The sequence below is a fragment of the Strix uralensis genome, chromosome 5 (genome assembly GCF_047716275.1).
Source record: "Strix uralensis isolate ZFMK-TIS-50842 chromosome 5, bStrUra1, whole genome shotgun sequence".
Taxonomy (NCBI): domain Eukaryota; kingdom Metazoa; phylum Chordata; class Aves; order Strigiformes; family Strigidae; genus Strix; species Strix uralensis.
This window is the reverse complement of record NC_133976.1, coordinates 42,859,015-42,989,982: the sequence shown is the minus strand read 5'-3', so window position 1 is coordinate 42,989,982 and position 130,968 is coordinate 42,859,015. Positions and strand designations below refer to the sequence as shown.

Genomic DNA, 130,968 nt, shown 5'->3' with positions numbered 1-130,968 from the left:
ACCCTGTATTTTCCTATTTGTTTAAGTGCACTATTCTGTCTTACTGCATGTTTTCTGGATTACTCTGTTACATTATTTAGTTATTTCTAGTAAAATACGCCTGCTCTTTTCACCCTGGTGTCTGAGTTTAATTGGTATCCCTAATCAGCAAAACAATTTCCTATCTACTCTGAAAATATAAAACAGGTGTAAAAAAACCCCCAAAACAACCACCACTGTCACAGCAATTAAACCATGAATTAACATATCCTTTGCTACTTCAAATATTTAGCCAGATATGCTTTTCAATTTAATACATCTTGTTAATTCTGTAAAATTCTTTGTGTTAAGAATTAAAAAATGTATTATTATTTATATATTGAGAGAGAGATAGCCTTTGGTTTCAATATATCTGTTACCAAAATTAACTGTATATTGAAGTGCATTTCTTAAGCCTATGCAATTAGAATATATTCATTTCCTCTGTGCTTGTCTGCCTGGTTTTGAATTTATAGTCTGTGGTTAACAGAATCTTCCTCTGAGACAGAATTTGTGTTTCATAGGAATTTAAGGGCAGTGCTGAAATGAATGCTGAAATGAGGGACTTTGTCCCTCTGTGGCTGACTGATTTATTCTAGATACAGCACTTTCTTGTTCTAATAGCCTGTGCATTGTTATGTTTTGATTGTTTGTACCCTGTCCTCAGTTGTAACTAGAATTGCAGTTTCTGCTCTAAATCCTCAAATGGGGGATCTTGGGAGGTTCTTTGGGGTCTGCAAAAGTCTGTATGTAATGGTTTACAGAGAAAGGCAAATTCTGTCAGTGCTTATTCTAAGCAAGAATTCTGATGTGGCTCATTACGATTTTCTTACTCCCCATTCCTGCTGGAATTTCTCTTGCTGGAAAGGTTTTGTTAATTAGTGTTCTTGGAATTGGTGGTTCTGAGAAGGGCAACTTCAGCTGGTTTTACAGGGATCTGCTTGTTAATGTGTCAGTTCAAATAACTGAAAAATACCAAATGACATTTTTATTAGTTTTTCAAAGAATCTCCTGCTCTATTTAGACTTGTTCACTTAGGAAAGTTGTACCAATGTATGAAATTGTAGCTCAGGTTAATAAATGTGAAAGTGATTGTGAAATGAGGTATTGACATATTTCCTTTTGCAGTGCTTAATTTTTTTGTGATGCTTTTAGGAAGATTATTCCACAGTATCCTACAGAATGGAAAAGTTGATGACAAGTGGATGTATCCTAAGTGGGCTTGCTTATCAGCAGAGGCTGTATAGGTCACATCTGCTGCAAATTAATTATTCTTTATTTTGTTCTTATCACTAAAATGAGGTGCTGGTATAAGAACATTATTTCCATAGCTTTGTGGTCATGCATTTTTTTTTTCTTCTTAATCTGAAGACAGATCCTTAATGGGGTAATCTATGATAAATTCTAAAGGTCAGAAATTGCCTGAGAATACAAGTAGGTACTCTGGTAATTATGTAAAACCTGCTAGGTATATAATTTCTATTAACTACAAGGTCATTTATGCATCAGTGGCTGCCTCAAAACATCAGGTATAATGTCTATGGTGAATTTCTAATGGCCTTCACAAAAGTCAATTTCCATCTGCCCACCATTTTTCATTGTCTAACTTAAGATGGTGACAAAGGATTCAAACCAACTTCTACCTGAGGCTGACCCACCATGCTTACAGTTAGTAGAAAAACACAGAAACTGTATTCAAACCAGGGTTTGTGGTGTCTGACTTCTTTTTGTTAACAGTGGTGTCAATGCTCTGGTTAATTGCATTCTGATTTGCTCTTGTAAACATTTGATGAACCTGCATCCTTTTCTTTGATCAGTGCGTTGTAGCTTTAAAACTTTCTGGAGGTGTCTACTGGGGTTTACTGCCTTTAAATGTGTTTCAAACGAAACTTCTTCTGTATTTGCTACCTTCCTCAGAAATGTCCATGTTTTCTGAATTAAGATGTGTTCTTAGAAGTGATGTTCTCGGAGAAGCTTGCTGGCTTCTTTCCTGAAACTGACTGCTTAATAAAACTAGTTGTCTTCATGCCACCCTGATTTACACTTTGGCTGAAAAGTCTTAGCAACCTGTTGTAATTGAGAGTATCAGAAGTGCATTATGCTGCAAACATATTTTGTCCTGTTAGATGTGCATGCTCCCAGAAGACAAGTGGAAATTAATGAAGCGATATAACTCCTCATTCTCATGACCACTTCATCAAATGAATATGCACTGGCAATGTTAGCTGGAATGTTTAAGAGCACTTTTAAAAAGCAAAACACAGGCACATGTGCAAACCTTCTGTAGCTTCACTTTGTCAGCTAATGGAAATATGGCATCCTCGCCTGGGATCGTTTTGTTGCTGAGAGGAGGTATTCTTACTGATTTACACCCACAAACTCATTTCTCTTCCATAAGAGTCACTGCCAGCTGATCAAATTTTGTGGGTCATTGGGGCCAGAAAAACAAAACGATTAAAAATGTATCTACCACTGTGTGTTTGTATGGAGGTGCTGATTAGTTTTGGGGCTCGGGGAGTTTGGGGTTTTTTGGTCTTGTTGGGTTTTTTGGGTTTTGTTTATTTTGTTTGTTAGTGGGTTGGTTTGTTTGCTTGGGGTTTTTCTGAGCAAGCTATCTCTAGATAGTAAAAGAGAACCTAGAACTGATTTCTTCTGTGTTGGCCTGTTAAGTCCACAGGAAGACAAAGCAGGTAAGTTGCTGTGGTAGAAAAAGGGAAGGTAGAAAATAATTCTTTTTTTTTCTGGATATTACTCAATAATTTATCTTTCCTCTCCTTCATACTTAGCAATTTAGAGACTGAGATAATTCTGTACTTGCTTTTTATGTTGTTAACCATCTTGTCTTTGATAAGCTGTCAGAAGGATTCTGTTGTAATAATGAGGCATCTCCAGTGATGAAAGAGGCAAGCAGTATTTCCTTCCAGACCTATTTAGGCTATTTTTTCCACAGAGAACATTTCAAAATATTAACTGAACTGGAAGGTACTTAAGAAAGAAATGTGCTAAGATGGTACCTACATGATGACACTATAAAATATTTCAGTTTGTGGCTCCTATACTTTTGTTGCACCCTGTTTTGATTGTAGGGAAATAGAGGCTTAAAGATGATAGAAAGTATCCTTCAGAAAAAAAACACAACTGTTTATCAAAGGTTTCTTAATGTTTATTATAGCATCTGTTGTGTTTACCTGGAATTTATAGTATCTGGGTACCTGTTTTCTGGCTTTTTTTTTTTCTCCTCACTCATAGTTTGGATGGGATTAATTAGATTTGTGCACGGAAACTTCTGTGTCTGTTGCTACCAGCAGAATTTTTATGTGTCTAGCATCCACAGAGAAGCAGCTTCAAAATGAGAAAAGTAATAGCCACTTCTTTGTGGTTTGATTTTTTTGCAGGTTGCATTCTCTTGAAAGAGGTTTAATATTTTAGGATCTTTTGCTGGCTTGTGTTATTTTTTAGCTTGTGTCTTCTGAACTTTCATTGTCATTTACCCTCCTAGTTTTAGGAGAAGAGAGGAACCTGAGAGACTCTGGAAAAGGTAGAAAAAAAACCCCCAACAGTAATTAGGAGGTGTGCTGCCTAGGTGTGTTGCTAATGAGGATTCTCCCTGTAGAAACTTGATGCTGCTTTCAAACTGCCCTTTTCAGTAGTCTGAAAGCACCTCTTTGGCAGACTCCTTCCAAGTACCAGAAATAACGATACAAAGACCTGAGAGGTTCTCCTCATAGCCAGCAAGGCCAGCAGGCAGCCTCGTGGCTGGGAGAGGTGAAGGCGCCAGCTTCAGTCCCAGTGCCAGTGTCTGCCCACCTTGCTGCTGGGCTCTGAAAACTGCTGCAACGGTGGACTCCTTTCATAATCCTGTTGGGAGAGGCTTGTGAAAAGGAGACCTCTTGCAGGCATTTAACTACCTATCAGCGTGCCTTTGCTGAGCTAGAAGACAAGGACTGTCCCTCTCATGGCAAAGCTGGTCTTTGTAGCAACTTTTCAAAACATCTACACCTCAGTACTGTTTAGCTGCAGGCAAGTGTAATGGAGAGGGCAGAGGCTGGACAGAGATGAACTAGAGAGAAGCCATAAAGAAAGGTTAGGCAGAAGACATAAAACGGTAGTGCTTAGGGGCAGTTGGGGAGATGAAAAAGCAGGGGAATGCAAAGAGCTCCTTTGCAGCAGGGATTTGGGGGGCTTCTTCCCCATCTCTTCCCCATACTTCTATTTTATGCCACCTGTCACATTTGGTTTGGTTGTAACTCAGCAGGAACTGATTAAGTCAGGTTCAAAATTACTCTGTTCCAAGGATACCTCCTGGTGTTCTGGTGTCTTTTTTTATCTATCCCATTTGGGGTGGGGTGGGGGGTGGGTGTTGTCTACTTTAAGAGTTTCAGCCAAGGCCCTCACAAAACTCACTTTGGGAGCATGTCATGGGCTATACCTGCTTTGCAGTGCTTTATGCTTCATATGGGGAAACCCCAGGCCATTATGGGGCAGCACAGGTTAAAATGATCAGAAGGTGAAACAGCAGCTTCGGTGATGTATCTTAGAGCTGCATTCCCTTTTCTTACAACTTCTGTCAAGTAAGTGAATACTTAATGACTCCTGTGACTAATTCTGGGATCCTATGGTTTGTCTTGGCATGAATTAAATCCTGCACTCACACTAGTAAAGTGATTCCCCTGAATTAATTTCTTTTGACAATAGTATTTGCCTTGCAGATGCTAGTGATTAACCCCAGGTTTCAGTAGTGAATACTGCAGTTGTTTTCATCCACAAGACATTGCTGAATTCTTCTTTCTCACTGTTTCATGACCAAAGGGAACAGCAACAGAGGTCAAACCAATGCTATGATTTAACTTTTTAAGTTTTCCTTTAAAACCAGCATTTTGGAAGTGCCTGATATAACAACACAGTTAAACCAAGTTACAATAGTCTGCTTTTTATGGGTTGAATACAGTTTTGAGAAATATCTGTTCTAGATATTATTGTTGCATAGATTCAAATAACCACAGGGAAATAAGCTCCCAGAAAAGTGTGTTTATTTATTAAAATCAAAACAGTGGGAAGGGAATCAATTATCAGTGCTGGTTAATTACCTTTCCATATCCCTTGTGTTTCTTTTCTGATCCTTACCCCTTTCTTTCAGACTATGTGATTTCTAAGTTCTCTTCAGAATTTTATCTTGATGTGCCTCCAAATCCTCTTCTTTTGGGAGTATCCTTCTTGGAAATCAGCTTCCCCACTAACAGCCATAACCCTAGAGACTTTTCTGAAGTAACATCCAGCAACAACAGTTCCTAAGGGAGAGGGTAGGAGACTGGGCAGATAAAAGCAAACAGTAGCTGTGATGACATCACTACTCATTAATAGTTTTTGTTCATTTGTATCTTTTGTCTTCTCCCTCTGAAATGCCAGCTGTGAAGAAAAGCCTACCCAGTAGTATAGGTCAGTGGAAATACTCTTCCTTTACATACAGTCAGAAGAAATCAGCCTGGCAGAGACTTCATGAGATTGTCTACTCCATTATCCCATATTATATGGAAAACATAGGGTGTCTGCCCTCTTCTCACCTGTGATGGAGACTCCACCATATTCCCAGGTAATCTGTTCTATTGCTTCACTGCACCTCCTGGCAGAAAAAGTTCCCTACTGATTAACCTGAATCTTTCTTGTTACAGTTTAAGCTGACTACTGTTTCTGCTATCCCATCCTTTCCTTATGCAACAGCTTCACTTTGATTTGGTCTGGTAAATATGTCTACTCAGGAAAATTACATTAACTGGATGTGTTTAGTCCATTCTCATTATTCTCTCTTAAGTGCTAGTTGGTGCCTTTCTTGTGCTGAATGTGATGCCCTAACCTAGGCACAAAAATCTGAACCAGGATGTAAGATGTTTAACAGCAGCTCTTTTCAGGCACTGTATGTAAATGGTCTCTTCTTATGCAATTAATAAATGGCATGTAATCATGTATGCAGATATTTATTAGAGTAGATTTTGTAACTGTTTATTTTTGATGGAAAATCTTTGTCTTAACTGAAACATATCTTTATTAGATTTTTATAAGTGTACTAATCTCTGCTCCTGTCTCACACACAGAAGTGCAGGTAGACCACCTGCAGTCTACAGATACTTTACTGTAATTCCCAAGCCAAACCTCCTCTTGAACAATGTTCAAAGTGTAGGACTTCTATTATTTCCTGCTGCTCTGTTTTTTCTCCTTTTATTTAAATTAGGCTGTCTCTACCCTGGTGAACTGAAAGGTTTTGTTCAGTAAACATGAAAGAGCACTGTTACCAGGTGAGATTTTTCTTGAGTCCCCTTGTTAACTTACTGCTGTATTAATTTCTGCAGTGCATTCCCCCTCCTCCCCAGTGAATTAACTACCATGAATAATACATAAAATTATGAACTGCCTTTCACCCTGAAGGAGCAGACCACAAGGTTGCTTTAGATACTAGGGAGGATTACATCAAGATTACCGACTGGTTAGTATTCTTTTTGGCTTAATTGCATTTTTCTCTCACTAAAATGAAAGGAGTAGTAAAAGCAGTAGCCATGTTAGTTCCAAATAATTACGGACTTCAAACTATTCCTTTGCACTTTTACTTCAAAGGCAGTCTTTTTGATAACTTGTTAGATTGACCTGTGCTCTTGGGCTGTAGAGAGTATTTGATGGCAGTAGTTAATGTAGACTGTGCATTCATAACTCATATCTATGAACAGTTTAAAGGTGGAAAAAGATGGTTCTGACACTTAAAAAAACCAACCTAGAATGATAACAACAAAGCAATGCTCAGTTTAGACAGTTTTAATTGCTAGTTCCTAACATCTGATTGATAGAAAATGTTCAGAAGCATTGAACAAAAATTGGCAATGGTAGATGTCAATTTAGTGATCTAATAAAATGTAAGTGGAGGCTGGTGATGTGTCTCTGTGCTACTGGAAGTGTGTTAATATCAATTCTGTACTGTGAAACTGAAAGTTCTTTTGCCAAAACAGGATGCAGTGATGCTATCCCTTTGGGAGAGGCGGTTGTCCAGAGGCCGTTTGCCCGTCTACATTTTTGGACACATTTTGCCATGGGGAAGGGTTGGGTGGCTGTAGATGTGAGCTGACACATGGAATCTCCTGAGCAATTTTCAAAATTAATATTAAAAGCCTAAGCCAAGGAGTTATTAAAAAATGTAAATGAACCTAATAAGTAGTGGCATTTTTTTCCAAGATTAGTGTAATATTCACATTAATTATGATACTGCTAGATTTTAAACTAGAGCTTCCTTTTCTGGAGGGGGGGTAGCAATCTTTCAGTCACAGCACTGGGAGAAGCTTAAAGGTACACTTAAGATGGTAGCTGTGTTCTCAGAGCATCTCTTTTTGCATTTTGATTTCCACTGTGCTTCTCCTTTTGATGCTGAAACTTTTTGAGCCGGGACATATGCCAGTTACTGTTTCATTAATATGCTTTCTAGCTCTGAAGCTCCTAAAAACTGAGCCGCAGGCTGACCTGGGCACTATGCAAATGATTACTTTGGGATGCAGTCCTTGCCTCAGAAAATGTAAAATTTGAGTTGGAAAAGGTACGAAGAGAAGAGATGAGGATGGGAAACAGGAAATACTGTGTTAATGATACAAGCAGCTAACATTTAATGTAACCACAAACATTTCAGGTTGACACTTGCTTAACAAATGTCAGTGATAACGATTGGTAGAATGCAAAGATTATTGAAAACAGAGCGACTCTTCATCTCTGCTCAGGTTAGCAGGAATGCTAGGGTAGAGCTGTAGATAGCGAGGGGTTTAAAATATTGTGAGGTTTTTCTTTGTTTAGGCAACTTCCAAATAGAAGATCTTTAGAATCAATTCTTTTTTAGAAAGGTCCTTTGAATCTCCCATGTGATACCTCTTGGCTGCATGAAGTTTCATAAAAAATAATTCTTACATGATATGGGAATGCTTCTTCCATTGTGATATGTCAACCTTTACTAAAAAATATAATAAAAAAGATTTTGTTGTTGTTTTTGTGGGTGTGTTGTTGTTAACCTCCATCTTGATAAAAAGCAGGTGAGAACCTGAGTAGATCAGAGTGGCAGTAAGGGACTTCCTCGTGCATGCCTTACCAGTAGCTGTCTTGCATACTTAAATGGTGCTCCGCTCTACGGCAATGGCAGATTGACTTCTGTCTTTCTGCCAATCCTGCTAACTGCCGAATTGCAGGCTAAGTAGAAGGGTGAAGGTTACAAAACCGACACCCTGAATTCCCACCAGAGACAGCCAGTAAGCTTGTAAATACTCTGTGGCATGCACGCTGTGATCTTGAAGTGAAAATATCTTCTTAAGAGGGATATAAAACTCTCGGGTCACTTTAGCCTGCACGTGTAGGGGGATGAAGAAGGTGTTGCAGCAACCCAATCTCAAGAAACAGAGCCAGGGGTGGTTGTGGCAAGGTCTCAGTCACTGGCAGGAGCGTGCTGCTTAACTTTAGGCAGCTGCTTCAGGCACCTCTGTTGTGCTGCTACATCTTCAGGCTGTCTGCTTATTCTGCAGAAAAAAGCAGGGTCTTGTAGACCTTTAAAGGCATATGTCTTTCTCTTGTTGAATATGTAAAAGCTTAGGGAAATTACCACAGCTATACCGACTAGCAAAAGTTAGGAGGGTATTCGCTCTTCCTGTGGGACACCGATGTTAAAAATTGATTCCTACTGTAGTTTCTGTGGTTTGGCAGATCAGATCAGTCCAGGATGTAACAACTATAAATCCTATGAGGAGCGATTGAAGGAGCTGGGACTGTTCAGTTTGAAGAAGAGAAGGCTGAGGGGAGACCTCATCACTCCCTACAACTACCTGAAAGGACATTGTAGAGAGGTTGGGCCTGGTCTCTTCTCACAGGTGATTAGTGATGGAACAAAAGGGAATGGCTTTAAACTGCAACAGGGGAGGTGCAGACTGGACATTAGGAAAAAATTTTTCCCAGAAAGAGTGGTCAGACAGTGGAATAGGCTGCCCAGGGAGGTGGTGGAGTCACCATCCCTGGATGTGTTTAAGGGTCGTTTAGATGAGATGTTGGGGGATATGGTGTAGGGGAGAACTTTGTAGAGTAGGGCTGATGGTTGGACTTGATGATCCCAAGGGTCTTTTCCAACCTGAATGATTCTGTGATTCTGTGAACTGTCTCTGTTCTGAGTTTCTACTGCAAGAGGCATGCAAGGCCTTAGGCAAGACTGCTGATGCCCCAATGGCCCCGTTTCCTCTGGTCCAGACACATGTCTCCACAGCTCCATTTACACCCCACAGAACAGGTATGTGGCCAGGGGTTGGTGTCTTGTTGGCTGTGTTGTACCTGCTTTCCCTGACCCAAGTGTGCTCAGCGAGAGTGCCCCTCAGCAGACACTGATCTGCTCAACAACAGCCTCTGAGCCCGCACCTTCAGCCCATTGCTCCGAACTAGCCCTTTTTTTCCTTTAAGGAAGGCATAGAGCAACTAGAGCACTGCAGTTTGAAACAAATTGGGAAAATATCTCAAGGGTATCCAATGTTGCTGAAATGTTTACAAGATTAGCGTGGACATGGCATGTTCTTGGACAAGTAAGTGTAACAGTCAATGTGACCAGTGTGGTTTCACTCTGCATTTAAGTATATAAGCTCACTTGTTCAAAGACATGCAGAGACTTGAGAAATCAACTTGCAGTTTTAAAACCTTATATTATTTTCCTTATACTGAGATGGGCTACTAACTGACAATTACTTAGGCTCTTTCTGCCAAGACTTCTCTACCTCAGCATGACCTTGCACAGCATTTTAAGGCTCGCTGGCACCTTGCCTCTGAGGAGGAAATGCTGACAACGCTACCTGTGATGGATCTGGTATTTCCCATCTGGCTCTCCTCTGTCAGGTAGGGTAATGGTCCGGTTTACAGGTTATAGCAGAAATCTGTGCCAGCACCTCTAACTTTTGCAAGCAAGACTGAAGCACAAGCAGAGGAGATGCAGTGTTTATCTCTTGAGAATACTGTTCTGTTTCCATGGCAGTAGACAGCTCAGTCCAGATTTGGGCAATCTTGTCTGCAAAGTAGCATGAAAAAAATTAGGAGAGAAAAACTTGACTGCAGCTGAATGGAGGCAGTCAAAATTAATCAAGCTTGCATATACTGAGATTGGGTCTGCTATATGAGACTGCAGACACTATGAAGAAATCTCTTTGCTTCCTGCATAGCTAAGGCATCTGATTTAAAATCTGCCTGCCTCAGTCAGTGAGACTTTATAGGAGGCTTCCGCCACTTGCACTCTAGGAGTTTCCCTTCTGACAGGGAAACTATAATTACTTACAATGGGCAGACAAAACCATTGCAAAACATAATTATTAAATTTTGACTCAATAGTAGAGAACGAACTACTGTTACAAAATCTCTTCCATACACTGATAGAGTGATCAGTTAAATGTCTGTAGCTTCAGGGATGCCTCAGAGATCATCAATGCAAACATCTTCAGAAGATAACCTATTAAAGCATAATCCTAGCCTTCTTGGGGTACGTGTAGTATGGTCTCTTACTAAACATTAATGAAAATAATGGAGTTTGTTAGTCAGGGAAAGGAGGAAAATGATACATGAGGTAGATTTCCAGTTAAACTTTGGTGGAACACAGAAACTAGGTGGAACAATGCCAATCATCTGAAAACCCTTGCAGTCCTTTTAGTGTGTTTTCACTGATTTTGATGGCATGTGAGGGAGGGTTTGCTGACTTCCTCAAATAAATCTCCATCATATGTGGGTTATGTATCAGATTTGAACTGATTTTAGGAGAAGATCAGTGAAAGTTAGCATTAAGTGAAACATGTAACTGCTTCCAGAAAATTTTATTAAGTGGCCCTATTCTTTTAAAAACACAGACTAGCTGTGCAGTAACAGTTTGAATATCTATTGAGGTAGTAGACAGAGTAAGTGCTGGATGATAGATAATATTATTTACCAAAAAAAAATGTAAAGGTCTCCTCCCCCCCCCCCCCCCCCCCCCCCCCCCCCCCCCCCCCCGAGTCAAATTATGTCCAAGTCCATTTGAGCACTTCAGAGACCTAGAAACTAAAGATCGCTTTAAGTTTCTTTGTAAGGTTGTTTAGTGGTACTTGTACAGTGCCCCTGTAAATTGGCTGTTCCTTAATACAGTCTTTGCCAATGAAATGAAAATGACTGATGTTTCAGAGCAAACAATGTTACAGATGTGGGGTTTTTTGTTGTGTGTGGTTTTTTTTTTTTTCTTTTCTGAAGAGACTGCTAAAACAGCTAATAAGGCACTTCTTCTGTTTAGACAATTTGAGTTCTTTCAGGGCACACTCTTCTGTAGCTGAAGAAAACTACTTGTCCTGCATCTTCTAGATGATTGTTGATTATTTATATTATGGGAGTGCTTAAGACTTGCAACAAGATTATTGATGTGTTGCCCCAAAACTTCAGTCAAAATGAATGAGATGGATAAAGAATAGAAAATTGCAGAAGTGTTGGGAATAGCATTTCCCAAAATTTTCATGAGGCTTTTGTTCCTGTTCCAGGAAGCAGAAGCAAGGTCAGTGGAAGCTAGCTTGTCTCTGCTGGCTCAGACAGCCATGCAGTAAGAGAAGATAGGTGGCTTGGGCATTTCTGATTACAAATGGAAAGATTTACCCCTTTTGAATGATGGAAACTTGTACCCAAGAGCTGTAACTCGTTTGGAGGTACTGCATTCATTTCACTGTCCCTCAGGACTCTGTATGTTTGATCAAGACCTTTTTTTCAGTCTCTGTAAGTATATAGAGCACCTGGAAGAAGCTCAGTCCATGTATTTACATTCTACTTGAACTAAAGAGTAAATGCCTGTTGAGGAGCTCAGTACCATTCTCACTGTTTAATTAGTCTTCTTTACAAAGCCACTATCTTGCTGGCAGGTGATGGTCACTCATAAGTGGCATCATGTGCTGGCAAGTTATGAATGAGAAAGACGCATCATTGACCTTTAACTGGAATTGAAGCAAATTTTCAGAATAGCTCAAATATTCATTCCAACTATTTCAGCATTGGGCACTAAAAAATGTGAGTATGGACAGAGCCTGCGGCAATGTCTCTTTTATAAGCGGAATGTAATATCCTATATCTCTTGAGAAAATGTGCGTCCCACAAATGTGAATCAGCACTGACAAAGCTACTTGAATTACAGCAGAAACAGGTGAGTAATCCTTCTTTCCACCATCTTGCATTGCTAATACTTCTGTCATTAGTAACTGGTGGGAGTCAAAAGGCACCCTGGGGTGATGAATGAAGAAGGCAGTGGCTAGTAGAAGATTCTGGGGTGGTTCATGTTCAGTCAAAGGGTGTGTGGGATCCACTCCTGATTTAGAGGAACAGTGGAACTGAAAGCAGAGGGTGATGGTTTCTAAGGGATTGCCCCCTGTGAGAGCAGGTACTTTGGGTCTGGGAGTTTATGAGGCTGGCTGGAGGAGGTAATTGATTGGAACGGTTCCACCTGCATTATATCTGTGTTCTTGTAGCATTGTGGGCAAAACAGTCCTGAGTTGGGGAATTTTCACTTCATTGCAACCACACGGGAGGCAAGCGCCAGGGCTCCTGGCTGGCAGAGGTTCTGGAGGGCAGGGGGCTTCTCCCAGCGGGGCAGAGCCAGCTGGAAATGGATGGGACAGGCATTGGGCAGCTCACAGCCATCTCCCTGCAGGCACCCTGCAGTCCCACTGCCCAAACCTTGCTGTTTGCACCCGATATGTTTAGTCAATCTGATCACATTTAAAGGAATGCATCTTGCCACAGAACCAATGCTAAGCAGGTTGCTGAACTTGCACAGGCTGGTGTTAAGGAGAGCTCTGAAAACAGGGAAGGGTGGAAGGAATTGGGAGAGGAGCAGAAAAGAGATGGGGAAGATGTCTCTGGAGGAAGCTGGGACATGGAATGGGACAGGCTTGAGCTCCTCTGTGTGGGGGAAATCTGAGGGACACTCTGTGGAAGAAGCCCAGCTCCAGCTCAGCCCCCAAAAGAGAATTGGCTGATTCTGGCCTGAACCTGGAAAGGTCAAAGAAATGGTGTAGCTTGTGGTGTTGGAAGCTTGTGAAGCAGGATGTTGTTTTTAAATCTTTTGAGCACCTGTGGGAGGACTGGAGACTGAGAAGATGATGAGAATATACAGGTTGGTGTGCTCCAGGGTGTCAACTTACAGCAGAAGGAAACATGAAGATTTCCAAGGGAAAGTGGAACTGTTCAGCTCAGAGCTGAAGCAGGAGTTGTGTGTGACACAGGGCTGCAGCTGGAGTTAACACAAGGTAAAATGTGCCAGTCCCAGCTCTAGAGCAATGTCTCTTCACACTCCCCTTTGCAACACCCCTTTCTTTTGAAAAGAGAAACCTGAGGCCTATTTTAATATACTTAAAACTGTACACTTTACCATACCTTCCCCACCACCAGGGAAGGCAATGACGTAATCATGTAGCATGGGTTGTGCTGTGGATTACACAGCAATGAGTGCTCACCTGTTTTTTCTACGGTATCACGTGTCTTCTCAGGACGCCCCCATCTTGGGTTCCCTAGTTTTCCCTTCATTGATAACCATAATGTACAAGAAACCTTCCCAGGTTTACATTTTGTGATGAGAGATACCACATTCACCAGAATTTCAAAGAATTGAAGATCTGGGGTGGAGGAAGGCAGATGAAGCAGACCTGTGTGTATGCAGTGCCCCATACAGGGGACTCCTGCCTGCTACTGTGAGACTAACAGTAGACTGATTTCATGACAGCTTTCACATTTTGCCCATCTGTCTTGTCCAATCTTAGTTTTATTTATCTTTTTCTACAGTAAGACCTCTTTTCACCAATTCTGCGTTATTGATCAAACCAAGCTTATATTTCAACTGCATTAACTTAAAAATGCAATTGTGCTTTGGAATTTAAAAATAATGACAACTTTCTGCTGGCTTTGTTTCTAGCCTTGTCCAATTTAACTACACCATGGCTCCTTAGATTTGTATTTCACAGACATTTACTTAATTATTTTTTTGCAACTTCAGAGTAGGATTCTGACTTATCATCAATGTACTTCAGTATAATGTGGCTGTCATGTTCTGCAAGATCTGTAATAAATTAGTACATATAATTGTAAATAGTAGAGATGATTATAAATAATAAGGGAGAACAGAATATGTGAAAAACAATAGAAGCTTAATAAAATGTTAATGATGGGATATTTAAAATAACTAGTTCATTTACTTAATCAACTAAACTGATATAAATTGATCATATTTTGGCAGTGTAGCACTGTCTTCAATTATAATTTTCCATTATAAAATTGATTTTTGTTTTGTTTTGTTTCCCAATTGCAACATCATATGAAAAATATGAAATGGTGACCTGCGCTAAAAAAACTCGATGGCTTCTGCCTCTCAAGTCCTCCTCAGGAAGACAGGTGGTAGCTGGGCAGGTTAACCTCCCCAGGGACCCCCTAGTCATCAGGGACAGAGCTCCTCTGAAAGGTGATTCCAGAGCATAACTGTAACAGGGGTACGCTGCATTCATCCTCAAGTTTTTCTTTTCCACAAGTCCTTTTTTCCATTTATTCTTTTATTGTTAGACAGCTGGTAACCCAATGACTGTGCATTGCAGTACTCAAGCTTGCAAGAAGAATGACTGCTGCTAGTAAGTAAAATGCTCATTTGGCTTGAGTTTCTGATAGCAGTCTTCACATCTAATTTTATTGCTTTGTTGGTTAAAACAATAACATAGGAGCTTTCCTTTCATAATACCTATCCAGCAGGGAAAATTGGTTGTGCATTGCTCAGTGTCACTCAGTTCTTCAAAGTTCCAAATCCTGAGCTACAGAAATGTTTCCATTTAACTTTTACATGAATATGTTTGAGAGTATGTGTAAGTAGTTTTCAGGGTGTTTTTTTTGTTTGTTTGGTTGGTTTTTTCCATTTGCAGATATATTTCATGGTGAGACTCACTCAGGAGGTGCATTTCTCTCTTACATATGTCTCATACTTCCACTTTTATTGGAAGCACTGAGGAGTGCAGAAATTCAGGTCAGTCTCTTGTTGGGAAATTAATTCATAAATGTTACTACAGTTGCCTATGTAGAATATTGTCATTCAAGAAAATGTCGGCTCTGGAAAGTCAATGTCTGATATAATTTCATCCTTTATTGAGAAGTCTGCCACATGCTGAAAATACAAGGAAGAGTGACACACAGAGAAATTAATAGCATTATATTTAGTAACTGACATGTTGTAGAATATGGACATTTTGACACAACTGAAGGACTATCATATTCTGGAAGAGACTATTCTTCTTCTTACCAATTGGAAAAATTATTTCTGAGGCTTACTCTTCCCCATGCAATAAAAACCACTGTGTGCTTAAGAAGTCTGAAGCATAAACAGATTTCTCATAATATGTGCCTTTTTCATGGCATTGGCATTATGGGGTACGACTGTAAAGTTTTTGTTTATGAGATGCCATCTTTGTTAGTCTTAGGTTGCTTGGGTTATTGAGTGGTTTGTGGGTTTTTTTTGGGGGGGTGGGGTGGGGAAATTTGTGTTTGGTTTTCTTGTTTTGGTTTGGGTTTTTTTTTGTGGTGGTTTGGGGTTTTTTTGGTGCGGGAGTGCTTGTCTTGTAACAAGCACTGATGTGGGACTTGAGCAGACAGTGACAGTTCAGAGTGAAGTCCTGGTATTCTGTGATGATACAGTTTGTCTAGTGTTTTGGCAGCTACTGCCACCCCATGGTTTTCCATAATGGATTAATGCTGCAGAGCTTTAATATGTTGCATTTCTCCAGAAACCTCTTGCAGGTCAGAGAGAAGACAATGAATATTCATTTGGTCTTACTCCCTCCTTCTCTATGTCCCCTTTTCAGAAAAATTCCCTCTGCAAAGAAGAGTAAGTATGGCATGAGCAGCATTGCTTTGGTTTAGGATGGATGAGTCCTTTCCACTGGATTTACAAATGTGTAATTGAATATCAATTTTGGCTCCCAGGAGTTTTCACTAACTGATTATCTACTTTGGCAGGATATATTCTGCCTTTTTTTTCTAGGAACTTCAAAACGTACATCTGGAGAAAGCTTTTGAATCCTATGTCTTAAGTTGCCACTGCTTTGGGAGTCTGTGTTTACATCATGGATGCCACATACAGACAGATCTGGGTTAAAGCAATCTGGTCTAAGCAGAGTGTCCTCTGAGCATTGCTTCCAGCAGAGATTTGCCCTCACAAAGCCAGCAAGTGCCCAGCCAAAGGCTCTGATGCAGAAGGGGGTCACTTCAGATACCATTATTCCACTCATTACCCTACTTCATGCCAGGGAATACCCTTGGTGTGGAGGAAGATTTTTCTTCTGAGCAAGCAGCAAGAGCAATCACCTCTCATTCCGTCTATCTTCTCTCTGGGCCTGGAAGCTTCTTTCCCTTTGACCAACCCAGCTGAAACCAGACATCGGTAAAACAGGCTGTAGAAGATAACTCTGCTGGCTTGGAAGCAGAGACTTTGGCGCAGGCATTGGTCTCCCTTTTGTATTATTGGGGACTTTCAACTTCCCTTCCCCCCGCCGCCCCCAACCTCCAATGCACAAAGTCTACCGCCTATGAAGTGTACCCACCGCACTGTATCTGTTTTTTTTCCAGCTGACAGCGCAGCTGGATCCCCTCTCCTTGAGCCCTCTCTCCCCGCCGCCCAGCGGCCGGGGCTCCCCCAGCTGCTGGCCTGCGCTGGAGCTGGCTCCGGGGGCTCCCCAGGAGCCGGGGGGCTCCTGGCCACTGAGGTCAGCCCCCACGCAGCAGGGCGAGGCTGTGGGCGCTGTGTGAGCCCGGGGCTGCAGGCACCAGCCTGCCGGGTTGAATGACCCTCTCCTGGGGGGGCCGGGGAGCTCCCCTCCGCAGTCACCTGTAGCTAGGCACTGCTTTTTTGCGTTCCTCCGAAAAAATAGCTCTTCTCAGCCCCGATCCCTTCCCGCGTGTTTTCCTCAAGTGAACCAAATTTACATGTAGCAAGAGCGGAGGTGGTGTTGCCTTTTTTTTTTTTTTTTTTTTTTTTTTTTTTTTTTTCCCGGAGAGATGTGGTATTTGTTTTTGCTATCGCCTCTCTCCGCCCCACGGGGCTGGGAGTGGGGGGCTGGAGGGGTACGGAGGGACGGCTGCCCTGCTCCCGCCCCGGGGAGGAGCTTCAGCCCCAAATGAGGTGCGTTTTCCACCTTTTGGGTTCGTCTTCCCGGAGAGGCGCTGGGGTTACGGCAGCACCGGTCCCTGAGGTGCCCCGGGCCGGCGCCCATGGCCCTGCTGTCCGGCTGCGGTGCTCGCTCCCCGCCCCGATGGGGAAAGGCTGCGTCTCGCTTGTAAAATGAAGGGAACGGGATCGCCGAGCGGGCGGCGGGAGCCGCTTCTACGCCTTTCGGAGTTGAGCATGGAGGGCGGTAAAACAGCTACCTGAACGCGACAAAAAAAAAGAAAGAACCTCCAACCTCCAAAAGCCAACAACAAGTAGTTCTCGCCTGGCAGGGAGGCACGGAGAGCGGCTGGCGATCGGCGTCCGCCGCCGCGCACAACCGGAGCCCGCCTGGGCAGAGGAGCCGCCGTCTCTCCCCCGGCGAAGGTAGCGGCGGGGCGGCGGGAGGAGGGGGGCTGGCGGGGGGCAGCGGGCAGAAACCCACGGCAGCCCGGCGCCGGTTCCGCCGACTCTTCCCCGAGATGCACGCTCCTCTTCGCGATTTGTCTGAGAAAGTAGCGAGCCGAGCTCCACGCAGCCAGCTTTTCCAAGGGTGTGCCTGCTGCCTGAGCTTACTGGGGGGCTTGGTATTTTTTTCCAAAACAGAATCCCTCCCTCCCAGAAGGGGGGGGGGGGGGGGGAGACAGATCTCTAATCCTTTTTTTTCCCTTCGTTAAGCTGTTAGGATAATAAAAGATAGGTGCCCGTTAAATAATTAACCGCACACTTTCTATTCCCTCAGCTCGGTTCACGCAGCCCCGCGAGGGAGAAGGGGGTGGGGACGGTGGCGGATCTGTACGCGGGAGAAGCGGCACAGTGCCATTTCGGCAGCCTGCTGTCAGGGGAAGCCGGGGGGAGAGCCCGGGGCTTTGCCCGGCGCGGGCAGGAGGGAGAGCCCTCCGCGGGAGGAGCCCGGCGAAGCCTTGCCCGGCGGTGGGTGGTGCGGGGCCGGGGGCTGCCGGCGGGGCGGGCCGGGAGGGCTCTCCCGGAGGTGCGGGGCGGTGGGAGATCGGGGGGATGGAGGGGGCTGGCGCAGACGGTGACGACGTGGAATAGACTCTCCCCCCCCCCCCCCGCCCCGCTGATGCTTGAGGGGGCTTCTCGATTTCTTCTTTCTGTTTGCGTTTAAGGCAGAAGCTCGTCCCCCGCGGACCTGCCCGCGACCGGCAGCTCCCCCTGCCCAGCGACCGGTCTGCGTGTGTCCCCCCCCGCCCCCCTTCGCCCCATCCCCGCTGCCGCCTCCCGCGCCCTCCCCAGTCATGTCCGACCCGGAGCGATGGGGAAGCTCGAGGACAACGAGAGGGTGATCCTCAACGTGGGGGGCACGCGGCACGAGACCTACCGCAGCACCCTGAAGACCCTGCCGGGGACGCGCCTGGCCCTGCTCGCCTGCGAGTCCCAGAGCGAGTCCCCGGGCGGCGAGGAGCCGCCGCCGCCCCCCGCCAACCCGCCGCCGCCGGCGGGCGGCTGCCCGGAGCCCGGCAGCGGCTGCAGCCCCCGGGGCAGCGGCGGCGCCAGCGAGTTTTTTTTCGACCGGCACCCGGGGGTCTTCGCCTATGTGCTCAACTACTACCGCACCGGCAAGCTGCACTGCCCCGCCGACGTCTGCGGGCCGCTCTTCGAGGAGGAGCTGGCCTTCTGGGGCATCGACGAGACCGACGTGGAGCCCTGCTGCTGGATGACCTACCGCCAGCACCGCGACGCCGAGGAGGCCCTCGACATCTTCGAGGCACCCGACCTGCTGACGGGCGAGCCGCCCCCCGACGGCGACGACGACGACCTGGCGGCCAAGAGGCTGGGCATCGAGGACGTGGGGGCGACCGCCGAGGGCAAGGGCGGGCGCTGGCGGCGGCTGCAGCCCCGCGTCTGGGCGCTCTTTGAGGACCCCTACTCCTCGCGGGCCGCCAGGGTAAGCGCCGCCGGCCGGCGCTCCCGCCCGGGGAGGCCGAGGGGCTGCCAGGGGCACACACGCCATGGTCCCCTGTGCGGGAGGCCTGCGCGTGGAGTGCCGAGGGGAAGCTCGCCCCATTTGGGGTGGGCGTGTGGAGGCGACGCTTCGGTGGGCCGCTGCGTGGGGGTGACGTCGGGCCCCATGGGGCAGTGGTGCTGGTCCCCTCTGCGTCTGCAGGCAACATCAAGCAGCGAGGGGTCCCGCTGCGGGTGAGGTGGGAGCTGTGCCCCAAGGAGCCTGCGAGGGAACCACGCTCAATCCCCCTGGCTTGGGTGGGGGCGCGGAGGTGCGCTTGCAGAGGGGCCCAGTTGTGTGGTGGGGGGTGTGGGCAGGAACAGCCTTGACGTGCCCTCACCCTGTCTGAGCCTCACCGGGAGGCCATCATCCCTCCCCCAGCTGTCAGAGGTCTCGGCTTTGGGGTGAGGTGGTGGCAGCAATGCAGGAGGGCGACCTCAGCCCTTTCCCGACTTTGCCCTGTCCGCAGTGGGAGGTGATCTGGGTTCAACAAAGTAAGTGTGACGGGGGGGTTACCCTGGCTCTTCCTCCATTGATTTCTCAGGGTGACCCTCGCTGGCTCTTCGGCTGAGGGTGTGGGTACAAGGCTGTAAATGATTGTACTAAGTTTCCGTTATTTAGATAGGGATTTTGGATTCTGATGCTGACTACTTTCTACTTCAGTGATTTGGATTTTAGTTCCGTCTTTTAGTTGCTGTTGTCAGTGGCAGTGCGGGTTCACTTTCTAACCCAGGGGTTTGGAGCAAACAAATGGTTGTAATTCCTTTGAGAGAAATATACAGTGGTGCCTCGAATTTAACGACGAGAAAAGCAACCACCAGGAAATCTTCCCTGCGATAGAAGAAAAAGAACTTGTAATTGGAGATGTTTGTTTATAAAATGGTGCTAAGTGTTTTGCAGAATATTTACCAGGATTGCCATGAAAGTGTTCAGAGCTAAGCCTCATCCTGCAGAAAGTGCAGTTATGGTGGGTGTCATCTCCTGATCAGTTCCACTGATTTCTCTGACAGTCTCATAGATGTGGCCATGAGCGTGCGGTTAAGTGACTTCCTGAATTGTACCCTATGGCCTGATGCAGTTTCTGTGAAAGTTAGCAACTCCTATGAGCTTAGTGAGGTAAGTTAAACAGAAAGTAAAAGTCCTTGCAGTTACTACCGTCACTTGCTGAGTGCCAGCATTGTTTATGTTTTTGAAGGCTGGCCACCAATACGTTTTCCCTTGACAGCTGGCTCCAGCTGATACTTGAAATACGTTTTTAATAAAGGATTGGTTCTGAAGAAAAACTACCAGGAGTGTCTATCTTTGCTCATTAATGACATACCCACGTTGCTCGCATCTTAGCTGATTGAATCTCGAAGAAAATTTGGCTGTCGGTTACCTGACGAAACAGTAGTGCGTGCGGTGATTGCGCTGCAGGTTTTCTTTCACCTACTGTTTTGTGGAAAGTTGCTGACGTTGTCGAATCTGCAGCTTGTACGAGAGGCAATCTTTCCGCTCAACTTTGCTGGAGGACTGAGGAGTGCAAAGTAAATGTGAAGTGGAAGATACCGGGAGAAATAGGAAGGTAGGCATGCTGATTGCAATTGCGCCCTGGAGTTGTAGCTGTCACCTGGATTTTCAGTCCACTTCGGTCCACTCTTTGGCGGAATCTGTAGGTACTTGCTTTCCAGATTTTCCATCTGTACTAGACCATCCTGAACTGTCAATGGCTCGGGTAAAGATATTTCAAGTTTTCAAAACGAATGCCATAATTAACACTATAATAGAAAATTGCGACACAGCAGTATCAATATCTTGGAAGATAAAGTATTTACTTTTTTATAACTTAAAAACTGGTTTGAAACATTATATTCTGATTTCAACCCCAGGCAGCCAGAGTAAGGCTGTGTCAGAGCCGTAACAACAGTATAGTAAATCAGTGTTTTCGTTTTCTTCACGGCTGCTGCTCTGTACCTTGATCTTTCAGGTAGGGAGACAACTTTGAGAATTGCTGGCAAGTTTTAAAGCATTAAGTAAATTTGTATTTAAGGACTAGCCTGCACTTAGTAAGCACTCCTAAACACAGTAATTTAAGGTGATGGTAACCTTAGTTTGGAACTGAGACGTTACTGTCAATTCAACATTTTCCCACACCTGAAACAAAGACATTATTTTCTGAGTATTCTGGCAAATACACTTGTGTTTTGTGTCATCTGAAATGATGACTAACTCTAAAAAGAATTGAGTGAAATCCTGGCCTTACTGAAATCAAGACAAAACTCTGTGAGCATCAGTCTTTGCCTCATAGTGTTAGCTACTGACTCATACACCAGTTAGATTATGGTGAGGCCGCTTAGTGGTAAACTTTCTTAATAACTGTGGTAATTACGGTTTTTAGCATTACTGCCTGATTTCAGCAATGTCTTTTCTGGGCAGTATGATGGTGATAAAAAATGGGATATTTTCTGTTAATGAAATGGTATTTAATATTTGTGATTTTCTTTATCCTAAACTGTGATCTCTAAAAATAGAAATTTATAGAAATTCAAATACAAGTTGCCATGGTAACCTATTGAGGGATAGTGCATGCACAAGATTATTCTAGCAAGACCATCCAGTGATGTTATATAAATAGTGGAACTAGTTTGTTGACAAGAAGGTTTACTTCTTTTGAGATTCTAAAAAAGAATTTCAACTTTTAGTGCATGCAGTTTAATATTCAGATGCCGACATCTACTAAACATGGTTTTTGTAAATATAAAATCCATGTATGTACAATTGCTTTGAAACTTGCAATCCTTTTTGTTGTTTCTCAAGTTCAGGAGTTATGTCTGAATATTATTTCTGTTTTCATTTTACTTTTTGGATTTCATAGCCTGTGAAATGAAATTAAAGGGTACAGTGGTACTCCTTTCACTCCAGGCTTAATAGAACAATTGTTCACAAACTGCTATTTGACAGAATGCTACTAATTACGTAGATATGGAAAGCTGTGGGTTTAAGACACTGTCAAAGGAGGAGAAGCGTGGGGCAACTAAATCTTTCTGTGCGTTGGTTTAAGCATCTCTGAAACAGGCACTTACCTGATTCCTATCTAAATCAAACATGTATTACGAGTTTTGCTACTTAATACCTGCAAGTGATTTTGATATCCTTTGATGGCTGATAAGTGCAAAGCACTCGTTATGCTTTAGTAAAGTGCAAAGATACATCTAAATAGTTTGTAAGAAAGGATAAGAGGCATAATTAAGCACTGAGTTTAGAAGAGTGTCTGCAGATGCCCAGCAGGACGTAGAATGTCGGTGCTAGTCTCAGATACCGTATTTCAAATTAAGCTTTTAAGGCCTTTTACTTTTGCATAATAGTTGAGACATGATGCTGTTTAAAGAAGTAATTAGTATTTGTCACTGATTTTTCCTAAGTATTATGGATTACTCATGTACTTAGTACAGGAACTCAAAAATGGCCCTGGCATTCACAAAGTTCATAGCTATATATCCTTCACTTTCTGAGAAGACTGTAAATCTGTTCATGGATAAGGGGAGAGCGCCTGCAAAGTTGGGTAGCTCAGCAGTGCAGGAGCTGGCGTGGCCCAGGGCACTGGAGCAGGTGTTGCCTACAACACCCTTGCCGTTTTCAGTAGCTGAAGGCAAATTACACAACCCCTACGCTGTACGGCCTTTATCTGTAAGAAAGATCATAACTGGTTTGCAAGAGAAGGATAAAAACTAATTAGCAAGTATTTATAATGTTGGATGTAAGTAAGTATTCACTGAAATGCAAATAAAACCACAAAAGCCTTGCAGTCTAGGCATCAAGCGACTTACGCCTTGCAAGTGTTCTTAGAAATACTGATCTTATGCTGCTTCATCATAAGATGAGGAGCTGGACTCGAGCAGTGAGTGGTATTGTTGGATGGAAATATGAAGTTCCCATCTACTGCTTTACATGAAGTTACGGTGTCAGAGACTCCTTTTAGTGTCCCGTAACATTTACACCAGCTTTGAACATTCGGTGGGGTTGGTTGTAAGAAGAATCAGCTGAAATGAGTGAGATGAGAGAGGGAGAAAATGCGATTTTATAGATCCCCTTGAAAAGCTAAAGCTACAGAAATCATATTGGAGAGCATTCTTGTCAAAGATAACTTATGTCTTTATTTGGTAGCTTGCCTATGTTTTCTCCAGGTACTTAGAGACCTGTCCTGTACTGTGGTGAATGACTGGAGTGGGTTATATTTTTAGGGCTTTGGCTGTTCCTGATGCAAGACAGTTTTTATTTTTGGTGAAAGCAATGCTGCTGGGATAGTCTGACATACTGTGAATGGAGTGGTGAAGATATGTTAATCTCAGAATATATGTTTGTAGATTAATAGTGAATAGCAAAGTTTATTTGCTTTCTTAACAAATAGAAAGGCCCTTTAACTTATAAGTGGAAATCTTTACTTGCTTTTATTCAACACGGAAAGCAAGTATACTTTAGATTTTACCACTTAATAATTTTTGAGCTATGCGGACACCTTCTTTCTGAAAATGATACAAAGAAAATAGTAAAGGTTGATAAACTGCAAAGAGAATATTCCTTTTGCCATGCTGGTAACCAAAGTGCTGAATTTATTTTCAAGTGGGAAAAGAGGCAATTAGATGAAACTGGTGAAAACCAGTCATTCTGCTTGAAGCCTTTAGCCTATGGGAGCTGTCATTTTTAAAGAAACAGCAAGATCTGTTCCTAAATACAAAAATCATAATGCATCACTGTAACAGATATTCATACACTCTCTAGCTTCATGTATACATGGGCTGACTGAATCGCATTGTAGGTAATTTTTATTAATTTACTTCTGGCATGCTGGCTTTTAGAAGTCTTAATTGGGAACTGCAGCTTAATACATGACGTATTCAACATAAAACTAGCTTGATCTGCCTCAAGTGTAGATGGTCTCTGATGGTACTGACATATCAGTGAGGTAAAATCAGCAAGATTTCTGCCTCCCGAACTTCTGCCTTTTCCTCTACAGCTGTTCTGCCTGATGCTGCTAGTGTTTCCATGGAAACAAGCCAGCTCTTGGTTTCCTCTTCCCATTGAAAACAGCCTTCTCGCTGTCACTTATTCATCTGGGAAAAGCATTTTGTCATGGCTCTGACATAAATGCCACAGAGATGATCTGTCCTATCATTTCAGAAATAGGTGCTGTTACGTATGTGCGCGTGCATACAGCCCAATTCGTCTTCCAACGACTCTAAAATAATTCAGTTAATGGACTTAGACTGAATTTGCTTTAGTGTAACTGGAAGTGGAAATTAGCTTAACATACACAGACCAAGATAATAATGGTGTGAGAAGTATTTTTGGTTGAGAGATCTGGTAGTCCATGTTTCCGTCCTGTATGTAGTTAATACACAATGTGCTATCTGTCACGTTTGTTTGTGGTGGTAAAATTTTTGAGTGGTTTAATTTGGGGATGAGAATTTATCTTCACACTGATTAAGATGGTGGTGGGAGGAATAGCTCACAACTTCTGGTGAATATTGTATAGGTTTCAATGAGATATCAGATGAGATATCACATTATCATGCCATTGTCATGTGATGCAGTCAGGATACAAAAGAAGTGATGTAAGAAAACTGGTATCTTCGAGGTCCCTATATTCTTGAAGTGTCTGATACTTAGTCCAAGGTAAATGTATCAATCTATACTCTGTGAAGAAGTCGGCATTTTTGCTTGTTTTGGTGAATTTGTGTTGAGTCATAATCAAAGAAGTTCAGAACTCAGACTAATCCCAAAACCTTGATTAGTTTACATCACTCTAGGAACTTCAAGATATTTTAAGGGAAGTTTGTCTAAAACTTGCTTGTTCTTTTCCACTTCAGTAATCATTGGCAGAAAGTGACTGCTCTCTCCTTATGAAGTTACCTTGCAATTGGGGTAGAAGGATCAGAGAAGAGGAAAGGAGTCCCTATATAAATGTTTAATATTTTAATAATCTCTTAAGAAGTGCTGTCCAGTAGTTTTAAGATGGAAGAGACAAGATCTTTTCATTATCAAGTGCTGTTTCAGTGCTGTTCATTTCTCCAGAGATGACTTCTGCTTGTCCTGCACTTCATTCTCTTGGCTCATCTTGGGGAAACACAGTTTCCTTCAGCCACAACTGGAAAGAATGGGTTTATGCTCTCTATATTTAGCACCCGATGGGGATAGTATGTTCCCTTTTAATTCTCTTCGCTAAACTCTTCTTTAGTCCTCACTTCTGGCAGTGTGATTTATATAAGCTTATTGATTCACTGTAGAAACTTGTGGGGGTTTCTGCAGATTGTTTTTTTTTTTTACTGTGAGTAAAGTATTTGGGCAAATAAAATATAGATATGGTAGTCAAACTATTGGTTATCATTCTGCTTAGTATATTTTTTATAGTGATACAGTTCCTTTACACACATTCTTGCACAGGAACACACCCGTTCTGGTATAAATTAGTAATTGCATAGGAATAAAAATTTGTTTTTAAAGCAATGCTAAGCAAGGCTATTTAGGAGTTTTATGTGGAGAGTAAATAGGGGAGCTACATCCACTCTTACTTATGTGTACTGTTATTTTCAAAGAGCCTTTCTCCTTGTGCAAGGGCTGAAACATGAGGCTATTTCACACAGAAATAATTTAAGGTGGTGAACACAATATACAGTTGTGGAAATGTGTACAGACATACTAATATAAACTTAGCATTGACAATATTTATCAAGATGATAAAAGGGATTCAAGTTGTAGCGATGACCTGGTACATTTTCTTCCCTATCCTGACATACACATGCATATATGTTGATATAAGTAAATGGTAATTTTTTCAGAGAGCTGTAGAAATAGCTGTAGAGAACGAACATGAAATCACACTTTTTTCCCCCCTTTTTTTTTAATTTTACAAATGTGTTTAATTAACATCTTTGTTGATACTTTGTGATGACTAAAGCACTTCTGAAGAAAAAACTCCACTTCCATCTGTTAATCAGTAGTGTTAAAAATAGAATGCCATCTAATCACATGAAATACAATTTCTTGTGATTTGTGATATGCTTTACAGAAATTTTGACTGAAGTGGTGACTTGAAGCTTAAAAGCCAAATTATCCAATTATATATTATAACCATGGGTTGTTTCCATCCCCCCGCCTTTAAATTGAAAATTCTGAGATGTTGCTGTGATTTTGGTCTTTTTACCAGTCGGTTAATTATTACAGTGGTGTAATAATTCAATCCTTTCTTACTACAGACAGCCTTTAGTAGTTCCTTAGTGTTTCTAGGTGAACCTTAGATATCGGGTCTTTGATATACTCCTGCAAAATGCTGTAAACAGAGAACAGTCTCTTACCCTGGTGCTGAATAATGTGGTAAAGTTAATTAATATTCATTAAATATACCACCCAATACCATCTATTCTTATTTCTGAAAGTATAGTTTCTTTAGTGTTTACATTTTCATTGGTGTATAGCATACAAAATGTTTTACTGTGCCTAGTCTTTGAAAAAGGTGAAGTATCCATTGAAATTTGTGGGTTTGGTTTTGATAATTTGTAGAGCACTACCTTTATAGCAGTAATCTTCTTTTTAACTCTTTAATACTTATCCTAAGAGAAATAATTCTTCTTTAGGAATGACTTCCACCATGTTAAAATGCTTGCTTTGATAAAAGCACAAGGCTACTTCGATACTAGGGGTATGATAGTACGTGCGATTTTAGAGCAGCAGAAATCAAATGCTGAAAGTCAATTAACGGCTGAGAAAATTATTTTTTCAGTGATTTGCATTGGAGAAGATGAAGTCAGTAGAGTGAAAAAGAGGGCTGCAGAACAGTGCTGTGGAATTGTGCGTACTCGTTGTTGCAATAACGAGGAGCGCAGTCTGAGTTCCTGGTGATTTTGCGAGGGGACTGCGCTGGTGCCTGCCGCAGTGCTGAGTGAGAGTGTTTAACCATCCCCAATGGCATCCTGCTGGCGGGTGCTCATAAGTAGAGGGAAGAATAATGTCTTCTAATCATATTTCTGTTGGCCTACTTAATTTCTCAGATCATAAATGTTCACAAAATATATTAGGCTTTTATATGCTGTTGACTGTAAGATTGAGGGTAATCAAGTATGTAGTAATTAGTATTTTATATAAAGCCTGTGCAATAACAGAATCTTTGATTTTTTTTTTTTTTTAAAGCAGTGGTAAAAATTATTACAGGAAAATATAAAGGATGTTTTTAAAGTATACAAATGTGTGGGTATAAACTTCCTTTAGTTCTTAGACAATACCAAAGGACATGTTCTTGTTAGTCCTCATTTTTACCTAGGTATTCAAAAATCCTCTGTACTCTTCAAGCGAGCTGTCTATTTTATCTTCTTCAATTGGTAATCCTTTACCAATATGAATGGCAATTATTTTTAATAGTTGGTTTCAGGAGCATCTTAATTTTCACAGAATAATGATTGTTAGGAGCTGAAAAGTTAATGTAGACCTTTTTTTATATCATCCGAAGTGTTATTCAGTTTTTTTTTTTCTGACAGGAATTTTGCAGTATTCTAAGTTTAATCCAGATATGGTTTGGAGAAGAACTTTATTTGTCTTTCTGGTTTCTGAGCACATTTGGGAATGGAGTTTTCCTGCATTTTCAATTCTAGGTCTGATATCTACCTTCAGTTTTCCATTTGAATTTTAGAATATAATTGATACGTGAGTACATCTGGATTTCATCTTGAACATTCTTGCATTAGTCTGGGAAATTATTTAAACAAATTATAAAAAACTCAGTGGGAAATGAGTTTTGGCTCTCTGCAGCTTCCTGACAGAGGGGAAGCGGAGAGGGAGATGCTGATCTTTTCTCCCTGGGATCCAGTGACAGGACACGTGGGAATGGTTCAAAACTGTACCGGGGAGGTTTAAACTGGAGATTAGGAAGCATTTCTTTACCAAGAGAGTGGTCAAACACTAGAACAGGCTTCCCAGAGAGGTGATTGAGGCCTCAAGCCTGTCAGTGTTTAAGAGGCATTTGGACAAGGCCCTTAATAAGATGCTTTAACTTGGTCAGCCCTGAACTGGTCAGGATGTTGGAGTAGATGATCATTGTAGGTCCCTTCCAACTGAAATAATCTATTGTATTCTAAATAAATAAGTCCTGGTTTTCCAATGTCTTTTCCCTTACAATGGAAAATGAAATCCTTTTACTTAATAATTATGATGTTTCATTTTTTTATGATTAAAAAAATAAAGTGTATATAGTAAATGGCATATAATAAATGACATCAACAGCTTTGTTTTGGGTAGAAATCAAGCGGGGTAGGATTTTGGCACAGGTATTGAACATCAGCTCTGCTGTATAACTACTATCTGTTCATTATCTCTTAATACTTTATGTTAAGCAAAGTGATTTAAAGACCTTAGGCATCTTTGTCCTTTGACCAGTGAATTTTATTACTGGCTATATTTGAGGGTATTTGAATATAGTTTTGAGTTTGACCACTGGGGCTTTTGACAGCAGGCCGGAGTTATTTTCTTGCTTGCCTAGGTGATAAACCTGTGCAGCTTGGAGAAAGAAATGGTCATGTTTGTCATTTGTCTCCGAAACAGGCATGTGAAGCTGATGTTGCAGTGACCCGTGAATGGTCAACAAAATTGGTTTGATGCATTGCAGCTACAGGGTCTCCTTGGTTAGTCATTGCACACGTTAATTTGGTGCTTTGGTAGCAGAACAAATGAGCTGGGGGAATTAAAAAGGAGAAAATATTTGATAAATTACATCTTGGTGAAAAATGAGCCATTATGGACTGAAGCAAAGAATGTATTTTCATTATTTTGGTTTATCACAATATAATCCGCTAAACCATAAAACTGGCAAAGGCATTTTGTGTTGCATGTCTGGTTTTTTTGAGTGATGTTCGTTGCTTTAAGGATGGAAGATGTTGGTTTTCTTTCAACTGCGTGTTTATCTACTTACACTTCTTGTTACAGTTGCCACTTCCTTAATCTTAAAGTGAGAAGGGAGCTTTGATCTTTTCAAAATGACTTCCCTAATGACTAGGTTTATCACATTTTGGAAACAGCTACTGTAGGTAGGTACAGTCTTGCAGCCGGTCTCCACCTCAATTCAGGAGCTGTGACAGCTGCAAGTGTCTCTCAAAACTATCTCCGGAGGCTCTCAGAGTTGGTTCTTAGCTGTTTCCTCACTTTTCAGCCTCGTCACGTTGCATTCAGTATCTTGTGCTGTCAGTGAGCTGATGACTGGCTATTCTAATACTTCTGAATCAATCCCTTTTCCAGTGCTTTTGTAATAAAATTAACCATTCTGCTATGGTTTGAGGTACAATGATAGCTATAGATAGCTCTCTACTGTTAATACTACCTTTAGTAGCAGTGTTAGCTTTTCTTTGAAAGCATGATGGCATGCATCCCTTACTGAATTGAAAACCCAGCAAAATTTCAATGATTTTGTATTCTCAACAATTTAAAGACATTTAAATTCAGTATTCGGTAGCTGAAAAGTGCCCGTTCATCTCTAGAGAAGTGCAAATGTAGTTCATGTTGGGTTTGTATTTCATTACAGCAGCCTGCCTTGCACTGCTGTCCTGACAGATTCATGAGATTAAGGCAATCTTCTTTGAAATAATGCCTGCTTTTGTTCAAATATCAATAGCTAACTTTCTAAAATAGCATGAGGAAAATTATTAAACTCCCGTCTTGTGCTGCTGCTGTGTACTCCTTGAAAATATAGATCAGGAGGTGTGTATTAGTAATTATAATGAACAAACTTTGCAAATCTTATTTTGTTTGTTTACTGGAAATGCAATTTTAAAATAACAAGGTAATTGTTACAGTTGACTAATCATACTGTCAGTAAAATGCTGCCTTCAGAAACCCAAGCCTTGTCTCTGGGTGGGAAAGTCTTGGCAATAGTGGAGACTGAAGGAAAACGCGTGACCTAAATTTTTCATTGCAGTTCTACCGTTCAGACAAGTACGGTGTGACATCTGTGTGCACTGCAGAAACAGGGGTGAAATGTAAGTCTGAGACAAGGCGGAACATTTGTGGTCCTAGTGCTTTCAAACTTAAGGTGGAGTTTTTATCCATATATATGAATGTGGAATCAGATATTTTTGTGTGTATATGTATGTATATGCACACACACACATATACATTTCTAAGCAAATGCATATATTGGTGTTCCTAACCTGTAAGTATGATAGGAAAGAAGATTATTTGTTTTCTTTTTTTATTCCCATTTGTCCTTGAAGATTTTCATAAAGAAGGCTGCATCCCAGAACTCATGACTTAATTCAGTGTTCTTGCTTTTACTTGTTTAATTCAGCTCCCAGCTATAAGTTTAAGTAGAGTTTTGTGGACTGTCTGAATATTTTGCTTTATTAGGCTATGACAGATCTATCTTACTGGATATACATATATATTACTATGGTGGCTTACAGTATTTTATTAATCATGTTTGATGGTAGAAGTAATGTTCCATTCTTTATAAATTTTATCTCACTAAACATGGGAGAAACCTGAAGCAGTTATGTACCGAAAGAAATCTTGCTTTCTGTGAATGTAAATCTTATGGGTGACTCTCACGACCAATTAAACTTTTTCCTGCACTTGGCATAATATGAAGTTTCCTTTGAGTGAAGATTTCTTGCTGTCAGAAAGTTCTGAACTCATTTTACAGTTTTTTCTCACTGAAGGTTTTGGATCTCTCTGTCTAAATGGGCCACTTACTTTCACAGTCCTGTAGAGATTTAATTGGTTTCAAAATCTCTATCCATTAGTCTAACTTCGTTATAAATCACCAACTGGTTCAGAGTTCTTAGGTGAGGGACTGGTAAAGCTTTTTTAAAAACAACAAACAAAATCAACCAACCAAAACAAAACAAGGTAAAGTTGCTTTTCACTTGGAAGTCCTGACAACTTAAGACATCTTTTCTCAAGAAAGCACTTACAGTTACACTTGTTACATCAGGAAGCATAACTGCCAAAGTAATTGGAACTCAGGAATAGGTTAAAAGAGCAAGCAGAGGCTGAAGGGCTGTTGTGACTGGGGGGAGGATTGACTGATATAAAGAAATCCTTCCACACTTGAGAGCTCTGTCTTTTGTGCAGCGAATACTAAATCAAGATGGAAATTGTTTTACAGTGTTTTGTGCAGTCACTACTGCATTATGACTTGCATTATGTCATTTAAAAAACACTTAATCATTCCAAAGCAAACCAATATTTTATGGTGTCCATTTTATGGAAAGCACATATAAAACACAAACAAGGAGACTATTCTTTCTACGACTTTCTTGCAAACATCCTAATACAAGTAATTATACTGCTTTTTTTTTTTGATGAAAGTAATTATAGAATTAGATTGCTTTTATAGAGTTACACAGAATGGCTCAAAAACCTATGAAAAGGTCAAGTTCTTCTGGTAAATTATCTAGAATTGTGCTAGAACCCTACTGATTTTTATACTGTAAAACCCTATACATTCTTTATATTATTTTACAAGACATTTTAAGAAAATCATGTCTCCCAGGGATGCAGCTTTCCCTTCTTCAGCTGTTGGTAAAGGAATATATTAAATACAATTATATTTGGCAATAATTTTCATCAAGTTGTGTTGATAACACATGCCATAATTTTTCATCTTTGAAGTGTTGCAACCTGTTTTATTATTCATTTATCTGTATTTTTTTATGTAGTTATTTTTTTAGAAGGAAGAGAGGATCAGTTCAAGCCAAGTTCATACATCTCTGCTTCTTGTGAGGAATACTGAATAAAGAGAAACACAAAATCAACAGTGAAGCAGAAGATGCAAAAAGTCATAGTACAGTGAAAGTTGTGAATGTTGTAGGGATCGTGTTATGGTAAACTCATTTGGTCAGGCTAGAAGGGACACGGAGAATGAAGAGGGCTCAGTGATTAAAGTGCTATCAGGGTTTATGTCTTTGCTAGGCTGTGACATCTTCGGTGGTTCACCCTGTCTGCAAACTGGGAAGGTACAAATGTTCTCTTACCTTAGGAAATAAAAAAATAACTTAAAAAAATGATACAGCACTCAAATAGTGGAGGAAAAAAAAGGGAAATTGCATTTTAGCTGGTGACTGTCAAATATAGTGCAAATGAGAGCTTAGGTACTTTTTAAGGAGGTTGGGGATTGTTTTCTGTTTTCTGTGCCCAAAGATTTAAGCATACATAATCATTTCATGGTCTTTTTTTTTTTTTTCCCCCCCCCCCCCCATTTAGTGGATCTGTGGTGGGAGTAAACTGTGACTGTGTAGTCATTTGGATATATGCAGTAATGAGTATAAGAGGAAATCCTCGTAATATATTGATAATTTTGTTTGCAGAGCAGAGTTGGAAGAATGTATTCAGAAAGGGAAGCACATAGCCCACACGTGAACAATAGGGAAAAAAACCCATTTTTGAATTCAGTAAGAAAATGTCCGTTTTGTGAACTGACTGAGGCAGGGCCTACATGGGGGAGAAGACTTTTTGGTCACGTTAGTAAAAATTGCTTTGTAGGATGTGAACACAAGGAGCTTGAATTAAGGTGTAGTTTGTCACAGATATAGTCAAAGTTCTTCCTCCAAAACTTACCATTAGCATTTCTGAAATAAAAGGTTTCCAGATTGCTGAATGTTTGCAAAGGCATTTGGCGTTTGTGCAGTTAAATTCTGGCACAACAGAGTAGAGGGTCTTAAAATGAGAAATATTGGTCAATCTTTACTGTTGGCTTTGCTACCAATTTGATCTGCAGAATATTAGAAAGATTGTTAAATATTTTCAGTGATCTCATGTAGATTCTTGCTTGTGTTCTGTAACTGCTTTTGAAGTGTAGATTGACGGTGAGCTTTAGCCACCAGATACAGGGGGAATGGTTGAGCTTGCAGGTTGTACTTCTAGGGGATACATTTTATAAGACTTTAAAAAAAAAAGAAAAAAAAAAAGGGCAAGATCCCAAAGGAATGCCCAATGTGAGCAATACTTATGGTAGCACTTAATTTTGTATTTCAGGAGCATTTGCATTGGTCAATGAAAGCTAGTTGCTATTCTTTGCTGCTTTTTAATGTTAATTAGTTGTGCTCAACTGTACAGATGATCAGAATTAGCTAAGCACATGACAGTGTTATAACTGAGTTACTGTAAATTTTGGTAAGAGATTTTTCCAAAGGAATAGGTTATTATACCTATTGCTTAATTCTGAAATAACATCCATCTTTGTGTCCTGCTTCTCATGTACAAGAACTCTAGCTGTGAGTTCTCCCTCTATAGATGAGTGATTTCTTCCGTTATAGGTGAATGCATTTTCATGAGTAAGATGTTAACAGTTTATTGTGAAACAAAGCCAAACATCTTGCTAACTTGGTGAGAAACCTGAATTGTTCTGTAAGGTGGAAGCCATGAAGAGCAACAGCGTTGGCATCAAAATCGTTGAAGTGTTTTGAAGATCTGCCTTTATAGATCCCTGGGGGCACCAACGATGTTAGTTTGATTTTTTTCACTCTTCCCCTGTAAACACCCCTTCCCAGTTCGGCATTACATTACTTTTACATATCAGGGAAGCTCTACTGAATTATTACATGAAATTCATTAATAGTTTAACTGCTGTGTATCTGTGCTGGAAAAAACCCATCTAGCTATATCTGGCCAAGATTTGAAAACGTGCTTGAAGCATGTGACGATGTTGGCTGAATTAATTTCAGAAGACGGCAGTTGACAAGTGTTAAGTCTGCTGTGATCGTGGTCAGGCAAGCGATTTCTTCGTTCGGTTAACTGCTTTGGAACAAGATGGAGGATAAACAAGTGAGCTCAGTTTATTTTTCTACCTGAAATGATCATTGCCTATAGTCTTGAGAGGAGAAAGCTGCATTTTTGGTACTTCCTCTGAGGCTTCTGAGGTTTGAAAAATTCTTCTCTGGTGTGTTGCTAATAGCTGCATAAGGCAGGGCTGGATTTCAGCATCATTCCTTACACAGAATAATGTCTGATCTTGAAGCAATATACCAGATTTTATTTAGAATTGATTGCACATTCCCAAGAAATAAAGCAGATGTAAAGTATTTAGCAGGAGAAAGTTTTATAGAATTACAGCTTTATAAGTCTGCTGCCCATGCTTTCTCTTCTGCACAGGCACCGTGCTGATGCTTGCATGGTTCTGTATATGACAAAGCTGGTCCTGAACCAGGAGTGTAGGTCAGATCTTGTTTCAAGTTTCCATGTAACTTTAAAAAATAAACTTTCCATTACAGGAGTTTAGCATGAAAAAATAGTTCCTGTATTCCTAGTAGTAACTGCAAATTGTTGGCATGGGTAACTGGTTTGGCCCTGGAAAAACTACGAGCTGGTAGCCATGATAATGAGCTGCAGTGCTTTTTAATCTGAATCTGACACTAGATGTTAAGAAGATCTTCCTTCACTGCTGTGATATAGAGTGAAAACCCTAATATCTGAAAATATTTTGAAGGCTTATCAGGCTAAATACTCACCTTGTTTTTTTTAAAGATTGGAGTTCATAGTACTGTTCTTTCAAATCAAGGGTATATGTGTTTAAAAGGAGGACACTCTGCTTCCTGCATTAGTCTGGCAATCTCAGAATCAGGAAAGGATTTCCTAGAATATGCAGGGAATCCTGTACAAACTGAGCATTGTCAAGTTGATAAGCTAAGTGTGCTAGAGGATTTGAGTGTTCCTATATATAGGAAACCAAACTGAAAAAAATAGATTAAGACCTTGAGGAGAGAGGAAAAAGCTAATCAGGAGTTGCTGAAGAAAAATGATACATTTGAAATGGCAATTGAATAAATAGAAAGGCCAAGGGAGAGAAGAGAAAAAAGGGCTGGAGAGAGAAAAGAAAAGGGCTGTTGGGGAGTTGTGTTTTTTTTTGTTTGAAGACCACAAAGTACGTAAGGCTCAGGAAATTAGGAACTGGTGTTGTCCTGAAATGTAGGTTCTGTTGGGTATAGTTGCTTCTGGATTTGTTTTATTCTGCTGCATAGGGAAGAAAAAAGTACATGTTAACAGTTTTGTAGAGTGAAAATATTTTCATTTATCACAGTCCTTGGGAATTCTTCAGCTGATTATAATAAAGTATTGGTGGGGGGAAGGGAAAGAAGGAGGACAGGGAGAAGCCTCAATGCCCATTCGTACAGAGCTACACAATATATAAAATCTCTCCGTTTACCATGAATCTCTCTGAAGCTGTATCCAAATGGCAAAAATTTGGTGTACCTGTGTAAGCTTCAGAATGTGATCCTGTACATGCATTTGCTTTTCCTTTATTCAGACAGTCAGTAGCTCTCAAACCTGACACTGCTTGTGCATAACCTCTCTATCAAAAGTGGTGCTTGTTCTGCAGTCTTCATAGCTTTTTAGATAGGAGATTTTGAAGTTTAAATGCCTAGAAATATGTGACATATATGGCAATGAGGTGTAACTGTTAGACGAAACACCTAGAGTTAAGTATGTACCCATAAGTACCGTATTATAATATGGTGATTTTCAAGAAAACTAAACACTGTTTTTTTCCAGTTCATAGGAAAGTGAAAAATAAGTCATGTTAAAGAGAAAAGGCTACTAAGATAAGTGTTTAATGCTTGAAATACAGGAAACCCACTAAGTAGCATAGAGGTTTTTTTTTTTTATTTCTAGCTCATAAGTTGTTTTACAAAATAGCCTTGAATAAAATTATCCTAAGGGGGGCTATACTATACATTCTGAACTGACATACTCAAATCAAGGCTTTTTCTCCATCTCAAAACCTTCTTTAGGGCTGTTGTGGGAAGAACACAACAGTGAGAAAGTATCCTGATAAGGTTTTGAGAAACCTCAAATACCAGGTTCTACTTTTTTAAACGGAACATTTAAAAGTTATTGGAGGCTAAGAAAAATAGGTGAGCTGTAGTCAATTGTGAGGTACCCTTCTGCAAAAGTTACATTTATGTGATATCAACCAGGAGTGGTTTCTGTTCTTTTAGGAGAGAACCACAAAATACAGTGTCAAGAATGGCTAACAGCTTGCTCTGCAGAGAAGAGGTGAAGACAACTGTAAACGATGGGGTGGAACTTCTAAAAGATGATGTAAATTTTTTCTGTATTTCCTGGTGCAGGGATTCCCCCTCCTTTAATAAGGGAAAATATGAATGAATGAGAAGCTTAATAAACATGTTTCCTAAGCCCTTATTCCTTCTTTGATCTTATCTCATACTTTTCTTTGGTCAACAGGTAATGTCTAGAAGAAACTGTTCAACAAAACCCTTTTTTTAAAAATTTTTCTCTGCACAATGGAAAGTACTATTTTTTTCTGCCAACCGTTGTCTAGAATACAGGAATGTGATGACCTCTGGAGTCCTAGGCTTGAGCTAATTCTTGATTTTTTTTTTTTTTTTTCCTAAAAGCTATCCAAAGCTTTGTAGTAGAGGCCTTTTTATTAGATTTTTGGGGGGGCTTTTTTGTGGTAGGTTTATGTTATGGAAATAAAGATGTTTTTGTGATATGTAGTGTTTATGAGTTAGAATGTATTTTTGTGCTCAGAGCAATGAAGATTAGGTGGTTTGCTTCATCATTCATTTAACGTGCCTCTCTAATTCTGATACTGGTTAAAGAAGTCATGCTTGTAAGTAATCTAGAACTGGAAGTCCTTTGCTTGGCTGTAGGAGTCTTACATTATTTTTGGGGGGAATTTCAGTGTGAGCTGTTTCTGCTATGGATTAATATGATAAAAAGTGGAATCATTGTCCTTGACTGTGTCATCAATTTTCCGTCTTTAAAGATAGCACTGTTAATGCTATTAGCTAATGTTAGTTTGGTATGAAGAATGAGAGACAAAAATGAGCAGAACATATGACTTCGAATAACATAAAATACTGTGTTGCTTGACCTCTAGGATACATTTTTATTACTGAGTTTAGGAGACTTTGTATCTATTCAGTTAAGGTGAAGACTCAGAAAGGCAAAGGAAGAGTAGTAAAAATTGAAAAGGAAGCTTGGAGATTTGTGGTACCCCTTTTCCTGAACTATAGGTGATGGAAATTAAAGTGTCAGACAGTCTTGATAAACTGCTTTGTGTTCATAATCAGACCACTTTATGAAAATTTGTATTATTTTAGAACAAACAGGAAGAGATAGAACAACCAAACACATGAAAATTGGTATATGTGAACAATGATTTTATGATATCTTTCATCAGAGGTTGGCTTTGGAATGTCTTATTGGTAATTGTGTAGAAAGGAAGAGTGCCTAGATATGAATAGTCAGAGACAGTTGTAATTCTACACTAAATTTAGATTTTTCTTTTTTTTTTTATTCAGGTATATGAATCATCATCATCCTTGTTTCAGAAATTTGTTAATTTTTGGAGCAAGCTAATTTTCCTTTTGCTATTTCCTATTTTTCTAATTCACTTGTCTTTCCTCTTTATTTTTTTCCTAGTTATTTTTTCTTATCACTTGAGGACTTTCTAAATTTAAGTAACCTATTGCTCCTCTGTAGAAAGATTCATCAGCAAGGCTCCATTCCATAAGTGTGGATCTTTACAGCTGTAGAGCTAGTGGTACATCTCATGAGCTCAGATATCTAATCCTGCAAAACAGAATACATGGGCAGAGTCCATACACTTTTTTTCCCCTTTTCGTGGGTAATGTAAAAATAAATAAATAAATCTCTATAGACTCACAGCTCAGCACTATTAAATATAATTAACAATATTCTTCTCTTTTCAAACATGGTTAAACTTACAAACTTAAAACTGTGGGGAGAACTGCCTCAACTTTTTTATCCTATCTGCAGAACCATTATATCCCTATTACGGAATCTTCTACACAATTTCTGCTTGAAAAGTTCTCTAATAGCACCTAAAATTAGGAATCTAAGTTCCCCATCTTCTTTAACAGTTATATAGGCCTAGATGATTAAAAATAGCTGAGATGCATACTTTTGGACAGAGTAAATCCCCTTTTGAGTGTTTTAAATATAATTCTGCTATATGTGTGACTGAAATAGGCATTTGTGCGCTCTATTTCATTGTGATACATTTGTTTTTACATAAGCTGTACTACTGAGAAATAAGCAATGTGAGAAGTGGAAAAAGAGTGAATCATATTTGTGGCCTAAATACAGAATTGGCACTGATTTAACTAAATTGTTTGCTCAAACTGATTTACCTAAATCAGTGTAGCAAGCTTGTATGACCATGGTTCTATCAGGTTAAGAATGCCCAGTACTCATTTAGCTTAGTTTGGCTTCCAAACCAATTTTCCCACACTTAACAGAATGCACCAGGGGCTAGCTCTGACATAAATAAGTCAATCTGCAAACCAGTTTAGCTAAATTGGTGCAATTTCTGTGTGATTTCTGTATAGGCCACTTGTGGTATTAAGGTGTTCATACTCTCATGAGTTATTCTAGGAAACCACTGTTGTACGCCTAGAGCTATCAGTTTTGATTCTGAATGCTTGATATGTCTGAAATATGTTTGCTTTCAGTATGCAATGCTTTTTTTGAAATTAAAGTATTTGAGTGAAATCAGATTGAACTGAGACTTGGCTATTCAGAGACTTGCTTCTGAGCCACTCACTGCCTGTGTTTAGTATTTTTCTGTTCCTATTCCTTGCCTTGGTCTCTTTCAGCTGTACATCTCCTCTAAGCACAGATTTATGTACACAGATTTTTGACTTGTGCATGTTTCGGATTGCATGGCAGGAGTCCTGGTATTGGTTAGGGGCTTCCCTACTTGTTACTGCAGTAGAGGTAGTAATGAGTTCCCAATGCAATTTTCTGTCAAGGTTGTGACCTCATCAAAGTCAAGCATAGTTTTAGAGAGCTTGAATGTTTTTTTTAGGAAGTCAGTAAAATCATCTTAATTCCATTCTAGCATGTCTTACTAATGTTAATGGGGAAGAACTGTGACAGTTGTCAGCATACCTTATTGTAATTTATAACATCACAGGTGGTGATTTTTGAATTCTTTACATTTGTGCTGAATTCCCTCCTTGTTTGCCATGCCCCTCAAATGCACAACAGAACAGTTGCATGCTCTTGAGATGTGCTGTGGCTGCATGAACCCTGTTGAGGCAGACCTCTAAATCTGTTACTTCAACATCAGTGATTTCTATTCCTTCCAGCACACCCCAGTTTCTGTCCTTCAAGCCAGGAAGCAGAGGCTGGGGTGGCTGTGCTGCATGGAAGGTTTGATGTGAGGCTGGGATGTGTTCAGAATCAGCAGAGAAATTCTTGTAGTAAATAGTGGACTTGTGTTTTTGCGGTGGGTTGCATGCAGAAGGATCAAGGGGTGAGGTCTGTTTGTCCTCTGCCATGTGAGGCAGTGAGAGCGGTACTGAAGGAGCTGGCAGGTGCAGCCTTGTTTGTATCTTTCAGGCCTTTTTTGGTGATAGAGTAAGAGACATGCCAGAGCATCAGCAACATTAAAAGCTGTTTTTCTACATGAAACGACAGACAGCAATCACAATCAAAATGGAGGCCAGCATGTTTCCATTTTAAAAGGTATGCAAATAGTCTCTGTTCAAAGAGAGAGTAAAGCAGGGGCTCAGCAGGAAGCCTCAGACTAGGCTGCAGTAGACTCAGCAGTGCTGAAGTGATGTTCAGGTGGAAAGCACTATGCGCCTATCACAGTAGCATCATGGTAGCTCCGTTAGTTTCTTTTTACTTTATGAAGCTGGACAGATTCCATAACTGTAAATTCTACTTTTGGTGTTTTAATTTTTGATAGGAGAAGAAACTATTGGGACTGAATTTTGCCTGTTGTCCTCTTCTTCATTAAACACCTCCTTTCTGCTGCTATACACCCTATTCATTTTGAGGAAATTAATGCAGCAGCCCTCTGTATTGGGTGGGGTAGGAGGTTATACAGTTGCAGCTTTTATATAATTTGCTCAGTCTGTGTCTGCCTGGGGAACAGAAACCCCAGACCTTCTCAAGATCTTTTTGTCAGTGTACATGATAGACCAGTGCTTTCTTGTATGGGAGATGCTTTCATACACAATATGTAGCTTTTAAATGCAGAAATTACAGTAAAAGGCATCTATTAAAATTGTACAGCTAGCACCGTGAATTAGGGAATACTAAATTTAAGCATTTAGCAGTAACATCATCCTTATGTGTATATTTAAGATGCAAGATTGTAGTGCTGGATGAGACTGTTCACCTAGTCAATGAAAGCTGTTGCTACCTCTGCGGTTTGTTCACCAAACCCTATCACTTGATATAGACGTGCTGGTAGGTAGCTATTAGTTTGTCATATCCTTATATTTCCTCGAAAACTTTCTAATGAATTCAGTATCTATAGATCAGGCAATCTGGTGTAATCAAAAGCAAGGATCTCAGTGTGGACTGTGAATTGCTTTCATTCGGGACCACTGTGTTTTCTTCTGTTCTAAGAGGGTTTCCCTTTCTCTGGATTATATCTATTCCACCTCTGTGGAGAGCAAAAATATTCTTGTAAATTTGAAAGCCGTTGAGAAGGATAGTATTTTTATAGGGTATATTTGAAAGAAACAGATTCAGACATTAGATAAAGGATAACAAGGTGATGCTGTAAAGACCACCTTGGCTTCCTCACTGCATGCTAAGCTACCTTCTCAACACTGCTGTGGGCATCACTGTGATGTGTATCCATCCAAGCTGACTTTTTGTCCAGTATGACTAATGTACGCACTGGTCCAAATGGACCGTTTACTGGAATGTAATGTTCAGCAGTGGTAAAGAGGCTAGAGAACAAATACAGCCTTTCTGTTAAAGGCCAAGAACTGCACTAAAAATATTGCCAAAATAAACAAAATAGTATGGAAAAACTGCTTCTAAGGGACAGCTGCCAATTGCTATTTTGTTTTTCCAGGAACTGGAAGCCAACTCCATTTGCTCAACTGCAGTTAATGGCTTCACCCATTTGAGAGGAAACTGTCTTGTAATGCACTAGAAAGAGATTAATTGTTTGACTAAATGCCTTTGGAAATGTTATAAATATGAAAAAAAATTTGCTTTAAATTTCAAAGCCACAGGTCTTGCCAGTGGGACTCTAACCTGGTCATGCAACGTGTGGCTACTTGGTATCACTTTGATGTATTTTGTTTCATACTTGTATTATAGTTTCCAGCAAATGGAAAAGGTTGTGAGAACCAGAAGTTTTGCCACTTTAGTGGCTGGTGGGTGCGTGTGTGGTGCATTACCTGGTACTGACATTTCTTTAATTAAGTTTGTTCCTAAATGTAGTAGGGTTTATGACATTTTCAATGTTTGTAACCACTGTAGGATCTGATGTAGCAGAGAAATTAGTGTTTCATGATTTTGACCTCTGAGGACATACCTTCCAAGGTTTGGCTGTTGCAAAGCTTAGGTTTGATTCTGGTTCCAAAGTGATGTTTTGTTTAGTCTGGAGCCAGGCAAAGTAAACAAGGATGTGAAGAGGCATGAGCTTTCTCATTTACCTCAGTGGATGCTGAAGCCAGGTTCTGACCGTATGAGTGCCAACATCATTAACCCTTTAACTGATGAACACATTTAAAAAAAAAATCTTATTTTTCTGGTTATCTATGTAAACTTGTAAAAAAATTGTGAAGTCCGTTAACTTACAAAGATTGTACCTTAAGGACTAAGACTCAAACTAAATATTCAGATAGACTGGTATCATAAAAGGTAATGTTTTCATTAATTTGAATGTGAAATTCTAACATTGTGAAGATAATACTATAGAGCTTATATAACTTCTGTGTTGTGGTTTGTAAGGTTTTGTTGTTTTTCTGTAAAACATGTCATTATTCTTAGGCACAAAAGCTGTATGTTTAACTCCTGTATAAATATTTCCAAATGATTCCCTTTCAATGTTACCTAACACAAACACAGAAAAAAAAGAAAAATAAAAAACCCTTATTCATATTAGCCTGGGTCCTAAATACATTGCAATACTCCTCCCTGCTGAGCTCATCCAAACCTCTGCCCCTTGAGCTTTACCAGTGCACTTCTGCCCTCCTCTTCCTAGTGCACCCCTTCTGAGAGGCTCTCCCATGGGGCCAACAGCAAAGTCCCTCCTCAGGGTGAGTTAGTGGCTGTCATCCAGGAACAGGAATAGGTGATGCTGCTTTTCTTCCCAGGGTGTTTGTGTGAATTAAGCCAGACTCATTGCATCTTCTGTTTGCTGCATAAATTCCTGTTGAGTATTATTTTTTTTTTCATTGATTTTCTTGGTCGAATTCTCAAGTGCCCCTACACTGCTCTGAATTGATGACTGATAACAACATGTTTGGGGAAAGAAGGAAAAACAGGGAAGAAGCTAATGACTTATTGTGATCAAGTCTTCTAGGTATGCAAGTGTAGCTTTTTTATTATGGAACACAGATAGAAAGATGTGGACTAATGGAGACAGTCCAGATCACCAGAATGGTCAGAAATTTAGAAATGGTGGCCTATGCGAAAGAATGAAGGACCTAATGTTGTTTGTGTTAGGGAACAGGATAATGTGGAAAGACATAGGGGACTTCAAATAGGCTGCTACAAAGAAAAGAGTAAGCTTTTGCAGTGTCCATACCAAAGAGACCAAAATGTAATAGGATTAAATTGGAGGTGAAAAGATTTAGTATTGATTTCATTTAGTTTTAGTTCAGTTCAGTGCTTTAGTTTGGCCATAAGCATGAAACATCAAGCCTTAATTTGCTTCTGTCTCCTTGCATCTTTCCAAATTCTATGGATTTGCAAACTGTCTTTAGGATTTAAAATTCAAATTGTACTTCTGTAGCTGGAGAGTTGTAGATTAACAAGCAATTGCCTTGGATGAGATCATCCATACTTTATTCCCATCCATGCTTGTTTTATGTTTTGTTCTTAATCGCAGTACTACTTTGTAAGAGTTTTTAAAAGCATAGAAATTGTTAATATTTAGGAGATTATATATTTCTAGTCACAGAAATTTGGGAAATGTGTATTTGCCAGTGGATTGTGAACATAGATTTGTAGAACAGGAGAGTGGTCTCAGATTATAGGTTAAGTTTTTGAGTAATCCTGATTAATTTTTTTTGCAGGCATTCTTACTCCATGTTGTTGTCATTGTGTATAGCTGCTAAAAGCACCAAGTGACAAAAATAGTTCCCTGAGACAGGTGTGTTGGGAGCTAAGAGAATTGTGAAGTCAGGCAATGTAGACTGAAGCTATTTTGTATTTATATTTAAATCACTGTGTAACAATAGTAATGATAAAGAGAGTAGTAGTCCACCACGAAGAGCTGTCTGGAAAGTTGGAACATTTTTGCTCTACAGCCTCTATTTGCAGTCATGAATTTCTGCTCCACCGTTTCTATTCATGAAGCTTCTATTCATGAAGCAAGCTTTATTTTTTTTTTTTACAAGTAGACTGTGAAAGGTGATTAAGAAGGTGCCAGATCCTATTGTTTTGGCCACATCAAATCCAGAGTCATCATTTATGATTTCTGTCCCACAAACCAAGATCTACAAGCCTCTCCTACATAAGAGAAGATGCCAGCCAATTTTTACCTCTGTATCTATGCTCCATCTGAAAGATTTACACTAGTTTATAAATAATCCAGTGAGGTATCTAAATAAGCACAGGGAAAATAGAACTATTTATAGTGTGTGCTTGTAACAAAAATACTTGATCTTTATTGAGAGACCTGTCTTTTTCTCATGGAAAATGGTAGCAAGATTTTCACCTGAAACAAGATCTAAAAATAGAATTTGAAGAACTTGAAAATAATAATAAAAAACTTCTGGAATACCCTCCAAAACCTTGAACTCAACCAGATTTTATCTTCCATACATGTTATATTCATTCAACTATTTCTCCTTCTAAATTTATCATGTCTCCTGGTGTGTTTTTTCATGTTTGTGCTTATGCAGGTAAGTGCCTGTTTAATGCACATCCATGCTTTTCTGAGCCAGGGCTGTAATATTTTCCTGTAGTGTGTGTATTTCATATGTGAAAGTCCATTCAGATGCATGAAAAGCAGCTGAAATGCTGGGCAATATTTGTTACTTGGCCAGTAATAAATTTGTCCAAACTGCACCTTAGAGGAGATAGAGACTATTCATAAATTTTGTTGTTGTTGTTGTATAATTCAGATATGGGGAAGGAGAAATAATGGGAAGGGGCAGCATTTTTAAGGTGCTGAAACTTTTTTTATCAGCTGTTAATTCTGAAATGTCATTTGCATAGAAATCTCATTGAAATTAGAAAAAATGATAAGATAGTTTTAAATATTTCAGCGTTGAGGAAAAAAAAATCCCCCTGACAAAAACCAGAAAAATGTCCATTATGGACTGATCTATATTAACATTTAGTAGTTCAGTGTGTTCCTCAAACAGAGAAGTCCATTATTTTTATCACTCAAGTGACTGTCCCTGGTTAGACATTTAAGGTCTTCTGGGGAAGTGAGAAGAAAACAGGCAGAATTTAGAGCTCTCTGGAGGAGTCTTAGAGTAGCAGCATTAAAGGCCGAAACACCCTGGATGTCAAACACCCAAAGCAAAACTGACAGACTGCTCAGGTCAGAAAAGATGGTGTTGTGTGCTCAGGCTGCCTGAAACGCGTACTGGTACGTCAGAGCCGTGTGCGCTCTGACAGCAGTTGTCTGGAGAAGGTTCATTAATTTCAGAATAATAGTTGTCCTGTGAGAGAAAAAATGGAAGTTGCGGCTCAGCATTTCAGCAGAAGTAAGAGATGTGCAAGGAGTTTAAAAAAAAACCCCAAACTGGTGTGCTTGGTGGTCTTGATGAGTTAATTAAATCTGAGGCTCAAATAGAGGCCATTTTTAGAAAAATGTAGTAGATGGGTTTTCTTACATAAACATGAATATCTTCTATTAAAAGCCTGTGTAAATAGAGGTAGTGAGTTTTTATGAACATTTGCTGGCTTTTTAAGAGAGTTCATTATGCAGAAATATGTCTTTTCTGCTCATTTTAAAGTTTGGACATTAGACTTAATTGATTCATAAGAAGGCGACATGGGTAATAGGCTGTTATTAATGTGCATAACTTACTAAGGTGAGCTTTGTTCTGCTGAATTAATAAGTGAATTGTAACAGAAATGGCCCAATCACCAGAGAAATGGAACAGAATTTCTTTGTAGACAAGGTATAAATAAATATTATCAATTTAGATTACTTTTAAATTTTACTGAAACTTAAAAGCAAGTGGAGAAGAATGGTAGAAGTTTCAATGTGAGAAATCACAACAGTTAACTTCTCCATAACAACAACTGTTCTGAATTGATGGAGTATGACTGTATGCAGGCAAGGGAAGAACTTTTCTCTTAAGGGAAGAAAGAAGTATCATCCTTAGGTCCACCACTGGAAAAAAACAAAAAAAACTTTAAAAGGCATGTCTGCAAGGGAAATCAGTTGCTTTTGCTCTGCTATTTGGGATGCCTACTCAAAATTTCTTCTTATATGCTCCTGTAATTTGTGCCATGATGCATCTTCTTTACACTGCAAGCAAGATGTGAGCGTAAATGTTGTTGTCCAGGTGTCACCGAGCTGTTGTACAAGTGCGTAGGCTTGTCCCTGGCCCTGTGAATGTCAGATGTCCTGCGGGGGCTGGGTTATCTGGTGCCAGTGGTGTGAGATTCTGCTGTCAAGTCCCATCTGGCTGGTGCGATGTCAACTTGCAGACCTGCATGAGTCTTTCTCCTAGAGAACATTGTAGACCTACTCATCTGTAGAAAGGGACTTTCCTTTCCCATACATGGGAGAGTTGGGAACTTCATCCTACATGCTCACTCTCTGCATGTAATACAAAGTCTTTTGCACAGCACTCAGTTTTGACTTGGCTCCATTGGTGAAGCTAATCACTCCCAATCCCATTTGCAAGGTTTAAATGACTGTTTCACTTTGAAAACTCAAAGCAGGAGAAATGCAATTTCAGTTAAATGGTAATTGCTCACCAAGATAGAAAAGTTATAAACCAGTCAGAAGTTTAGAACTGTTCTTTGCAAGAGTAGGTACCAGTTGCAGGAAGATAAGTTTCGAGGAGAAAAAGAGCTTGTAGAACTTGCTGGCAGCCTTATACAAGAGGAGTATACTTCTGCTGTGCGTGTTACCTGCAGATGTACGAGGAGCCCTTTTGCATAATTATGACGCAAAGGGTGTGTTGTGTGAAGGAACAACCACCAAAAAAATCCTTAATTAAAATTTTGTTCTAGCACTAACAGAATTTTTTTTGCAGTCCTTATGCGCACTATGCTCTGTTTCCCAATCACTGTAGTATGAGTTGAAATATGAGTTAACTCAGTTCAGCGATCTGTTTGATGTGGTAATGAAGATGGACAGAGTCTGAGGTGAAGGCCTTTTGTACAGGAACAGCAGCAGGCACATATACCCACAGCGCAAGCTGGTTTTGTTATTAATATTTTTGCTCACAGGACTGTCAAGGTTAACTGTCTCCAGCAGATGTTTTACCAGGAGTGCTAAGTTCCTGATGCTGCTGGAAGGTTTTCATCTGAGAGAAGCAGCAGTATGTTTCTCTGGCACTCACGATGTTATAGAACAATTTCCTTTCAGAGCAGTGCTGTTAAAGGGAGGAAGAAATGCTGAAGTAACGAAAGCATGTATCTTGAATGTTTGAGGTTAAAAAGTTACTTGAATGATCAAAGCAGCAAATAATCTAAAAAGGGAGGAAAAAACCCCTGAAAATACCAAACCTGCTCTGGTAATTATGTGACTACATATGCTGATTTCTCAAATCAGCCCAGAGTTTGAGCAGTGGTAGAATTATTTTGGCAGCTGTGTAGAAATGGTCACGATAGCTTCAGTGTGATCATTCAGCTTGTGGTCTTCTGCCTGGGGCTTTGAAACATGGTCTTTATGTCCTCTTTTCTTCACTGATTCCTCTGCCTTAGAAATGAATAATTGGCCAGGTAAATCACAGTCGTAAAGGAGGTGAGGAGTGACCCACACAAGGACCTTTTGAACTAACTCTCCAGAATATGCATCATGAGGGGCTTTTTAAGGCAACAGTTGTGTTTTATGTTAAGAAGATAAGGAGACTTACTTCTTCGGTGGAGAAAGGGCTATAGTACCTGTGGTGAGGAAAGAGGTACAAAGAGTAGTTAGAAAATGCATGTGTGGCAGAAAGGGCAAAATGGGGCACCTCTGCTCTCTCTTCTATCCACCCCAGGAGTAACAAAACAGTTCCAGGCAGGTTTGTTAGGAGTGATAGGTTGAATCTGCTTCATAGCATTTCTAGTACGATGATGAACTAGCTCTGGTTTTGGAAGAATCTGATTTTGCATTGGTGAATAACTGCTATGTGTGCAGCCAATAGCTTTAGGCAAAAGTTTGTTTGTTTGGGGTTTTTTTTATAGTAGAGAAGGTGGTTTGCTCTATATGTATTTCAGCATGTATCCAAGGTGGCCATTCTTTTGATTGTGACCCACTGGCATTACAACCATTTAAAGAATACCAGGAGATCTAATGGGCAAGTGGGAGAAGTGCTAGACAGATCTTCCAATCCCAGGGAAACCAGGATGGTCATCATAGGAAATGGTTATTTGAAGAGGTCTGCCAAGGTAAAGGCACTTCTAGTTTATCTTACTATTTCTAATAGAAAACACAACTTGAAACAGCATTATTTTATGTCCATCTCTCCTACATAGAAACTCCACTTGTCATAAAACAATGGAAACTAGAATAAGCTTTTATTTTTTCTTAATCTCTATTATATTTGGGACAGATAGAATAAAGTGAAGAAAACAAAAAGAGATGCAAAAATGCATTTTTTTAAGATTCACTCTGTGTTTTTATCTACTTGGCTTTCTATCAATAAAATATGTTTGTATGAATAACAGTTTTCTTACCCAGATTTTCGGTGACTTCAAAACAAATTGGCTACTAATAGCAGGAATAGAATTTGGCAAATGATTACCCCAACTCAGCAATAACATTTGTTAAATCTGTCTTTTTCTTTGCTATAATATGGTAGAGCTAGTAATCTGAGTATATTTTCTATTCAATGGAGAGTGATAACTACTATAATTATTAATGCAATGCCAGTCACTTAAACATGTGGTATTCAGTATGAATAATACTCTTTCTTTTAAAACAGTTTTCACTCCTACAGTAATAACTTCATTACTTACTTCATGTCATGTTATTATTAAATGGTGTATACCTAAATGCTCTTCAGAAAAGATATTGCTGACTCTTTCAAATTAGTTTTTGATCTAATTAAACTTCCACCATAACAGATCAGGCATTTGAGGATTTCCAAATTATTATTTTTTAAATAGTAGATGAAGTGCCACTGGAACAGAGAGAGATAAAAATGCAAGTTGCTGTGACATGATATATTTGATCAATCACATGGAACCTTTTTTCCTTGGGGAAATGTTAAATGCAGAATGCCAAGTGTCTCAGGACACAACTGAAAATTAAAACTGCGACATTTGAATGTGTCACTGGTCAGATGGGATGCCACAGAGGTTGATGAGGCAAAGTAAGAACATCTGACGTGTTGAAACCGATGGGAGTATTGTAATGGGTAAAAGGGTAGGAGAAACCTTTCCTGTAAATTTGTGATATTAATCACTGTTGTCCAGCCCAGAGCCTTTTAAGTTTCCATTAGCAGGCAAGTAGTGCATTTAGGTCCAAACACAGGAGTACTGCATGCCTCCTGTTGATGTAGGAGTGAATGGTCTGGTCTTCCTCATACACATACACTCGTACACTGTGAAACGTGACAGAAGAATACCACCCCCAATGAAATTGCAGGAAGGGTCACATTCTGTGTGATGCATGTTTTATTTGTTTGTGTTCTGAATGCAGCATGACCTTCTGATTTGTGGTAGCTGTATTTTTTCTCTCTGGATCAGATATATATACTGGGAACAAATTTGCATTTTTCAACACTGAAATCTTTGAGAATAAAATGTTAGAGGAGTGAAACTGTGGATCTAGCTGCATTCACAGCTCCAGAGTTAAGAGAAGTATCAACTCATTGTCTTTATCCTATGTGCAATGAATAAAACTGCTATCATGTGAAACTTCCTTTATTCCAAAAGAAGAATTGAATGATACTCTGGCTTCTTGTTGCTGGAGTTCTCCGTGGCTCAGAGCTGTGGTTTTCAAAGGAGAAAAACTATATGCCAAATTGTATTGCATGCCAGTAATGTTTTAACTCATTAAACTGCTTTGTGATTCCTGGTTGACAGATGTCAACAGTCAAATGTATCACCCATCTTGTAAACTGCTTTAAACTGGGTTTAATGAACAGTGGTGTAGTTCAGTGGAGCAACTCTAATTTATACCACAATAGAAGCTCACTTTTTTTCTTTACTGGATGTATCAGAAAGCGATTATTACTATTTCTTGATTTATTTCAGGATTTTTTCCTCAGTATTGCTATCCTTTATTAAAAAAGCCTGAGTTTTGTATGCAAGAATTCCATGGCTTTACTTTCAATAAATATTCACATCCTTAGTTTTCTGCTTACAGATCAGATGTTGAAAAGTATTTGCTTCTTTTGCCTATTCAGTGGAAAGTTGGCTTGGGAGAATTTTTAATTTTGTGAGGGAAAAGGAAATTATTATTTTATAATTTTACACCAAAATAAAGTGCATGAGAGGCAGTAGTCTAAGAGTTTGGCGTGAGGTTCTGCTGGGCATATCTGGAAAGCTTTAACAATGAATCTAATGTGGGATGGAAGCCAAAATGTAGTCCTGTTCATGTGACTGTGAACAATTCTAGGTTTAGTATCAACTTCCTGTTAAATGTCCTGTCACAACTGATGGAAGTATTTCCTAGACCTGATTAGGATTTTGATTTCATGCTCTTATCTTAATAGTTCCTTGTATAGTTTGATGATACAATAAGTCTTTTCCCATACTATTTTTTTTTCTTATTATAGTTAAAAGTCTAAGCCACATTTCTTTTAATTTCCCTCGCATAGAACAGCCCTATTTACACTTCCAGCCCAGTCAAGAGCATGAAGATACTTCTGAGTCAAGCCAAAAGGCTTGTTTACTGGCTTCATTATTTAGGGTAGAAGAAGAGCTGAGTTGGTGACACACACACAAAAGATAATAAATATTAGATCATCACTGACCCCAAGAAATTCCAGTAGAATCACAGAATGGTTGAGGTAGGAGGGGGCTTCTGGAGATAGTCTAGTCCAACACCTGCTTAAGCAGGGCCACCTAGAGCTGGTTGCTCACTACTGTGTCCAGTTGGATTTTGAATATCTCCAAGGATAGAGACTCCACAACCTCTCTGGGCAACCAGTGTTTGACCATCCTTGCAGTAAAACACATTTTTTCTTGCCTTTAAATGTTATTTCCTTTATTCTGATTTTATACCAGTTCCTCTTATCCTGTCTCTGGGTACATCTGATAAGAGTCTGGCTTATGTCTTCTTTCATTTTCTCTGGTGCATAGCTGAGCTGGGTCAGCTCTAAACTTTGCTTGAATCATCATGATAACCCTGCATCAAATTGTTTTTATGGAGTGGCTTAAAGCATTAAGGTACAGATCTCCTAGATTTTTCAAAGACCATATGGGAAAACTGTATTCTTAGTATTCCATTTGGTGTGGTTTATTAGTGTTGCATTTTGATGAGTTTTCAGTATTTAAATTATTGCTCATTTGATTAAAAAAAGCAACATTGACTATACTGGAAGAAAGGTAAATTTCTCTTTCAGAGGAAACAGCACATTCTTATTGCACATATTATCTTCTGCTGTCTGTTAGAAGAAGTCTTTAGCTTGGTGAATAAAATTAATATGCATTTATAAAATGTACCTCTGCAGTGTCACTTTTGTTGGCAGAAAAAATTGATAGCACAGAATGGGCCCTTAGTGAGGGTCTAAATGATTGTATTGTCATGTACAGGTGAATTTACTGCTAAAAATGTACAAGACAAGCAGCTGGTTTTAGTTTTCAGTCAGGGGGAGAGGGGCGTATTTTACTTTTCGGCAAGGAAGAAATACAGCACAGAAAAGAAAAAGTCCAGATGTTTGCTTCACAACATAGGGAAGAATCTTATTTATCTTGCCTGCCATGCCAAAGGGTGAGACCATTTTTCTCCATTAAAACTTGTGTAGCTTTCATGGGTTCGTAATTGCTTACTCTCTGAGCAATGCATGTGAGATCTCCTGTTTTGCAGTGGCAAATGTTTCAATAAATCTCTGTGAACTATGAGCAGAGCACACTAGCGATAGAAACCCAGCTTGGATTAATAAAAAGTGTTTGTGTTTATAGTTTCTTCAGTGCTGAGACATTTCCCTGTTATGTAGAAACTTTTAACGATTTGAAGCAGACTGGCCTCAGAGACTGCAAGTGGCTGTTGCCAAAGCTCATGTCTCTTGATGACTTGTGTTTGGCATCCTTTGTGACCTTCAGAAAATCATATTTCGACAGCTTTTTTTGTGTGGCATTATTAACTCTACCACTACTCTCCACCATTGTTCCTGAACTACTAAACCAGTGCTCATTTAGTTATCGCAGTGCTACTTGTGGCCTCAATAATTCAGGATGTGTCAGCATGTCCATTGCAAGTCATGGTTTTCAGGTTATAACTATGCTAAATACATTCTTTCTACTTTGAAAAATGATCAACAAGGTATGCTAGCAACAAGATTTGATTTTAATTAATTTGTTTTAATGGAAAGCTCTTGAGAGTGAGAGAGATTGGCTTTGGCTTGGATTCAAAGCCTGTGCTCTTCCCACGGATTGCTGTGTTGCCTCACCCCAGCTAATGGCCCCAGCCTTCCCAGCATTATCTCTCCTCTGGAAGGCTTTGCGTTATGGTGAAAGGAAAAAAGGCTGCTACTGAGGGATTTTCTCCTCTGAGTGCTTAGGTTAAGAGCAACAGACTTAGCTTCATCCATACTAAATGTCAAATTTGAATCCAGCTTTGTGGAAAATAAACAGTTCTGTCATTAAGACGTTTAAACACAACGATTGCTGATTTGGACAGTTCATGTTCTCTGCTAAAAGAAAAATATTTATTCATGAAATGGCTCTTCTATATCTCCAACAGCAATATGAATAAAATTCACGTACTTCTTTTTCAGATAAATAGAAATCATAGCTTGATTATTACTTAAAGAGAAAAAGGGGAATTAGGTAGAAGATTAGTTTCCAGTATCATGGTCAGCTTAAGCCTGCAGATTTGTGTATGGGCATGAGCCTTTGTATAATTTTTTGCTGCCCTAATGGGACATACGTGCTTTGAGGTGACTACTCCTTGAGAAGAACATGTACACTCAGACTGTCCAAGAGTTAAGGCAACAGGACATCAGCTTCTGCATTTGTCCTGCAAGAAGTCTGCAGACTTGGCCTGTGGTGGATAATTACGGTTCTTCTGGGACGTAAAAATCCCCTCTCTTCAGCAGCTGCAGAATATATGATTAGGTATCATGGCATTGCCTTGGATTATAACCAGTCTGATTGCTGGGCCTGAAAATCTGGTCCTTTTAACTGCCTGCTGTTTGATTATGCCTCTCTGTCAGGATTTGGGATTACAGGAAATGACTCCTAAAGACAGAAGTACCAGAAGCAGATTGAAAACTGCCCTTACACTTCCTGTGTATACTCCCTGTGTCAGGTCAGCACTGTATATGCATGCGTGTATGTGCTGAGGGGAGAATGAAAATTTTCAAGGCATTCCTTGAGTACCTGCTCATCTGGGAGTAGTTGGGGATCTTTCATGAAGAGGACAGCCATGGGTGGGAGTGCTTAAGGAGTAATGCTCAGGAAGGGTGGGTGCAAGGAGAAACTATATCCTTGTCTTCCTTTGTTTGACCACTGTTTTTATTCATTTCAACTTTTTCATGGATTCTAAGGGTAAAATTGGTGTTGATGTAGGCTAGTTTAGGCTTTGCTGGAACGAGGAGAACTCATGCTGTCCAATAATAAAGATGAAAAACTCATTTAAGGTAGATCTTGGTAAATTATGGGTGGAATTGGATGACAAGAGAAATTGAACCAACTAGTATGTGTCCATGTGTGTCCAGCTTTGTGATATCCCCAAAGGAGATGTGGTTGGCGTTGACAGAGTTCATTTGTACCCTTTTTGTATGAAACACCTCACATCTTACTGGGATTGTCTCCTGACCTTCCATTATATATCCTGTCTTCTCAGGGTTGTGTTTTTTTTTTTTTTTTTCTTTTTTACTCTCTTTTTTTCTTTTTGAAGCATACAAGAGTGGCTGCAAGTAGGTAGGTAGGAGAAACTGGTGGGATCTGCTGATGCTGTGAGAAGTACTGATGTGTCATCGATCCCTGGATGGTTTGTCATGTTCACATGCTCAGACCTGTCACCAGTTTTACAGCTAGGGGAGAATTCTCACCCAGGTTTGGAAGTCAAGAGTGGGTTGATGAGTTGGTTTGTTATAATTTTAATTCCATTGCAGAATGGGACCTGGGCCACTTCCTTGGAGCTTTAGGTCTCTTCTGTGACAGAAATATAAGGTGTTTTTGTTTGGGAAGGGGTTTGTTTTGTTTTAAATAGCGTGTTGTAAAGTGCTTGTTAGCAGAAATGTGTGGTTGCTTTAAAAAATAAAATAAAAATCTATTGTCTACTTGCCTGCAATAGTAATACTTGCCTACTTGGCCCGTGAGGGATTAGAAATGATGATGCTGGTAACGTATTCTGTTTCTGTGTTCCTGTGAATAGAGGCTGAATAAGTGAGCCTGGCATCTTCAGCTTCTGAGTGTTTGATTTTTATGACATAATTTTAATATATTTCCTTATGGGTGGGGTATGTAATACAGAATATTGCTGAATGCAAATTGTTTTTTGAAAAATACTGACTAGAAAAATATCTTATTCTTTACAGTTATAAAAAAAGCAACTTTCATATGTAGGAAATGTCTACAAAGATAATACAAAATGTACTTTTTCCATCAGTGTGGAATATTTGTATTTTTCCTTTTGTATTTTACCTTTTTATATCAATGTATTTATCAGGTAGTAATAACATTGAAAGATGAAGCATTTACCTTAGGTCTTACACTTAAAGAAAACAAAATATAAAAGCAACAGGCATGTGCTTCCACAGTGTAGGAGTCTGGGCCGCGCTGGGAGAAAGTGCAGACAGAAGAATGCAAGGACGAAGACAAGGCCAGCAAAATAAGGCTGGCAAAAACACACAAGATAGCAGATAAGTGAGAAACACCTGTGGTCAGCAAAAGCACACAAGTCTGAGCAAAACAGGGTATGAGATAAGGGAGTTTTGGCAAGTTTTGGGCTTTACGTGCTAATTGCAATTAACCAATGCAAATGCTTGTAGAGACGCGTGATCAGCACGTGTAGATGACCTGTAGCCTATTAGAAGATAGATGAGTGCGTGTACGGAACTTAGTAGAGTATAAATGTAACCAGAAAAGGAATAGAAGATATAATAATAATATATAATAAAAAAGATGGACAACCTGATCATCACATCGGTGTTGCGTCATTTCTGTTCCCACACGGAGAAATAAGGACCCCGGCTAATGGTGACTCCGACACCACAGTTGTTCTATTAGCTACATTCCAGTCACTCATGAAATGTATCCCTGAAAAAATGTTTTTAATCCTGACGTGGATCTCTTTCAAAAAAAGTAAATCTCTATAAATTAAATTGATTTAATATTCAGTCCTTTTTAAACATTTCAGATGTACTTTGTGCTGAGGTAGTGCACAAATATTGCACCTTCTCACTCAATAGGTCTTTTATTCAAACATATTAGCAGATTTCTGTGAACTTCTGTTGCCACTGCATAGGCTGCAGCTGTCATGAAGAGCTGAATAATGATTGTTCTTTCATGTACATCAGCAAAGGAATTGTTTATCCAAATGGTATTTATCAATTGTCTGTGAGCTGTGGGAGTGTTTATCATATAAACACATTTTCTCTTTTCAAAAGACATGAAAAACTGCTTCAAAATCTTCTGAATGGAGCACTGGTCCAGGCTGTGTTTGGAAATAAAGCTTCTGCCTTCAGAAAGTTTGGAATATTATCTAATTACCTACCATACTGTCTGGCTTGCAACTATAAAACTCCTGGAAACCAACATCTTTCACACTGTCAGAGGTATAGGAGGCAGCATCACAGTAGCTCTTGGGCTGAAAAAGAAGTGTGCTGTGATCTGACCTGCATTTGCATGGGTTGTACATGCACATGTCTTGGGAAGGGTCTCGAGGCTGTTCCTTCCTTGGGGCAGAGATCAGTCTGGACATTGATAGGATGACCAATTTATTGAAAGTACTTATTGTGGGATTTTAGGTATGGATAGATATAGATATAGATAGTAAAGTGAGAAGTACAATTTTCTCCTGTATTCCTTATACAATTGAAATTCTCATCAGAAGTAAGATGAAGATTCTTTAATTTTGCAAACTAAAGGGTTGCTAAACTTCTTAGCTTAAATTTTCTCCCATGGTTTTTATTTTTTACTTTACAAGATTTATTTTCTTTTAAAGAGATGCTTTCTTTAGTTGCATTTTGCTCTGCTGTCTGATGTGAATTCTGCCTTTTTTAGCAGTGTTTCTGCCTGAATTGGAAGAAAAGAGAAAATTCTTCAACCTTATTTGCCTGTTTTCCATGTGATATAATGCCTTTTGTGAGAGATATTGGCAAGGAACTGAGGTGCAGAAAGCTGTGAAATACGTGAAAATCCTAAAAGCATATAAAAAATTGAATGTCTAAATGTATAAAGCTCACACAGCATATCGTCCTGCTACATATTTAACAGTTTTTTCCTGAGCAGTAGGCATCTAGTGTTGGAAAGTTCATTAATATTTTATTCGGTGAGATGAAAAGTAACCATGTAGCAAACATACAAGACCTACATTTTTTATTTTGTTTATTCCTTTTTTGTTGTTGTTGTTTTTCGTTTTCATATAGGTGAATCAGCCTTTAATCTCCCGCAAACCTTCTAAAATTATTCCTATCAACTTAGTAGTACTCATTGCTGAGGGCAGACCTCATCAGCTGGAGCTTCCCTTAGTGAAGAACTGAGCTAAGCAGCAGATCATGACTGTTTCTTTAGTCTTGGGGCAGTTTATGAAGAAAAAAAAAAAAAGGGAGTTCTTTAAATGATAATACTGAATGTCAAAATTAAAATATAGTTTGAACCTTTTCTGCTGCTGGGAACTGCAATGTTCTGTAACATTCTGAACTGAGGACAGAAGTGGAAACCTGGGATGCTGGCAAATAGGCTTTTTGACAGAGCAACTAGCTGAAGAGAAACCAGCCATCCTATATGTTTGTCCTAGTTCTGGACTGATGTAGTTCTGCTAGAGTAAAGAGGGAAGAAAAATATGATAGAAATATAGAATGATAGCATGATAGAAAGGTAGAAATAATACCTTTTCTTAGATCAGAAGACATAGATGGAAGAAATAGGCAAGGCTTTGGCTGTGTAAGCCCTCGTTCATATGAGAAACAGAAAAAACAGATTATGTAGATCATCTAGACAGCTCAGAGAAAAAGATTCTTCCTACCTGTGATGCAGAGCGTGCTGTTTGATCTGGAGGAGTCAAGCCTTAAGCTGATAAAAATTGCTGACATACAGATTTTCCTTCAAGTCTACAGGTGTGTTAGGGGGAGTGCATGATCATTTTTGTCTGGGCAATTATTTTGTCACCATGCTGGAATTTCTTATACTGCTTGTTGACAGGCATCTGTTCAAATTATTATAATGCAGTTTTAAAATACCATTTTATGGCTTTTTTCCCCCAAGGACTCTCGAGAGCTTCTGTTGCCCTCTGCCCTAATTTTTTTTTAAAGTTTTTTTTTCCTTCTTCCCTCCCTCCTTCATAAATCTTCTTAGCTTACATCTCACTCTCATTTTTCATGTTAATTGGAGAGTTCTTTCTTCTGTGGCACGATGTCACGAAAGTTAATGGAACATCCCAGTAGAAGTTCCCCAGATGTCATATCACATGCATGGTATCTAGAACAGAAGTAAAGAAATGATCTGTATGCATTGTAGTTGGAAGCAGTGGAAAGGAAAGCCTTCAGCAGCTGCCAACATTTATTTAGTACAGATGCTGGGACCATGTAGTCATTCTGCAGCTGTAGTTCTTGAGGTGGCCAGCAGATCTTCTGTAAAGGACTGGCAACTGAATAACTGTCTTTTTTTTAAAAAATGGAAATGCTAGTAACTGGTAATCAAATTTCAAAGTGGTCCCTTGGAGTAGAACACAGATGCAGTAGGAGAGCCAAGAGCACCTGAGCAATTAATGGCTGGTGGAAGGGGGCAGAAACCAATGGAAAAGAGACAGTTTACACCAGCTGAAGATTTATCATAAATCTGTGTTTTAGTTCTGTGAATCCTATAATGTACAGTAGTATTCTAAGTGTGCTATCCCTGTAAATCAGAAGGAGAAGCCAAACCACAGAAAACATGTACAATAAAACACTATTTATTGTATACTTAAGAAATGTTCAGGATAGTTTGTGACTTATGTGTAATAAAATGTGTATGTTTACACATGCAGCAGTTTAAGAGAGAAGGTTTTGTCACAGCCTGTAAAAGAGAGAATGTATTGTTGAACTTTATTTGAAGCAGGAAGCTCATTTAGCGTGCTTCAATTCATATGGTCTAAAAAGAAGGCTGTATAATGGGGTCTGGGCTTGCCTCCCTTGAAACGACTTTTGCTTTGCAGATCTACCTATGAAAAAGAGCATTGCACTTACTTACAAAGATGTAAAGTTACTGCATATTACCATTTGCACTCTTCCTTTTTGTTTTTTCTTGCAAGGGTGGTCGTGAGGATTTAATGCTGTGGCATGGCATCGTAAGATGTGCTGGAACTCCCTGAGTCCTCCTTTAGTTTTTCAAGTCCCGATTGCATTTCTTTTTTCACTTAAGCCTGAAACTATTGCAAATCTTCAAAGTCTTTAGGCTTTTCTCTCAGTATATGTTTATACCAGTAGAGTACCACTGAGTACTTCATTACATTCATGCCCCCTAATCAGCACTGACTGAAGGTAAAACAGATGGAATTTGTTTGCTTATGAATTATGCAAAATGATAGTTTATTAAGTTCCTGCATTTTAATGGACAAGTGAGCTAATGGCTATGTGGGTGAGCTGGGTACTACAGAGTGTGTAGCTGTGTAGATGGACTACAGTTGCTTCAGTTCACTAACTATGCTTTCAAGTACACCTGTTCTCCATTGTGGTTTTCAGCTGGAAAATCTGCCATCTGGAATCAGATCAGGTTTTGAAAAAAAAATGAATGGCTATCAACTTAGGTCAAAACACTTTTTGCATAAAAGAATGCACTTTTTCACAGAACTTGATAGCAGAAATAACTATTTGTTGAGAAATATAACGATAATTAGTAAAGAGTTTCATATTGCATGCTAATGGATGATGAAAGCTGAAAATGAGGGAAGTATGTGAAGTGTATTGGCACCACTTTAAATTTTGCAGATTGCATCTGATCAGAACCTGATTTGGCTTGAAACAGCTTTGTTGAAATTCCATTTTTTATGTTCTGAGAGACAGAATATAAATCTTCAATGACTCTTTTAATTTAAAGGGAATGAACTGGAAAAGATAGGAAGCAGCAGATGACAGGTGTGTTATTTGGCTATTGCCTAACTTTATTTACATTATTCACAGCCAGAAAATGGACTTCTCATCTTACTTTTTTTATAGCTGGATAAAGTTTGGTGGAAGATTCTTTAAAAAATCAACTTCCATTTGGTTTTGAAAGACACTGCGCCAGTTTCATAATACTAGCACAAAAGCACAAGAAAATGTATTGCAGGGTATCTGGTAGTTTAGAAAAAGGCAATAATTAAGGTGGGAGAATTAATTTTTTAAATTACTTTGAGTTTTCTTATAAACATGAAGAGCTTGCAGTCATGTAGGTGACTTACATAAAAACTAATATGTAAAGAGAAATAGGAATAGTACGTATTAGGAAATTAATGTTTAGTGGTTAATTAATTTTATAGTTTGTCTTCTTCTTGGTGTGGTACAGTCAAAAACTAAAAAGATGAGCCATAGTATGCCTTTATATACACTAGAGCCAGTGCATTGACCGCAGCGTGATTGCAGAGCTGTAACAAATGTTGAAACATGGTGTTAAGAGGTAGCCTGAATGACAGTTTCCTCCTCTGCTAAGGGCAAAGGCAGATTCCCTTTCCTGCAGACATCAAAGGCGATGTTACAGCTACCTGTGTGTTATCACCGGGATAGAGGTTATTGTGACAGAAGGATACTAGCTGCAAGGAAGAATTATTTATCTGTTTGTCATTCAGGTTCTCCAAAATGCTTTAGGAAGGTATTTAGAGCTAAGATGAAAAACTTGTCTTTGAAATGAAATAAGGACGCTTACGCTTTTTTTTTGTTTCCTGTGGGACTGGTAAGCTGTAGGAGAGGACAAGTAGCAAGCAGTTTGGGGAAGAGTGTTAACATTGAGCCACTCTGGTAGCTTCCAAAATAGTCAAGGATATCTCTTTACTAACTTTTCAGTCACTACTTTGTGGTGATTACTGTTTCCTCTTGCTATTTTTATGACAGGAAGCATGATTTTAGATGTTGATTTTGGTGGTTTGAAAACCTTTATTTCTTCCCCCCTTTAAAAGAGGAGTGTTTGACTGCTGATACTGCATAATGCATAAATGATGAGCACTGGTGACAGCTGCTCACTCACATTTGTCATCATTATGTAAACTGCCGTCTGTCAGAAATGGGCACCATCCGAATAAAAAGCAGAAGAGCTCTGATGAATATCAACTGTTAGGCTGGGCTGAGCTATGACGGAGCTGCAAAGATTGTCTCATCATAGACTCAACTTCTTCCTTTTGCATTTGTTGCAGTGATTGGCTTTCAGATGAAATCAGTGTGCTTTGGCTGAGCAACATGCATGCCTTGCCTCTGGTACTGTGCTCCCAAATGAACATTCAGCATTGAAGAACTAAGCTAATGATGCAAATTGTTTCAAATGTTGCCACTGAGTGTGGAGGCTTTTATATCGTGTTCACTGTGCAAGGCAGTGGTATATTTGAGAGAAGAGTTGGACTACCTGGTTATTGCTTTTCCAACAATACAGCTCTAAAATTCTGCAACCAACAGGCTCAGAAATAAGTAATGAAAGACTACCGTGGCCAGAATAGAAGGAAAAGAGTAATGAGTAATCTGAAACAGGACAACAGAACTGTTTTCTGCTTTGCAATACAGAGTAGTTTGGAAACATTTATCTGAAGATACAGTACTTTTGTCCAGTTAGTAAGGGATTATATTTGAGAAAATTCCAGTTAAATATATTAAAAAACCCTAATGATAGTTATAAATTGTTGTACAGCCTCTTGCTGTTCAGGTGCTTTTTTGCAAGTTTCTCTCCTTATTTTTATGTTACACCTAAGTTAGCACTAGTCTAAACCCACCAGGGTAATATTGCACATTGGCCAGTATACACTAATACTGTAGCGATCTCCAGTTGAGGCAGCTCTTACTGCAAAAGGGATTTATTTTGTTCACAGGCTTTATGTTGCTGTAATGTTCAAAATTTTAACTCAGAATTACTGATAGCCTGTGAGTCTTGATTAAAAAAAAATTCTTGAAACTTCCTTTTTTTTTTTTTTAATTTTCTCATGTCCTGTAAACCAGAGAGTCATTGCAGAATGATGGTGCCTGCCTCAATGGTGCTGCAGCGCAGCGCATCAACAGGGCAGGAGACAAGTGAGGGCTAAATTTTGTGTACTCTTGAGGTTTACCTCTCCATGTTGACAGTGACGCAATATGATACATCCTGCTCTTGATCACAGGCCATTTAAAATTTGATTAGTGCATTTAGTCAAAACTAAAATATAAATAGAAAAGACCACCCGTATAAAAATATTTGTTGTGTGTGATTTTTCCCCTGGAGTAATAAATTAGCCAGTAAGAGGTTCCATGCAGTTTTGTGATGTTTATTAACTACTGTGCCACACTGTACTTTAGAAGAAAATTAACTCTTTTCAATTTTATGAAGCAGTAGAAGAACCTTTATTTGAACAGTTTGTGGCCAGATGTCTCAGGTGACGGGTGCAGGAAACAGTAATTGTCATTTCTAATGTGTTCTTAGCCTTACTTCATCAAATACTCAACATATCAGAATGAAAAATGTTTTTCATTGCAGTTTATGCTTGGTCTCAGTTACCTGAGACTGCAGATTTTGCATTATAGGAGTTTGGAAGTACAAGGACAGCAAGTGGGGTCCATAGAGTTGGCGCTCTGGAGCAGAACTAATGAATGTTTTGTTATGGTGCACACAACCAGGTAATTCCAAGTATCGGCACACAGCACTTCCAGTCTGTACACTGTAGTCGGTTCTGTACCCCACACCAGCAAACAGCTACAGGTTTTTTACCTCAAGCCTGGCCTCCTCCTTAGCCTTCTCTCTGTTTTTAACAGTGACACAGTCTTCCTTGTTCATTCCTGCATTATTTATGTTTTACTGCCAAGCATTTCTTCTGGTTCTTCTTAATCCACCTAGAAAATCTACTTTTTCCATCTTTTGCCTTCACTAGGAGGTAGAAGACTAGAAGTCAGCTATGTTTTCTTTTGCTATATTTTCTGCAAACCTCTTTACTCCTTTCCAAACTCAAGAAATCAGCTTCAGGAATAAAGGCCACCTATATATTTGTCTGTTGGTGACTTACTTTTGACACTAGCTGATCTACACCATCATATTGGGTGTGATGCATTTTTAAATAGTCTATGGCTATTGTGATTATACTGTAATGCCTATCCTTTGCAGTCTCTTTAGTCCTGCTAGCTTAGGGCTTAAGTTCATGCTCAGCCTTAAATTCTGTATTGTCTTTGATTGTTTGTTTTGTTTCAAGGGATGCGGTCCTCTTATCTTGACATGAGTAAAGAGCTAAACTCCTAGTGGTTTTCTCTGGTTGGCAGTGTGTGTGTCTGCTTCATGGAGAACCTTCAACCAAAGCATGAGCATGATGATTCAGAATTTGTAAGATCTTCATACAGTGTCCAGAGTATTTCTAGCCTGTTCAAAGACTTTTTCACTTGCCGTTCACAAGGGATTTAGAATAAAGAGGTGGAAGAAACAGCTGAAATAGACATGTGACCCATTTGTGATCTGCTAATGTAGTTAGCTGTTCTTGTGTCCCAAATATGCAAGTACCTTCACTCCAGCTGATTTTGTTGCACTTAGGAAAAAATGAAATTTCCAATACTTTTCCAATATTGTCTATTCTGTTCCAACACTTACAGTGGCACAGCAGCTGCTTTTGTGTTGAGTTTGTTTTCTTATTCTTTTGCCTTTTAATTTTCACCTGTAAACTGATTCGTAGGATTTGTTAAATCTTTCTGTAACATGACACATTTGGTCTGATTCTAAGAAATTTTTAATCATGCATTTGCTGCTGAGATAAAATAAGCAAGGGGAAAAATGGAAAACTGCTTTGCGGAAATGAACCTTATTACAGCTTTGAGGAAATGACACTAATTAAAGCTGAGACAGACATTTTATTCAAATCCCTTCTCTTCAGCTGTGCATAGCATATTGAAAATAATGTTGTGATAATTTATCATATTTAAACTCTTTAATGGACAGTTTGTGTAGAGAATTTATACTTAATTTCTGCCTCATATATTCAGCCTTCTGTGAACTTTTGCACAAAGTAACTTGGAAAAGTGGCTTTAAACATCTATTTTGTGTCAATCCATATTTTGTTGTCATCCATAGATGTTCCTGTGTGGCGGAATTCTGTCTCTTCCTCTCAAGAGCCAGAAAATTGGAATTTGGATTTTGGCATGAATACATATGATGTTCTGTAATGATTAATGATGTATTTTTGCATGAGTAGAAGTGGAAAGGGAACAAAGAGAAAGAAAAAAATACATATACAATTGACTAGGTTTCAAGTTCTTGCATTGCACCTATGACTCTACCATCTGGAGACCTTCCAGATTTGGGAATTTGGAAGGGAAAAGAAAGAAAGAAAAAGAATATAGGTAAATATGAGCATACTTGCTCTCATTTCCTCCTATCTTAGCCATGATATGTACCATTGAGCTGGAGAAGTCATGAGATCAGATGCTTTTGTTTATTTTGCCAGCATGGGAATACTTGGAAAGAAAAGCTGCTGTCGTCTTTCTTTGCTTTGCCGTTCAGTTCCAGGAAGTCAATTACATGTCAATTCTCATTCTCACAGCTTGTCCATCCCTCTCTTAAAACCAGCAAGATATATTTTTCAATAAGAAAAAAAATATAGAATACACAGACAAAATACAGAATAGAAGATCTGAAGACTGACCCAGACATGTTCCATAATTAGCTCTTCCCTTTGTTCTGGTCAACAACGCCTCATTTTTTTCAGTCTTTTTTTATTGCAGCCTTTTTTAATGCCTTCTTTTCATTTACCAGCAAAGATGATGGTTTCTCTGAACATAGAGAATCAGTTCAGTTTTTCTGAACACAGTGACAATCAAAGAAACACATAGCTGTAACCTGTGGTTGTATCACCTGTTATTTTTCATTACAAATCCCTTTTTTTGGTGGATTATATTTATGTCAAAATCACTCCATAACCATATGTACTACAGTAATTTACAGTGTACAGAAGGGGAAGTTTATCAGGCAGATCCCTTTCCCTAGGAAAAGGGGACTGTATTTTAGAAGGTTTATGCTTAAAGGAGAAGCAAGTTATATGCATGAAATAGAACAAATTTAATGTATACCTACAAAAGATATACAGTAGTTGCAAAGATGCAAATATAAATAAATCTTTGAAGAATCTATCTTTTTTTAAGAAGTGTGAATTTTGTGATGGTAAGTAAGAGGTGGTTATTTTTAGACAGGAAAAGTAACGAATGCTATTTTCAGTGTCCTTTGTTGGTGTAGGGTCAGGGTTCCCACCTATGGAAAGCATATAACTAGCAGTATGAAACCTTCCTCAAAGCAGCTTGTGAAAGCTGCCTAAGCAGATACCTGATATCTCATACTAAGTTCGAAAACCTTTGGCACAAGCCATGTAGGCTGAACTAAAATCCTTTCAGGTGAGGAGAAGGGTGACTTTCTGCCCTATCTCCTGAATCCATACAGAGAGTTTGACTATGAGTTTTTGACCGTGAAATTTCGTGGTATATTGTCAAGTAGTATAGGCAAAATGGGGAAACAACCTTTTTTTCCTGTGCAAACTTTTTTTTTCAAATATATTTTTGTTAGCTGCAGGAAAAATACCAAAACAACTATGACAAAATACTACACAGCTAAAGATATCAACTATAAGAAACACTTTCCTGACTGATCTACGTTCTGCTTCAGCTTTAATCCCTTCTTGCAAGAATATTTTCATAGATGCTTTATAAGAACAGCTTCCCCTGTACGGGTACTGAGCTGGAGACAAGGCTGACCACATACCTGACTGGCAACTCTTAACAAACTCAGACTAGTGAAGGGGTGAGTTCTTGTCATCATCTTGATCTGTAAGATGAAATTTGTTGGAGCTTAACAGGTTGTTGTAAAAAACCCTATGCATAGCAGTAGATAACTTATTTTCAATTTTCAGTGTTGGAGATGCACTGAGATTTCTAAGATCTTTCAGAGATAATAGCATAGATTAATAGCACCATGCACAAATGCTTCAAAGGGATGCACAAAGCCTAGGGGGATGCTCAGACTTGCTGCTGTGTGTGATTGCAGAGGAAAGTCATGGAGCTTCCACACTTCAAAAGTCAGGGCATGCAAAAGTTCAAGCAGCCCACACAAATTCACATCCCCCCTTCTGCTTGTCCATTACCGTGCATATAATTGTTCAATCCATTTCATTTCTTCAGGGCATTTCCTTTAGCAGCTAATAGATTTGATGATGTAAGTATGAATGAAGTTCTTAAATAATGTTTATAGGTATTGAGCTTTTTAGCCAAATAGGAATGCAAGCTTTTTATTTTATTGGTGCTGCCTTGCCTTTACAATCCATGTATTTTTTGACCATGATCTTGTCTATTAAAAATTTCTCTTGTCTATCAAGGCAAGCCTCTGTTCTCAAATGGTACATAATTTACCAGTGTTTTGCTCTGTCGGTAGCATTTTCACATGCTACTGTATCTGAAAGAAAAATTATACATGAACAGTACCCTGTCTGCCAATATTTAAATATAATCTATTAAAAAGATTTTATTTCCATACAGAAAAGAAACCTATTTCTTTAAAAACATAAGACTAAGTTGTAGGGATGGAGTCTTAACTCCGTGTGTCATGGTCCTCCAATCCAACAAAATGACTCTGGCACGATGCAGATATGTAGGGGTTTAAACCCAGCATAGTTTAAGCCCTCTCTAGAGCGTATGAGGTGAGGTGAAAATATACTAATCAGGACTATTATAGGTTTAAGTTAATGAGTATCATCAGCTTTTTCTTTGTGTTACGGAGGCTGAGATACACGTAGCAGTCAGAGCTGCTATGTTCTGTGTTGGTGGATGTAGTATGCCCTTTACCTTGTCCAAGGCTGTAGAAAGACTGCAATTAAGGCTGTGTATTACTATTTATTATTGTTGTTGTTATTGCTATTAAATAATAATAATAATAATAATAATAATAATAATAATAATAATAATAATAATAATAATAATAATCTTGTTTCTGTGTTTTCAGTGAGAACACCCATCCTCATTTAATACACAGACCAGCCTTTGCCTTTGATTTCAGTGGTGTCAGTCCACATGTAGAAGTGTTCTGGATTTGGAGACTGAGGTCTCTCTTCTCTTACAAAATAAAATTAGTCTATTATTAAATGTGACCTCAAAAAGAGGGGATGTACTGCTCTGTCTTTATCCATATAGAGTCAGGTAGTTTCAACGTAATGGCTTCAAATAGGTGCTTTTGGGCATTTACTTTTCTTACATACTTTATATAAAGCAAAAGGCAGTAAACTGGTTAAAAATATTACTGTGAAAGATTTTTATCATAAGGTGAAATAGTCTAAATAAATTTATAGTGACTGAATAGATTTTAGGCAAAAGTGGCAGGTGAAATTTGAGAGATTTGACATGTACTAATTGTGTCCAGCACTAGTTGTTGCTGACTAACCAGTTAGTAAAGACATACAGTAATGTTAAATACGTGAACACAAGCTATATTAAAATACTTGCATTTATGTTCATGAGCTATTCTTTTCCCCTGCATACTGAGCCACTTTACTTCCAGTGCTTTTATCACTGAATTGTCAGGTTTTGATGAGACCACAGCACTTTCAGGCTCATTTTTTTTCATCTAATAGTTGTGTTGTTTTTTCCCTGTCTCCCAAACCAGAAATGCTAAAGCTAGTGGTGAACTGAAATGTTAACAGTGAATGAGAGATAAGGCAGAATGTTTTGAAAACACTGGAATTTATATTTATGAAAAATTATTTTAGAGGAAAAAGGAAATGGCTCATCATGAAAGCAAAGAAATAAGAGTCAGGCATGATCTTTATTTCCAGCTCTGGCAGAAGCCTTAGGAAATCATTTAACCTTTTTGCATGTCTTTGTTTCCATGTCTGTAAAATGGCATGATAAAAGTGTACAGGAAAGCTAAGCTAATTCAACGCTGCAAAGTGTTTAGAGACCTATGGATGTATCAGATGGAAAAAACTGCAACTTAATTCAATATGAAAATTTACCTTATTTAAATTAACTTGATTACTATGCTAATTAATTTTTTATCGAGAACGTAAAGCACACTGTTGAGTAGCTCATGTGTATCAGAATAATAACTTCTTTAAAAAGATGTTGGAAGATCTAGAAATGGATCTCATTTTCATGTCATACAACAGAGACCACTTTGATAGTCTCTGTTTAGTTTATTCCAACTCTGAAATAATTCTGAATTTCTACCAGGAGTATACAACAAAAATTCTCAGGCATTATCTAAAGAAAACAAATGATCATAGATTTTCAAATTAAAGCAGAAATCCTGATTACTTGAACTCAAAAAGCTTATTGGGAATTCCCTGAGTTCAACTAACTTGCACAGGTTTTTGATGGATAATCTGTCCCTTGCTGGACATCCTACCTGTTTGATGTTGGAAAAGCTTTTGAAGTTCTCCAGAGATCCTGTTGTTTGGGGGAGTAGAGAACTGAAGTTCTTTGGAGGTTCTTTGGTTGAGATGGTTGAAGCAAAGTGTTTGACTTCAAAATTTGAATCTGGTTTAATTTCACATTAGAGTGTGAGGTAGAAAGTATATATTCTTCAACAGAACTGTCTTCGATTAAGTAATTTTTCTATTGAAAAACAACTTTGTTTTAAAATATCCATCCCATTAAGATTGAGCGTACTATTGGTTTTTATTTACTTTGGATTAGAACATTTATTGTCCCATGGTGAAGTATTTAAGAGTCAGTCTGTGCAAATAAAACAAACAGCTAAAAATAAGTGAATAATGAATTAATGAGATGCATGTTACTTACTAAAGCATCTCTAAGGGTTTATTGCCTTAATGAAAACGAAATGCTGTGTATATTTTCCTGGTGGAAAGTCAGCCAATAGGAAGATACTGTCATTGCAGTGAGTAACCTCCCAGGGAACAAATATAAAGGAGAAAAATCTGAAGCCAAGTCGCTTCTTCATCTAGGAAAAAGATCTGAAAGTATCAGGATTAACCTTCTTCTAATTAAATGATAAGCTTTTACCGAGCAAGGCAAATACTCTATATTTGAAAATTTTATCCCTAACATATGGTCTATTATAGTTACTAATTTTCCTATGCTAAGAAATACAGGTATGTGAAGCAGGTGAAAGGAGGAAGTTATCTGAGATCCAGAAGGAATATCTTTTAATGTTTCTTTTCAAGTCTACAAGAACCAGAGGCACTTGGTTGCAAGGTAATATATAAGAGAGAGGAATGAGCAACATTTCAAAGCACAGGCCTTCTGAATACAAATCCCTGTGTAGATTTCACAGAAGAAGAGGTAGTAACCAAATTGGTTCCAGCTTTTGATAATCTGCCTTTGTATGAAAAAGGAACCCTCCCTCATCCCTGGCAGTAACTTTGAATGAGATTTAGGTTATATGATTCACACCCCTTACGAGGTATAGAATAGGAATGAATCAGTACAGTGAATTGGCCCAGCCTCATGGTGATATTGTGCCAATATTTTTGTTTTAATACAAAAATAGATGTGATTTTAAATGTCAGATCTAGGGTTTTGAGACAGTAATCTCAGTCCTACATTACTATGTCTCACCATTGTCAACTCTTAAAGTCAAAAATGATTGAGTGTATCTGAGGCTTTTCTCTAGCCATTTGTTTTATTAACATCTTAGTGCTTTGCTTGTTGGTTCTTACAGTTTTTGCGTTGCAACTTCAAAAGCTATTTCAGTGTACTGGCCAGGTAAAGCAATTGCTTAATAGATGCAAAAAGTTGTCTTATCAGAGCTAAGTTACACACTGCAACTAAGACAGAATCAAATAAATATTCACAGTGTAAATAATAGGCTAAAGATGGTTTGTGTAGCTCTGGCTTAATAAAATTGCAGTATTTCATTGTCTCAGTTCTTTCAACTCTTAGAGCTGTGGGCGTTTGTTTCATTTATGCAAAAAATAGTTGGACTAAATGATTTACTTTCTTCTTAAATCTTTAAAGCTACCTGTGAAAAAGAGGGAAATGTCTTAAAAATTTATACTAGAAGAATTTTAATTACCTAAACTCTAGCTTTAAATATGTTTATTTCTGTCCTGTTTAGTAGTGACTTGAAAATCATGGATATTTAATTTGGAGAACAATCAAAACAAGTGAACTTCACGTTGGCCTTTCAAAATGGGAATTTGAAAAGCTGTAGTTCCTGAAAGAAAAACAAGTATTATTTGCACATAAGGGTGTTTGTCTAACTAGAACAGTTTCTATTAATTAGTAATATATGATTTCTTATACCTAATTTCTTTTGAAAACAATAACTCAAGAGGAAAATCATGCAAGTTAAAATGCTTTGTGGAGACTCTGTCCTTAAAAATGGTAGTTCTGAAGTGTAGGTGAAACCACATTGATTTAATATTGCACTGCATAAAACTGTAAAAGCCTATCCAGGCAGAAAGATTTGAAACACCATATGAACCATCTAGTATGAATATGCACAGAAGGTTAGCTGAATGATAATCTAAACTCATAGGTAGTTGCCTATAGACACATTTTTTATGTATCTCTAGAGAAATTCAGAAGAAATCCATTAGGGGAAGATTTCCAGCCTTCTCATAAAGTTTTTTTTTTCTTCCCCCTGCTGCACTGTTTAAACACAAAAATGAAGAGAGGCAGATATCTGGGTGACACCTGTTGGAAATAGAATGCAAGAATTTTTTTTATGAATGGGAGTGGGATTATTCTTAGTAATTTATGTCAGTCTTGTAAAGCATCTTTCACCTACTCATCCAGAACTATAATAACAGATTCACACTGAGTTTAAAAGACAACTGGACTTTCAATTATCTTTCATTTTGTTCCTAATGGATTGAATAATGCTATGACCCTAGCTCAGTAAACAGGGTAATTGCCTGTGCTAGACTATCAGTGATTTCACCGTTTTTCTATGAACACCATGGGGAGACAGGATTTGTCCAGCTTTTTAAAGTTCCAGCAACCTGACTTCTAGTGGGAGATGCCAGTTCTCCTGGCTTCTCCAGGGTGAAGATTCATCTTAGGAAATAAACTGAAATACATACTGAATTGGTTTTAGTACCTCTGAAACCCATGAAACCTTTCAGAAAGAATTTCCCTGAGAAAGTCTTCTGCTCACAATATGTAGGGTCCCAGTGGAGTCCCATACAGGATGTGGTTTACTTGTGTTTAACCAGTAGGCCAAGCATGAACAAGCTTAGAGGCTGTACTTAAATGGAAAACAAAGTTTAATCAGGTAGATGAAAGTCTGAAGAACGTTATTGATTTTAATCATGCTTCCCAGAAAACAAAATAAGCTGACTTTTGTCCTTAAGACCTTTTGATACTTCATGTTCTACCCTCATTGTAACTTCCAGGAGCTATCCCTGAAGCTCTACACTTGTTTATTTGGCAGAGGCTCATTGGAATGTCACATGCATAAACCTCTTGTAAATCTCTTCATGATAGCAGTAGTGTGTTCTAATGATGATGATGATGCACATACACAGAGGTTAGAAACATAATTAAGAACAGCTGAAATTTCTCTTGTAGATTTTTAACTCCTAATTTCTCATTTTACATGGCTTGTGGTTGGGGACTGTGCAAAATTGCTTCCTAGAGTGGTATAAATTGACAGCATTCTGCATGGAGGTCACTGATACGTGTTACTCTTCGTACTTAGCCTGTTGAAATGCTGATCCCATCCAGCAATGTGAGTGAGAGGGTAGTACAGATTTAGAATAACTGGTGGTGGAAATGGTCAATGAGTATAGTATACCATTCTTTTTGTCTGGCCTAATCCATCTAAATATTATTTGCCTGAATTTAGCTAGTGTCTGCTTTCTCACCATAATCAGTGAAAAGAGTTACCATAGGATAAGATGGATCACTCTCCTGAGACACCCATCTCTCACTATAGAAGAATAATTCTACTCTTGGTTCCTCATCCAGAATATTGTTTTCCTGAAGGCATCCCTGGTTAAGAATGATGTTTGGCAAAAATACTTGTGTTTGTCCCAACTTCTTGAATTTTTTCCTATATTATGTGCAACCAGATCTATGTTCAAAGAGCCAAGGGGATATGTTAGCCCTAGTTGGATTTGTACTGTGAAAAACATAAACCTAGTGTATCTGCTTTCCTACTTTTGTTATGATTTGAGCTCAGTTGTTGTGGTACTTCAGACTCTTTGACCTAAATCCATCCTGTCCCCCAGCATACCCCTGCCTGCAGACCAGGCTAGAATGTCAGTTGCTCTGGTGCATGCATGACTCCCCAGCTGGAAGAACTCGCCATGTTTTCCACCTGAGGTGTAGACACTGTTCTTACAAAATGAAGCTTATCTGCAGCAAGTAGGCTTTTTCCAGTTGCTTTTCAGATGTCTGTTCTCCACACTAGTCATCTGCTAGATCCTTAGTTATCTGCTACTCATTCCAGCTGCTGCTAACCCCCTCTTCAGGCACTTCCCTTCATCTTTGTTTAACTGTTTCTTCTCTCGTAACTGCATTGTTCACATAACATACAACATTACAAACATTTTACAGATCATGGGAGCCCCTAAGGTGACTATAGTGCTACTGCACTTCTGGGTACTGTAAAAAACTACCCAAATCCTTGATTTTTTAAAATTTGTTTTTAGTGCCTTTTCTTGGAGCAAGAGCCTTTCAGCAGGTTTACTTCTTTTTTCTTGATGAGAACAAGAAACTCTTTTAAAATGTATGAACATTAGGATTCTGGAGAAGCTGAAATTACTGCTGTAGAGATAAAAGGGGGTTTTGGATGCTGGGAGTATGATAATTGCAGCTGTGGGCAAGATTTAAATAACTCTTCCTGGCAAGCTGGGTGGGTGCCTCACACTATGTCGAGGCTGAACAATTTCTGCCTGAAGAGATCCTGGATCTGCCAGATCCTCCCAGGACTCCCAGCCTCACATGCTTGGCTTTCCTTTTTGGGATAACCTTCTGGAGGAGGGAAGAGAGGGAACTGTTGCATATCTGGGTCTTGACCACAGCACAATTTCAGGACAAGTCAAAACAAATTCCTGGATCCGTGAGCTCAGAAAAACTCTCAGCTCCAAGTTCAGCCACAGCTTTAATATATAGGATCCTTTTAATCAGATGGAGAACAATTCTTTAATACACCATTAAGTCTATAAACCAAATGAGATTTTTTTTTTTTCTTCTGAAAAAAAATTTTAATTAGGATTACTTCTGTGAAACTTTTCTGAGGGCTGATATTTAGCTGAACTGCAGACTACTGAGAAAGGGGACAACTGAGTACTCTCTTGAAGTAACTTAAGCAAATGTTAAGTGTCTACACTTGATAAGGACAGTAAGTGCTGGAGGGGAGATGCTGCCTGCAACCCTTGTGGTAACAAACCTAGGATTGAATAGAATACAGGGAAGGTAACCCTTGGCTAAATTTAGACTGAAAGTGAGATGTTGCCTGTGAAAATTTAAGCTTAAAGCAAAAACATGCTATGGTTGGGGATTTCTGCTAGCTAGAAAATCTTTCTAGTAAGAAAACAAGGACTGGCAGGATAGTTCTACTTTTAGCAGAAATTCTGCTTCAGGACTTGGACTTGGGCTATACGTGGAAGCTGTGACTTTCACTCTCTTCTGTAGACTTTATTTTATTGAGCTTTAAATGTCGTGTGCGTATAACCATTTTAATGTTTCTGAGGCTGTCTGCTATGCCAAATATATAGTTCACCCTCAAATAAGCCTCTAGACTGTATAAATTCCACGACACGGATTTATTGCATCTAAATATCTAAACATCGATACTGAATTGAGAAGACCTGTTAAAAATGTATGAATGCAGGCTTTATAATTTGCATTTCAGCTACTTTGGTTCCTAAGAAAACACTTCAAAGACAAATTTTTAGGAATTATTGAGGATTTATTAGCATCTATGTCCTTCTCTCATACAGGCTCATACAGTCTCAGGCCTTTTGAAAAATAATCGATGTTTCAAAGTCGAGTGCTGGTGCAAAACTAAGTACCAGTCAGACAGCCTGAAAAGACGTAGGAATTGACATAGCAGAAGTATATACAATCAATTTGGGAAATAGTTCAATGATAGTTTTACTCACAGCCAATGAAAGTGTCTGCTTTGGCTGAGTTGATGTTCCTGTTATAAGGCATTAGCAATGTGAGGTTTCCATGGGTCCAACTATCCATTGACCAGGGAGCCAAATCAGTAAGAAAATACATAGGCTCTGAGTAATCTTAGTTGAGTTTAGTGACAACGTTTCTACTCCCTAGGTGAAATCCTGCAGGAAGTAGCAAATAATTTCCTGCCCTCACTCCAGTCTAGAACATGCACTGTGGAAAAAAGACAGGACCATGATCACTTCCATGTGTTAATAATAAGTATTTTCTGTTTCTTTTTGAAATGGCCATACAGTGTATGCAACAAGAAACTAAATTGGTCTCTGAGCTCCCATGTGTACTTCCCCTTGTCAGCATGGCAGACAAAAAGAATAACTGACCTTCAGGCATTTATTTGCAAACTAATAAATTAATGTGGAAACCACTCCGTGCTTACCTAGTGATTTTGAGCATTTCACCCTGAATCACAATGCACAATGTCTGTGTATGTTCCTGTCTGCACTGGTCATGCTATAATGAATAAAGTTAAAAGTTTCAGTAAATTAATTCTTAAAACTGGTGCTTTATTAAAATGTCTATTGATTTTTTTTTTTCTTGAAAGTCACATGAAACAGAGAAGCTTCTAGATGAAAGCTGGTTACCTCATGGGCTTTGGAGAAGTTCAGGTCAGCACTGAAGTTTGTGGCATGGGTCCAATGGCAAGTAAGAACTCACAGAAAATTCAGAAAAAAGTGAAAGAAAAAAAGTTATAACGCTAAAGTTGCACATGATCATCTCTTAACAACGCAGTCCTTAAAAGTAAGGAAGCTAATGTTAATATCAGCACCCAAAGTGCCTATCACTCAGATGTCATGGCTGTATAGAGTAGTCCTGAGGGTGAATTAAAAGGCAAAATAGTTCCTGTCTTTATTACTTGGTGGCAGGAGAACTGTGGAATTACCCTCCTTGTTGCGCTCATCTGGTCCTGTCTGGAGCACAGCAAGCCTCAGAAGGTCCATCTGCTAGAAAATGAAAGGAAATGCTAATGCATCTGGCTTCTTTATCATCTATATAATCCTTAGTTCCTTCCAGTTAGGTATGTTGCTTGGTGGTTGCTGGTATTTGTATTGCATTTTCCTTTGAGGAGACAGAGAAGAATCTCTGCAGCTGATGAAGTTAAACCACCCTGGACCTAGACCATGTTTTGCCCTTTCCAGTGTTTCTGTGGGTGTGAGTTTATCTGTGAGTTTTTCCCCTGAAGCCACTTCAGTTTGTTCCCTTATGTCTGCTTCTTTTTGCACTTGTCTTTATGTACCTTTCCTGCACAGAACAGGACATCTCCAGCAAAGCTTCCCACTTTTCTCAGCTTTTCTCTGTAGAACCGAGTATGTCAAACAGTTTACGTGTTCTGGGACCATTATCTCATGCCTATCTGGGCTGCAATGGCAGAAGAAAATCTTTGCTTTAGGATGAGATGCTGTGCCTCTTAAGAATGCTTATTTCTCTCCTCTGTCTATGAAGGGAATCTAGATTTAGATGTCTATGGTACAGGCATCTACATTTGATCATTAATGCCTCCATAATGCTGCGTATGCTAGCTGTCTTCTTTTTGGATTCTGTATAAAATAGCCTAATGATCCAGAGAAATTGGTGAATCCATCGTAAGAATAAAGGAGAGAGTAATTTTTCCAGATTTACAATTCTAGTATCATTTGATTGGTGAGGTCTAAGAATGAAAAGGAAGCAGCTGGTTTGCAGGACCTGTTGGTTAAATGCTGTGTTAGATCACTATACAAAGTCTTGCTTTACCTAACTGCAGAGACAGCTGACTTTTGTGTAGCTGGAAGGAAGGCGAGTGGCCATAGTGCCAGTGTTTGTGCAAACAAGTTCTAGGAATCTGTTTTCAGAATGAGCATGGAGAACCCAAATTCTCATTTTTGTGTTAGCTGGTTGAAACTGCAAGGAATGTGGTCCTTATCAATGAGTGAATGGTTGTGTGTGTATGTATATATAAATTCTATATAATGCCTATATTTATATGGGAACACAAATTATAATATATATACTTAGATATGTAATTTTAATGTACGTATCTATTTTAGAGAGAGAGAAAAAATCAACTGTTCTGTAGCTGTTTTATTTTCACATAATCCATGCAATCTACTTCCATTCTCATTCCATGAGTAATAAATATTATGTACCTTTTAAGCATACAGCTACAGGGCTTAACAGATTAATTGCTATAATATGAAATGACTCCACTGTCCCTGAGAACATGCTCTGGCAAAATTGCAACTAATTAAGGCTCGTTGGCTATCCAAGTAGATGGAAGTAGAAATAACTATACACAAATCTGTATTCTTATAACGAATTAATTAAACAGCATTTTCACTAAACTTATTGAGAAATTTCTTCCATGAATTCATCAAATAGATAGTTATATCCTTCATCTAAAAGTTTGAAGCAATTAAGCCATTACTGATTTCATGGATTCAAATTATGTTAGCACCTCTCTCGGGCAGGGACTTGTTGCTTCAGTGTTTGCGAAATTCTGTTCTCATTGCAGTTGAAGGTTTTGGTACTACCACAATTGAGTTAATAGCAGAAGATAAGAATGGTTTAATTTCATATATTTAGGATGTGCATTAAATAATTTATGGAGGGTTCTACTTTGTTCCTTGTGAATATGACAAATGTTATCAGCACTTTCTTAAAAATTGGCCATTTCCTCTTTTTACTTCCTCCTGTACTTCACTAACATGACATGTTAATTTTCATCTTCCTGTGTAATAGAAGGGGTTGTAAAACTGTAAGATTCATACATTTGCTCGTTTCTGAAGAAATGTCACTTTCATAAAGGCTTGTTTTTCTTCCTAATGTGAAATGTTTCATATTTATCAGGGAAATAAAAAGCCCTTTTAAATGCAAGGACAGTATGTATAAAAAAAACAACCAACCAAAATAAATTAAAGCCTAGAAATCATTTAGGTAATGATCTAGGTTTACATGTCTTTGTATTTGAATGAGTACTGGTAGTTGTGGAGAGAAAGAACTTGATCTTTAGGTAGTTGAATTGTAGGTTCTGAAGTCTTCTGTACTGAATTGGTGGAATTCATAACTGTATTTAGAGGAACTGATAACTGCAGTATTTATGAGTATTTACAAGTCCTTATTGTCTGCTTAGCAGCAGTCATATAACAAAATGAACAGATGTCTCTCCCGAGCTTCTTAAAAAGAGCTCAAGAAGAGGGGGAAATGACTTATTAAGCATAACTAATGCTGCACAAACTACCTCTCTGTTCAGCATAGATTAACATTTGCATGGTGAGGTGATGTGGTTCTTGTTAGGAATAAAACAAACCTGTTCCTGATTGCATCCTGACTGTGGTAGTGCTCGCCCATGGCATAATCTCTGTGGTGCACTTATGTTTCAGAGAGTTACATGCATCTGTTTTATTTTCAGGCTACTAGGTAATCTTTTCAGGTTATTTGGGGATATGGAGAGGGGAGGCAAAATTGACTCCAGACTGATTGTTGTGGGGCTGCAGAGCATCAGGAACTTTGCAGAAATGAGTTGCTGCTGGCCTCAGCAGCTCACACATTTTTAAGGGGCTCATGGAAGGTTTTCCCACCCTCTTCAGCTCGGCCTCTGCGGTCCAGGAGGCAAGGTGACTTTTGGGGACTGAATCTTCTGACACATACCCCAGTCATTCTCTCCAACTGGGTGACTTTTCCTAGTTGCTGATGCAGGCCTGTGATTAAAAGGCATTAGCTCAGAATGTATAGTTTGTTCTAGAGGTTAGTCTAATGCAATTTATATAATGCATAATCATCTCTGTCTTGCTTATCTAATATGGATGGAAGATAATTCAGGTTATGAAATTTGCAAGAGATGGCCACACCATTTTGAAAATAAAAATGTTTGATGATGGTTTATGCTTTTGTTCTCCTTTTGTGCAGATTGGCTGATGATAAATGAATGCACTATTTTTTCTGTAAGCAAACTGAAAACATAAGACATGAAATCCTCTACACTGCATAACTCTACCTCATCAGTAAACCTGAATGAATGTTTATATCTTTGGTTTCTTTTCTGCTGTTTAGCATGGAGAATGGCAGTAATTGTTACTGCTGAAGTAAATCTGTCACTACCTAATCATACTGTGTCAGATCTACTATTAAAGTAATGTTAGAAGTACTTCAGATGTTGGTGCTTATGTAGAAATTCCCGCCTCTATCTTTCAGTACATTTCACATCCAAGGAGCTGTCTCTGCACGGCTTTTCTGAATAACGCCATGACAATGTCTTCCTCTGTTTGCTGGGTTTCTTCTGCCTTTACGTTTCCTGGTACATCTCACCTCCTCCCTTGTTGAACCAGCCTTTAAATCCTGTGCTGGGAATTGGGAAACTCTCCATCTCCCACGTGGCTAAGCTATGTGACGTGCTGTGGCATACCTTGTGCACTCGCTGTGTGGCACTTGGACTGTAGCTTCTCGTGTGTCTACCTGTCTCACTTCATAGAGGAGCGCTATCACTCCTTCCCTTTGACTCGGACACATGCATAACACATGCAGCTTCTCTCACCATATTTGCTGTTGCTTGTTGACCAAAGACTCCTTTGATGAGTATTCTGATACTGTCAAGGAAACAATAGCAATAGTTTGCTTGTATCTCTGGCACAATGTAGGCAGATCATCAACAGGAATACCAAATGCATCCTGTTTAAAAATGCTATGTTGTATCAAGTATTGAACATTTCTATTCATCTAGATTATTTGACTAGGTCAAAATGTGGTCAATGTTATGTCATTTTATGAGCCTGTGTATAATTTCTGTTCTCATTTCCCTTGACAGTAACAAGAAAATCAGTGAAAACAAAGCTGTTTAATGCATTTGTCATCTATGCCATTCAATGCTACTGATAGATGTGTTTCCTACAGAGGCACTTTAATTGAGTGCGTTAAGCCTGGCTTTGTCTTCTTACAAACTGTTCTGTTTCACCATAATGGTGTACCATCTCATCATTTTTATGTAATAGGTGGTCTTGCTTTGTAATGTTTTTGTTAATTTTTCCAAAACCTTGCCAGGCCAAAGTTAAAGGTCACTGATCTTCAGAAGTCACCTGGCAATTTTGTAAGAACTTGTACTTTTTCAAAATTTCAGTAAGTCTAAAAATAGCATGAGAAATAGAATTGTGTGATTAAGGGCTTTGGTGTCAGGTAGAACACAGGAATATGAAGGGGAGGATGGACTAACTGCAATAATGTGAACAGTTAAGATCCTTTTCAGGAGCACTGCCTTTGCCTTTGGAGGAATTCTTATTCTTAAGTGTTAATACTGCTGGAGATTTGAAAACCCAATATCCACTCATCTGTCAGGCCACTGGATGAGGCAGCATTGTTTCATACTCAGCTTGCTCTTGTGCACTGAACAAAGCTCATACTGCAGATAGTGTTGCTAAATCTTTGGCAAAGTTCTGACTAACCACCCTCTTCCAGAAGCAGTTCTTACAGGGAAAGCCAGATGATACCACTAGTCATTTATGTTGTCTGTTTTTCAGTTCCTTATCCAGCAGATACTGATTCCTTTAAACTTTCCAGGAAAGTTGCAGTGGAGTATGTGGGAAACAAAGAAGTAAAAGAAGATAGTGAGAAGAGAGTAGTCTTGTGAGGAGAAGATAATAGCCCTGTCACTACTATCTATGCATACATTACCTATACATCTGACTGGTTTGAAATAATATAATGGATATACAGAAGCAAAACAATCACATTGCAAAAGTTGGACAGTACAGAAGGTTGTATGAGATAGCATCTACAGGAAGAGACAAGAAAAACCATCAACCGGTTTCTGAATTACTAATGTGTTTTTCAAATCAAAATACTGATATTTGCAGTAGAATCTAAACATTTTATCTGATTATGTGTGTGTGAACATAAGTTAGAAGCAAAGGATTTTTAAACAGCTTCCTCCAATTTTTCAACTGTTGGGAAAGATCCTATATTTCTTTTAAAGGACTATTTAAGTTATTTTCAAATGACAAGATATAAGGTAAGGAAAGAAGCTGTAGCTGTTTCTCCACTGAGGTTTTGGTGATTCCATTGAAGAGATCAGGTGGTGACACACAGAAGGAGAGCCCTGTATACAAATAAGTCATTCTTGGCATATCCCTTGGGCAGTTGGCTTTCTTATGCTATGAAGTGCACTGGGACATATTATTATTATTTCCCATGTGATTATATGTGTGCATATGCTGTCACTTTCCATTTCTGGAATAAGCTGTTTGAGCTGGATTGTTTCTGTGTTTAAATATTCCCTCTTTATTCATCAATGAAAAGTTGTTTTGGTGCAAATTAAGGCCTTACTGAATTTGATTAGGAAGGAAAAATATAATCTTTCTTTTCTCTGTCCCATCTCCTCTACAACTCCCCTTAGTCCACAATCTCTAAGGTGATACCTTAGATGCTGGAAGTGGTGTGAAGTAAAATGGAAAAGGTGCAGCTTTAGCTGTCCATTTCCAATCTGAAGGCCTCCAATTTGAATCTGTTGAGTGTTGGCAGCTAGCACTGAAACCCAAAGGAACTGTGTGAGTGTTATCTCCCCACATCTAGTCCTAAGTAAAGATACCTTGCCTGAAGCAGTGGGAAAGATAATTGTTTCTTGTTAATTGCCATGTGATGCCCTGTGCAGTTTTCAGAGAGATTTTGTATGTGGCTTTCTGTCCTTCCATCTCTTCTGCTTAGAGCCTGGCAAGATGATGATGCTTTTACTGTATTATATCAGGACTAAGACCTTTGTGACTCCTGATCACAATCACATTTAGTTTGTCCTGGAAGGAAGAAGAGTCTGGTTATGTTTGTTTGTTCATGAACCCTCTTCTATCATATTCCTTTTGACAATTATTATTTCTCACTGGCAGTAGGTGCTTGTTGTAGGGGCAAACACAGTGTTTAGCATCCCTGTTAGTATAGGGAATGTAACATGTTCAATATTTTGCACAAGGAGTACTAATCATTCTGTGGCAGACTGATTATTCTAGTAAATATTACTGAATTCAGTAGACTGTTCAGTTGTTGTTCACTGGCTGTTTCAGGATGTATGTAGCTGTGAAAAGCCACAGGGATTGTACAGGTTGGCTGCAGTGAGAGGGGCAGGTTCCTAATGCAGCAACTCCTGTTTGCCCTGAGGTTGCTGTATTATTTGTCACCCCTAACCACTAAGGTGTGGGGTGGGAGTATAGAGGAGATTTCATCACCCAAATTCAAGCATTTCATTAACCAGCCACAGCCAGGGTTTTATCAGACAAAACTATATGTGTGATACTGGCCTGCAGTAGTCCTGCTTTGTCACCAACCTGTCATTTCCTCTCCTGCGTTGCTTCCTTTGCTGTATTGCCACAAAGCTTTGTGCAGCTGTGCTGTGAATTGGATTTGGAAATGGATGACTTAAAAAGCATGTGAGCTGGAAAAATTTAAGTCAGAAGACGATGCTTCTCATGAAACCGCAGCCAAATTCAGAGGATAGTCTTCTGAGGATCCTTATGTAGTAAGTGGAGAGAAAGAGTGATTCCTTGATAGTGCTCCTTTCTCTACAGAGGGAACCTGGCTGGAAGCTGACTGGTGTCAAAGTGCCTTGTAAAACAACATTTTCAGAGGATCCCAAGTCTAAATTGCCCTTCTTTGTCATTTTAAATATGAATTTTGTTTTAACAAGCCTTCCTATGCTCATAGAATATGGAGGGTCATGTATTTTGTGCAAACCAAGTTGTTATCAACGGCATGAGCACAAACTGTTTTTTTTTCTTGCCGTTACTTATTTTACATTCAGTGGTGCCTGCTCTCTTTGTGCTTTACAAGAGGAAATAATGCGATTTAAAGTTATTTTGTGTTTCTCCTTTAGCAGATCCCCATGCCTGAGACTTCAGAGATTTTCCTCTTCCCCTGGCACTTGTAATATCTTTTTCCATCCACAATTAACAGTCACTGTGCTTCAGCTGCAACTGCTTCAGAGCCCACTCACTGAGCAGGTGCTTTGGGCAGAGGAGGAGTGAGAAGCCACAGCCTGAGGGGTTGCCTTCAAAACACACCCAGCGCTTGGCTGGTGTACTTCAATCAAGTTTATTTCAAAGTATCTCTGGCTGTTACTAGCTGCTCAGGCAGTGTTAGTTATCATGCTGTCAGATGTGCACCCTGGATCCGACCCATTCAGATCTCAGAAGGTTATTTCAGCCTTCTATTATTAAAATGTTTAAAAATAAACTGTGGCTTTGAGCTGCTGTCCAAGGTGAGGGAATGGTGAAAACACCCTTCCCTGCTGCTGGAAGCACAGCAGGAGCCCACGGATTCAGCTCTTCCCATGTTCTCAGAAACTGTGCGGTTTCCTTTCTTCTCCATAATTCATTATCAGACTTTTTGACACGTTATGATATCAGTTGCTAGGAATGAAGATTGCTTTTGACCGTATATGTTGCAGAAGGTACGTAGAATCTCCCTAGTAGGTGAACTTATGGGTTCATCCTAGTCAGTGTTCTTTGGTATCTTCAAATCAGCCAGCAGCATTTCTTCTGTCTTTGCTTTCTCTTCTTTTAACTGTGGGATCTGTCTTATTGCAGTAGAGGCAGAGAGAGAAAATTGCTTCATACAGAAAAGGAAACTGTTTTAGGATTACAAATATTATTATCCCAGAACATATATAACAACTTTTCTTGGAAGTGTGAAATATGCATGTATACTTGTCTATATACAGATGGTAATTTGGAATGATTTAGTATATGATGGTATACGTACTGTCACTTCAAATGCATGTTTTAGAATTTTCTGCAGAGAGCGTATGAGGAAAGAATAGAGACATACCTTTTTAACCCTTGTGGTTTTGTGTGCATTGATGCATTAACAAATGATTTAGAAGAAATTATGCAACTTTAAATATAATTCTGCCAAAGGCTTCTAAACAGAAAGGTGATTTTATTTTATGTCTAGCCCCAAGCATGTGTCTTCAGGGACCCTTGCAGAAATGTATGCTTTGTGTAACTCATTATTTCATAGTTTTATTATTTCACAGTTTTATTATTTCATAATGAGTATCATAGTGAGTCAACTGAAGTATGAAATTATGAAAAGCAACCATTTCAATACCAAAAAGAAAATGCACAATCAAAGCAAGTATTTAAACTTCTTCCTTTATTTTTTGTTTACATGGCAAATGGAACAATAGATAAGTGATATATCCATAAAAGAGTCAAGTAGGATTGAAATCATGTAAACACCATCTGTTGTCATTTGAAGCTCTCTCTAAACAGTATCTTGTATGTAACCTTCATAGCCAGTGGTGGAAACATTTCCCTGACTCCTTTTAAATTTTTGTTTCATTTGTGTTGTCCATCTAACATCTTCAGTTTCAGCCCCTTACTGAAATGTATGTTCCCAGAATGGTGACCTCACTACCTCCGTGGTCTCTTGTGTAAGGGATTCCAGTTGGTATCACAGTGTCATGTCCATGTCATGTCTATGCTGTGAAGCACCCACTGTGGAGTATAAAGCTTACTGATGAATTACCTTATTTAACTGTAGTAATGTACTCTGAGGGCCAGATGCAGGCACATCATAGGCATTCATGTAGGCATTTTATGGGTTGAAGTGTGCCCCGTATCCTGTGTACTTGTTTCATGGGGCATGCTTTTCACTCCCCATGCCTGCAGACTGTTTGAACTTTCTAAATGACAGCCACTCATGGATGCCTTGTACTGTTAGTTAGACCCTCCTGCTCCATGACAGTGCCTCTTTTGCTACAGTTTTCCTTGTTCCTGTCTTCTCTGATCTTCTTTTACTCTTTGCAACTCCGCAACCTACCAACCATCCCTGTTTCATTGAGAAGACCTGCAAGGACAACACGGTTTTTGAGAGAACTGTGTAAAAAACCCAGGGATTTTCTGGATGTCAGGGAAACAGTTACTTTTTCCCCTCTTTTTTTCTCCACCATATTTTAAGAAGAAGGTGCCTGAAGGTGAAGAGAAATAGCCTGACAACAAGTAAATTTGCCCTTTTGACTTGCAGAGGTGAAAAGGACTGAGAAGGCTCAGGGAGGGCTTTTGCTTGATCATCTTCTTAGCTTTGAACAGTGAAGTACAGAGACTCCTCAGCCCTCTTACTGAGTGGTGGCAGATGAAACAAGGGAAGAAATTCTGTTTTAGCATTATATGATAAGAGGCTTAATGGATTCCTTCCTTTCCATTGGCTCCCTGCTGGTTTCAGTGGTCAGTCAGAAATGCCACCTTCAACCCCACAAATCCTGATAAAGGTGAGAAAAGGATAATAAAGGGTGTTGCAATTGTAGTAGTTCTTCATCAGAAATTGGAGCTGAACATTTCTGATCTTCTTAGTTCATTTAGCATGCTCAGAAAGCCTTCTTGGTGTATAGTGTGTCAAAGGGCAAGAACACGTTTGGCATATTTTCTGTTCTGCAGAAGGGAAGGCACCTGGCCTTCTAATGTCTATTGATTGCTGTTAAATATTTGTAAGCAGGTGGAGACAATCTATACAAGGGAGGTAAAAAAACGCCTCCATGGAAAAGACAGAAATGCCGTGGAATTATAATAAATGTATGGGAATTCTACTTTACAGTTAAAATGAAAATTAATGCCACTGAACTTAAGAACTTTTCAATATCTGAAAGCAAATTTTAAAGTCAAACCAATGTCGCACCACTGCAATACAAAAATATGGCCCCCAAATGAAGTTGCTTCTACGTCTCTACAGTAAGCGTTTTTACATTGCAAAAGAAAAAGCACTGAACTGAAGCATTCTTGCTGTTATCTTCTGCCTGATTTTTTCAGATATTATTTCTAAGCACATTTTAGCACCATTAAAGATACAGCTAATAAATGCCCATTTGCCATGTGAAAAGCAAGAAATGAAAGCCATAGCAGTTAAACTCACATGTAAACCTGCCTGTCAAGACTCAGGCTGGTTTTTAACCTTATTATATGATGTTTGGGGATGAAGGACAAGGAGAGTAAAGCTACTAAATACTTTAAGAATTCTGAGAACTCTCAAGGTGTTAGTTCATAAGTCAGACATCCTTTACCCTTGGGAGACTTACCAACTGAATTAAATGGGAAAACAGAGTGCTTGCTTCCGTGGTGTACTCTTACTTTCGAAGCAATAGGGAAAGGAGCTCATCAGGTACTGAATTTTGCTTTGATTTTCCTCTTTCAAGGCAAACAGTGTTTATTTTTATTTTGCTTTGCTTTGATTTGTCTTGCATTGATAACTCCATAGGAAGATGCAGTCTGTGTATATGTAGACAATGTAAAAATGAAAGGGAAAGTATCACAGATCTTTTTAATTATATGAAAAACATATTTAAATACCAGAGAATGAAATTAACTAATGCCTTTAAAGGCTGGCAAAAATATATGATTTTAACTTGAATTTTATTATTTAAATACCTGTAATTGCTAATAATTTCCTAGCTTTGAAGATTTAAATGGCTATCTACAATTCAATGTTTGCTTCTTTTGAACTTTCATAACTATTACTTTCTTTCACTTCTTCCAGAACAAAAAAATAAAATAGTCTAAAGGTGCGTGTGCCAGGCAAGAAGTTGAAGTTTTCTTTCATATGCTGTAAACATAGAGGTATACACAGATGTATAGCATATAGGTCAGCAATTTGAAAAATTAATTTTTCACTCATAGGGGCAATATTTCACCTAATGCCTACACCCAATGCTTATAAATTTGTTCATGTTAGTTTATACTGCTCTGCTATTTTTTACAATAATCATCCATCTGTTGCGGGTATATTAAAGAGATGACACTTTTCTGTTCATCTGTTTTTACCATTGTTAGATTCATATAGAATCCTACTTAACTGAAACTAGAAATGCAAAATATGTTACAGTAAAATATATCTAGCTTAGGAAAGTATAGCAATGGTAGCACATCTAGGAAAGAGGAGGTTGGTTGTGAATATTATTATTGACTCATCAAATATTATGAGGGAAAATATTAATGTGCTGCCTTAGTTGGCCTCTGTTTATCGCAGTTATGTGTATGTATTTTGTGAAACCAGTTCATAGAAACATTCAAGAGTTTGTTTTTATAGGATTAGAGTATCGTGATTTATGTTTTTTCTGAATGAGTTTTTCTATTATAACCTGAATAGCTTGTTTTTAGATACACTAATTGTAATAGCAGCTATGTAGCACTGTATATTTTCAAAGCGTTGAGATGGTGGAGAAAACATGAAGAAGCTCTTTGTAAAAGAGAGTGGTTTTAGCATTTTTTTTCCTCATAAAAGTAATTTTATGACCTATAGTTCCTTTTCTTATCTTTGAATTCATTTTACCTGGGGAACACAGGGGAGGATTAGGCTTTGTTAGTAGTTCGGTAGTCAAAGTGGGAAGTAACCAGATTAAAATGGGCTTGGGTTCTTCTGAAGAGTGTTCTTCTGAAAAGTGACATAAGTGACTAGCAAGGATACTACACCTTGCTGTGAAGCCACAGTGTGGGAAGGGGGGGAAACTATTACTCTGACCTCCTGTAAGTAAACTCATTTGACCGCATTAAGTGTCAGTTTCTTAATTTTAAAAACATGCAAAGATGAAGAGGTGTGGTGTGATGACTTGCTAATGTTTGTAAAAAACACACTGTGGCTCAAGAAGGAAGTTTGTTATGTTGCAGTCACTCTTGCTCTCAGCAGAATGTTGTCCCTCTGAAAACCCCACTCTCAGCCCTGAGATCTTCTGAAAGGCTTCACACATGAATGTGTGCATTAAGACACCTTCCAAGTTTCCGACGAAGGGATCGTTCCCTGAAAAGCCTGTCTTGTTGGTAAGTCTCTGGGGAGACCTTCAAAACTCATGTTCTCTGAAAGATGATGTCTAGCTTGAACGCTAGCAAGCAAATCCAGGATTGCCTCTGTTAAATGAAATTGTGCTCGTGTATCCCTGGTCCCTGGGGTTATAAGCACTCTTTAAATCATACTATATCAAAGATGTTTTTCTCTTAAACTTTACTTTGCATTGTTTCTCTGGAGCAAAATATTTCTTAATTTGTATTTAAAATAAGAGGTTGTGTTCATTACAGTGCTTTGTCACTTTAGTATAGAAGTCCATTTGTAGGTTTTCTATTGACTGACTGTTTTTCTACCCGAGGTTGTATATCTACATTTTAAATAGAAGGGAGGGACTCATTCAACCAAATAGAATGTATCTGAAGGTCAAATTAAGATGGCACATTTGTTTCATGACCTGATAAAATTGCAACGTTATTCTTTTGATAAAAGTTTCTTCTGATCTGGCTTTAAGAATACATCAGAAAAAAATATTTTAAAACCTGCCCTTATATTACAATTCCCTTTAATGCCTGACTTAGCAGAATTCTTTCTTTTGACATAATTTTACAGCTACAAATGGCCTGAGATGCAACAAGCAGAAACTATTCTGTTGTGCTTCAGGGTCTGAGACAAACATTTTGATTTGAAAGTAAAAAATTTTAATGGACATTCAAGGACATCTAAAGAATGTGATACAGTCTAGCCATAATGAAATATTTCAGGGGGGGAAATAATGTCACTTTGATTTTATTTTATTTAAGTGAAATTCTAGAATGTCATAAACATTCAAAAATTTTGAATTTTCTCTCCAATGTAAAATCTCATATTCAACATTGCAGACTTTCCTCACATGATGTGAATTTTACATCTGTACTTCCTCTCTCCCTTTCCTCAAAATTAGGGTAACTGAAGCCTAACAGATCTAACCAGAATTGCTGTCACTATCAAATCTACTGTCTTAAGAAATGGACTTTCTGTGTATGAAGTATCTACAAGTTATTTCAATGGTATTAGTATCCTGAGTGCATTAGATATGAAGATGAGAGGCATCTGCTCAAATGTTGGTGTCCACACAGAATTTCAGTCACGCTGGTCTCCTCTCATAATCAGCGGAGGTAAATGCCCACTTTCATGTCCTGTGGTTCAGTTCTAAAGGAGACATCTCTATGGATCAGATGTGTGTTAGCTTAAAATTGTCTGTCTCTCTCCATTGACTATAAAAAGAGGCTAGAAGGTAGGAATTCTATGAGGGCATGCTGTAAATGTGAGAGAATGTCTAGTTTCTGGAGCCCCAGTCAGCTTAAACAGAATAGAGTCCTTAAAATTCCCCAATGGGGGCTGTTCTGGGTAAGGAGGATATGCAAATCTCCTCATGCCCAGAAAATTATAAAGACACAATAAGGAGTCAGCTGATAATTTTGGGCACTTTCAAGTGGTGATAGATGAGTAGACTCTTTTAGATTGTAGTTTTGGTGGGTCTGGGGACTGTAAATCACATGTGGTGTCTAAGACCTTTGACTTTGGCTTCATGAACCTGGGAACCCAAGAAAAGTGGAGTTTATTAGCTAAGGAGAAATAGAAGACACATAGGTGCCAATTCAGAATAATGAGCAAGTACTAGATTTTCAACACAAACTTATTTCACAGTAACTTTGGTGAGATTTATTAGTCTTACAATAACAGGAACTTACACAAGAAAACTTCCTTTAATAAGACCTCTTTGAGATAACTTCCAGCCTGGTCAAGGATTTCATAACACTTCCCATTCAAAGATGATGTGTGTATGCACATTTTAGATACAGTATTTGTAATAGCAGCTATGTAGCACTGTATATTTTCAAAGCATTTCAAAGCACATTTTCGTAGAATTATGTGTGGTTTCAACTGCCCTGTCTCAGCACTTAAGAAACACAGATCAAAGAGTTTTAAATCTTGCCAATCCTACCAGCTCTGTTTCACCCTTTCTACATAATTAAGTTAATCTTTCAAGGCAAGTTGACACATGTAAACAATTGGTTACAGGGATTTTTAAGATCATACTTCATATTCTTCTAGCAGGCTAGTAACTATGGTGAAATCTAACTTGGGAAATTTTCTACCTGCACTGACAGTTCCTTATTATTAAATTCAAAGTGCATATGTGCTGATTGATATCTGATTAAATCCTTGTCTTCTGGAATACTCTAGATAATTTATCTAGACAGTTCCTTTTGCAGTCAAATATTAAGAGGGAATAATTCACTGTGTTACATGCAATTATTTGCAGTAATAGTGATTTGATCAGTAATATTTCCAGGATTCCAGGCACTGGCAACATAAACTACAATAAAAAGCTATTATAGTTCAGTTTGTTATAATTTTCCCTCACATTCAGCTGCTTTCATGCATTTAGTTGAGCTGTGAAATTTATAGGCAGCTTGAGAAACAAACAGCTACCTAGTATGGAACATGATACCTGCTTTTAGTGACTGCTGGTGTCTTGACTGATGTGCTATTATACTAAAAAAGTGGTATACAAACAGTTTACTGATGAAGGAGGAATCTTTAATTGGGAGTTTGACCAATGCCAACTAGATATTAAGGAGAAGATCATGTGCAGAGAATTGGTTCACTGATAAATAGCATGATCTTCTGCAGAATGAAATCAGGGATTTTGCATGACTGATTGCCAAAAGGGAGAATGCAGTAGGGGCTACAAGATAAAAGATTTAATTTCTTCATAGTGAGACGATGGTGGGTCAGATGCTGCTTCCAACACACGACTTTTGAATCTGGACTACTGAAATTGCTGAACCAGCTTGGGTTTCTGTTCCCCCTGTTTTTCACTGTTGCAAAGCTATTTCTGCTCAACGCTTTCTGGAGGGCGCATAGCTATCTGTGCTTATCACCACGTGTTCCTCCATCCCTGTAGGAGAAGCATCCAAGGGAGGTGAGACAGGGAAGGTGGGAGGGATTGTGACTAGAACTGTTTGGTGACCCTTGGCTTGCAGAACCACTATGAGCCAGCCTGTCCAGCTGGCACCAGGGGAACAGCTATGATGAAGGACAGATGTAGGACTGTTACATTCAGTGGAATTAGTCCAGGATCCCAGTAACTCAAGTGGCCTGTTGTTGACAATGGCATGGCTGTTGTTGCTATGAGAAACCAACTACATATTGGCAAGAGGAAAGGATTGCAGATTAAATATTTATGTCATGTTTATTTACCTTTTCATTAGGAAAGCAAACAAATTAATTGCCTATGGCATGGTCAGATTAAAGATAAGATGATTTTTTTTTTTATTGTTCATAGTGAAAATATGGTCTCTCTTTAGATTTACTCTTAAACCATCCTAAATAGAGGAATTAACATGCTGTGGGAGCTGCAGAGGAACCAGTAGCAATGGCATATTTTCAGCTATGTATATTTGCTAGGGAGAAATCCTGTCTTCTAAACAGCAGCACTTTCTCTCTGTCCTTTGTCAACCGAGTGTGCAAAAGCAATTCCCAAAGCTGTTGCACCGACAGAAGGAAATTCTTGTTTCATTTCATGTTTTCCAGCTGTGGTAATTGTGATAAGCTCCTTCCTCAAAAATTTTCAGTATTAACTCACCACCTGTGGACATGCCAGTGCAGTGGCACAAGCCTCTGATCTGGTGTATGTAGGGTTACTGGTCTGAGTCTAAACTACACACCCCATCCTAGTCTTTCTGTAGAAGGTGGTAGATGTTTATGGAAAACTTGTTTTTGACTGTGGCATGAGTGACTGCCAAAACATGTGTGAATGGCTATTATGTTAAACAGGTACTGATGATCAGAGCAAATGTTCTGCCCATTTTTCTCCAACCAGGCTGTCTACTTGAGGAATCAGGATGCTCCTCCCATGGGAAACACTGTAAATAACCATTTGACTGTAGGTCAGCTCTAAGAAAATGAATTACAGTTATTTGTGGTGCATTTCTACACTGCTGTGCTAAGAACAGCTCATTTAAAGGTGCACTGCAGCTCCCATTTGTAGAGATGCTCCCTCAAGTAGACTGAATCCTATTTTTCTGTTGTATTCCAATATCTAGTGTTGCTTTTGAAGGTCCTGATGGGTTCTTCCTTCTTTTCTTCTTTCTCAGTCTACCAAGTTGAGAAAATAAATAAACTTTTGAAGCCTGGGATTTATTTTCTTTTTCTGTGATTGTGGGTAAATCTCTGTTACAGTAGTCAAAACATGGAATGGGTTATTATATTTTCTCTGAGTTTTCTCCTTATTAACAATGTGGGCTGAAAATGTAAAAAATGTAAGAACTGCACAGAATATACAGACACACATAAGAACACTTAGACACTCAGGACAGAAAGAACTTAAGAAAATTTAAACCTGTGCCTCACAGTGGTTTTATCCATGACTTAGACCAACTGTCCAAATTATGGGTATCAGAGAAACAGGAAATTCTGAAGAAATGCTCCTTCAGTACTGCATGGTGGCAGCAAGCCTCTGAACTAAATCAAACTGCCCTATTTTCAGGTAATTTATTTCAAAAAAAATTAGTAAGATACTGAATTGAAAAAAATGTTTTATTTTTCTGTATCAAGTATGTGAGCCTTCTTTTCCCTTCTAACCTGGGAATTCCTTCTGTCTCCTCCATGAGCTAGTTAGCACATATACAATGAGCAGCTCTCAAATCTAGCCTGAGGTTTAGAGTAAATTCATGCTGAAGATCAAAATGAAGCTTCTAATCAGATGAATGTCATTAATTCAAAATATTTCTGCTGGCATTTCATTGATTTGGGTTGCATCTAAGATAAGAATATTACCAGAGGTTGAATAAGGCCGTGTTTACTTTTTCTTTTGTACTCAGCTATATTATTTGGTGTAATTATTAGTACTGTTATTAGAAATTAGGAGTCTCTTTATGAAACCAAAATTTGGAAATAGTAACAACTGTTTGCAGTCTCCTGTAAGTCATTCCAGCTGGTAATCTTAAAAATGTCAGTGTCACAGTCTTAGAAGTGCTTTGGGGAGAGCTGGGTAAGTTTTATTTTACTGACAACCTCTGTTACACCAACCTGTGCACATGTGCCTGGTTTACAGTGACAACTGAGTACTTTCAATTTGGTTGGTTTTCTGTATGGAAAGTTTTGAAAGATTTGGAGCATGTATATCACCAGATTTAGTTTAATAAACATTTTTATCATGCCAGTAGCTTCATGGAGATATTTAGCAGGGACTTGGGAGAAATGGAGCCTTCTCACATACACTGTACTATTTTGAACTTCATTTCAAGCTTACTTCTGAGGTAAATGTGTAAAAAAAATATTAATTAGTGATTCATAGACCAGCATCTCCCTGCATGTCTGTATATCTTAGAAGCCTGCACTGAATACATTTGTTGGGCACATCTAAATTACACAAGCCTTTGCAGATAAAAGTAAAATCTTGAGGTCCCAGTCATGAGCTGAATCTTGGATCATGTAACAATGGATTTCAGTTTGGTTTATTGCTTCTTTATAAATTTACTACACCTAGTAGCTGCAGAAAAATACAGCAGCAGTCTGTGCACATTGAGTGAGCTTACACACACGCAGGGGACATAGAGTCAGAATCACATTACCAAAATCGATGTGTTTATTCCCGGGTCAGCAAGATTCTTAAGCACGTGCCCTATTGAAATCTCTGTGTTGTCACTTTGACTTCAAAAGAATTGCACAGTCACCGTCTTAGATGGTCTGACATTGCCAGGCTAGGTTACTTGTTTTGGCTTACTCTCCCATTTCCCCAGTTCTATGACATTGGGTTTGTTTCTGGTATCAGTTCTAACCGCATGAAACTCCATTGCATCATACTAAGTTATTCTGTTATTACACCAGTGCAGCTGCATTCATAATCAGATCTTGTATAGTGATGATCAGCCACTGAAGGAGTACAAGCCTGAATCAGCTTATATTTTTGGAAGAGTGTCACTGATACCAGTTAGCATTTCAGGCAGCCTGGATCTGAATGAAATGAGGGGAAGATGTCTTTGCCTGTGCAGGCTGTTGCTGCTCTATCACATAGATGGGTACGTGTGTATCACACTAAGTCTTATCTGATGGCCTGCTGCCTCCTTAGTGTGCCTTGTAAATGCACATTCAACTGGTAAATATTATTCTTTTGCTCTTGCATGTGGCTTGCCTCATTGCCTTGTATTATCTTTCATGGGCCTAAATTTTCAAATGGGCTGCTTCTGATTTCCGTGTGCATCTGCTGATATATGTAAATCTTATATGACCATATCTTGCATGAGCCAATTTTATGCACTGTCATTTCTGCAGCCAAAAAAAAACCCCAAATGTTTTAATATCTGGCTCTATTTGCACTGAATTTTGGTTCATTTTGCTTTCATAAGAGAAGCTTTCCACCTACCCTATATTCTTCCCTTGGAAAGTGCAAGAATCTCATGTGCCAAACCAGTTATGGCAATGTCACATTGTGGCCTTTTTAGCCTCTTGCAATGTACATATTTCAGTAACAAAGAACTGTAGAAAACAAATATAGCCATGTTTTTACATAGTACTATTACCAGATAAATAAGAAAAACACTTTAACTCAAACACTACAGGTAGTGACTTTCTATTTTCCTGTTCTGGTTATCCGATGCAGTCATGGATTTGAGACAATGAGTCATGTAGTATAGCAGCAGTCAGTCCTTCTAGGGTGGGCACAGGTCTATCTACAAATGCACAAAAATCTTCCCAGCTTTCTTCATCCTCAGTTTCTAACATCTGACTACTTGAATCATTAGCCAGTGGTAAATAAAAAGGGATTTAATAATAGACATTTGAATACTTTTTCTGGTCATTTCCAGCATAATTTTTCATACTTTTGAAATAAACTGTTAATGAATATGAAGCTGTGAAACTTAGATTTTCATACTGTTGCTCATCACTTCATATCTGAAGCATTATATTACTTGCTAGCATGCTTGTAGTTGAAATGTTTAATGAAATCCCCACAAATGACATGGGGAATAAAACTTTCTTTATCTTTTAAACATAGAAACTCTGTCTCAGCTGGCCTGACACATACTTCAGTTGGGGATGTAAGTGTCCAAACCCTGTTTTTTACAAAAGTAGCCCCAAAACCTGTTCCATATTGGTAGTCTTCTAAGAGAAACAATATATCTTGCTTCCCAACTTCTTGCTATCCATAATTTCAGAACCTAGCTTTTAGAATATGTTCCCAGGCCATAATGTGTATCTGTTCCTCAGGATGCCTGTTGAGATTCAGCTGAAATTTCATGGCTGAAATCTGAAAAAAAAAAAAAAAAAAAGTGAATAATACATAAATAACTATTTTTTTATTTCAGAGAACCTCCCACCCTGTCACTGCAATTATATCTACCTGAAGGATTATCTGTTTCCTACTCATTTACCTTATGAATAAACTACAGTGAACTTAGGAACAAGAAAGGCCCCAGAATAAGGAGACTTGTGTAATGGCAACTGTTCAACAAGCCCTCTTAATCTTGGTAATGATTTAACCCCATGCAACATAGAGAATTTTCTGAATCCCATAAAATTTTTAAAGATTGGGGCAAAAAAGAAAGTAAAAAAAAATAAAAATCTGTAACTGGCAGTGTGGGTAACTGTAATAGCTGCACTAGAACATTATATAATCAAAGAAACAGTAGGTGAAATGTTAATCAAGTGAAAAAATTTCCAGAAAGCTATGACAGCAAGGCATGAGCTCTGAAAGCACTAACATAAAGTTTACTATAAATCCCATACAGAAGTAGAGATAAAAGCCCAAGAGTGTCAGATGAAACAGTGTGTACAAACTGAGATTTCTACTGTTTTTATTTTCCATAAAGCTAAAGAGCTTTGTCAGATTCCCACATTCATCTATTTTCTACAGGGAGCCTGGGCAAACAGCCCTCACCGGACCAGTCCTCTGTTCTGCTTATCTCTCCCTCTGTCGAGTATCCTCAGTTCCCACTGCAGGAGGTGCTCAGTATTTCACAGGATTGAGCCTGAAAAGCTCCATATATTTGGCTCTGGTTGAGCTCCAGCCACTCTTTTTATTTTTTTTTTTTTATTTTTTTTATTTTTAATAGAAATAGTATTGGTGCCAGCTGTGCAAAATGGAAAAACACCCCTCCCTTGCTTTGTCTCATTCTATGTATGATTTCTTCTGGAGAGAAGCTCTTGTGTTCAGTGAGCGTGTGGCCAGGCTGTTTGTCTGAAGGCCAGTTTTTGTTCTGGGTTGGCAGTGTAGTATTTCTGTGAGCTTCCCCCCTGCTATCACTGCAGCTGCACCTGGCAAGAGGAAGCAACCCACAGTCTAAAAAGCTCATCAGAACAATAATGTCTGCTTCTCTCTTGACAGGTTAATTAATTGCATGCCATTATGTTTTGTGTGTGGTTTTGGATGGTTTTGATACTTTTCTTTCAACCGTGTTTCCCAGTAGGTTTTGAAAAGGCTGGTGCATTGTCTGCCTGTCTGTCACTTCAGATGGTGCTTGATGCAGAAAGAAGAGATGGAGAGGAAAAGAAAGAGAGAGAGTATGTTGGGGTGTTACACTTAGAAAATCTTACCTGCTAGGAAATGGGATAAAATCATGGTTATGGCTGATGTTAAAATAAAAGCTTTGTTTCATGAAATTTTGGGGGTTTGAAGTCTGTTGCATAGCCCTTTGGAAGGCAAGGAAAGGTGGACTCCACCTCAGTTGAAGGCTGTAGTTTGGGGCGTGCATTGACTCCTCAGAGACTTTAACATGGTCTTTCAACTCCCCTGTGAGCATCTTAACCCCCAGCTACTGGCTGTTTTGGTGGGAAACCTTTTTTGTGGGAGGGAGACAGGGGAGAGCAGAAATTAAATCTCTCCTGGAGAGACTGGAACTCCCAGTGAAAATTTCATGATCAGTTTTTCTGTGAATAACTTCATCTTTTCACCTCTTGGATTGCATTATTTTAGAAATTAAAGTAGCAGCATGCAAATGATGTGCTAGAACTAAGGGAGTTGACCAGACATTGTGATTTTTTTAAACTGGAACATTTCCAGAGGTTGTATAACACCTCTTTGTGTCCTCCCACCCAAAAATATATTGAGATGTATGGGAGGAAGAAGTTTGACAGTTGTCAGCATTCTTGGAAGATCCACTGCCACAGAAAGTTTCAAAAGACATAAGTGCCATATTCATATATTAAGACTATCTTGGATAAACAGGGTAACATATCAGTGTCCACATTCAGCATAAAGGATGATATTATTAGAAATGTGTTATTCATATGCAAGTGTGTAGGTTTGGAGGGCATCTGTCCTATGGCCTGAGACACGAGCTTTGGCTCCACACAGGACCCTTTCATTTGTCAGTGAAAGACCATGCATGCCATGCACCATGCCGTCCTTCCAAATGCTCTCTCAGTAATGTGTGAATGTGCTGAAGTTGCCAACGGCTGTTATCGATGCTGCTTTTGTGTACTGCTGTATGTGGTACCAGCGCAGAAATAGTGCCCTGGCATTGAGGGCTCAACTTCACATGAATAAAGCAGGTGCAAATGGGCATATTTGGATCAAGAGAAGAAAACAAAGCACAACACACTTATCCAAACATCCTAACTTATAACTGGATGTCATTCACTGGATAGGAATTTTTTGTTTCATCAAGCAATGACAGAGAAATGAGAAGGCTGAAGGTCTGGGAAGCAACCAGACTTCCTGCGACATGTGGGAGACAGGTTATTCCTATCTGAATTCCAGTGATTTTCATCTTCGTTGTCTATGAGGAAGCTAGAAATAGTCATTTCTTTGGCACTGGGACATCTGGAGCAGTGTTGTGGCCTGAGAGCTGCCTGCCTTTGCCATGGTAAGATGGAATTGAGCTCAGGACCAGGAAGTACTAGAGGCACCTGGGATCCAAAATCCCAGCCCACGCAGTACAGATGGTATCACAGATTATCCTGGAGTACTTGAGCTGGTTGGAAGAAAAATATTCTGTACAGGTGAGTTTATTATTAATTTAAATTTAGAAAGTAACATCTCTTTTCATTGTTTTCCTCTGGAGAAGAGGGGGACTGGATTTGCAGACAGTAGTCACTACTGCTGTTGTGAAATAAGATGACTGTAGCTTCTTGCAATGCTAAAAATCCCCTTTGTAGTAACATTCTTTCATTTGTTGAGTGGACATGCTGCTCTCAACCCTGGTACCTCGTGTGAGTCCTGTATCACGCTCATCTGACACCAGTCACTCCCTGTCTTTCCCTAGGGACTAAACTAATAGTTACACTGAAAGACATGCACCAGAGGTGCCTGTTATACAACTGCAGGTCAAACATGATGATGTGTAAGCAATTTGTATTTGAACTGGAAATAGCATATATTATAAACGTATTTATAAACATAGCATACATGGTAAACCCTGTCATGAATGCTAGTTTTTTGAGCTGTTCATGTGTCGAGGGCACGGGAAATACCTGGCTGGCTGGGATAACATTTCATAGAATCATAGAATCATTCAGGTTGGAAAAGACCCTTGGGATCATCGAGTCCAACCATCAGCCCTACTCTACAAAGTTCTCCCCTACACCATATCCCCCAACATCTCATCTAAACGACCTTTAAACACATCCAGGGATGGCGACTCCACCACCTCCCTGGGCAGCCTATTCCACTGTCTGACCACTCTTTCTGTGAAAAATTTTTTCCTAATATCCAGTCTGAACCTCCCCTGTTGGAGTTTAAAGCCATTCCCTCTTGTTCTGTCACTAATCACCTGTGAGAAGGGACCAGCACCAACCTCTCTACAGTGTCCTTTCAGGTAGCTGTAGAGAGTGATGAGGTCTCCCCTCAGCCTTCTCTTCCTCAAACTAAACAGTCCCAGCTCCTTCAATCCCTCCTCATAGGATTTGTTCTCCAGGCCCTTCACCAGCTTCGTTGCCCTCCTCTGCACTCGCTCCAGCACCTCGATATGTCTCTTGTATTAAGGTGCCCAAAACTGGACACCACTGGACACACTGGTGAGGTGTGGCCTCACCAGTGCAGAGTACAGGGGGACTATCACCTCCCTACTTCTGCTGGTCACGCTATTTCTAATACAAGCCAGGATGCCCTTGGCTTTCTTGGCCACCTGGGCACACTGCTGGCTCATGTTCAGCTGCTTGTCAATTAGAACCCCCAGATCCTTCTCTTCCAGACAGCTCTCCAGCCACACCTCCCCAAGCCTGTAGCCATGCAGGGGGTTGTGGCCCACGTGCAGGACCTGGCACTTGGCCTTGTTGAAGCTCATCCCGTTGACGTTGGCCCATCGATCCAATCTATCCAAGTCTCTATTTGTATTATATATATCTATCTATTTGTATTATAGCATATCCTTTACTAAAGGAAGAAACAGCCTTGTATTCCTAAAATGGAGCAGAAAAATGACCTCTCTCTGCCATGTGCTGCAAACCAGAAAGAACCCTCTTGTGCATTTAAGTTTGCTTCTGTTTCCTCGAGTCTTCCAGGTCTGTCACATACAGTCTTTTAATGAGTCTCTGCTCTTGCTTGGCGAAGTAATCCTGCACACTGCAAGGGATAACTGTGTATTAGACTATTTCAGTGAGCAGCATCTTTCCTAGTATCTTCAGTCCAAAAACCACACACCACCAAAAAACCCCACCCCACCAACCCCTATTTGAATAAAGGTTGATGTTTTAATGCAGTTACTATAATTCTGAACATCTTAAGGGACAGCGAGTCTTAATGGTTAAGAATCTTTTGTGAGTAACAGTGTTTTTGTTAGGAATTAGAAGGCTGTAAAGTTGCCACAGTTGCCACTAACATCCTGCTAATTTTTGGGTTTTGTTTCCAGTTTCCCCAAGAGTTACCAGGACAAATTTCATTAGACACCAGGGAAATGGGCTTTCATTCAAATCCTGAAGAATCAAACCATCTGGAAAATTCGTGATGAAATTACTTATCTTCATATTCTACATCTCGAATTACAGCATGGTAAGAGAAGAGTGAGTAGGTGAATGATGAAAAACAGCTGAAGAAACAAGGTGAAAATGAAGGCTGAGCCTGCCACTAGACTTCACTGCTTGTATGCTGTTAAATAAAGTTGTTTTTCTTGGCATGCGTCATTTTGTCAAGATGTTGTATGATTGTCAGTGATATGTAAACAAAAAGAATTTATTACCCTTCAAATCAGGACTTCAAAGCCCTAAATAAAAATCACAGAGTTCCCCAAAGCCCAGTTTGCTACTTCATAAACACCACCAGTGACCGACCTCTGCTGGTATGTCACATGCATATTTCAGCAGCAGCAACTTTTGTAATTCCGTGTACAAGTAACCTGCTCCTTATTTAAGAGAAGTATGCAGGCAGATGTAACCAGTCTTGAAAGGAATATGCCAATAGTAAATATCCCATGTAGACCTTAAACTGGAAATGGAAACTGCAAAATGTGCCTATGTGCAGCATTGCATGCCACTCCTTTTGCAGGTTGCTCACTAGAGACTGAATGTATAGTCTGCCTGGTAGTGGCAGCAGTGGCAGTTCATTCCTCCAGAGTTCCCACGCTGTGTGTAATGAGCAGCAAGATTTCAAGTGATGTCAAAGACCCCCTTTACTGTGTGATTGCCTGACTCTGGTCTTCACCACAGAAACTCTCTCTAGAGAATTGTGCTTCCTTAATGCAAAGTTTCCACTTCATGCTTCAAACTTTGCCTTTCACTGCTGTGAGGATCACTGTAAAGATACCAGCCCAAACTATATCCAGTGCAGAGTTATTTTCCTTCAGATAGCCCAGAATCCTCATTGCACAGAGAAAGAACTGCCTGAGCCAACTCAATGGTATGTTGACTCTGATGCATAAATGATAAGTATTGATACTGCTAGCTGCTTTACTGCAGATGGATTTTAGTCATCCAGGACATCCAAATGTTTATACTAAGTTTATATTTCTTCCCACGCCCCTTTGTGTGGAGAATTTAATCAAAAAGATCCTGGAATGGGCCCACTGTATATATTCTACTGTTGATTTTTCATAAGTAAGCTTTTCATGTAAGTTAAAAAACAAATAAATGGGGTTTAGAATCACAAGGAAAAGGATAAAGATATCTTTTGTCTGACTAACTGTTATACCTCTGAAAGAGACAAGAGTTGTCATAAAAAGCAAAAATGCAGCAGACAGACAGTAGCTTTCCCCGGCAAGTTGGAAAGGCTGCTTCTGAAGCCTGCTGGTTTGGGAATAAATGCACTTGTCCATCTCAGCACCTGATTCTGAAGAAATATATGCTATGGTGAATTGACAGTTTTGACCCAGGAATTCATTCCTCAGTTCTCCTGAGATCACAGGACAAGTCCCGTATGGTTTCCCTCTGCTGCTGGCAAGCTTCCTCTAATCAGTAACAAGCTTTTGAATAAAGAAATCTTCAGCAGGATGATGGTCTGTGCACAACATCACTGGTATTTGTCATTGTGCTAATTAGTCCAGCCCTCAGCGTAAGGATTAGTGTCAGTCCCTAGGGCAAACTGGTGATAAAGCTCTAAGAGAATGTTTAAGCTAAATAATGTTGGCAATGCAGATGCTATTAAATAATAGGAATAAATTTGAAATGGTGCTGTATGCGACTTCAATGCTAATGCTTGCAATGGCAATAGTTTAGAACATAATCTATGTATTAAATAAATGTGTAAATTGGATTTGGATATATTCATGGGGACAGAGGGCTGGAGGAGCCTCTTGGGTCTTTGAGTCCAATTCTCTGTTATCACAGGCCCAGTGTCATATAATCCCTCTCATAAACTTGTGTAATCTTTTTCATATGCTTAAACATGCTTCTTCCAGGATTTAGAGGAGGGACTTGAACTATCTTTCATCTCAGTTCAAGTGTCTGCTTTGAACAGGGCAGAAATGAAATCTGAATGTCACAGTTGTCTGAGTATCCTAATAACTGTTGTACTGGTGGCTTTTCTCTTTCTTATGTTCCCTTTCTCAGTTCAATTGAACTGTTACCTCTGCATCCCTGGAGACAGGGGTTAATGGAATTTAATGTATTAAAAACTTCAAGTAAGCTACATATAGCTTTTTACCTATCTTTATGAAAACCTTCAACAGATTCTGGGCACCTGCTTGACCAATGCAATTTTTTTGCACCATAGAGCCAAAATATAGTTCTGAAAAAAAAAAATATGTATGTATGAACTAGTGCTGTCTGTGGTGATGTGCTCGGTTCCTGAGAGTCCGGATAGGCCTAGCTGACTACTGTTGCAATGAATAATTCACTGTCTCTAAATTTAGCTTTGATAGCTTTGATTGTGTTGTGAGCTTGGAACATACTCATGTACATCATGCACAGGAGCTTTAACAGCCTTACCCTTTCCCCTCTCATAAAAATGCCCTTCTGACCTCAAATTCTTCTCCCAGTGCATCACTCTTTCAGCTGTACCAGAGTTTTAGGGTGCACAGTTCATCAATTTAGGTATCTCAAAGATTTTTGTGTTTAAATCTTAATGACTTTTCAGAGGGTCCTGTGAGTTCATGGAGGAATTCCAAGGACCCTGTCTTGTCTGACCTAGGAAAAGGTTAAAGCTGAGATACTGTTTTTATTTTATAGACTATCTAGTGATTTAACTATAGAAAGGCATAAATCTTCCTCTGAAGAGAAACTGTTTTAATTTTATTAGATGGTAGATTTGTTTAATTAAGGTCAGCATTTATCCTGTGTTCCCACCCTTCCACTTTCCTGGCATCTAGCTGATCTGGAGGAGGAAGCCTTCAGCCTCAAAGTGAGGCCAGGTTTGGAGGAAGAAATAATATCTTTCATTAGACCAGTAATTTGGTTGGAAAAAGCAGATGAGTTTGCAGGCATGTGTGGCCTTCAGATTCAAATAAGAAGTCACAGAAACCACACAGAGAATACTGGCATGAAAATACTGGTGAGATTGTGAATGGAAGCAGAAAAGATACCTGAGAGTAGACCAGGAGACCATGGCATGGTATCAGCACTGGAGCAGAAGGAAGATGAGGTTGCTTTTGGAGATGGGAAACAGGAAGATGGTTGTGATTTAGGTCAGAGAAGAAGGACTTGAACATCCTCCAGAAATGTGGAAGGAGGTAGAAAGCTACAGAGTTGGAGACTAGGAGGAAAATAGGGTTGTCTGAACAAACAGCCTGGGACAAAGAGTCAGGGTAGCATGTAGAGTTGTTTTGCTGATTAGGGATACCAATTAAACTCAGACACCAGAGTGAAAAGAGCAGGCGTATTTTACTAGAAATAACTAAATAATGTAACAGAGTAATACAGAAAACATGCAGTATGAAAAGACAGAATAGTGCACTTAAACAAATAGGAAAATACAGGGTAATGCATCAAATCATTACTACCTGAGAGAGAGAATAGTGATTAAGAAAGATACATCACCACTTGCATACGTTACCATCAGCCAGATCCGCAGTCGCTGGGCAGCCCCGGTTACAGCGAGGATTTGGAGAGCCTGTCCCGGCAAGTGGGAAATCCTACGCGGTGCGTCCACCCGTAGGTGAGGCATCCAAAGTCGCTGTGAGCGGGTCCAGCCTTATATACTAAAAATCAGCAAGCCAGAATAACTGGCACCTTTGTTTTCAGTGGAACATCTGTTTTCACTCTCTCATTAGATTCCCCCAGAGCCTGGCCAGGGCTCAAGGGAGAAGCTAAGGGAGTTTCCCTGCTTATCTAATTTATTTATGTTCTTTATAGAACAAGGCCACACGTCTGGTCCCAAGGCCGGACAGCTGGATTCATGGCTTTGTTAACTTGCCTCTACGCAAAGAAGAAGAAAGATACACTCAGGATAGACATGTTTTCATTACATTCATCATCAGTAATGAGTATATGATATCTAAGTTATATCTTTCATTAATGAGCATACATATTTTGCTAATGACTACATCCTAAGTTAGCAGCTTTGGCTCGGGGCCTGTTGTTCAGGCTTCAATACTTCAACATTTTAGCACTTTTTACATCAGCATAGGTGGTTTGTTATAACCTAGTACGATACCTACTAGCACAATGGTTACCAGTTATAAAATATACAGGATTCATCTATAGGTCAACTCTGGCTTGGGCCTATTGTTCAAGTCTTAGCACTTCAGGAGTGAAGACTGAGGCTAGAGGAGGACCCTGCAAGAGTGGAGGGAGCATTGGGTCTGGAGAGAGAGCTGCATATGAAAATAAGGAGTGATTGGAGATACAGGACATGGATATACAAATAAAGTAAGTACAAGTTGCTCAGAAGAAGAAAGGATGGAAGTCTGGGCTCCAACTGTAAACTTGAGGAGTAGAGCTGGGGGGAGAAAGGGAGTGAAGGACAGGGAAGAGACAATACTGGGGTGGGGGCACACTGGAAAGGAGCAAGATATGGACACATGGGGAAAAAAATCTGTACTCCCTAGAGATTTTACATGTCAGAACCAGGGAGCTTGAGACTGCCAAGTCTTGTCACTGTGCACTCTACCATGAGTCAGTTAAACTACTCCTGTTGTTGGACTACCCTGCTAGTGCCAATGTCAGATGAGTTCTGTCTGCTGGATTGTAACAGTGGCTGTTTCCATAAGAAACCATAGGATGGAGTTTCTGGGTTGATCATTTGCTTTTATTAAATCTAGATTACTCCACAAAACCTGCTGCATTAGAAGCTCATCATGAAGACTACCATACCAAGCAACTAAGATTTAGGCAATGCCTTAGTCTAGCCTATTCATTATGGTTTGGCTTTCCTGTAACTAATTTGTAATCTTGAAACAAGGGTACCAGTTGATACCAACTGTATTGTATTACTGTGGTGTAGGTATGAAAAATTAAATCAATGCTGCTTTATTAGTATAAGAAAGAAAGAACTTCCAGTCAAAAGAGACCTGGTAATCAGCTGTTTGAAGGCTCTGCATACACTCTTGAGTATCATGGAATTGGCTCCATCCCTTCAGTTTTTAAGAAGTAGTTTGGCAATTTCTATTCCAGCACTTGCAGTAGAAGTCTTATTATGTTGTACAGGAAAGACACAGGCCTGGAAAAGTTGTAAATAATTCCGGTATGTTTTGATTAGATTTGGGATGGCAAAAAAATGGTTATATGGTTTGGTTATAAGACTTCTCTGGTGAAAGCTAAGATGGGCTCTATTACAAATCTTAATGGATGTCAAGCCTCAAAATCTTAAAGTTTTCTAAATTCACCCAAGTGTAATCTTAAATTAGGCCATCAGACTTGTTTTGAGTGAGAGAAAAAGTAGACATAAATGAGCCTGAGTGCTTAAGTGAGACAGAGATGATAGGGCTGAAAATGTTTCTGTAATTTTAATGGACGTGAGATTTATGTACTAGGCAAACCACATTATAATAGAATTTTCATGAATTTGTCTTCTTAAGAATTCTCTTTTTTCTCCATTTGTCTGCATGGGTGTGAAAGTCTATTAATAATAAATAGTATTATATTGAAGATTCTTTTTCCAGTTTTTACCCATTGAGCCAAATGAAACCTTTTCATGATAAATCAAATGCAGAAAGAAAAATACTGTATGTGTAGTATTTCAAATTGCCAGGTCCCAGAGCTTAATCTCTGCTGTAATGGTGTGAACAGTGGGTAGTCTAGGGAAGGGAAACAAAGCATGCAGAGAGGCTAATCCGACTCAGCATGTAAATACAGGATTGGCTGAAATGGATCCTTCAAAATCTGCCTTCTTCATCCCTTCAGAGAATTTTAGCTTCTTTTTGGAAGATGCTCTTTTAGTAGTAAGAAGCCTCCGAATGTCTGGTATCAGACCCAGAATATGGACTGAGAATTCCCTTTTATCTCACCTTTGTCTTGACTCCAGGAAGAACATCCATTGCATTTCTGCAGCGGCTAGAAATATTTTGCCTGTTTGAATGCATAGATTTATAGCAATGTTTAATGAATGAGTGGCAGTGGTTTGTTTATCAGGCCGCATAACCATGCAGACCTTTCCAATAAAGCAAGGTCAAAGTGAGCCTTGCTGTTGCCTTTTAAAAAAATAATTGCTATAATTTAAATACCAAGTCTAGTTAAAAAAATCAGCACAGCTGGCTGTAAAACCTAAAACATTGCTGTGATAGTCACAGTTCAGAAAGATCATAAGTGAAACAAGCTTGATAAATTCAAGTGGATGGGAAAAGGAAGCTTCTGGAGGCTGCATAACTGCTTTTCAAGCAGTTCTGCTGAGTCTTCAGGAGGAAAAATCAGGCAGTGGGATGTATCTTGTGTGCCGGTATGACATGTTTGACTTAGTGGCTCAATAGGACAACAAAGTCAGATGATTTGGATTTGCCTAGTGGGAAATGGCACTGGTCATTTAGGAAATTGGTAATTTTCTTGGATGTGAGACAACCAGGGATGGAGTACAAGGGAATGTACTGTGAAGCAGGTCAGTCCTGTCCTGGGGACTCCCACTGCCTGAGGTGTGGCCCCACCACTGAAATGCATTGTCACATCTTCTTTCCAGTTGCTCAGCAGAGACAAAGTTTTCCATGCTCAGCAACAGAACATGTGTTTATATCAGGGCAGGTTTGTAAATCAGTTTTGAATCCTTTGGGAAGATATATGTCACTTAAATGCAATTAAAATACAGCATAATTTGCAATTCTGGTTTTCTTAATGATCTGCTTTAAAATGTGGATATGCCTAAGATACGTTGAGTCAGATATGTATCTGGGTCAAACCGGTGTCAGGCTGCTGATTTACCTGACAGCTGAATTAAAGTGACTTGATTGTGGACCTGGATTTCTGAATATGAAAAGAAGCATTCGTAACCTTTTTATTTGTGCTCCAGCTGGTAATGAAAGACAGCTGCTTTGTAAAACTATAACAAATGGGAAAAGAATGAGCAAGCAAGAGAACATTTGTGTTCCCACTACTATGTACAGATGGTAGCCAGTCTGAGCTGTAAATACTCCAGCACTGTAAATCTATGCATAGCCTATTACTTATAGGCTGTTCTTAAACAATATATCAATAAAAGTGTATTGATATATAGATTTTTTTCATTCAGATATGACAATGCATAGAATTGTAGAAGCAGAATGTTAATCATTAACTTGAATGCCAAATAATGTTAGCAGGAGAGGGTACAAATGACGAGAAACTGTACTGGGGATTTTAAAAGAGTAGACTTATCTTTCACAGGATGAAAACAAAAATATTGGCAAGAACTCTACCAACTGTGGCTTGATGTTGGTTGAGAAATTAAAATGGCCAGAGTTTCCCAATTAGGCTGGGCTGTTAAATCTTTATGTAGACATTTAAAAACCAGTTTAATGATGACATTCCACCTTATCCCCAGAAGGAGGATGATTTACAGATTTTTAGAGACATCAAATTGGTCTTAGTGCCTGATAGTGCATGTGTCATATTTTTGTTTTCCCTTGAAGATACATTTAAAATTCTGTGTATGTATCCATTCCTTAATCTTTGGAGAGTGGTAATGTGAGAGATTGTGATTTATGAGTGATGAAACAAACTGGTAGTATATTTGCCTTGAGTTTATATTTTAAATGCCAGCAGTTCGGTTAGTAGCTGCTGATGGTATTTGATTTCTCACACAGTATACCCAGATGCAATGCACTGAAAATGCATCACACCATAAAAACATATGTAACTTTTCCTTTTTTTTTCATGAAATTATAATTTTCCAAGGGGAGATTATAGCTAAGGAAGAATAGCTACTTTGAGAAATAGAGTCATGAAGATACTGATGATCTGTTTGGTGAGATATTTGGGTTTGTGTAAAATGAATGTTAATATTTAAATTTCACCCCACAGAACATTAAACCATACAGAGAGGTACGGTCATCTCAATAACTCATTCTGAAATCACATTATGATTTTATAGTCTCCTGATAGCCAGATGAAATTAAACATAGAGATAAAATCTATCGTGTTAAAATCAGAAATGAGGACAGACTATCAAATCTAAACTCAGAGACAACTCCCTTTAAAGCTGAAAGTGGTATCTAATTCTGTGGTTTCATTTCAGTGTTAGTTGCTACTCATTAGAGTAAAGCATGCCAGGTACTTTACAAATGCAGTTTCTTTTTCTGCCTAAGTAACATCCATAGTAGAGTCATATTTTCATTGAACACCCAAATGCCTCAAATTTATTGGAATTTTTTGGGGATTTTTTTTTTAAGACTTTGGTTTTGTTTGACTAAGGAGCTATAAAACTAGATTAAAAAAACAGCATCGCAAGTTAGTTAAGTCTGATTGGAAGCAGTACGTGACATTGGGGTTTTGTTCCTTGTTTGATTGGGTCTCACTCCTACTGAACTGGGGGGATTCCACAAAATAATTAGGGGTTTGAATTCCTGGAAGAATAAAAAAGGCTTGTGCAGAATATTACAGGACAAATATGTGGAAGATTTACGGGAACAAAGACTTTTCTTTCCTGAACCTTGAGAGAAAAAAAAAAAATCAATATCATATTATAATGTATATGATGGGAATGTTTGATTTTGCTATAGCCACTTATAACTGTCTTATTCTAAGAAATAGTGTTGATCAATGAGTCGCAGAGTACATATGAAGAAAAATTGTAAAATACAGTTTTGTAATGAATATATCTGACTAATATCTGACTAAATTTTTGTAGTCAAAATACATAGATTAGTTTACTTGTGGTCAGAGGATCGTAAGAGGAAGACACTGAATCAGTTCCTTTTTCAATTAATTTGTATCATATTCTGAACTATGAAAAGATGAGGCTTAGACTAGCAGATGTGAATAGACATCACTGGAAATAATTTTTAAATCTCCAAAGTATGGAAATTTAATTTTGATTTTTCAAAATGAGTATGATATTAAAATAAATATTGCTTTCCTTTTAAGTATTTTGTTATCCAACAGAAAAGTTACTCTGTTTTGAGGGTTCTGTTTAGCATGAATGATCTGGTGGAAAAGCAAAGAAATCATGACTGTGGAAACTCCTCCACTCTTATTTTGGTCAGGAAAAGTTAAGGTGTTCAGTAAACTCGTTTTAAATGAAAGCAGGATTTTGGTTTCAATTGTGAGCAAACCATCAAAGCAGGTTTCTTCAAGTAATAAATCACAATCTCTTTTCTGTGACAGTCTCCCTATAGTTGTATTTTTAGTCTACTAAGTGTGGAGGGGAGGATTATTGGTTTTTTTTAAATTGTTTTAAATTCCAGCAACATGCATGTATCAAGTCTCATAATGTGCCTGTGAAGATATGTATTTAAAACAACACTGTCATCTTTTTTATTTAAAGGCAATTCTGTACCTGCATTAGAGTATATTAAATGTTGTATTTCCAAGGGCTTATTAAATATTCAGTAGTTTTCTTTTTCTGTAGTCAAGTGTGTCAAGGGCAAGACTTCTAAGTCCTGGAACAAAACTCCAATGAACTAACTGAACCTTAAAAGCTGCTATTGAATACTCGTGTTAGAAAGTATACATTACACAGTGAGGGGAGTTGAAGGAGGAGGTGTTGAGATCCAACCCCAGAACAAGTTGTATCCAGACAGGATACAAACTCTTTCTGGGAAAATACCGAAATATTGTGAGTGATTTTATTCAAAACTTAACTATGAAACAAGAAGTAAGGGTGACCATGACAACCAACAATTAACCGTGCATTAACCTCTTCACTGACTATGACCTGTCCATCTTGGAATACTAAATAATGTGTAGAAATAGACTCTTTTAAGTGTATGGGATGGACTGACAAAGTGTATCTTGAATATGGAGTAGTATGAGCCAGATTTTATGAATATGAATAACACTTGCGTGTGAGGATCAATTTCTAGCTCTGTTGCTGTTTTATTTGGGCTGTGTGTAAGCTGATAAACCTTAGAATGACTGAAGTCAGACCCTGTCTCCATCACAAGGCAATGACAAATTGTACAAGTCCTATGTCTGGGTTTGCACTGAAAAAGAACCTTGGACAGGTGGGTTAGATGTCAGCCACAGCATCCTCTGACCAGGTGCCTTTTCCTGCTGTGAAATCCAGACATGGCCTACGAGACTGTTGTCAGGTCATTTGCAGCCACAATTTTTAAAATGACCTTAATTTCTTCAAGGCACTTTAGGAGCTATGTGCAAGGTAAAACATAACACTGGATGTTCCCATGTTCCCCATGGGACACTGAATTCAAAATAGGAATCATAAAGTTTTCTACTTCCAACAAGTTTTCTGCAGGCATTTGACGCTCACTTTAGATTTATGTACTTCATTAAAAAATCAAGTTGTAAATGATTAATCCACTTATTGTGAACATTAGTAGGACTCAGCAACAGAGCTTGGCTGCTGATCCCATCAACTAGAGAAGCTGGGAGCTGGAATCTGTACCAACATTGTCTGAAATGTGATGCTGACGCGCATGAATAAAATTGGGTGCACACTGCCTTCAAAATGTGAGCAGAGGGAATCAGCAACCTAACTGAGAGCCTTAACTACTTAAGGAGGAACTTTTTGCATGCTGTTTATTACATAATGAACATTTTTGTAACTTTTAACTTTTCTGGCATAAATGGACGAAACATTTTATTAATTAAATATATATTAATTTCAATTTTAAAAAGGATGGTTGGGTGGCCATGGAGTGTCTGTATAACCATTCTCTCACTTAGAAAAGTGTTGTCCCTCAGGGGAAAAAAAGAAAGCCTAAATGAAGAAAGACAATTTTATCTCATTCATTGAAACAAACAAGAAACAACTATTTTTTTTAAAACTTTAAAGAAATGAGAAAATGATCCTGATTATTTGGAACAGATTTGAAAATTTTTCTTATTTTTTTTCCAAAAGGTTTCAAGCCATGTGCTTGAGCCACAATCTTTGGTTTAAAAAAGGGGGTTGATGAAGCCATTTTGCTGTATACCAAGGCTGAATTTGTCTTGCAACTAGTCAAAACCTAAGTTTTCAGAACTTCTCACAGTGAAAAATTGCTGATGATTCCAACAAAAAATTGTCTCTTGCTGTGACCTTTCTGAAATTATGATCAGGCTAACTCCTTTTAGATTTGTGTGCTTCATAAAAAATCCAACCAAGAGTTGTGTGTGGTACCCCAGTTATTGTGGACATTAGCAGGACTGAGGACTAGAACTTGGTTGGTCCCATCCACCAGAATCTGGGAGTTTGGATCTGTATTGACTTTGTCTGAAATGTGGTGCTTGCCCACATGAACAAAAATGGATGTGTTTTTAGAGTCTCATTACCTTCAAAATGAGAGAAGGTGGAATTAGGATGAAGCAGAAGTAAAGCATAAAGTGAGGATAGCACATGACTTAATTTCATTTCTATCATTACAACTGTTCTTGAAAAACATGCCAGTCTTTTCTACATATTGTCTAGTATTATGTAATGTAAAACTAAGGAAATATCTTTGTTAATGTAAATTGCTAATCATTTTTCTTTGACTGATAAAATGTTCCTTCTTGCATTAGCCATTGTATTTTCTTCTTGCATGTTCTCTGAACCTTCTGAATATTACAATAACATCGTAGGTGTTCTTGTGTATGAGGTTTCATCGTGCCAGGTGCTGTGCCAGCTCTGTCCAGAATGTCCAGATCCAAGAATTTTACAGTTTAAAACAAAATGCAACAAGAGATAAAAGGAATAAGTGTCTTTGCTCAAAATCAGTGATGTATATGCTATTGTGTGCGTGGAGAAATGTGTACATCTCGTTGTTTCACATTGTTTTACATTGCTATGAATGGAAATTGCAGGATTATTAAGAAATCTGTCACCACAGATTCTTTTTTCTAACCTCTGAAAGATGATTGCCTTTAGGATAATAGGGTAGGATACTCAGCAGATTTTGTAAATGACTGAATGTCTTTTGCCTTTAGGGATAATAAAGGGCCACTGAATGTAGGTGCACAGTTAAAAATTTTTATTTCCTTTGCCAAGTGCCAAGTGCACTGTGGCCTTTCCGTGTCAATGTTGAGTGAAACAGTAATAAATAGCTTGTCAGGCAGTTCAACCTGTAGTTAATCCCTTGGTCTTTGGCATTTTTTTAGAAAGGATCTGATCCAGAATGGACTGTCTTTCTGAAATACTGCCCAGAAACAGGTGCTAATTATTTACATACTATTAGATTCAGTGCACTGTTGAATGCACAGTTAATTCTTATTATATCCGAGTGGTTGGTGAATTTTAGTTTGGCTAAAGTGAATGTAAATTTCTGTTCTTTTCAGACAAAAAATATTCATAGTTGTCTGAAATCACCAAAGTGTTGCTGTTAGAGAGGGTTGCCTGATGTTTATCTGTTAGAAGTTCCCACCCGGATGGCAAACTACAGTGCTGATTTAGCTTCAGTGATCCTCAATGTCCACAGATTTGTTTGCTTTTTCCCTCCTTCACTGTGTAGAAGGATGCTGGAGAATACTCTAGGAGCCTCCCAAGGGTCATTCTTAGCCCACTGGTGGCTTAGAGTCTGATAAATTCTCTATCCATGTTATGGAGAGGTTTTGCAAAGATCTGCTGAGGTTAATTCACTTAGGTTATATAGATCTGGTTGTATTTGCTGATTCTAGTTGTCTCACACAAGATTGAGGCTTTTTTGTGTATATTGGTGTCAGGTGCCAGGAATAAATAAGCTATGAAAGTGCAGCAATTCTGTAGTTAAGGCAAAGGCAGAAAAGCCTGATTAGTAAAAATCAGCCAGACAGTGCAAGATTGTTTGCTTAGCTCGTGACTAGAAATTCAGACTGGATGATAAGTGTTCAGTTTGTTCCCTGAGTCAGTCCTTTCTGAAAGATAACAGATTTAGAGCGTTTGTTATTGAGAAGCTTGGTGTAATAACTTTGTTTCATTGATTGTGGAAAGGAAGCCATAAACAAGCTGCAAATCTCTGATATAGGTAGATATATGGGGTTTTTTGGTAGATAGATATATCTTGTGAGTTTGAATATAATAAATTTGCCAGGCCTACATTGCAAATTTAAACTTGTTTCTCAGAATAAAAGCAATTATTTCTACTGGTTGTAGAGACAACATTCTGTTGTCTAATTAATGTTCCGTGTTAGAAAAATGCAACCATTCAGTATTGTACCAGCCCAAATGAACTCCTGTGGCACATAATACTAAATCTGACTGCTAAATACTAAATTCGGTGATTGATACCCAAAGGACACAAAATCAGTTTTGCCACAATGCTGCAGACTGGATTAAAGTGACATAACAGAGGCATTCTTGCTTCTTGCTCTCTCATAACTAGATATTTTCAATGAGATTCAGGATTTTGGTGTGGTAACATACTAGCGTCCTGCTGCCCCATTTTCTCTTGGCTGTACCACTGGAACCCAGAGTGTAAACTGCCACTTCCAGTAGGGTGGTAGTAGAGAATATGATTTGATATACTTGCTGCACTTCTTTAAGGTACTCAGTTTCAGGTTGGGAATTAACAGATTAGGAGTGATACCCTGAGTGATGTGTAAGTCGTATTAAGGGAAACATAAAATACATTAGTTTTGTTTACTAAAATAAATAATATTAAAAAGGATGAAGAGCCTGCTTCAAGCTAAGAGATCCCTATCATATATTTTTGTTTTACTAGCAAGTAACAGTTTAAAATTATAAAAATCCAAAGACAAAAGAGTTAGTAATTTGCTGCCATTTTGAAAGAAATGTGTTTCTTTCTTGGTATTAGACAATGGTAAAGGTAAAATTTCAAGCTGCTAGATATGTGAGGAATCACATAGGCACTAGATATTTTCGAAAACCTGTTTGGGCATCTTTTTGTCTCTTTGGGCCCATAACACCTTAGAAAATCTTCAAGTCTTCAGAGAGTTTTTTTCCCACGATAATACTGGCTATAAAATATCTACTAAGCTGAAAATCCAGAATAGCAAACACATAGCATGTTATAAATCCTGACTCAGGGAGGGATTTAAACGCACCATCTATTCATGTACCACACCATTGCTGTTGGAGTGCAGTGATGTATTGTCACTTAAAAAAAGTTAACCATTGCAGTTAAAGGAACAACTGCCCTTAAAACACCTTTTAATTTGGCACATTTTACTGGGTATAAGAAAGTTTATTTCCTCCTCCAGCTGTTTGGTTCAATGTTAATTTTTATGAAATCCTGTCCTGGACATTCTCTTTTCTTCAATGCTTGACTGTGATGACTGAGTTGAAGATCAGGCAGCAGATGTTTTTTAAGTGCTTAACAATCCTCTGTGAGTGCTGTCTCCAGATTATTTAACTGTATTTATCAATTCATGTGCCTTTAATAGAACTGAATTTGTATTTCCTTATCTGTTCAGGTTGTCCTGGATTTGTAACTTTGATATCAGGATTGTGGATCCTAACACACTGGCAAAGCTCTGCCACTGCAGTGGGAAAGGTTCTGCTAGCTTTACTCTTAGTCTTGCCTAAGAGTATGAGTGATGGATGATTGCAAACATAACAGGCTGTGCAGCCAACTCTACCTGTAACACGGAGGGCATTTTCTATCAGTAAATATGCTGTGTTTGTGAATCATTGAAAATCCAAAGGAAACACAGTGTTTGGATCTGTTCCTGGGACCCTCTGAGGTGCCCTTCAGGCCAGGTGTGAATTCCTGAACCATAATCTCAAGACCATTAGGGTCAGCCCCATTTTCCACTATGTGAGGGGTGGACAGCCTTCATCTTGCTGAGATTGGTGTATATGGGGGCTGTTTGTAAGGTACCTTGACAATTGAATGGAATTCAGATTAAAGAATTTGTTGCCACTTTCTGAATGAGTTGCAGCCTATCATGGTATCCATCACTAAGACTTTTCTGACTCCAGGACTTCTGGCCTATGTGTGAGAGCTGTTTGCTGCTCTCCTCTGGCCTAGATTAAAAGTTCTATGCATACGAATTTCTGAATAATTTGCGGATGAATCAGTAAAAGATTTATAATGATCCTGATATTGTTAGTATTAATGTGAAGAGCTATGTGGTTCTGATGTCTCTTTTCCCTCTTTTTGTTTCAGTTCATTGCATTTGCCTCTTTATTCTTCATCCTAGTTTCAATCACAACCTTTTGCCTGGAAACACATGAGGCTTTCAATACTATTATAAACAAAACTGAGCAGGTCATCAATGGGACAGAAACTGTGCTACAGTATGAAATTGAGACAGATCCTGCCCTGACATATGTGGAAGGAGTCTGTGTGGTATGGTTTACATTTGAATTTTTAGTACGTGTTGTTTTTTCCCCCAACAAACTTGAATTCATCAAAAACCTCTTGAATATCATTGACTTTGTGGCCATCCTGCCCTTTTACCTAGAAGTGGGCCTGAGTGGGCTCTCCTCCAAAGCTGCTAAGGACGTGCTTGGCTTCCTCAGGGTGGTAAGGTTCGTGAGGATCCTGCGAATCTTCAAGCTCACCCGGCACTTTGTGGGCCTCAGGGTGCTGGGCCACACTCTGCGAGCCAGCACCAACGAGTTTTTGCTGCTGATAATATTCCTGGCACTCGGTGTTTTGATATTTGCCACCATGATCTACTACGCAGAGCGGGTGGGAGCCCAGCCTAATGACCCATCAGCGAGTGAGCACACGCAGTTCAAAAATATCCCTATCGGCTTCTGGTGGGCTGTAGTCACCATGACCACCCTGGGATATGGGGATATGTATCCACGGACTTGGTCGGGCATGCTGGTGGGAGCCCTGTGTGCTCTGGCGGGGGTGCTCACCATAGCCATGCCTGTGCCTGTGATAGTTAACAATTTTGGGATGTACTACTCCCTGGCCATGGCAAAACAGAAACTGCCGAGGAAGCGGAAGAAGCACATCCCTCCTGCTCCTCAAGCCAGCTCGCCCACCTTCTGCAAGACAGACTTGAACATGGCCTGCAATAGCACACAGGGTGACATCTGCCTGGGCAAGGACAACCAGCTGATGGAGCACAACAGATCATCAGGTAGGACCCCACTGGAAATGCATGTCCTCTGAAAACACTTTATAGACCAGTATGTTTGGTAGGGGTCAGAAAGCAGCCAGTCTTTCTGCCAGGAGAAGACATAGCTCCCACCCTTCTCCCCTCCAGTGTTTGCGTGTGTCAGTCTCATAGAGGACAAAATAGGTATAGCAATGTTCCCAAACCTCTATGTAGCTGGTCTATACAGTTTTGCTTGCTCTGTTGAGAATGCTTTCCTGCTGATGATATCAACCTTTTCTTTTGCCTGTTGTTTGTTGCGTCATATGGATGTTTCTTGTTTTTCTGCATGACTGTGACTATTTGAGCAGCCACCGTGTCCCACCCTGTTGGACTCCATGGTGTTTTGCCTCAGTGTCTGTCTCTTGTGTCAGCTTTGCCTGTGCCACATCGTGGCCTGCTAAGCAAGATCTTACAAAGAAGCAGTCATTTAAAAGGAGCAGGTGCTTTACATCAAAAGCCCAGCACTCAAAGGAAATAAGAAGAAATTCTCTTTCTAGCTTTCTTTCCATTTGGCATTCTGCTTCCCTGGCTAGAAGAACCTCCTTTGTCTGTGTTAGATGAGATTGCATGATATTTACCATTAATTGAATGATAATAGCATAGCTAATGTAAAGTTTGTCAAGAAAAATGAAAATGACACCCCCTAGCAACATCATCATTATTAGTGTTGATTTTTATGATTTATCTTACCTTATTTGTTAGAGTTGATGGGTAAGGAGTATTTTGTGCTAATTGCTGTGAAAATGCATATCAAATGTTAGCCTCTGCCCCTCCAAGCCACTGTCCCATATTCCATACCTCTTTAAATTAATCTCTCAGTTTATCTCTCAGTATAATTAAAACAAATCTTTTAGTAGCAAGGATTTTTATGTTTGTTTCTTGAATGTACTTACTCTTAAGACAAGCACAATTTGGTTATAAAGCTCACATACCAGTCATTATACTCCTATTGGAAATCTGCGAAAGAATAATAAGAGCAAAACCACCCCTGACTACTGTCATTCAGTAACTGAAATTTATTTTTTAAAAAGAAGAGTCTGGAAAATTGGTCTCTGAAAGATATCCGTCGTTGGTCTGTTGCTCTGTTACTGAGTAACATTTATGTTCAAAGAGGCTTGGTTTCAGTCTCTGAGTGAGTGTTCACGAAGTTAACACAGCTTTTTGAACATCCTAAATATATTTAAGAGGATGGAAACCCTTGAAAGGACTCACACTGAGGGTGGAATATAGTTAGTTTCACAGTGCTTTGACTGATACCCACTTTCAGACAACATCTTTAAAGTGTTAATGATAACAGCTTTTTCATGCCATCAGGTCCTACTAAAGGTATTCTGGAATAGAGGAGGCTCAGTGTGATCAGAGCAAAGAGACACTTTTCTGTGTCTGTAGCTTTATTTGCAAGGTGTTATAATCCTTGAAGTTAGAGAGAAAGCAGATATGCAAAAAGCAGCCATTTTAAAGTGTTAACTTTCTCTTCAGTAGTGCCACCGCTCACATCGTGCACTGTAGCTTTATTTCTGGTCGAGAATGCTATTAGCATCACTAGGAATTCTGTGCAAAACTTCAAGGCTGAATATAGACCTTTGCCTTACCAGTTCAGAAAAACATGTGCTCAGGTTTAAATGCAAAGGTAAAGCTGAAGTCAATAATATGCCATTACCTGTTATGTGCTGTACTGAGCAGAGATTTTTTTCTTGAAGTGTGGCATGAATCTGAAACAGTAGACAAAGACAGCATTTAATGTTGGGTACTTATGATGACAAGCACTCCAAGTGTGATAAATATAGAAATGAAAGTTAAGTGTGTTATTAAACAGGTTTTAGTGCCAAATGTTGAAAATTTAACCCTCCTGGTGGAGGGGTTGTCTTTAAAATATGCTAAACAACATATTCTAAGCAAAATTACTAACATGACCTCTTGTTTAGCAAAAAAGATAGCCAAAATAATAAATACTTGTTTGAAACATCCAATGCTGACTGTACTCCGAGAAGTTACAGTCCATAATAGGCAACTAACTGAGCCTTGATTTGATTATTTCTTATTTCATGTTAGTTTAGTATAACTTTATATAAGGTTTAAAAGAAGAACAGGAAAATCAAAAGATAATTTGTTCTTGAATACAAAATATACTTTTTGCCATTTTGTACTGATTAATGGTGAATTACAATCTTGTTTTCTTCTAATGATTTACCTTATAACTATTTTTTGAGTGATGGGAATATCCAGCATTCAGCATAAGCTCTTTGTGATGTCTCATTTCCTCATTCATTATTGTCTGTAAATGGGCATGGTGCTTTAACCAGTGTTATCAGGTGAAGACAGTGCAGGAAGTGAGCAGCCACTCTCACCTGGTGAAAGGCTCCCTCCCATCAGACGCTCTAGTACAAGAGACAAAAACAGAAGAGGGGGAACATGTTTCCTACTGACAACAGGTGATTACACGTGTGCTACTGATGGAGGGATCAGGAAAGGTATGGACTTCTTTCATTAGATCATAAAAGGTTACTCAGCAATGTGCTTGTGAAAAGCAATCTTAGAGTAAAATGATGTGCACAATGCTCTTAGAGGAAAGACTGTACTCACAATGTATCTTTTTTCTTTACTCCTAGTCATTCTTTTCCTGCTTTCCTTTTAGAAACACTCATCTTCTTTAGTCTTCATAAAATGTGCTTGATGTTGGACCCTCATTTCACTTGTGTCTTCATTTGTCTGTTATCTTTAATGGAAAAGCCTGCAATTCAGACCTTGCTCATTCAACCACTCATCACTCAATACCATTTGTCGTTCTAAAAGACAAATGAATTATTTAATAACTTTGGTCTGTACTTAATAACTCAGTAAAAATTACAGATGAATAAATTGCACTTAAAGGTTGAAATATCAAAAGTAAGCAACATTTTTGCCCTGGACACAACAAACCATATGTTATTTAGATTTCTTTCAAAGAAAAGTTTGAGTTCATAATGCCACAAAATGTTTCCTCTTTGTAATACACCACTGATGCTAAAAGGTGACTGTCTACCCCAAACAGAATTCAACCACAGTAAACAATGTTTGATCTTGCAAAGTGCTAAAAATGGCTTTCTAGTTATTCAGCCTCTTCAAATCTGATTACTCACTGTTCAGTAGGATTGGGTTCCCCAGGCAGAGTTTGCAAAACCTTCTGTCGTTATATGTGTCACCCATGTGACTGATGGTGTGGCTACCCCATCAGGCCACAGCTGGCTGTGGCTGCAAACTTAACCTCAGGGCATAGCCCCAAAATCAGCAGTGCCAGTGGCAGTCTTGACATTTCCTTAGATAAAAATTGCTTTGGTTTCTTGGCAAATTGCATCATTCCAACAGGTCTCCTGTTCCTGAGTGTTGATATGCAGTTGTTCACGTCAGAGTTCATCTGCAGTAGCCATGTGGCACTGGACAAATGTTTTTGGCTGAGATTTTTCTGGCTTTTTTTAAAAATACCCTTGCTTTATGTACAGCAAACAGCTCTCCCTGCCAGCCGTAGACCCTAGATGAATTGTCTTAGGTTATTTTGCAAGTACTCTTTTTACATTTCAAAAGCATGAGCTCAGTAGGTTAAACCTGTGCAGATACACAACTAGAGTTCGATATGTATGGTATTCTAAAGAGTATGATTGTCTCTATGCTCCTGTGTTTTACATATTCCTACATATAATGTCTAGATTAAATGGGGCTTCATTGCAAACATGTTTTTGCACAGATTTAGGATGCTTTCCGCTGAGCATATATCTCACACTGTCTTCTCAACAACTAGGATTATTTAATGGTAAGAGTCCAATCTTTGAGGAGGTCAGGAACACCTGAATAAGGCAGATTGCCATGGCATTTTGCAAGATAAGGTTCTTGGCTTCTTTTGGGAATGTTAGTATAAGCATTTCAGTGCTGTTCACTTGGCAGTGACTACAATTAGAACAGATCAGAAATAATAAAAGAAATTACCACCGTCAGTTACTAAAGACATATTTCTGTAATGATAAAACGTATTTTACCCTGGGACCATGTGAACATTTTCATTTCAAAATCTAGATTCAAGAGAAAATTCTTTCATAGTTTTTACTAGAAAAAAAGGGGCTTGAGTTCAGAACTGACAGTTTCTCAATGAGAAACACTCGTTGACTGGCTCTGATGATAACCTTAGCCTAGGCTGAAATGTTTTAGCCACTGGATTTTAAGCTTATTTTATACAGAGTAGGGAAATTAGCTCATAAGCAGAAAACATCTTCAAGTAGTATCCATATGATTTTGAATACTTGAATTTAATTCACACATCAAGTCTACTACTTTTTTATTTTATTTTTTCACTTTGTTTTGGTATATCCTTGTTTTTTTGGTTCCTTGGTTGGTTCTTAGTAGTGTTCAATCCTCATTTATTATGAGCTTTTTTGCATTAACACCTTATCTCCGTCTCTGAGATGATACTGATTCAGAGCTGATCCAAACCCAACTAAAATACCTAGAAAGTACTGATTTTGGATTATGCCTCTATCTCTATTCATCTTGTGTATCTGGTTTTCATTTTTTAGGAGTTCCTGTTTTCTTTATCATCTTTACCATCTTCGTCTGTCCGTTCTTTGCTTTTATCATTAGAAAAGTAGCAGGATAAACATTTTAAAAGAATACTTTCCTAGTTTCTGTGTAAAAAAGCTACCTGATTATTTTGGGGTTTTTTTGGTAAGCTTTATGTTTACAAGGGAGGTTAAATACATGCACCATCATTGTGCTTCCCCTCGATTCCCCTTTCAAACATGATTCTTTCTAATCTGCGTAAATACTGATAGACACTCAGACTGGAGGCTGTTTTTGAAATGTATCAGAAGTCTGTGAAGCATCACAGTCTAGCCTGCCCTTGCAATCTGGAGATAACATTGCACAGTATTTTAACAGACATGTTACACATTTGCGTTAAGTAGTTTTACAGTATGCAATTCTCAGTAGGTAAGAAATATGTTAATTGTCATTAGGGGAGAACCTAAGATATGATTTTTCCTGGAGATGCCAACAACTGTCTAGCTGTCTGTTATCTGGACATTTGGAAGTTGAGCCAGTGACTATTTCAATAAAAAGTCTGGTGATGTCCCATATAATGTTTAGCTGCATTGTCATCGACATTTTATAGTTTCTGTGGGAAAAGTCTCAGTATTTCACTGTAAACAATTCATATCTGAATGATATAAACCTGACAAATGCTTAGATGCATACTTGTCTTCAAGGAAATAGGTAGTGCCATTGAAACCAATGGGACTTCTCATGCTTGCAGTGAAGCATGTATCCATGTACTTGAGGAGCAAGGTCCTGTCCAGCTTTACCTTCATTGTGTTTCCTTGCTGATATCTCTCTCCAGACCAATGGGTCAATCCTTTTCTTCATAAGTGGGCTTATTCAGGTGCTATTGAAAATACTTGAATATGAAGATAGTGATGCAGTAAATAGCAATGCTTCTCCAGCGTTTTACAACATAGCCTCTACTAGGTGAAAACAATCTATATGTAGCAAATGTAGGTAGCTAGAGCTCATGGTGTATGTGAACAGAAATGTCTGTAAGTGCAATGTTCCCTCCAAATTGTGAAGCATTATGTGGTTGCCTCATTTAATGATTAATTATTTACTACTTGCTTATGTGAATTACCATTTATTTCATTTGAGTCAGATGGAGAAGGAGCACAAATATGGTATTTTAAATTTGCCAATCAGGAGGCATTTGCAAATATGTAAAAATCTGCTATCTTACTATACTTTAATATTAGACACAAGGTCTTAGGGTTAATATTTATGAAGTTGAAGCTTCTTTCCCATATTGTCATTCAATCCTCCGCAGAAGTGATTTACACATATTGTATGCAATTTATCTGGTTTTTGTTTTATTTAATTTTAAAGGAAAATCATCCTTTATTAGGAATTGGGTTTAACAGAGATTATATAATTCTAACAGTTTTTATAGTCTGTCTTAATGGGTTTTTGGTTATGCTTAGCCAGATAGCTCACCCAGTGACCCTGTTGGTATCCTTTATCTTGCACTCTGTGCAACCCTGCAGAAGCCAGCAGAGTGGCACTGGGTGCAAGATGGGATGTGGAAGAGCAGGTCAGACCTCTTGTGTGATGGTCTGTTTAATTTTCTGGGAAAGAATAGCTGCATTAATTTGTAAATAATTTTCTTTACTAATGTCTTTTGGTAGTAATGTGTCTCAGCATTGAGTTCTTTTGCAGGCAGATTCCCTCTGAGTCCCAGATAGCTCCTTGGATTACATTACATTGTATTGTTTGTCTTTGTCTATTTTTTGGCTGAATTCAACTGATGTCTGTGCATTTTCTCATACAAGGCTATGAAAAATCTCGAAGCTTAAACAACATAGCTGGCTTGACAGGCAATGCTCTGCGACTGTCTCCAGTAACATCACCCTACAGCTCACCTTGTCCTCTAAGGCGCTCTCGGTCTCCCATCCCTTCCATCTTGTAAACCAGATGGCATCAATCGACTACATAGTATTAATTCAAATACTGTTTACCACATATTGGAAATAAATGTAGCATTAACCATAGGCTCCACAAATACAGTATAATTCCTGCATGATATAACTGTCAGTATTAAGCAATGCCACTTAGGTAGCTGAAGATTTTTATCTTGGCTTTTAAAGATTACCTAAGGTAGCGCTTCTCCTTTTATCTACTATATTGTCCTACTTTCCTGTGGCAATAAAAGGACAGTTAGTGGATGCCGTTGGCCAGTATATTCAATAAATAAGCATATTTTCAGGGAGATTTACTTAAAATAATGTGCTTCCAACTAATTATCAGTCACTCCATTGAACCTCCATTTCTTGTGACTCTAATCCATTCTGAAGATGTCTGGAATCGTGTCTTGGTTGCACAGTGTGACTTGGGTCTGCTCATTTGCATGGACCATCCTGTCTCCATCACCTGACAAGCAGTGTTGCTGATCGCGGAGACCACAGAGGGCTCTGGATGTGTGTTACCACATTGTACCATCCTGCTGAAATGAAAGCACTGATAAACTGGTCTGCATGTGGGATTGTTTTTCTTTGTTTAACCTTTTCCTTTATTTTTTAACGATCTACTTGTTTATAAATGGCTTTATTTTGTGATTAACTTCAGTACTGGATTGCTGTATCAGAGTTCTGAATGTCTCCGGTTGTTTGCACACAGATAACTGCAAAGAGGTTGTCATTACTGGTTACACGCAAGCAGAAGCCAGATCTCTTTCTTAATGGCTTGGGGAAGGCACAAAACATGCAAGAAAGGTAAACGCCATCCAGACTTGCAATTTTAAGCTAGCAAGTGCTGCTTGGTACTGTAGTAATTTCTCTACTCCAGGGTTCTTCAACATTTTCAGAGGCTGAGTACCAAGTAAAATTGAGAAGATTATTGGGGGCCTTTTTGTACCACTGTAAGAGGGTAGTAGTTCTCAAGTCCGGGTTTTTGACCAGCCTTATACCTCTGGCTCATGAGCTTCAAAAATTTCTTCGGTCAATGTTTTTTGAGGTGCTTTGTCCTATATGTTGTTTGTCTGTCTGTTTTGCAGCCTGTCTACTGTATTCTCCATCTGTCTCCATAAAGCACAGAGATACTGTTAAAATGCCCCCCTCTTTTAAGGTTAACTAAGGACATTTTTCTCCTTTTCTCTTTTTTCATATGGACTATACTTATGTGTATAGATACAAATATATATATTTTTCAAGTGCAAGTTAGTATCATCTAGACTAACTCATGTGAGCACTCTGAAGATTTTCCGAGTGGGATTTAGTAGTGGCTTTACATCACTGACCGGTTGCCTATTGCATCAATCTTCCTCTTAGCAACCAGCATTCATTACACTTTTGAAACTGTATCTCCTCTAGTGTCTTTTTCATTCAATATTAACCTCTGTTTATGCAACAGGACAAATGCAAAGGCAGATTTTATATTCTGGGCTGGTGAGGAAAAATGACCCTAAACTGTAGAGTTTTAGAACTACATTGGGAAGACCATAACAGCTCAAATCTTAAGAGATCCTTGAGATTGTTGAATAATCCCTGATTGTCACGTTTTATTTTTTGTTAGGAAAAGAAATATAACTTATTGTTGACCATGTAACATGTTCTTCTGTATATAGCCTAGCCCAATAGCATGACCTGCATGTCAGAATTATTGTACAATAATGTATTTATCAAAGTATACATTTCTGATATTTAGAGATGTACATTGATTTAGTTTTGGTAAAATATTGTCAATAGAGAGATAATTGCAAACAGCTTTTAGCAAAGGAATTAATATAATATCTGGTGCTGCTGTTATATTAACTACAGTGTTGTACAGAATTTATCATGGATTTTTGACTGGTGAAAAAGGGACAATGGAATTTAGCCATACCAAGGACTGTACTGGAAAGAGACTGCTGCTGCTGAATGGGCCCTGATAAACAACTCACGCCTTGAGGAGGTCACTGAGACTTTACATGCAAGTAGAGCTTGTTAAAGAAGATGAAAGACTGCTCCTAATTACTGCTGCCAGAGGAAGGGGTGACTAGTCACTGTTGATGAGTCAGCTGTAAATAAAATGTGTGTGCATGGAATATCAGTTTTTATCTATATCAAGGAAAGCTGAATTCAAGTCATCATTGCTAAGGCTCCATGCAAAGACCCACACCCCTGTGTGTATTCTTCCTGGTTCCTGCAGTAAGTTGTGCTGTGGATCATACAAAGACACACACTTAATAATGATAGTGATGTAAACTACATCTGTCTTGACTTCTGTCATAATAATGATATATTTTGCAAAGGTCACAAATATGAACAGAGTAGGTTTGCCTAAGTCCTTGCTTTCTCAGTTTGCCATGACCTATATTTCTATGAATTCTAGTGTACATGTCAAGTCTTAAGTTTACTTTCCACTTTGATAACAGAAATGTGACTGCAGAAAACATCACTGACTCAGTTCACAGCACACAGTCTTCTTTCATTGTTACCTCAAACTATAAGTATTATGAGAAATAAAATTCTGGCAGCAAGACTATTTTGGGGTTTTTTTTAATTCAAAGTGTTGCAAACCCAACATCAATAACTATAAAAGATGTATTAAAATTATATCCTACAAATGTATATTTTACATAAAAGAGATATTCTTTGATCAATTACTTTCTGTGATTTTTGTGATAAATGAATCTAGTCTATTCTATGTTTATGAGGCATTGTAGTGCTACGATGTGGTAATTATGTTCTCTCCATCCTATTCAGTGGGAAATTCTCCAGAATCTGTTTTGTCACCCTGGTGTCCCAACTGTAGGGACCTGTCCCAGTTGTGAAACTCTGTATTGTGGAACTTCTGTGAACATGTCAAGGTGCATGCACAATCCTGGTGGAAACCAGTGGAAATGTAATACCTGAATTGGAGAATAAAAGGCAAAAGACCTGGGGAGGAACTTGGAACATATCTTCTGAAGTGGCTCATGCTCTTTCTTTAGCTGTATCGGTCCCCTGCCTGCCACTGGCCATCCCAGTTCTCAAACCAGTTTCCTGGAGTACATGAGGAGCTAATTCAAAAACTAGCATGAGCTGGCTTCTAAAAGAATTTAAAATCTTCCTTCTTGTTAATGACCCTATGCCTCGTGTGGAAGCTGTAATTGGGCTAGTTGTTATCAGACTCAAGGCAGTTTTATTGCATCCTGGTGTGAAGTCAACCTAAAAAGGAGGTGATAAATGGTTGCTTAAAGCTCCTAATCCAATACTGTATTTGGGCAACCAGTGAAATCCCTGAATACAAGAGCAGAGTGTCTGAGAGGCGTGAGGGAGCTAGTAGAGCTGTACACATGATCTGAGAAGCTGTTACCTCAGTATTTTGGAAGAGGTGCTGGAATGTAAGAAAGATTCCAAAAAACAGGATCAAGAGTTGTTCAAGTTTTGGAAAATGTGTTATAGTGACATACCATGAAAGCTCAACATGCTGTTTGTCCAAAGGATAAAAGTTGTCTGTACTGTGACCTGTGAGCCATACCCACATGAAAAAGAGGTGTAGCGATTAGCCAGCACAAGGCTCCCAGCTGGCTCCAGTCACGCAGGTCTGATGTCTGCCCCCAAGCACCCAGACAGAGGTGTCTGGCTTTCCTCAGTGATACACAGGGATGGTAGGGAGCCCCAGATGGGATGCAGACAAGGTGGTTCATTGTCTTGGGCAAAACTGCAGAAAACACCAATGACCAGATGGTGTCTGACATCTTCTACTGTCTCTGGATGGTAAGGAGCTTAAGCCTGGATGGACCGTCACCGACACAGGACCTTGAGTCCAGAATATCCTTATTGCAGCTACTGTTTTCTTCCGTAGAGAACCAAGTTCCTGTTTAAATGCTTTCCTTTAAAACACACCTGGAGGACAAGCTGATGGTGAGTCTATTAATTTTTCATGTGTTTTGGGACTACAACCCAAATCTGACTGTTCTATGAGGAAGAGTTGACTTAACCACCAGCCCTCAAAGACTAGCCCCCTCTTGCTCTTCCCCTGCTTCTGGGCCCAAGAAGGAGTGAAAGTGCATTTTCATGGGAGGTAGGCCACCAAGGTTTAACTTTCTCAGACTGAGGAGGGCTGTGAACCTAGACTTCACTCTCCAGGGTAATGCAGTTCTTAGGTCTCAGATACTATGTAAAGGATGGGCAGCACATTTCCATCCCCTTCCTCTTTTGGCTGTGCTTTAAAAATAAGTAGGTACAATGTTCTTTTGTAAAGGGGGTCCTCACAGTGCAATGTGCTTATGCAGATCAGATCTATCCAAGCCTTCAGCCCTGCAGAAGCAAAACTGTGCCTGGAGGAAGGAGTTCTGGGTCAAGCAGGAAGATGCTGTGTGAGTGTGGGTGTCCTGAGGATCAAATACAAACCAAGGGGCAGTTGTGGGCATTTCTGGGCCTGCTTTAAGACTCCAGTAATTTATTTAATCCATTTATAAGTAAGATTTAAGGGTTAGAAGTCAAAACTAGATAGAGTTAAACAAGCAATGAGTTTAGAAGCAATGAATCCGTTAAGACAATTTACCAAAGGCTGTTGCTTGTGTGCCTTTTAAAGTTGTAAAGTCAAAATGTCAAAAATGAGCATCTTTTTGAAAGATAGACTAGTGCAACAACAGAGTTGGTGCAGAGATCAAAAGCTGAGATGTATTGTGGAGATGAGCAGGTTATGGGATCTTCGGACTTTGAACACAGTTATTGTTCTTATGGGGCCTCATTCAGCACTGAGAAAACGTTGCTGTTCCAGCGAATTTTGAGACACTGTACTACAAATGTTATAGGTGTGTACTGTAAACTAGTGCCAGAATTGCTAAGAAGCATGCAGCTAATGATAATTAATATAATACTGTGTGTCAAGAGGCTTTTTCATGTGTGAAACAATTATTGTTCCTAAAAGTTCTCTTACAAAATATCTAGATTAAATAAAAACTATTAAAAGAGAAGGAAATTTAAGGAAGCCTCTGTTCAGATGGGTTACTGAAAATTAGAGGGGGAAGGGACCAATCTGACATGAGCACACTTGCCAGCATATTTAATGGGAAGATATGAATTTTAAAGTCATGAATGAATTAACTATATGAAAGAGGAGGGCATTTTATCATCAGAATAAATCATGCAGAAGTCAGATAAAGGAAATTGGAATGGAAAACTGCTACTAGAAAGAGAAAATTAATATATTAATATGCTGTATTACAAGCAGTGGCTTAAAAGATTCCATAAAGGACCCTTTGAATTCTAACTGTGTGAGAAGAAATTACAAACAAAGCCAAGGTTTCTAGCAGGTTAAAGTTATCAGAAATATTAATATCTTTATACTACATCTTTCCCCCCTTGGAAATACTTGTTATTTATTTAACTTCTAAAGAGACAAGTTATTTAAAAACTGGTGGGTTTTAAAGTCAAGAGTTGGCTCATGAACAAATACTGAGATGTTAGTGTTGGGTGTTTGGTACCTAGCTGGTGTGCCATTACCAGCATTTCCCTCCTACTTAACTGAGTATCCCTGGGACATGTTGAAATTTCAGAGATGTTTGATTCCTGGCCCCAGAGACAGGGATCTGTCACATGCTGGGTCTGCGGGAACATCGGGGTGTGCTCCAGCCTGGTGTGAGCGGTGAAGAGCTCCTGGCTCCACGGCACAGCCAGTGGAAGCACCCCGAGCCATGATTTATGTGTGGCTTCTCATTGCCTTCTGGAAAAATATACATGCTTCTCCCACCCTCTGCAACCTCCTCCCCAAAACCCAGCCTTCTGTCACTTGCATTTTTTTCTCATGAGCATGTTGATGAACAGCTGACAGATTTCAGATTCATACTTTCACAGCTTTACATTCACAGATGGCAATATTCTAGCATATTTAAAAAAGAAGAAATTGGAGGTGGACACTTTTTGAAAATTTGGCACCGAAGTGTTATGCATTTCATTTAACATCTCCTGTAATATTTGCTGGTGGAAGACAAGATCATTTTAAAATGAGGGCCACAGCTAGGTTATACTGAAACTTTCAGGATGTGTTCATTTTATATTCTGCATCTGGTTAGAGCATTGCTGCATTTTACTATCACATGAAGCTCTCAGTTTTCTCCCCAAATGGGATTTGGAGATAAGATGCTAGAGCAAGTCAGAGAATACTATTTTAAGTTAAATGTTTTCTCTGTAGAATTATTGTGACTCCTAGAGGACTGTAAACATGAACTGTAATATAAAGAAAAAGATATTGCTTGGGAAATACTTAGGCTGTAATAGATGGCTGTAATCCATCTTTGTCTTGCAGAATGGTACAGTCACCCTTCCTTTAAAACACGGAAAGCAGACAATTTCGTGTCAGCCTTGTCAGAGCAGCATTAGACCTGCATAAGGTAATGAATTACCAAAAGAAGAATGTGGAAGTTTTTTCCCTTGACCTTATGACAGCTTATTTGCAAAAGCAGAAAGATCACACTTAAGAAGCTTGGCCTTTGCAGTGAAACAATGCAAAACTCCATCAATCTGAAGAATAGTAAACCGTAACCACATTATACTATTAGGCTGATACTAAATATAGAATGTATTTTCAGTTTCTTACATGGATTTCCTTCCTTTGTGACTAAATGCAGCACCAGGGTTTTATGAAAATCTTATTTTCTTCATGCCTATGAATGTTGCTGGTGCAATGCAGTGTTTGGCACTCTGAAAGTCTTAAAATGATGCCATTGTTTAGTAGTACTTTTTGTATTTTGCCAGCATGAAAAATCAGGTTTCTTCTGATATGGAACACTGGAAAGGGAGGTAGAGGGAACACTAAAGGACAGAGTTTTCTTGGAACTCCTACAAAATCTGCTGTATGTAACTGTGACCACACAGTCCCTGTATCAGTGTCTTGACATTGACTGTAACTTTTCCAGTTCTGAAACTCCTCTTAGTTTTGGTTGGAGATCACAGCAACAAAATTTATTTAGTTACTGCTGTTTATAACCTCTACTTAACCCCTTTAAATCTGTGACTAATGGAGCAATTATAGAGCTTAACAGCTCTAGGACTGAGCTCAGAGAAGAATTTATGCACAAACTTAATAGGTCCATCTGTAATTATTGAAGAGGTTTCTCAGTACAGGACATTATCTGAACAAGTTCCCAGCATGAAATGGCCTCACTGAAATCGATGGCAAAACTGTCCTTGGCTTACTTACACAAGACTGGGTCTTGGGAAGCAACTGGTTTATGTCATGGACATCTCCAGGACATTTATCACCAATATCTTAGTATTCAAACATATTTCAGCTGGAAAAAAAAAAAAAAAAAAAAAAAAAAGAAAGTGATTTATCACAGTGGTCATCGATTCTGGTTTGAGTACAAGTAGTCATAAGGATATGCAGCCACAGCTTTTGTCTGTGCCCTGTTCTTCTTTCCTCCCTCCTCCACCAGCTGCTGCAGATGCAACAGAACAGCCTGTGCAAGTGCCCAGGGCTTCTTGCTGCATCTGGAAGGCCCAACCTTCCCCCCCGGGCACAGGCGTGAGGAGGATAAGACATCTCTGCACCCAACTCAGCCCATACTGTATTCAGGACTTGCCCACATGCCTCCTTTGCCTGTCTCCTCCTTGCAATGCAGCCATAGCCTGCATGAAACCTGCTGGAAAGGGAAAAGGTAAGTGAATTTGGACCTTAATCACAAGGGTAGAGGAGTACAGGACTGAGTCTCCTTGTGAAGCCGACTAAAACTTGTTGGAGATGTCATCTTATGCAGTTGGGTCCAACCCGGCTTGGAATGAATTTGCAATTCTCTGCAGCTCCTTTTATATGCCCACCACAGTTGGGAACATTAAATTTTGGAACCACAAAGTGCTGTTTAAAAGCAGCACAGCTGTCAATAAAGAGCAGTTTGCAACAGGAATGTGGCCAGTACCAGGGACACTGCAGAGGGGCATGCCAAAAAACAGATAGAGATGATTGCTTAGAAACCAAATTCAGAAATTAGATTTTCCAACCACATGTTCACTGAACTATTGATTTACCAATCAACATAGTACTACTGAGCAGAATGATTGGAGTATATCATAATTTATCAAAGATAATCACAACTACTGACATGATTCTTTTTGCCCTTTTTTAAGGCTTACTGTAGTACCGAATTTCCTTCAGACCCGAAGATAAATACAATAAAAATAAGTGCATTAGCTAAATTAATGTCAGAGAATAAACATCCCTCAAAGGTAACTATAAGAGTTTACTTTTAATAAAAGTTTTTATATTCTAGTCCTAGACAAAAGCTGTTCATTAAGTTTTATTCATAGTCCTCAGTACCCTTCAAATAGGGCATGACTTCTAGACTTCTACTGTGCTTATTACCAGGAAGCCCGTTTCACTGGTCTGTATTTGAACCTTTACACAGTAACTGGTAAGTTTTTGATTCAGTCATTCCTGCATTGCCTGTGCCTATTTACAAATACTAGACAAGCTGTGTTATATGCTTCCCCAAGTTTTCAAGTAAGATGTTTTGTAATCCCCTCACTACAAAAAGGACATTGAATTACTCGAGCGTGTCCAGAGAAGGGCAACGAAGCTGGTGAAGGGTCTGGAGCACATGTCGTACGAGGAGCGGCTGAGGGAACTGGGGTTGTTTAGTCTGGAGAAGAGGAGGCTGAGGGGAGACCTCATCGCCCTCTACAACTACCTGAAAGGAGGTTGCAGAGAGCTGGGGATGAGTCTCTTGAACCAAGTAATGAGTGATAGAACAAGAGGTAATGGCCTCAAGTTGCGCCAGGGAAGGTTTAGACTAGATATTAAGAAGCATTTCTTTACAGAACGGGTTGTTAGGCGTTGGAATGGTCTGCCCAGGGCAGTGGTGGGTTCCCCATCCCTGGAGGTGTTTAAGAGTAGGGTCAACTTAGCGCTGAGGGATATGGTGTGGTTGGGAACTGTTAATGTTGGGTTGATGGTTGGACTGGATGATCTTCAAGGTCTTTTCCAACCTGGACGATTCTGTGATTCTGTGATTCTGTAACCACTGTCAGGGCAGGTGGACACATGCTCAGCAAGAGAGATGCTCCAGATTAATGGTCTGTAGTTCACAGCAGGTCTATGGGGTGATCTGTGGGGCTGGTTTTGCCTCAGTGGGGCTGTTACTACCATGTCTAAGCTAAAGGAAGGGGCTGGGACTGCAGCTGACTCCCCATAAAGGTTTTAGCATGCAGAGCTGAGAGATGCCAGCATCTGTCTATGGCCAGCACTGGGATTTAATTCCCTGCCCCCCTAAAAAGCCCGTCCCAGCCCTCTGAGCAGTGCGGACATCCTCTGCAAGGCACAGCTTCAATGTTACACCTGCACCCTTTCAGATCCTGGATTTGATTTCACCCCTGAAGCCGGATACCCTGTTTGGGACCCAGCAGCAGTGTGTAGGGTAAGTGTAACAGCATTCATACCTTAACACTAAACTGTGCAGTCCCTGGCAGTTTTAGCAAGTCATCTAGAACCTGCTGTCTGCCCAAGAAGCAGTGTTATGTGACAGCCACAACGCTGCTGCAGCACATGTCTGGGTCCTCGTGTCCTGAGGATTTCATGAGGGTGTTTTCTCCTGTGTGGTGGGCTTTGCTCACAGAGCTGCTGGCAGGGAAGCAGAGCTGTGCGGCGAGCACCAAACATGTCGCAGCCCTCTCCCACTTCCCCTTTGCCTCTATGGCTTCAAAGAATAACTGCATCATCACAAAAATGTTTGAATAATGCCACATCTTGGTGTTTTATGATATCATGTGCTTGGTATAAACTGTAAATTGTACCACATGCCACAAGACAGTGGGAGGCAGGGGATCTTCTCCAAATCTCTCTGCAGGAGTATGCCTTTAGGAGCTCAGCTGTAAGTGATGTGGTTTTCAGAGATGGAATTCGTGTCTTTGCCCATTGGGTAAGTGGGTGGATTTGGAGGGCCATGCAGGTCCGGATGGGCCTGAGAGGGGAACAGATGTGCGTTGGATGGTCCCTGTGTCCACATGCTGGCTTGGCTGCACCAAGATCCAAGGAATCTGTTGGATGTGGACCACTCTGTGAGGGGTTGAGATAGTGTATCCCAAATCAGTCTCAGTGGCCAAATTCTGCTGGTCCTTGTCCTCCGGGGTTCTAGGTTTGGGCAGGAGGTGAGTGAGCTGTGCTGCACAAGGAGGTAGGCAGCTGCAGAGGCTACAGGTCAGTGGGGAGAGCTGCCACCAGGGCCTGGGCACAGGTATGGGGCGGTCCAGGGGGTGCAGCATCACTGCCCACTGCATGTCCCCTCTTGCTCACAGCCAGAGGCATTGGGCCCTTTGCCACAAAGCTGTATCTCGCTCTTCCCCAGTCCCTGCACTTTCTCTTTTAGGACTTGATTGTGTTTCTACAGACCAAGGGAAAGCATAGAGCATCCCCCAGGATGGGGGCACAGAGAAACGTTGGGTGCTCTGGGTATAGGGAGATCCTCCTTTCCCAGGCATCATTGCAGCCACCAGCTCCTCTCCTTCCTGCCCCATCTTGACCCCCTGTGCATCCCCAGCAGCTGGAAAGTGAGAAACAACTGCGTATTTCTCGTCCTAATGAAGTTCTTTCTTCCTTCCCTGATGCTCTATTTAATGCAGTGTCACTGTGAAGATGACGCCAAGTGCATTTGTCACCACAACCAGCCCAAAACAATGTGGTCAAGCATAAGGCAAGGGTTGTTAAATGACTACATGGGCTAGGTGTGGACTCTAGACCCCTAGAGATGCAGTTGTTATTATGCATTTCGCACAAGGAATTGTACTGGTTTTGGCTGGGATAGAGTTAATTTTCTTCATAGCAGCTCATATGGGATATTTTTCGGATTTACAAACAAAATAGTATTAATAACATACCCATGTTTTAGCTATTGCTGAATGGTGCTTACACAGTGTCAAGACCTTTTCTGTTTCTCAGACTGACCTGCCAGCGATCAGTCTGAGGGCACACAAGAAGTTGTGAGATGGCACAGCTGGGACAGCTGACCCCAACTGACCAAAGGGATATCCCAG

The 130,968-nt window shown here is 39.2% G+C and overlaps 1 protein-coding gene across 9 annotated transcripts; it reads left to right on the top strand.

The window, feature by feature from the left end:
* The first annotated feature begins 17,067 nt into the window (after positions 1 to 17,067).
* On the top strand, positions 17,068 to 122,917 carry KCNC2 (potassium voltage-gated channel subfamily C member 2). 9 transcript variants are annotated; one of them, XM_074870588.1, is made up of 6 exons: positions 17,068 to 17,617; positions 18,365 to 19,139; positions 112,525 to 113,455; positions 115,777 to 115,944; positions 120,656 to 120,750; positions 121,795 to 122,917. In XM_074870588.1, the coding sequence occupies exons 2-5, from the start codon at positions 18,507 to 18,509 to the stop codon at positions 120,715 to 120,717; spliced, it is 1,794 nt and encodes a 597-aa protein (XP_074726689.1). In that variant the 5' UTR covers positions 17,068 to 17,617; positions 18,365 to 18,506; the 3' UTR covers positions 120,718 to 120,750; positions 121,795 to 122,917. The 9 variants fall into 9 exon arrangements, with proteins under 9 accessions (XP_074726689.1, XP_074726693.1, XP_074726686.1 ...); XM_074870592.1 differs by lacking the exon at positions 115,777 to 115,944; XM_074870585.1 differs by lacking the exon at positions 120,656 to 120,750.
* Positions 122,918 to 130,968: the final 8,051 nt, after the last annotated feature.

Bases quoted from the DNA above. Each gene is read 5' to 3' on its own strand.
- KCNC2 (XM_074870584.1), top strand. From the start codon at position 18,507: ATGGGGAAGCTCGAGGACAACGAGAGGGTGATCCTCAACGTGGGGGGC. The intron at 19,140-112,524 runs GTAAGCGCCGCC...TTTTTGTTTCAG, and splicing joins ACTCCTCGCGGGCCGCCAGG to TTCATTGCATTTGCCTCTTT. The intron at 113,456-115,776 runs GTAGGACCCCAC...TGCTTTAACCAG, and splicing joins GGAGCACAACAGATCATCAG to TGTTATCAGGTGAAGACAGT.